The following is a 103,585-nucleotide window of genomic DNA, read 5'->3' as shown; positions in this document are numbered from 1 at the left end:
CTTGGATATTTTATGAATAAAATGTAGCCAGTTTAAATGTCAGTTAATTTATCTATAAACAGAATAGATCGAGTCGATACTGAATTCATATGTGTCTGTAGTTTTTTTCACTTTTCTTAAATGCCCAACCCATATTCTAAAGTACCTCAAAACTAACTTAATTTTATTCTTAACAATGACATTGTCAACATTCGAAAAGTTCATATAAACTGTTTTCTGCATTTTTTATACTTTGTGGTACTCTGTTTCCAAAAAAAAGTTACATTTTAACTAAATGGTTTTTTGGATTTTGGATCTTTCTTCATTTTGCCAACCTTTCAAGTAAAGCCCTCCATTACATCCTTGTGACTGTGGCTGAGTTATTAGAGCTGGTTTCTGAGTTGGGCTTATCTCGTTAGAGGATTTAAGCTTGACCTTGGTAGCTGTGCCGTGCAAACACACTGACCTAAAAGTTAAAACAATGTTTTATCTGTTTCTGCCCCACCAGAGTCCTTTATACATGTGGGCCACTCTCACCCTTTTAAAAACTTCCCACAAAGGCCAGTTTTACGCAAATGTACTCACTTTATATATGTTTCTAAAAGCTCTAATAAATGCTGAATCAAATCTTCATTGTAGTAGGACAGAGATAAGCAACCTACAACAACGCCTAAGAAGAAACCCAGGCCCTTACATTCACTTACTTATTCCACAGAGATCTGTTGAGCTCCTTGTTTGTTTTTAACATGCATTATTAGTTCACTTACAGAACAACTTTGAGACACAGTTATTATAATTTCCTTGAAGTTGTGAGAAACAGTTATACAATAACTTGCCAAGCCAAACACTTAGAAAGTGACAAAAGTAGGCTTTAAACCAGGTCTCAAATCCAAGTCCTGGGTCTGCCAGGTCTTTAACTCCTGAGCAGAAAGGGTTGGGGAAATAGGATGAATGTCCGCTAAGGAAACCCAACAGTTATGTTGAAAAGACCGATCCTTTATCTGTTTAGTCCTGTCATTTTAGATTGCACTAGAATTGGCGTGTTCGTTTTCCTTTGGGCTATCGCCTTCGATTTCTCCTCACTGACACACAACTAATGTGTTTCTGGCTACTGACACAGTGTTTCTGTACTTTGACCCCTTCTCTCCGTAAATTCTTCAGAAGCTAGAACAGTTCAGTACAATCAAAATATTGTCTTCACCAGTACAGCTCTGAAATTTAAAAATTTGTTTTAAACACACACTCACAAAACCCAGCCCCGCCACTGGCCTGTAGCACCTAACCTCTCTCCACGGCTTTCAGTTCATTTGTGTCCCTGGAAAAGGTATTCAAGTATTATTATGGTCTGGAAAAAAAATCATATATATATATATATATATATATATATATATATACACACACACACACACACACACAGACACACACACATATATATACATATGTACATACATATATATATGTGTGTAATAAACTTGTTCTTTTTCTTTCATTGAGCACTTCCAAACAATGTGATTTTCCTTTTTAAGTCTTTCACGCTTGAGGAAAATGGAAATGTTACGGTCACCCATGCTGTGATTAGTATTGGAAAGGGTCTGACTCATAGATTTACACAGACAACCAATTATCCAAAGCTTGAGACTGTATATTTCACACTAGACTGCCTCAGTTCAAAGTCGTGGTTTTGTCACTCGCCGCGGCAAGTCACTTCAACTCTCTGCTTTCATTTCATCCCCTGCCAGCTCAGGTTGCTACAGCACTTACCTCAGGGGGCAGTTATGAGGATGGAGTGAGTGAGGGCACACGCAGACTGAGATAACTACCGCCCTTACGGGCATGAGGTAAAGGGGCTGGCCCTAGAAATAAAACGGCGTCTGGTCAGAGATCACTGGCGCAACTTAACACGTCTTGAAAAATGCTGTCTCTCCATTACCGGTTAGTTCCACGCACACGACCTGAGCGACACACTGGAACTTGGTCCGTTATTTCCGAGCGGGGCAGGTACAATGCAGCTCCAGGCCTTCCTCTGTTGGCCCCAAGGTCGGCCATGACGGGCGTCTCCAGCTCTGCTCTTGCCGATGCCCCACCCCAGGATCTGCTCTCTGTACTGGAGAAGCCGGAGCAGTTATTTAAAGCGGACGTGCCAGGCGATGGGCAATAGCGTTTGGCCCTGTTAGCCCGTGCTGGAGCAGCCGTGGAGAAGTACGGGGGTGACAGACACCCGTACATGTTCGTTCAACCCAAACATCTGAGGAATAGTCTCAGATTGCCCCCATACTGTTTACAAGACACGACTCCTTATACACCTCTGTTTAATATACGAAGAAAAAGAAACATAAAAAATGGAGACAAAGACTGCAAGGTCTGAATGATTAAGAAGGCTACGTTACGAATACTGGAATCTTTGGTGCTAAATACATATACATACTTTACGGTGTATAAAATATATACAAATCCTGTAAATAGCCTGTTTATTTTTTTATAGAAAGCCACAACAGAAGATGATTAGTATGTAACTATGTAAGAACATTTACATCCGATAATCAACAAGTTCTTCAAATTTGTATTTTAAAAATAGTTTAAGTGTTAATTGTAGGAGGGCCTTGACGGCAGCATTCTGTGAACAGTTCACGTTTAAAACAAGCTCAAGACACGGCTAGCGGGCAGTGCTCTTTTTAGACGTAAGCGTTTTTATCAAACTGTTTTGAAGGGTTTGTGGTTTTAAAATCTTCTCCACCGTGATACTTTGTCCGAGAAGACATGATAGATGTGGCCCCATTGTATGTGTATCCCATTCTGCAAGGCAAAACACAGTTTGGTAGATTGTCTTTTACACGTAGGTCAAACAAAAATGGGAAGAAACCATTTTGCCCCTACTTCCATCATAGCTAAGTTTGTCTCCCTGATTACTTTTAGCTTTCTTCCCTTCTCTCTCTCCCCAAGAAATATTTCAATGTCATTTCTGAACAGCTGGTGTGACCAAGAGAATCTGCAGAAGAAACTCATGGCTTCTTAATTTGTTCAGTTACTCTCCTTCAAAACTTATTTAAGGACTTCCCTGGTGGCGCTAGTGGTTAAGAATCTGCCTGCCAATGCAGGGGACACGGGTTCAAGCCCTGGTCTGGGAAGATCCCACATGCCGCGGAGCAACTGAGCCCGTGCGCCACAGCTACTGAGCCTGCGCTCTAGAGCCTGCGAGCCACAACTACTGAGCCCATGTGCCACAACTACTGAAGCCCACGTGCCTACAGCCCATGCTCCACAACAAGAGAAGCCACCGCAAAGAGAAGCCTGTGCACCGCAACAAAGAGTAGCCCCCGCTCGCCGCAACTAGAGAAAGCCCACGCACAGCAACGAAAACCCAACGCAGCCAAATAATAAATAAATTTATAAAAAAAGAAAAATACTTATTTAAAACTCATCTTCCTGGAAACTAGGAGACTGTGGTGACCTTAATCAGCAATTTCTGCCTATGTGAAAATTCTGATGAGGCCAAAGTGAAGAATATACCCCCAGAGTTAGACCCAGATTTCTACTTACATCAATAGCTTTGGAATGTAAGAATGTCAAGCTCTGGTTTTTTTTAATGAACTATAATTATATTTATTCTGTTCAATATAATATTTACTATATTAAATGTCATATTTAGTATATATTCCTAACCTTTCCCAATTCTGGGGGGTTTTGTTTTTGTTGTTGTTGTTTTGCGGTACGCGGGCCTCTCACTGTCGTGGCCTCTCCCGTTGCGGAGCACAGGCTCCAGACGCGTAGGCTCAGCGGCCATGGCTCACGGGCCCAGCCGCTCCGCGGCATGTAGGATCTTCCCGGACCGGGGCACGAACCCATGTCCCCTGCATCGGCAGGCGGACTCTCAACCACCGCGCCACCAGGGAAGCCCCAATTCTGGGTTTTTGAAGTTTCTAAGAATCATATGAACTATCTATAATTTGTCCCACGTGTAACAATTTAGAATAGTACTGTACTTTTTTAACAGGTCATTTTTGTCTCTTTTTCATACCTGGGTGCTTTGTTGTTGTCAGATATTGAAAAGCAAAATATGACACCACCAATTATGCAGAGTGAGGCTCCTGCCCATCCAATAAACAGAGCAGCTCCTAATTCATACCTGTGAAGAAGTATCACACAAGTATAAAAGCTTACTTATTTGGGGAGTAAACAGCGTTTAACACTACTAGCCAACACTTATTAAATGCTCATAATACATTTTTGCTATTGGAGCTTGTACAGGAAGTAATGACATCTGTATAATGCTTTAAACTTTTCGCAAAGCGTTTTTATAGCCATCATTTGACTATATCTTCCCAACATCCCGAAAGGAAGATGAAAGCATCGCTGTGGGCAAAGCAGGAGCAGTCAACTCAAGCTGGGGCCTCCTGGCCAATCAGCATCTTTCCTCTGGGCTCTGCCTGAAGCTCACAAAGGTTTCCATCTCTTTATTCTGTCACGCGGGCTAAACCATTAAGGCAGACTCCAGTTAGAAAAGGGAAAGTTGCCTGCCTTTGCTTTCATTTTAGTTCAACTCAGTGTTTATCAAGCACCCGCTGTGTGCAGTCACGTGCAAGGTACTGAAGGGTGGCAGAACATGCCACCCCAAATGTGCCACTTTGGCAACAAGGATTATTTTGAGCTGAAAGCAACTGAGAAGAAACAGATACGGGGAAAGCTCTCTGCCTTCCCCCCATTTGCCTAAAAGCAGGACATAAATTTGTAAAGCTGTTCCCTATCCCCTCTCTGCCAGGAAGGAGCGAAGTTAATTCCCAGAGACACCGTACATGTTGCTCAGCCCACAAATGGCACCAGAGCGATCTATGTAACAAACTTCACTCACTCTCATCTTCCATTAGTTCCCTCATCACGTGCCTTCCCATCATTTGTGCCTCTAGAAGCTCAAAGTCCTTTTCCTTTGTCTTGCCGCTTCTCTACAAATGTATTGTTCTTTTGTTAAGATGCTACATAAGCTCAAGTTCTAGCCACCCCTTTGAGTTACGCATCGCTGGGTACTCCCATGTGTATGTGTGACGCACATGTTAATGAACTCTGGTTTTCTCTTATTAATCTACCTTTGTTTCAGTCTAATTTACAGGGTCCCAGCAGAGAATCTAGGAGAGTAGAGGAAAAAATAGTTTTTCTTCTTCTACAGTGTCAGTGAAAGGTCAGTGATAGGTACAGCCTCATCTTGCTTATCACTACAATCTAGTGAGAGATGAATAAAAAATAACTGTAAGTTAGTGACAGATTGCTGTGAAGCATCTCCTAGACGGCAGGCCATGTACTCTGCTCATGACTAGAACAGATGGAAAGATAAGTACGACAGCCCCTGACTTGGAAAGGTCACCATACAAATGTACAAACATCGCTACTGAGAACAAAGGAAATCACAGCTGAGTGCTGGAGGAAATCCTTTTAGGGGAGGAGTATATATACATTATATATGTTTCAGAGAAACAAATAAGGAATGAGGAAAGTATACCAAATCTCGGGCTGTAGTGTTCTCATGTCTGCCTATCCTTTTCCTGAAGAATAGGGATTTTTTAACTTTTTTTCTTTTTTTTAAATAAAGAAGTGATTCTCAAACTCTTTGAGCCCACAGACCGCCATCACAAGGCAAAAACTGATGGACGACATTCCCTACCTAATGGTGCTTTTCAGTGTCAAATGAAGTCAGAGTGGGAAGGGTCTGTTTGGATCATACAGAATCCACAGAGGGGCTCAGAACGGAAAGGGAGAGGTGAGAGTAAGAGGGGAAAGTCGGGGCCAAGGTCAGCTTGTTCCCCTGAACCAAGTGCAGGGCCAGGGCCAGGCTTAGGTGGCCAGCAGCTGGCGTGAGTGGCCTGTGCCTGTCCTGAGCTTTGTCTCATCCTTTTCTACATGCTGTGGCGCTACGTCTGAACTCCCATCTGGGCAGGCGCAGGCAGCAGTGGTGGTGTGACAGTGTGGCCCTGGCCCCCAGCCAGCAGGAGCAGGAAGCAACATTTACACAAGATGAGGGCCGTGTGGTCCACGTGCCCATTTCCAGATCCGGCTTCTGAGGTACTTCACAGCCTCCATTTGCAACTGGGAATGGGTGACGTACACAGTACACGCTGCCTTGTGATCCCTTCTTTTCTCACTCTTGTGTTGCCTTCCCTGGGAAATCAAATTGAGAGCTAAAGGAAGGAACAGCTGTAAGCACCTCACCCTGCCCTGGAGAACTGATTAAGCTCTGGGAACCGAGAAACTTCTTGAACTGTTCCAATCAGACACAGTAGCAGAAACAGAAGGTTGACGTAAGTAGGGAAAAACCCCTTCGGTCTGCACAAAAACCAGCTCAAAAGAGGACTGAAGAGTGAAGGGCACAGGTGAAAGCAAAAGAGCTGGCCAGAGCAAGTGTTAAACTGGTAGTTTTATAAAAGATACCTTCATTAAATATCATGTTACACATCTAAAAAGGATATCCTGGATGTCCACAACCAGCCCTTCTTGTGTGATGTTTGGATGAGATTACACAAATAAAACGAGCAGAGGGGCTGCCAAGGTGTAGGTGCCTGTCACCGGACCTCTTTAAACATCTGCAATTCCCACGTCTGCTGTCATCCTTTTACTGCAGAGACAACTAAAGGATGAGCGTAGTGAAAATTTCTACTTGGAGGACATGAATATAGGATGACAATTTAATGATACTTTCTATTTTTCTTTATTTTTCCCCCTAGAGCTTAGGCTGTTTTCTCTCCTGCAATTATGCATTAGTATTTAACTCTCAGTATAAATACTCCTGGAAGAAACAGTCTGAGACTTTTTCCAAAATATTTAGCTTTCTAAAATAGGATGCCAGTGCCAGGCATCACGGTTAAAAGTAAGTCTCTAATTATTAATAATAGTCCATTACGGGTTAGGGTGGTAGAAATCAAACCACAGCTCAGCACTATCAATTCATTTAAAAAGAGCAGGGACTTCCCTGGTGGTCCAGTGGTTGAGAATCCAGGCTCCCAATGCAGGGGGCCCAGGTTTGATCCCTGGTTAGGGAACTAGATCCCGCATGCCACGACAAAGGTCCTGCACACGGCAACAAAGATCCAGCGGGCCGCAACTACGACCCGGAGCAGCCAAATAGATAAATAAATATTAAAAAATAAAAATAAAATAAAAAGAGCAGGGGCTTCCCTGGTGGCGCAGCGGTTGAGAGTCCGCCTGCCGATGCAGAGGACGCGGGTTCGTGCCCCGGTCCAGGAAGATCCCACGTGCCGCGGAGCGGCTGGGCCCGTGAGCCATGGCCGCTGAGCCTGCGTGTCCGGAGCCTGTGCTCCGCAGCGGGAGAGGCCGCAGCAGTGAGAGGCCCGCGTACCGCAAATAAATAAATAAATAAATAAATAAATAAATAAATAAATAAATAAATAAAATAAAAAGAACATACAAATGTGTAGAAATCAGAGAATAAATTACCCAAGCAGTTCAAATGTTGGAAACTCTGTCTTTATATTCATTTAAGCATCTTGAAACTTTCTGAGGGGACTTAAGAATCATGAGTTTGGCTTGTATCAAAAACTGGTTCACTTATTCCTGTTTTTAAATATATTTTTAGATTTTCTTGAGGTCACTAAATATAGACTCTATTCCAAGGAGAATAACATTTCCTTTTGAACTTCTTATGAATTCTGTCAGTGACAAACATCTAATAAACAGAACCATTTCAGAGCTGAAGTCTTTAAGAGATTCCACGTCTATACCAATAATTTTTAACAATTTGGATGTGAGGGCTTTGTGACTTGGTTCTTTCTCTTACAGAGACGTTTGCTTCTTCACTCTGTTGAAAGACACGGATAGCAGACTTATTCAACAGTGACTTGAATTCACACCCATCAGTGTACGTGATCTGGCAAAAATGGCCTTGTATTATTGAAAGACAGGATTGAAGGTAACATCCACTCGTTTGTTCTGGGCAACGTCTCCTTTAACATTTATCAGGAAACTCTTGTCTCTGCCTGGAAATTTTTCTTCACTTTTGGTAACAGGAAGAAGCAGACTTCAACACCTCAGATGATTAGCCAAATTTCAGATGATCTGTTGCAGGTCTGTCTTTTGTTAACAATATCCTCCTGGCCCTAGACCAGCTTTCCCACTAGGAGAGCGGCCTCTTTATTGAGCTGTTAAAATCACCAAAGTTTCTTCATTATTCTGAAAGGCTATCAATTTGCTTAGCACCAGACAGATCCAGGACCGTCAGGCTAGGGACATAACTTCGTTTTACAGATCAGAACACTGCTTTTGGAATATCTCTCAGACATTCTGCTCAATGGATAGGACTCATCAAAGCTGCCTTATTACCTTAATTCATGTATATAATTGAATGTGAATCTAGTAAACAATAGGGAAAATTTTCTCTTCTATACAGAGAAAGTAAAACACAGATTGATCACTTATTATTTTCCCAAAAAAGAACCATAAAGTTCTAAGGCATTAAAATGTACCCTGAATTACTAGATGAAGTTAATTCTTATTCACCTGGCTGTACCTGGGGCTCCCAGCTACTGGTCACATCTTCATTTCCTGTTGAGAGAGCCTGAGCTAGAACCACACCTGGCCTAAATTCTGATGCATTTCATACTTCGCCTCCTATTTCAGCCTTGTAACCTGCACAGTAATCCTGAGTGAACGGATTGAGGGACACCTCTTATTTTCAGCTACTCCCTCTGTCTTTCTTGCACCCAATCCCCTGTTGTCACTTGATTTGCCATCCACGGGGAGCTTGTGTAGCCTACCCTGGTCACCAGCACAGAAATGACAGGCCAGGCATTGTGCGAACCATGTGTTTCAGGACGGATGAGAGAACACAGCTATGGTCTCAAGGATCTTACAGTCTAGTGGGGATGGTCAGACATTAAGCAAATAATTATAGTAAGCTGTGATGAAACTTAACAAGAGAAGCAGAAGAGCATGTTTTTGTAAAGTAAACATTACCTGTTCTCCCAAATCTGTATAGATGTGATTCAAGTAACAGTCCACCACAACAACAGCTACTATTACTATCAGCTCACTGTACTAGGATTTTGTTTTGTGTGCTAAGTTGTTTTGGCATGCATTATCATATTTGATCTTCATTACAATCCTGAGAGAGAGGTCTTCCTACGGTCATTCTACAAATGAAAAAACTGGAAGCTGAGGGAGATCAAATTACTTTCCTCCCCATACCTCAGCTAAGCAAATAGTAGAACCAGTATTTAAAACCCATAACTATGATCCCCGTCCCTGAGCTCTTAACCAACACTCTTTCTCCCTTTTGTGTACACCTTAGCTAAGTAAAAGATGGGATCAATGTGAAAAAACACCATCAGTACAATGCGTTTTCAGTTGTCATTTCAGAAAGATGTGTTTTCGCTCTCTCTGGCTCATTGCGTTCTCAGTGGCTCTAGGGTATGGAATTCTTTCAGAATTCCCTCAGGCTGTCTTTTCACCCAGCACAAAAAGAGGTGAGCGTAATAATTAAAATCAGGGCTTGTTGGACTTGAAAAAAGAAAATGCAGCTCCTCCAAACACAAAACAAAAACTGTTTCACAAATGAAAAACTCCTCATCCTTTTAAGATCCCCAGAGAAAAGTCAGCTTGCTGAAGGTCACAGAGCTAGGTGCCAAGTCTTTTGTCATCAAGGATAGTCTTTTTTCAAACACACTGTCTTACTCCTCATTTTAATCAAGGGTGGTAGCAGCCAAAACATTCCAGTTACCTTAAAACAACTAAATATGTTAAAAAAAAAAAAGTTTAAAGTTTAGGAAGCACACCCATATATTATCAATGTTAACATTTTAAAATTGAATTCCATCGGTATACCAATCTTTTAAAGATTACCAGCAAAAAGAAACTTTCCTCAACTCATAGGCTTATATAATCCAAGGTCTATATAACTGCATGGATGGATTTTACGTAAACAAGCATTCTACAGGCATTATCTACAAACATACATTTCCCCCAAATACTCCACATTCTTTTGGGGTCCCAGGCACCGGAAGCAGGCTGTTTAGTGCCCACCGACCCGTGTATCTCCCCAGGCTGCTGCAGTCTCTCCCCTCCTTATGCAATTCACATCAGTTAACAGTTCGCTCAACGGTCTGGAAGATGCCACAAGATTTCCTACCCAAAGCTTCCTACAGGACTATGAACTAGCGGCAGGTGCCTCGCAAATGGTGGCTAGAGTAGAATGGGATCATTTAAATAATAAGCACCTACTTGCATATGGAACCTTCACAGAGAATTCTCAAATTTAGGAAACGCAAAATAAAGACTGATTTGTGTGTGTGTGTCAATTCTAAATTGCTTTTCAATGTTCGTAACAGGCACGCGTTCTTTTCTCTGGTTTACAGTTTACAACAGACATGCGTGCATTACCTTTCCGAGTGTTATGAGTTACCATTAGGGTAGTTCAGAATTCTATAGACCGTATGTTAAGAACAGGTAATCACCTACCATATGCCACTGTCGGGAGTGCTGTCTATATGTTACTTTCTTTAATCCCCCTAACATTCAGAAGCAGCAGGTGCTATCCCCATTACCTAGAGGAAGCAACTGCATCTTCCCTAAGATCACAGAGGAGCCAGGGCCAGGGCCAGGAGCTGAGCAGAGAGTGAACTCGAAAACCTGCCTCTTAACCCCTCTGCCTCCTTCCCTCTCTAACTGTGTGTAAAGTGCACAGTGAGTGTCCTTACAGGAGTTCTGATTCTTGCCGATTACTCATGGAAATTTTATAAACCATCCACAGTATAACTTAATATAATATTAGTCAAAGTAAATTATAATTTAAAAGGACCACCTCCTGTTCCCAAAATTACACAGTTCAGTTCAAAAACAAATCTGTTACTGAGCAACGTCCATGCCATTGATCTCCATTCGTGTGGATAACTGGGGGTTTACTGGGCCTTGATTTTAAGTGGGAAACGATGTGCTGAGTCACAACACTCAAAGTAGGCACAGTAACATGTTCTCACGCAAACTTTGAAGTCTGAATAAACTGACACTGCAGAGGGGGGCTGTGCTCCAAGATGGGAAATTCCTAAAACAACCAGGGCTGTCCTGTGACACCTGGGGCCATGACCAGCAAGAGTCTGTGGGTGTGAAGGTGGGTTTGCACAACGGTTTGTGTTGAAGGAAGAAAATACAGATGGATTTGCAGCAAAAAAGCGTGGGTCAATTAAAAGCATACCCTAGGGCTTCCCTGGTGGCGCAGTGGTTGAGAGTCCGCCTGCCGATGCAGGGGACACGGGTTCATGCCCCGGTCTGGGAAGATCCCACATGCCACCGAGTGGCTGGGCCCGTGGGCTATGGCCGCTGAGCCTGCGCGTCCGGAGCCTGTGCTCTGCAACGGGAGAGGCCACAACAGTGAGAGGCCCGCGTACCGCAAAAAAAAAAAAAAAAAAAAAAAGCCTACCCTACATGATCTTCTGAATCCTCAGCAGACTGCCTGAAAACAGTTTAGAATCGAACCTGGAGTTGGGAAGATGAACATAGGATGAGTTCTCATGAGAAGGGTCTCAGGAGTGTCTATCCATTTGACAGTTTCAAATTGCTGCGTATCGCTAACTCAAAGCTGTGACGGAGATGATCAGAAATAAAGAGAAGGAATTACACAAGCTTGTTTTTTTAAATGGGTTCATGCTAGGTCCCTTACCTGCCTTCCACTTGAGAGTCAAGTGTCTTACAACAATTATCCTTTCCACTAGGCCTCCAACATTTCAATATACATTTCTCTGTGGCCACCCTTAATACAGCATATAAGATAATGACCTGCTACATTAATATCCTCTGCTTAAGGGTCAGTACCATTAAAATTAATTTACTAGCATTTACTGAGTGCTTACTATATGCTAGGCACATTCTAAATAGCTGAAATGTACCATCTCGTTTCATCCTCACAATAACCTCATAGTTATTGAGGACACAGGACACAAAAAGGAAAGTAATTTCTTCAAGGTTACACTACTAATAAATGGCAGAGCTGGGGTTCCCTCCCAGGCAGTCCTGATCCAAAGTCCTCATTTTTTTTTTTTTTTTTTTTTTTTTTTTGCGGTACGCGGGTCTCTCACTGTTGTGGCCTCTCCCACTGCGGGGCGCAGGCTCCGGACGCGCAGGCTCAGCGGCCATGGCTCACGGGCCCAGCCGCTCCATGGCATGTGGGATCTTCCCGGACCGGGGCACGAACCCATGTCCCTGCATTGGCAGGTGGACTCTCAACCACTGCGCCACCAGGGAAGCCCCAAGGTCCTCATTTTTAACCAGTGTGTAGGCTGCCTTCCTTCCCCATTCCTTTAACCAAATCTCCCCAAGCATACAGTCTTTCCACTCTAGGAGAGGTGCAGACAGACAGTTGTACACCACTGCTGACTGACCATCCCTGCTGGAAATGTCACGGAGCAGGGACTAGCTACAAGAGATGCCCAAATCAGCAAGACGTGGTCTTCACTTCAAGCTGCTCCTGATCTGGTTTGGAAGATGGACCGATAAGCAAGTGTCACTGCCCAGTAGGATTATAATTGGAGCACAAAGGGCAAAGGGAGCACGGAGGTGGGCACGTTACACAGCATGCAAGTCCTGCAGGATATGCAGTGGTTAGCTGGGATGTGAACAAAGGGAGGGAACGGGGTGGTGGTGCTAAAAGCTGAGTCACCAGAAAGGCTGGCAAACTGGAAGGAGTCGTGACTTCATATACTGGTCAGTGAAAACAAAACACAGTTGCCAAACACTTGATTTCCAAGTATATTTTTAAGTCCTGCCAGCGTTAACAAAAGCATCAGAGCAATTCTGATGATCTGAGGTGGCCAGTGCTACCACAGAACAAAGTGAAATCACAGAGTGACACCTTCTTAATATTTAACAGTCAAATTCTGTTTTGTTCCTAACACTTGGCGCCCCTATGGAATCCCTTATCTGAGAATCTATGAGCCTTTTACCCACAATAATTCATTCTCCAAATAACCTCATGATTGCAATAAGCTTAAGTACACAGACATCTATAATTCATTAAATTATAATAAGGACAGAAGAGAGAAGTTAAATATCTAGGCAAGGTCACCTAGTGAGATCGATATTCCTTTCAGTTTCACCCGGGAAAATGTGTGTAACCTAGAAACGTCCTTCTTGAATTGTCTCTTGTGCATTGAACTTGACAGATAACAAGAATGAGGGAATCTATCGGGAAGTAGACAGCTGTTTACTTCTCTAACTACTAAGTAACCACAATGATGAAAAGATTTTACCAAAGTAAAACTTAGATTCTAAAGTAGAAACTAACTGAATGCAGAGTGCTAGAGACAAATAACTCCATGGTTTTAAAAGCTCTCAAAATACAAAGGCTGGAGTATGCTAAGACCCAAATATGAATATCTGAGCCAAAACGTTCATGATAAATCTCATTGACTAAAAGCGAATAAATCTAAGATCACGACGTCCTGTTTCCTCAATTAAGGAAATTGGTTCAGTGCCCCAACTTTGCATGACTTGAAAAGAAGTTTCTTTATGCAGAACAACTCTTTAAGCCAATCAACTCTTCAGAACAGTCTATTTAAGAAAAAACAAAGCAAGACACTCAGAAGTTAGTGGTTTGGACAACAAAGCCATGGGGGGGATATGTAATTATATTTCAACACAATGATACGGTGAATCACGCTAAGGAGTGCTTGTGACCATAAGCTTGCAAGAGGATTGATTTTTTTATGTAGTAGGTCTTGCTTTAATAAAAAGGAGGAAGTTGGTTTGAAACAGCCCAAAGGGAAGAGTTGAGAAATGGTTTTAAAGGCTTTGCAGGAGCCCATCCTGGAGCCATAAAACATAATCACAACTTGAATGGACGCAAGGAAGTAAAACAAAAAGAAAAAATGGAGAAATGGCAGAAACAACCACAGTCAGGTGAAGCTCTTTAAAGATTGCAGTTCTGTCAAATGATTGTAGGCAGGAAGAAAAATCTTCCCATATGAGCTGTGGGAAAGGAAGGGTTTCAGAAATAATTAGCCACTGAACACAAAGCCTACTACTGTTTGCAGCGCTACTGCCACAATCTTTATGCCAACGATACACCAGAAGCCACTCATTCTGTTCCCTCGTCAATAAAGCACCTACAGAGTTCCCTGCACATAGTAGGAATGTGGTGGGAGCTCTGTGGATGAGCTTAGTTGTGTGTTTGTAACTTAGGCAACCGAGGTGAGTCTTATATAGGGATGTCCTCAAAATCCACAAAGAAGATTCAATTTACATGTTAGAGAATCCTTAAGAAAAACAGCAACAAAACTAGGTTCTGAGGCCTGAACTGTTTTGCAGTGCATTTTGGGACAAGTATCTGCTCACCAGAAATTTAAACTAGAGCCTGTGGCAAGCAGGTGTGCCTCATCGCCCTTCCTAAGGGCCAAACACATGCATGCGTATGCCACAGCCAGGCCATCGAGGACCGGAGGGAGCCACGCTGCTGGAGAAAGATGAATGCATGATAAGGGTGCGAAGAGGAGGGTAAGCCTGCCTCCTAGCTCCATCCTCTCTGAGGCTTCCTCAGTCTGCTGAGATAACAGAAGGCTTTTCTGCTAATCCTGAAAGGACTAGTTCTACAGATCAGGATTTCACATACCGGGCACCATGCTAGGCAAGTAAGAGATGAAATAGATGTTTTCTGACCTCAAGGAACTTACCCTCATGCAGATCCATGAAGACACCAAAGAAATAGTCAGAACCCCCTAGAGCGGTGCCCTTATCCCAACTCTTCCAGGGCTGGCCCTGCCTTTGGCAGTGATTCTCCAACATATTCCTCCGTGTGTTCACGCACAAACTACATCAGAGGCACCACTTACTAAGTTCTAGCAAATGCCAGCTAGGAAGCCTTATCCCCTAGAATATGCCAAAATCAAAATCTCACTTTAAAAATTATGATATTTTGTAAGACCTACAGAGGGACTTCCCTGGTGGTGCAGTGGGTAAGACTCTGTGCTGCCAATGTAGGGAACACGGGTTCGATCCCTGGTCAGGGAACTAGATTCCACATGCTGCAACTAAGAGTTCGCATGCCACAGCTAAGGAGCCTGCCTGCCATAACTAAGATCCGGTGCAACCAAATAAATAAATAAATATTAAAAAAAACCCAAAAACCTATGGAATCAGTCTACTTTGTGTTGATACCCAATTTGCAGCTTATTAATCTTCCTAATTTCCATCTCCTTCTCCTCCACTAGAGGCGTTGATAAAAGGAAAACAGATGACAGCAAGTTAGTCAACTGGTTGGTTTTTATAGAAGTTTTATTTAAATAAAGTTTGTGAATTCCTGTAGGTGTCACATGTCATCTTCATGCCTCTTTTCTACCATTGTGGGTAATTAGCATCTGATCATATTTAACAATTCTCAACAGGCGTTGATAATTCCTTGTACATAAGTCATGGCCTTTCTTTGTGCCAGGCACTGCTGGGATAGAAATGTGAGTGAGCTCTGATCTCAAGGAGCTAAACATGTTCTCAATATGCAGGTTTTCTTTTTTTTTTTTTAATAAAGTCTGTATTTTTTGGTGTGAAGGACCTGTTATTTGCAAATATTACCAAGTTGTAAGCCATGGTGTTTTTCATAATCCCTCACTCTTGTGTTTTTAATGACCTAAGGTAAATTGGCAAATTGTAGGTGTTATATTTTTAAGTCATTGCAGAAAAGAGCTAATAAAGACATCCATAAAGATAAGGTACATCTTAACTACTACACACAATTAAAAAGCAACCTTAATAATAGCTAACACAATACAGTTATTAATACAAGGCTTTTGCTCTTTTCTAATCAGTTCTAAGGGTACATATACACACTCTCTTAACTCTCACAGCAACTCTATGATTATCCTGATTTTCCACATGAGAAAACAGAGAGAGAGAGAGTAGGCATAGACAGAAAGAAGGATGCTGGGAGGCTCACAGTGGGAATGGAATAGTTCAAAGTAGCACCAAGAATGTAGAAAAGAGGAAAACCTCTCACAGTCCATAATTACTGAACTGAGTTTAACGAAAATCTGAAAGAATAAGAAATTCCAGTGGTACTAAACTGAGTGAGGTGACTGATCATATAGCAAGCACAGAACACAAAGGAAAGGTTTCAGTTACCGTGCATACAGATACAGATGTTAGCCTCGGCCTTGTGAGAAAAGATGAAAATGATTTTTAAGAGTCTGACAAAGACATCATTAATGATTGTCAGGAAGACAGAACAGTGATGTACGAAAGGTAATCCAGAAAAGTCGGCAATGTCTTTAATAAAATAAACTGTGAGAAATATGATTTTGTGGTATATTTATGATATCAAACCCTGAAATAAAAATATCATTTAAGTATAACATTTAAATGAAAACTGATATTTCATTTAAATATCATTAAAATGGTTCTAATCTTCAGGAGAACAGTCTTAGTTTTCACCCCAATGTTTGGTGCCATGCACATCGGTGCAAATCTCATTATCAAAAATCAGGAGAAAGTTTACAAATCAGAACACACTTTCTAACATAGGTAGGGGAGTGAACATCATACTGGGGTCTGAAGCAGTCATTTTTGTTTTCCATTTAATAAGATTTCACAATAAACACTACTGCACAAAAGAAACTTCTTTGATGAAAAATATATGTGGCATACTGTCACAAAAATTACAAAATAGTAGAATATTATATATCATGCATTTTAGAGTTAAGTGTGCCAGAGTGTGGTTGCCTGGTTTGAATCATAGTTCAATCAGCCTATTAGCTTAGTCCAAGTTCCCCTGCACATATTCCTTGAATTCTTTCCCCAATTTTAAAAAAGGGGGTACAGAGAGAACCTACTTCATAAGGATGTTGTAAGACCAAAATAATAAAATAATATTTGCAATGCTCTGCTTGGTACATGGTAGGGGCTCAACATGTGTTAGCTATTATTTTCATTATACATACATTTACTATTTATGCATAAACTAAAGACAGTACTAGAAAAATCATTTCCTAAAGATTCCTAAATCCACCAGCCATTTTAGTAATTACTCTTTTAAAATTCCATAACATTTGATCTGAAGACTGAAAGAGAATCCCCAGCCTGGATGATGGCAGTACACATGCGGCTTTCTACAGAAGTCTGTGGGAATATTCTCACAGAAGACAAAATATTTGATCTATTATTATTTCTAATTTGGTATTCCTTGGGTTTTCCCAATGCAAAGAAATAAGCCTAGAGAAGCTATAAAAAGCAACAGCCCATAATTAAAAACCAACAAACAAACTGGTCTGTAAGTGCCAAGCCATTCACCCGCAGCTGAGACCGGTCACATCTGGGTGTCTGTGCCACTCTTACGCCATTTTTTAAAGACCCTGAGTCATGTACAATTTCTTTACAAAGGTTTATTAGGTGGCACGTGTTAAGGCCGTGGTCAACAGATGTAAAAGGCTAACTAAAAACGAAAAATAGTATTTCATTCAATATCACTTAAACGTTTCTCATCTTCAGGATCACAGTCTCCGTTTTCATCTCAATGCCTGAGATTGAAGCTGGCCCAGAACATCTGGCAAATATCATCTTGGATGGACAACAATCGAGGCGAGCTCTTAGTTTTCTGCCGTCATGCTTTATCCTTCTTTCCTCCCCACCTTACACCTCTCTTGCACTTTTCCTCTACGTGACTTCGTACAGTAGATGACATTTAGCATTCTAAGTCCTATGCCTTGAGCTATTTAGAGACAAGACACTATGTAACCCTAATGCAGTGGTTCGATGCATCTTCTGCCAATGTAGCATATAAAACGTTTGCTCTTGAATGATGTCATCCAACATCATTTATCAGTATGTCTCACTTTCATGAGCCATGGAGGAAATTTATGTAGCTTAATTTAGAAGATGATTTTATATCCATTTCCTGTGAGCCACAAGGATACAGACTTAAGAAGAGTACTTACTTTTGCTCCACGAAGAGGGGATCAAAGAACTCTGTTGTGATTTTGTTTGCATACAGGGAACACCCGGTCATGGAGCACAGCCCTGAAGAGCATCAGAAGGAAAGGGCTGTGATTACTGGTGTTTCATTAACATCCTGGAGCACCTTGTTTGGAAGAAAGTTACTATTTACCTGACAGTATGAATACAATCCCGGCCAAACAAGCAATTTTAGCTTTGGCTTTATCTGAGCCTCCGACTTTGGTACATTTCATTCCAAACAGGGCAAATATGGAACCAAAAAAGCCCAGGCTGACGGCGGCAATCATAAGTCCTCTGCATGCCTGGATATAACCTGCAATTAGAGTAGGTCATTTACATTAACATAAAACATGTGGTTGTCCAGGAAGAAACTCTCATTTTACACTGTCCTCGTGAATGAGTGTTCTGCTTTCCGAAAAAATAACCATAATGGTTAAAACATATGTTAAGCAAGAAAGAAAAGCAAGTAAATCTGTATGGAGTGCCTGTTCTACGTCACACACTTTTCAGTTTGGCACATGCATGATCCTCAGGATATATCTCTGAGTGTTATTATTCCCATATTCACAGATGAAGAAACTGAGGCGCACAACAGTTACATAATGTGCCAGAGACGAGTTAGTAAGGGGCTGAAATGGATTCCATCCAGCTCTGACTACAAAACCCATGCGATACTGCCTTTCACCCTGGGAAACCTCATCTGCCACTATCTCAACCCTGTTACTCCTCTGCACATCAGACCTTTAAAACAGATGTTATAACGGTTTTGACGTTGTAATCTTTATAATCGAGCAGAGCTCCCACAGAGTCACATCTTCTAATATTAGTGAAAGATTATAAATGAGACTGACTGGAATGTCATCATGAACCATGAGAAGTCTAAATCAAGATGTATTTTCATGACCTTTTGAAAATTTTCAGGGCACACATAATAACATTGGGTTTAAATAAGCACTGGTTGGTTCCTAGAAGAATATTTTATAATTATGAAATTAACTGTTTGCATATAAATGGATGCTTTCAAAGTATCCTGAAAGCTTGTTCTGTTGGTTTGTTTGATCATTCCTCCTACACCATTCATTTTCTTAGTCACGTATTTTTATTTGCACAGCCAGGGTGATGGTAAACTTCAGCCTGGCTTTTGTCCAGACACTAACAAGTTTTAAGTTAACAGGATTTAAACTAATACATTTTTACCACATGCCGTCATTTTCATTTCAGACTGAAACAGTGCCGTATTTCAATCTGAAATAATGACGGCACATACTGGTGTGTTCATTTGTTAAGTCAATGAACGTACATATCTCTCAGGTTTACATTGGGCATTAAACTTTTTAATATGAAAAAACTCATAAGTGCCAAGATGCACCAAGTCATTTATAATCGTGTTCAGGCAAAGTCAATGATAAATAATAATTCTAAGGTGACGATAATCATATATTCAGGGAATAATGGGGGAAGGTGGCCTCCAGCCTATGTTTCTCAGGGAAAGAATAAAATTTTAAGTTTCAGTCCTACCCCTAGGATCCGTTGTGAAGAGTACCCAGAAGATGCTCTAATTAACTGAACAGATTTAGGTCCCTACAAATGCAGAATGCAATGACAGTGATCTTCTATTTTATAGGGTGAACTACTTCCAGACAGAAAATAATTTCCCTGATGGTAAGGCTGTCAAAAACAGCAAAAGAAACTTATTTTTAGCAAAACAGGATAATGGAGGCTTATTTTGGTAGCTATAGTAGTGCTGCAGGGCTATCTGTGTCTCTGCCGCTGAACAGTGACCCAGCTCTATTTTAAACTTCAACCCTCAAGTCCCCCAACCAGAACCCAGGGAGCAATAGAAGCATAGGGGGAGGAAGCCTGTTAGTTCCTTGCAAGATTAAAGACAGTCCTCCAGGACAACCACAACTGACTCATCATTTACCACCAGAGCTACTGGGACAGTGTGGTTTCATTATTTTTTGAGATTTGTTTTAACCTGTGGTTTTGAGGCGTTTTAGCTAACTCTTACTGCAATCCTAAACAGACAACAAAGTGTGTGTGTGATATAACTTCTATCCTATATTTAAAAAACTATTCTAGAAAACCTTATCATGCACCATAATTTGCATTATTTTAGGAATCTTACAGGCTTTATGTACAGAAAACACACGAGCCTTGCAAAAGGTTAAGTCTATGGTCTGATCACTAAGAACATAAAACACATTTTCCCAAATGGTACACAGTGGTCAGAATCCCAGGCTGATGAATTCAACCCTTAATGTGACTGGAAAAATAACAGTAGGCTTTAAACTTTAACCACTACTCATACCATTTTTTCCCCCGAGTGTCTCACTCAGTTCTCCGGTCTCAGCCCTGGTACCTACAGCAGGATCAACCCTGCCCTCTCAGCACAAGAGGAGAGATAGAGAGCAGGTTCTGATGAGGTCAGGTCTTTCCTCAGAACCAACCAGAACCCTGATTTGGTGGGGAAGGTAACTCTCTCTGATGTGGGAACAGTAGCGATAAATTGCTAACTCATCGCATGCATAAAAGAAGGGTTTGGAGTTCCTGGGGATAAACTCCACTGTCAGCCATAGATGGAATCGAGTTGTTGGTAAGCCCGAGGTCTGTAAATTAGGGGCTACCAGTCCTTAAAACACCCACAGACTCAAGCCTTGGGTGACTTCCCACAAACTCGCTCAGAGTTTATCTTTTGCAAGGCAGACCTCTACAACCTTGCTTTTTTAACAGTTCCGGAGGTCAAACCTTATAAGTAACACCCTCAAGTGAAGTGGTGGTAAAAACCTAGTCAAGAAGGCCATTATTTTTGGCAGGTCTAATTTACTGACACCGTTAATAGCTAATTACCACATTAAAGTGCTGGGGCATGAACATATTTGCTCAGAAGTTCTCTGAAGTATAATTTATAGTTAACTCCTTTGGAAGAAATGGCAAACATTCCCACTAACAAAAATAGATGGCATATACTAAAAAAAAAAAAAACCTGGCTCAAAATGTTCAGCTGCAGTTCAAGGGGTGCTTTGAAAGGAATATGGGTTAGCAATAAACAGAAATCACCAGCTCATTCAATGGTGAGTTTTTCAATTAGTAAATTACTGTGACTTTAAATTAATGAATTCTGTTGGAGGAAAACTTCAAGGTGTCCCTTAAAAGTTAAAATGGTTTTCCAAATGTACCTTATTTTCCATTTCCAACTAGCAAAAATGAAAATATCCACTTGGTGGAGACAATTCCCTAGCAGTACGCCTGGTAGCTTCTGATTGAAGGAAGAAAAAAAGGACGTGCTTTCTCATGCTAGTAGCTTTGCGTACTTTTTGCAAATCCTTGGAGAGAAGGGTGGTATGAGGGGCAGACACGAACTCTGAATTTCACCTCTGGTTCTTCTATTTACCTGCTGTGTATCCTCGACTGTATTACCTAATCTCTCCAAGCCTGTTTTCTCATCTGTAAAACCCAAGGATAACAGCACTTCCTTCACAGGAGGAATATGAACCAAGCGTCTAGTGAATGGTAAGAAACACATCAAAGCTTCCCTTCCATAACACTAAGATTGATTCTAAGCAGAAATTACAGTTGGAATCTTAACATGGCATAACATTAAACCTGCACATTTAGCTTTTTCCTTGTAGGGAGAACTGGGGTAACAATGATACCCCCTGATGATGAGCAATCAGAGCTTTGACCTCACATAGGAGATTCAGAATAATGACTCCATCATCTGTGTCCAAGAGGCATGTTCTTCCACTTAAGACTAGATGGGAGAGCTGTGAGCCTTCTCTCTCCCTTTTTGGATTTTTCTGCTTGGTTTAAGGAGAGGACTGGCCTACTCAAGCCTGTGGTCACCACAGCCCCTGGCAACGTGGCTTTCTCCCTCCACTTCTAGTGCAATAACCAGGAAATCCACATGCAGCGTGCTGTAGGCAGGGCCTGCCTTAAGCCCAGCAACCAGCAGATGCGGCTGCCCAGAAAATACACGGCAGAGCGCGAACAAGCAGAGGGGCCTCCTCTTTGGGGGAACTGACTTACCTCCACATGAAAATGTAGCTGTGTGGTTGAACTCCCCCCAAATATTATTCTGAGAGATGATGAAAAGTAAGTTTATAACTTTGTGTTAGGCAATGCTTTCTTAAGCCACAAAAGGCCAAGCCAGCAGGAAGAGACTGATAAATGCGATTATAATACACATTTCAATGTTCTGTATGAGAAAAGACATCACACGTTTAAAAGACAAGCCATGGGCCGAGACTGCAACGTATATAATAAATCAAGGACTGATATCAAGAATTAAAAAAAACAAATCATTTAAACCAAGAGGAAACAAAAGAACCATGAGCATAAGATATGGACAGGCAAGTCACACACACAAAAAAAGGGTCAATAAATACATGCTAAGGTCGTCAAAATCACAGTGATCAGGGAATAAAATAATAACATGATAGGATGTCACCCATTAAACTGGATGAAAAACTTGGTGGTGAGAATGTGGAGAAACAGGTATTCTCATACACTGTTGGTGGAATGTAATTGGACGATTTAAACTGAATAATAAAATGAATACTCTACTGCTCTGACAATACTATTCCTCAGTATCTACACTACAGATACACACATACGCACAAAGAGGCAAATAGAAAGGTTTTCAGTAAAGTGCTAAGAACAGTGAAAATCTAGGAAGGGTCCAACGTCCAACAATGGGTAAGTCGTTAAATAAACCAGTTTGTCCAGAGTAATGAATACCATGCAGTTGTTAAAAAGCAGTTACTTCTATATGTACTGACTCGTAAAGCTATGTTATTAATTTTAAAACAATGCAGAACAAGAGGTGAAGTCATTTACGTCTCTTAAAGTCATTTTCTAGACACACGAGCACACGCGGAAGGCCATTTTGCGAGCTGGGTTGTATACAGACGTCACGCCTCCTCTCTAGGGCTGGATGGTTGAAGGCTACGCTCTCCTTCCTCCTCATTACCCCACCTGTCCCCAAATATTGAGACCATGACGTCCATTCTCAGCTCAGACACATAAGGTGCACACTATTCTGCACCCAATAACCTTCATGGAGTATTCATCTCTCCATCCCCTCCCTTGTCCCCCAGCTGTCCTGTAGAAGGAAGCGTACCTATCTGGCAGGCTATCTCGGTGACAGTACAGTTACAACAGAAGAATGTGTTTAGGACAGTAACTGTCAATCCCATATTCCTGAATGTAAATCACAGAAACAAGAGCCTGCCTGTTCAAACATCTACCTGGATGTGTGCTCTGCAGCGCACAGGAAATTCAACCGTAATTCTAGGGAATCAAGAGCGTACCAGCTACTTATTGTACACACACCAGGACACAGACCCAGGTGTCACTCATCTAAAACCAGACACGTATTCCCTTATACAGAGTTTCCATCAAATACCTCCATCGAGCAGCAGTTTGCTTTTCGTGGCAAGCACCGTCTTAGGGGGATTAAATCTTGTCCTTTATTTACTCAGTTATGCAAATAAAAGCTTGCAGAGCAGTAATAAAAGAAAAAGAAAACACCTCAAATCGAGAACTAACGTAAATGACTCTCAAGTTTCTGTCGGGATCCATCTAGTCACGTGCTGTAAAATCCTGGAAGAAAGGAGCCTAGGACTTGAGCAATCAGCGTGACCGGGTTGACATCCACTGTCAACTAAAAAGAGCCAGTCTGAAACTAAAAAGAGCCAGTTTTCTTCGTGAACACCTGTTGAGACTAAAGAGAGCCAGTTTTCTTTGTGAACACCTGTTGTTCTAATACAATACAGTATAGAGCGTCGCTAGCAAGAACTACGTAGAAAACAATTTACTAAAGAACAACGCTGAGGGAGACGCTGAGAATGGGCTTGGGAGGCGCGACACAGAACTTGTCAGTCTCCCGCACAAGATTCCTGCTGGCCAGAATTCTCTACTTTCTGCGGCACAGGCTAGGGCTACTTACGTTCCTAACGTTTAGAGGCAGAGTTAAAGCCCAGCAGACTCATTTGTAGATGCGGGCCGGGGGGGTTTGGAGCGGGTGCTCCTGCAACGTTTCCTTTCCCCACACACACACTTTTAAAAGAACTAACGAAATGGCTAAAGGGAGTTCAGAGCAAGCAGATTTCGCTCTGACAAGTCCATTTTAATCAGAATCCAGCCCTTCTAGGTAGTGCTGCCTGGAGAAGACAAGCCCCCTCTCGTGACTCCGTGTCCTAACAGTCCCCAAGAGAGGGGGGTCCCACTGCCCTGTCCTCAACTCTCGAGACAACATAGCTGCTTCCCTCCATCCCCGTCGCCTGAGAGTCACCTACCCCACCCAGGCCTGTCTGCGTGCCCCTCTCTCCCGCCCCGGGGTTCCGGGCTCGGTCAGGCGCCCCCCGCGGGACAGACGTCCGGGGAAGGCGGGCCACGGGCACCGGGGACTCTCCCCGGCTCCTCCAGGCACTGAGGGGGACAGCGGGGCCGGGTTTTGGAGGAGTCCGGCCCGGGGGTCCCGCCGGGGGTCGTTGGGTCAGCGGGAGCCCCGCCGGCAGGCCGTGGAGGAGCGAGGGGCAGGGGCGGAGGGCGACGGGATGCAGACCGTCTAGAGCCAGCATGGAGGGGAAGTCCTTGCAGTTGGAGACGCCCGTGGAGTCGGTAACGCACATCTTCCAAAGGTTGGCCCAATAGGTGGCGGTGGTGATGACCGTGCCGTCGATGGTGGACACCTTCCAGTAGTCGGTGGGCAGCGTGGAGGACACCAGCACCCAGCCGGAGATGGAAACCATGAAGGCAATAATCTCCGACGCCGTGCTCGCCATGCCGCCCGCTGTAGCAGCGCTCGCTCTCGCGCACCTGCTCGGCGCCGCGACCCCCGCGAGCCCAGCCGCGCGGCTCCGCCCCCTCCGCCCCCGCCCACCCCGTCCCGCCCCGCCCCCTGCAGGCCCGGCGCTAGGGGGCGCGCGCGCGGACCCCAGGACGCGCCCTCTGGGGCAGAGAAGGCTCGCGGGGAGCTTCTACGGTCGCCACCTGGGTTCTCTCGAGCCAGCTGGCCCGGCGCCCGCGATCTGGAGGAACGCACGCCTGCGCGTCCCTGTGGCCCCCCTGCCCCCCGCGCCCCCATCCCCGAGGCACAGCCGAGATCGGCTCTCCTGTTGGACAGACTGGCAGCCGGACGTGGACAACTTGCTGGGTTCGGGCCCTCTCCCCTCCCCTCCCCTCCCCAGCCCTACCCATTGGCAATAGCTTGGCTTCTAGGATACCTTGTAAAAGCAGAGCAGAAAAAGCCTTTGTGTGCCCGGAAAGGACAGCAACTGCTAACGCAGCCCTTGGCCCGCTGAACTCTAAAGGTGTAGTGCCACGCTCTTTTGAGAGACCCAGTTCGGCTTGTCAAGGAGGGATCACTACGGTTCTGGGCTCGAAGTCGGCCTTGCGCTAAAATTCTGCAGTTCCTTTTGACCCGGCGGTATGTGGAAGGTCACTGTCAAGAGGTGCGTGGCACAAACCTAAATTCAGAACAGCAGCCCATGGAGAGCACAGGCTGCGTCGGGGCCTTCTTTACAGTCCTGGTCGTGACTGTTCCAGCCACAAGGCTGGCCTGCTGATACCAACGTACTACACGTAGGACGTGCATTTAAGACGTTTCTCCTGTGGGTCCCTTCCAGCTGCCAGTTCTGAGTCTCTTCTATGAGCCGATGGGCTGTCACAGCTGCTCTGTATCTTGTTTAACTTTTTTTTACCACCTCCACCTTTTGCACCTAATTGAGGGATAAGCTCATTCCTTCATTGCTGTTTCAAAGCAAACTTAAAGATCAGGGTGTACTTTTGGCTCCAGAGTTCACACAGTTGAGCATAAATGAGAGAAAAAAGACTCTGACTTTATTATGGGTTTATTATTTGTCCGTTTAAAGGTCTTGCAGTTCGTGGTATGAACTTTCAGGATTTACTTCTTCCCCAAAGTAACCAAGGTCTAAAACCTCTAAATCAGATCTGCTATAATAACGCTAGTTGCTAACCCCCAAATTGCTGGGACACTTTGGTTCATTGTGAAGAGTTTCTCAATTCCCCTTTGTCACTTAAAAAAACAAAACAAAACAAAACAAAATTGGTACAGAATGAAATTAGAGGTGATTCAACATCTGTGAAGAAGAAAGGAGGTTGAATTACAGAAACATCAAAGTAGATTTGGGAGGACCATTGGAGATTGTATGGTTATACTCCACACTCAACAAATCATTCTATTTCTTTTTGAACTTCTGAATTTTATTTTATTTTTTATACAGCAGGTTCTTATTAGTTATCTATTTTATACATATTAGTGTATACATGTCAATCCCAACCTCCCAATTCAACCCACCACCACCACCCGCCCCCCAACCCCCACCACTTTCCCCCCTTGGTGTCCATACGTTTGTTCTCTACATCTGTGTCTCTATTTCTGCCCTGCAAACCGGTTCATCTGTACCATTTTTCTAGGTTCCACATATATGCGTTAATATATGATATTTGTTTTTCTCTTTCTGACTTACTTCACTCTGTATGACAGTCTCTAGATCCATCCACGTCTCTACAAATGACCCAATTTCGTTCCTTTTTATGGCAGAGTAATAGTCCATTGTATATATGTACCACATCTTCTTTATCCATTTGTCTGTTGAAGGGCATTTAGGTTGCTTCCATGACCTGGCTATTATAAATAGTGCTGCAATGAACATTGGGGTGAATGTGCCTTTTTGAATTATGGTAGTGGGATTGCTGGGTCATATGGTAATTCTATTTTTAGTTTTTTAAGGAACCTCCATGCTGTTCTCTATAGTGGCTGTATCAATTGACATTCCCACCAACAGTGCAAGAGGGTTCCCTTTTCTCCACACCCTCTCCAACATTTGTTGTTGGTAGATTTTCTGATGATGTCCATTCTAACTGGTGTGAGGTGATACTTCATTGTAGTTTTGATTTGCATTTCTCTAATAATTGGTGACGTTGAACAGCTTTTCATGTGCTTCTTGACCATCTGTGTGTCTTCTTTGGAGAAATGTCTATTTAGGTCTTCAACCCACTTTTTGATTGGGTTGTTTGTTTTTTTAATATTGAGCTGCATGAGCTGTTTATATATTTTGTAGATTAATCCTTTGTCCATTGATTCGTTTGCAAATATTTCTTCCCATTCTGAGGGTTGTCTTTTCGTCTTGTTTGTAGTTTCCTTTGCTTTGCAAAAGCTTTTAAGTTTCATTAGGTCCCATTTGTTTATTTTTATTTCCATTACTCTAGGAGGTCAATCATCCTGTTTCTAGAGATAATATTCAGTTCATGCTCTCACCTTCTGGACTTAAGATTCAGTGCATGGCAAGGTGTGTGTTCCGGTTCTGTTTTGTACTGACAGCCTTTTAGCAAGTTTTTGTTTCTATTCAGCCCAAATCTGGCTATCTTTAACATCCATCCACTGCCATGATTTGCACTGAGACGACACAGGGTAAGTCGTACTTTGGGGCCATGCAGCAGCTCTTGGGAAGTGTGTTTGTGTGTGCATGGCCATCTCACGGCTTGTGTGAATGGGAATATGGGTGAAGACCCGTTTGCTTAGTGGGATGCAGACATAGTTCCACTACTGTGATCCTCTTGGTCCCAGTTTGTCCTGTTGTGTCATGTTGGGTTCATGGGGGGGGGGGGTCAAGCTTAACATTAGTTTGGGAAGCACCTACCTAACCTCATCCTTCTCATCTTCCCTTCTATTCAAGTCAGTCACCTTTGAGTATTGACAACAAGTGTCCTCTATTCTTTTGTATGATTTGCCTTTTTAAAGTGCTTTTATTGTCTTGGTTTCTTGTCCTCCAGCATATTTCCACTATTATTTCTGTGCCATATTTCTTTCTGAACGATATGCTTATTTCTAATCAAATTTACTATTTAGACAACACAAGAAGTCGTGAACCAGGACATTCCTATGGAGTTTCCTAAAGTTAAAATTTGCACAAATGTTGGTTTTATACTTTATTTCCTGGTCTTGTTTGAGTGTCTTTGTTTGCTTGTGTCTTCCTCATGGTAGTTTCTCACTAAAATTGTTGATTCATTTTTTTGCAAGACAAAACCTTGACTTACTTTTGACACAAAAAAGTCTAGTGTTGTGACCTTGAAGACTCACACAGCTCCTAATTTATCAACAGATTGGTTGTAAATTCCATTGTTTGGAACCAAAGGTACATTGTTTTACCAAAAGAACTGTGAAGACTGATTCGGTGTTTCAGACCATTCCCCCCAAATTTAACAGATAATGTAGTTTTACCTATTGTATTTAAAATATACACAAACCCACCGTTGCAACATAGCTTCCAGAGGAAACAAATTCTGAATTCTAACTTGAACCTCCAAGAAAGACCCTCTCTCTGCTGCATCACCAGACCATTTAAGCCAGGATCTCTGGAGGTGGCTCTGGTAGTGATTTTTCCAAAGCTTCTAAGGTACAACCAGGTTGGAAACCACAGCACTGATCAGTTGAGACGCATGTATATGTGTATAAACAGTCAATTAAGCAAACCAGATGGTGTGTGTCATAGAGAAAAAGAATATTCATCTGTTGGTTGAAAACTTTGAGAAAATAAATATTCTTTTACTGTAGAGATGGTAACACACAGCTTCAACTTAAAAGGGTTGAAAATACCACAAACAACCCATAAATTATGACCTGGGTGGCAGCACTATTAGTTCTTTTGCCAGCTGAAACAGACTAGGGTCGTCATGCCTGTGGACTTGATTAATTTTCTTTTATTCTCTGTCTGTTCCGTGAGGTTTGACAGCCCCAAACTTCTCTTCCCTGGCATGTACTGCATATTAACTGCAGAGAGTTACATTTAGAACCCACAAGTGCCTGACCAAAGGATGAAAAATGTTAACTTTCTTTAATACCTAAAGAATATTATGTAAGGAATCAAGCATTTACTTTAGAATGTCTTACATCTTAAGCTTTTCAAAACTAGTTTAGTCAGAAGAAACCACATAATCCAACATAAGAATGTCCAGAAAAGGAAAATAGACCGAATAGATTTTTTAAAAAGAAGTAATGTATAAATGACCTGTTTCACTTTAAGATTCTAGAGTCCCAAGTAACCTTTGCAGTTGATCTGCAAACCCATTTACAGAGTACCTTTCAACTGATAAACACTTCTTTATATTCTTTAGGATTCAGTTCACTGAAATTTTTATTTAACTATTCATAAAAAACCATTCTTAATTTAAATATAAAAGTGAATACAGTTAGAAAGTTACTTCTCCAAATTATTCAAAGTAACCTCTTAATTAACAATGACTTGGCCTTTACAAAAAACTGTAGTTTTTTTTCCAATATGAAAAGTACTAATGTATCTGTAATAAATTTGACATGAAGACATTTACTGTCCTGAAATATATTCTGAGCCTTTGCACTTTTGAGACCTAAACCACTGAGATTTAGCATTGGAAGTTATTTCTTTGTCATTGTTATGGTTATCAAGGAAAAATAGACGATTCCCTCACCCCAGGGTTGTTCAGGAGTGAAACCAGTTTAGCCGACTAAACCAGAGATTTGCACAAATTCTTTGAGATTCAACTCACCTGCCAAACCACACAGGTGTGCCTTTCAACAGCTCAAGGATTTTCTAAGCATCAAATTTGGTTTCAGTATACATTAGCTCCTTCCTAGATTCCAGTGAGGTGGCATGCTGATGATGAGGTGGGAAGAAACTAAAGTCCTGATAAACACGGTATTAACTAAAAAAACAACTTCTCAGGAGCCAAACATCGTTAAAGAAGACATTAACACTGATACTAAGATAGGAAAATAGCATATCTGTATTCTTTTTCCTTCGTTTTCTCTAACACTCTTTGTTTATCTTAATGCTCTACACTAATTCTATGATTCTTGTAACTACTTAGCATGAAAGCTGCAGAGTAGGAGGAGTAGTTACGGGAAAGGATACTCATGCTTATCATTGCATCATTGATCATATATGTGTGTATATATTTATAAATTTTTTTTGCAAATTATAAGGAAATAAACTGTCTTATTTTGACATCTGGTACCCTTTGAGGCTGTACTGCATCAGAAGATGCCACATATATCTTATGAACTTGTCTTTCATACATTCATTTGAAACACACTCATTCCCAATTCTTGTGACCGAGCAGGACCCCCTCCCCCAGAGCCTCTGCTGTCGCTCCTCTCTGAAGTACCCAGATAATAGTATCTCATGCATCTCATGCATCTTAAAAAAGATGCTAATTAAAAGATGCTAATTAAAAAGATGCTTAATACAGAGTTTTTCAGATGCTCAAAACCACCACCAAATGGAATAAATTAACTCCTTGGTGATCATGAGCCCGCAGACCTACTGGCGCCTAAGGATCGATAAAGTTAGCCACTCTGTTACCTCACCATCAACCAATCAGAGAATTGTGCACGAGACGATCACGTACCCTGTGACTCCACCCCCAACCAGGCCTTTCAAAATGCTTTGCTGAGGCCCTTCCGAAGGTTTGGGTTGGGTGTGAGCCCTCGGTCTCTTTGCGTCATGGCCCTGCAATAAAACTTCCTCTGCTTCAAACTCCGACTTTTCCACACTGTTCGGCCTCACTGTGCATTGGGCACATAAACTTGCACTTGGTGACGTTCTGAGGCATGTTAGGACTGTCTAGATTTCTCTTGAGCACCTGGAGAGGTAAGTTTGGGGCCCCAGCAGCTCACAGCTGTCTTGGTGAATACTCCTCCAGCCTGGAAAGACTCTCACTCTGGGATGCTGGAACTTTCTAGGGCTTGCAGATGGGTTGGTTGTATTTTGCTGGTCAATAAGCATCTTATGAGTATTAATTCAACCTACCCACCCAGGTTGGGCAGCAAGTAAACCGATGTGGTTTAGGCAAGTCATTTAATCGCTCTGAGTTGCACCTTCCTCATTTGAAAAATGAAGGAGTTTGTTTTTTGTTTGTTTTTGCGGTACGCGGGCCTCTCACTGCTGGGTCCTCTCCAGTTGCGGAGCACACGCTGCTCCGGACGCGCAGGCTCAGCGGCCATGGCTCACGGGCCCAGCCGCTCCGCGGCATGTGGGATCTTCCCGGACCGGGCACAAACCTGTGTCCCCTGCATCGGCAGGCGGACTCTCAACCACTGCACCACTAGGGAAGCCCTATCTTTATTTTTTAGTTGAATGGCTTTTATAATCAGAAACATTTGAACAGGGTACCTAATGTCCTCATTTAATTTCATTTTGTGACTATATCTTGTAATAGGTGAATTGAAGTTCATTAATATGCTATTTAACAATGTCCTGAGCAATGCTAATTCATTATATCACAGTTTGTATCTAGAATATTTTTCTTAAACTATATATGTGTGTGCATATGTATGTATATAGATATGTGTGTATAAATATGTGTGTAGGCACACGCACACACAAAATAAACAGGTCATTAGAGTTCTCCTGTGTTCTCATGCTTTAGGTCCTGTACTGGGCTCTCAGCCAGTCGGAGCTAACACAGCTGACTCCAATATGAATGCTTTAATGAGCACCCATCCTTCTACCTTGCTAGCCTGAATTGGGGGAGTTCTGTGGTGTGTGTTGTTTACTGTGCATGACCTACACTTCTTACGTTTGTTTTCTGATTGAAGTTTTGACCCATATTAGCCTACAAAAGGTGTGCCACAATTCAGATGTTAAAATGCAAGTTTGTTTTTCCCCACTAGGTATTGCCATGTTGTTTCTGGAATGGCTGTACCCCATGGCATGCTCACAGCAGTGCAGGATGGTTCTAGTTTTCTCATATTCTCCCCAAACTTATTTTATCTAACTACGTAATTGATACATTACTGTAAAACCCAAGTTTATCTATCTCCAAAGTTCATGTTCTTCTATTTAAATGATAAGTCATCCAAGTTTTGAAGACATTCGAAGACATGTTTTTAAAGATTAAACAGAGAAACACTATAAATTTGCAGACATTACTGTAACCAAAGTTAAAAGATAAGTCATTATCTGAATATTTTTTGGTCCATTACTATTTATTGCTCTCCTCAGCCTCCTCTTACCTGATTATAAGAGAAAAATAGGGGTGTGGTAAGAGAGAAGTTTGGCATATTGCACTGAGGTGTCAGAGAAGCAGGTATGTATGTGTGTACATGTGTTTGTGAGTGTGTGTGTATCACATACACAAAGGGCTAAAGGAACAGAGGCTAAGAGATGAAGGTAGAAGGGAGACAAGAGTGACATGTAATAACAAAGGAAGATGTTTTCTCTGTAAAACATTGATTGGAAGTGAAGGTGATAAGGGTAGATGGCAAAGGGATTTTTAATATAAGCTTGTATGTCTGTGTGGAATGAGTGGGGAGGCGGGACCACTGACCAGCTCCTGCTTCATCGGGTCACTTTAGCCATCTCCATATATAGACATATATATCTGAGCATTGGAGATTTAATGCATCTAAAGAGTAATATTAGTGCTGTTCTTGTGTGTTTGGGTTGATGAGGAAAAGGTAGAACACAATGACTGAATTAGGCATTTGGGTCATGTCAGCATGACCAACTTCTTTGCTTTTTTCGTTTTGAGTTAAATTGTCCAGGTGTTGGGAAAGAAACTTGTAACCACAATCTCCTCATCACCAAATAGTGTGTTTTAATTGCTAGGTGTGCCAAAAATGCAGGTTTTCTTGCCCACTGATTCTTGCCTTCCATTTCCTCTACCATATCCTTGAAGGCAACCCCGGCTGCCAGGGAACTTGCTGGAGGTGACTTTAAGGAAATGACTGAGAAAACAGAGGTGATCAGAGACGTTGAACATCACTGAAGACTGGGATGAATGACCAATTATGGGAATAGTGGCCTAAAAAAGCGATAGCCAGGAAGTTGTTTTGGCTTCTAGGGGTTTGAAGAGATTGGAGGAGCCAGTGTAAGAGGTTGGGATTCACTGCCGTGAGAAGATTAAACAGCCCGTAGAGTTCACCCAGGTTTTGCTCCTGTCTCGAAAACAGCATTATTCACTCGTTGAAACAAATCATAATGCATTTATTGAGTGCCTGTTATGCTCTAGGCATCATCCCACACAATGTAGACACGGTGAACAAAACACACAAAATCTCTGCCCTAACACGTCTGACATTCTACTGGAGGAAACAAATACAAGGTACAAAAAAGATTTAGTATAGCAGATGCTATATGCTAAAGAGAAAACATAAGCCCGCAGGGAAGGGGGATGTTATGCAAAGGGTGTGGCATGGGTAGGTGGGTTACATTTTGGTTAGGTGGCCAGAGAAGCCCTCCCTGAGAAGGCGACTTTTGGGTAAAGACCGGACAGAAATGAGGGAGTGAGCCATGTGTATAGTTTCAGGCAGAGCATTTCTGGATAGCGAGCGCATCTGACCTGACCAACACTGGGGAGGCTGGAGTGGCTGCAGCAGAGGGAATGAAGGGGAGGGTAGAGGGAGATGAGGACAGAGGTAACAGGGTGTCTGCGTGTGTCCACGTGTGTGTGTCCATGTGACTGTGCGTGTCCGAATGTGTGTGTCTGCTTGTGTGGGGGGGCAGGGGTGCATGTAAATCTGGGCAGCTCGTGGACAGCCCTGTAAGTCCTCATCACAACTCTGGCTTTTACACTGAGTGTGACGGGATGACATTGGCAGGTTTTGTGAAGAGAGGGGATATCAGACTTGGGTTTTAGGATCTCGCTGAGAAGAGCCTGGAGGCAAGTCAGTGCAGAAGCAAGGACACCTGTTGGGAGGTGAGTTTAATAGTCCAGCTGAGTGATGATGGCGGCTTTGACCAGACTGGACATGGGGTGGTAGGAAACGTCAACTTTTGTCTTTTGGATCTATTTGGAGGGTAGAGTTGACAAAATTTTGCTGATGACCGGCTGAGATGTATGAATGAAAAGGAGAAGTCAAGGAAGACACCAGGGGTTTGACCTCAGCCATTGGAAGGCTAGAGCAGTTTCCTGAGATGTGGAAAGCTCTAGGTGAGCAGGTTTGAGGTGAATATCAAGAGTTCATTCAGTTTTAGACACGTTGAGTTTGGGGCGCCCAGTAGACATCCAGGAGGAGAAGCCAAGAAGACAAATGAATCTACAAGTTCAGGGCAAAGGTTCGATCTTAAAATGTACGCTTTGGAGTCTCCTGTGGTTAGGTGGTATTTAAACCATGGAACTAGCCAGATCCTCTCTGGCAGGAGTGTAGACAGAAAAGAAAGGGTCTAGGAGGCAGGGAAGAACCAACAAAGACTGAGATGGTACAGCCACCTAGGTCAGAGAGAAAACAGGAGAGACAGTTCTGGAAGGCATGTGAAGAAGCTGTTTAAAGAGGAAGAAATGAAGTGATGTCAGGCAATGCTGAGGATGAAGCCACGGAAGACTGAAGGAGAAAGACCACGGAGGTCCCGGAGGTCCTTGATCGGAGCTGATTTGTGGAGAATGTGGGGCAAAAACCAGATGGGAGTAGGATCAGTGGACGGTGGGAGGGAGAAATGCAGCCGGGAAGAGGAAGCAGCTCTTTAAAGAGAGGAGAGAAATGGCGCAGGGACTGGAAGGAAAGTGGGATCATGAAAGGCTGTTCTCTTTTTAAATTTTGTATTTTTTAAGATGAGAGAAATAACCACATTTTAGAGCTTCCTGATGGCCTGTAAGGTGCCTTTGTGTGAATTCAAACATGTTCCCTTTCCCCTGTGTGGCTGCAATCCCACACCAGGGCACGCAGCTGGGAGAGCAGAGTGTGGGCCTCGAGTCCCACACCATAAGCAGCCACTGTGCTCTCATGTGGTTAAACTCTATACGAAATAGAATTCTATAAAAATAGTTCACATGGAGCTTTTCCATCTACATTTATGTCTATTTGGCTTTGTAGTAAAATACAAATTGGTTCCAGGACCGCAGATTCCAAATCTGCAATCGCTCAAGTCTAGTAGTCTGCCCTCCATATCCGTGGATGTGCAACCCACGGATCCCGAGGGCCAACTGTCTAAGTCTTAGTTTGATGTCATTTAAAAACAATATGGTACACATATTTTACAGTTCTAGAAAATGGGAGTTAGAAAGTACTTTGAAAATTATTTAATTCAACATCTTACAGATGAGGAGACTGGAGTCCATAAATGACTTCTTAATGTATATTAAACTGTAGAATGTATATTGGAATATTGTATCAATTGGAATAATATGTTGTGTGTGTTCTTCAAACGTGTGAATTCAAAAAATGATCCAAGTTGAAGAAAAATCTGAATTATAATCAAGGTTTGAATACTTAAAAGTTGAAAACTATTGTATTTCATACAGGTTCTCCTCAGTGATATATTAGTGCCCATAAAATATTTAACAAGTATGTTACTAGGAGGGTTTTTCGTTTGTTTCAGGTTAATGCAGAGTCATCTCTACAAATGGCTTTTGAATAGTAACATGAAAAAAAGGGAAATAACAATGGAATTGTATACTGATAATAAGGTAGACAGATAATAGACACACCTCTTTCTGTGGTTCAAAGCAATAGCTGTTTCTGTGTTTGATTTGGCTTTGTGAAGAGTTAGTAAAAAGATGTAAAGAACAAAGTTGATGTCATGTTTTGCCTACAATTATTATAACTGCCACGCCTCTAGGATTTCGGACATAAATCTTTCTGACAAACAAATATGCCCTAAGATGACTACTTCCCCACATATAATTCACCCATATATGTAATCCTATAGAATTAAGCAATGTTTTGTTTTCCCATCAAAACACTACATGAGGGTTTCCCTGGTGGCGCAGTGGTTAAGAGTCCGCCTGCTGATGCAGGGGACGCGGGTTCATGCCCCAGTCCGGGAAGATCCCATATGCCGCGGAGCGGCTGGGCCCGTGAGCCATGGCTGCTGAGCCTGCGCGTCCGGAGCCTGTGCTCTGCAACGGGAGAGGCCACAACAGTGAGAGGCCCGCGTACGGCAAAAAAAAAAAAAAAAAGAAAAAAAAAGAAACACTACATGAAAGATTATATTGTGATTTTTTGACATGGTAAATAAAGCATCCAGTGTAATTTGTTTAAGCAAACTGAATGATAATTGTGTTAGTTAGTTTCTAGAGATTATATACTATAGAGGAGAAAAGCAGATAATAAATTAATTAATTAATAAATTAATAAATTTAATAAATAAATTAATAAATTAATTCCATTATTTTATACTAATTTTCAGATGCAATTGAAAGGATCAAATAAATTAAAGCATGGATGTTATAAAACTGGATGTATTATGGGTATTTGATAAACAGTTGTTGAATTTAACTAGTCAAAAAGGATAAATGGCTTAAAATATTGGATGGAATGTTAAGCATAAACTCTGAAAAATTGTCAATGTTTAATTTTTATTTGCTCTTTCAAGTAAGTTATGTTTTTATTTTTTATTTTATTTTATTTTTTTGCAGTACGCAGGCCTCTCACTGTTGTGGTCTCTCCCATTGCGGAGCACAGGCTCCGGACGCACAGGCTCAGCAGCCATGGCTCACGGGCCCAGCCGCTCCACAGCATGTAGGATCTTCCCGGACCGGGGCATGAACCCGTGTCCCCTGCATCAGCAGGCGGACTCTCAACCACTGTGCCACCAGGGAAGCCCAAGTAAGTTATGTTTTTAAATGATAAAAAATCATGTCCTTTCAAATTACAATCTTGCAACAAAAATAGGGCTTTATTTTATACTTCCAATGATCAAATTAATCATCAGATAATTGTTTTTTGTTTTTTAAAACCTATTATATATACATATATATATAAATAATATACTTATCACTAAAGAATTTTTCTACAGATCGTTAGGAATCACACCATATGGAAACGCAGTGTGTTTTTTTCATTTGTTTGTTTTGCTCTGTTTGTAAGCAGAGTTGATTACCTATCATCTGCCAGGAATAGATACGTGGTAACTTAACTCACAGATTAGGATCTTAAGTTTCTTTTATCCTTTTTCCTAACAGCAAATTAATTTTGACGTTCAAGATGCTTGTTTTCACTGGTTTAGGGAAAAGCCCAGCTTGGCTCTAAGTAGTGTGCATCTCCACAGTCTTACCTATTTAAAAGTGACACTGTTCTTCTTTCCTCACCACATGGAAAGCTCTAGCTGACTCAGTCTCAGGGCACAAGACTTCTCAAAAGGGTGGATTTTAGACCCCCATATAGCCTAGTGTTTGCTTTACCTAATCACTGGACAAACGTGGGTCTTTACTGATTACGACTTTTTTTTATGATGGTTATGACCATGACTCTGACTTTACTATAACTTTTTTGATCATTTACTGAATGTAGCATACATATTTCTAGGGCAAGATTATTTCTGGCTAGAAGGGCCAAAGATGAACCACATTTGTGACCACAATTCAGAATCACATTGCCTTTTGAAGTATATACATTCATATTCTAAATCAAATAATCCTTACATACATGAAACAGTGGAGTTTAAATGGCATCAAATCTTCCTCCTGCCCCTAATTCCTATGGTTTTAAAGTAATGAACATAGAATACCATTTTTACATATGAAAACCAGAAGGTCAAAGCAGTATTGGAAGTTTTGGGGGTTGGGGTTTTTTTTAGTCATTACCCTTGGGTGTAGTTTACGGAAATAGAACTGGACTGGCATTTAAAGGACCTGGCAAGTGGGCTTCCCTGGTGGCGCAGTGGTTGAGAGTCCGCCTGCCGATGCAGGGGACGCAGGTTCGTGCCCCGGTCCGGGAGGATCCCACGTGCCGCGGAGTGGCTGGGCCTGTGAGCCATGGCCACTGAGCTGCGCGTCCGGAGCCTGTGCTCCTCAGCGGGAGAGGCCACAACAGTGAGAGGCCCGTGTACCGCAAAGAAGGAATGGGAGAGACAGAGAACGAGAGAAATCGGGTTGAAAAGAAGGTTCAAATACGAAGCAATAATGGCTAGTGTGATGGCGTCATTGTACACATATGGAACCAGCAGCAGAGTTAGAATCACCGAGAAATCTTTCTCAACACTCCAGAGATTTACCCTTCAGTTCTCAAGTTTTGCTCAAGTTTTGTTCATCTTTACCCCCGACTGCCCCACTTCCTCCTAGTTATGTTCACTTGCTTCTGTTTGCCTCTTTTAACTGGAAGCAAAGAACAGTAACCTACAGCCTGGTCACTCCCTGTCCCCAGTAGTGTTAGAAAGAAAGGCAGGGTGGATTTCGGTTTTATGTGCACACGGTCCGATTCCCTTGGGTCTATTCTAGGGCATCGGTGCCTATGTTTATTTTCATGGCTGGAATTAAGCAATTTGTAGAAGGTCCCACAGAAGGTTAATGACGGAGGGCCCAGGGTTAGCGTGCACAGCTGCTGATTTCTCAGCGTGGGCCCTGGGCCTCCGGGCCCTGGCTGCTCTACACGGCGTTCCAACTCACACACTTGTCAGCTGCAGGGGACTTCCTCTGCCCATTGTTGTGAACACGTCCAAGAGAGCCTAAATACCGACACCTCAAAACTTTAAAAACACTAAACAAGAAAGCGTCATGGGGTCAGTAGACGTATTGTCTGTGTCGGTGGGGAGACGCAAGCTTCCAACAAACATGAAACGTCTCTCAAGCTCTTAAGTTAGAGCTGTGATATTTTACAGGTAACAAAGGGAGCCAACTCTAAAAATCAATATCATTTCTTGCAGCCACTAACCAGCATCTAATCTTTGTTTAGATTTTTTTCCCCCAAAAGGCTTCATGTATGCCATGTGTTTCTTATCTTATTTAGACTAGCAGTTAAAAGTAATCTTTTATAATTTAATATACATCCTGCTAGATTTCAGCGGTAAACCGTTCTTAATGGTAAATGTTTTTCAAAGGATCAAGAATATCCTTCGGAAGCTGGATAAGAACCAAAGGACTCATAGTCATTTGGGTTCAAAATAATGAGCATCTTCTTAGTTCCACAGTTTTTCTCAAAAAAAAAAAAAAAAAAAAGAATGTGTAAATCTTGTCATGACAATATTCTGGAAAGGTAGAAAGTGTAACTTCCATAAGAAATAGAACTATCTTGTAATTAGCTTTTATTCCCCATTTACCTTTATGTATAATTAATGCTCTTGAATCATGCGACAGCTTTCTTTCAGCTGCGCATTTCTAATTGAATATTTTTTAAACTTTTATAAAGTCAGATTCATTTTATAAACAGATTGATTTCGCTCTTTGAGCTTTACACCAGTGAATGTGGCAGACCTTTTAAAGTCATGTACCAACTAGAAAATGATCATTTCAGAGAAGATGTATTGAAAAATCCGTATTCCCAAATGTCTCAATAGAAATACTGAATGTGAAAACAGATTGGAAATCCAGTCCTGTCACCAGGCTCCTCAGCCTTCCTTCTGTTATTGTTGTAAGATGTACTCGTGTCTTCGATGCCTTTATACCCTCCATTTTCACATAATTGTCCCCAAACATTTTTGGTGGTTGATTGATCTGGTTTTCATTGTTGAAGAGCGATACAAAGTTTCAGAAATGTAGCAAAGTTTGGCATGATTAAATGAGTATTTAAAAATCGCCTTCTTGGTAGTCTATAGAAATGAAATATAAGGGGGTTCAGGTGTTGCCATAAGGGGTAAAGCAGAACAAGGGTGTTGGCTGTATCAGGGGCAGAGGAAAAGGAGGAGTCATGGGCCCCCAAAATCCAGGAAAGAGAATGTGGTAAAGCTGTGCCCTAGAGAAGATGAGATTGAATCTTACGGTCAGAAAAGGCGGAAGCTGGACAAGATACAGCATGGGAATCTCAAGGTGAACACACACACGGACCTTGCAGTCAGATGGGGTGCATGATGAGGGGAAGTTTGGCCGATCACAAGCAGAAATCAGCATGATGACTCAAATTATAGCACTCTATGATCATGAGGAAGATAGGTGTGAGCACGTATGAATTCTTAGAAATAATTGGCAATGGGTCGGAGATTTGTAATTAAATGAAAACTGGAAATAATGCTTGGTTATTGTTGCCATGTTGGTTCCCTATCAAAAATGTATGCAGGTCTTGGCAATGTCCTTTTAGACTGGTGCGTAAAGAGGGACTGTGAATTCCGTTCCTGCTCTCACTTAGCTATTTGTATGTTGCTACTAGAGGATAGAGTTGTGTCCTAAGTAATAAAACCTCCAGTGACTAATCAATTAGCAAACAAAGTTTCAGTGATTCTCTACTGTCGTTGGTTTTCATTTTTAGGGGCTAGAAATCAATTAAAATGGTGGTGTTTTCCCTGGGTAAGTGTTCATTGTAACCATGCACCAGCACGTTATCTGGTCTGGTAGTCAGGGGATCATAGAGATAGAAGCTGGAGTTTGGAATCCAAGCCAGTTACAGAAGCAAGAATAAGCTGCTATATGCATAGGACCTTCAAGTTTGGAAGTGCACAGTTTGAGTTGTACCTTAATTTATACATTTTAAGTACAGAATCTGGTTAAACGGATTTCTGTTAAATAAGGGATGCCTATAGTACATTACCACCATTGCCTTTTTCTTCTATTTCTCTCCTTTTTTGGGGGGCCACACCATGCATCATATGGGATCTTAGTTCCCTGACCAGGGATCAAACCCACATCCCCTGCATTGGAAGAGTGGAGTCTTAACCGCTGGACCGCCAGGGAAGTACCTTGTATTTCCATAACCTGAATTTATGAAGCCCACCAGTACTTCAGCACGTTTGGCACATCAGTCCCCTGAGAAAGTGTCTACAACCCACAGACCCAACCTGAGGGACTAGCTGAGATCGGAAATCGCATTATCCCTTGTTCACAGTCAGACTGCTTCTTGCATGTAAGAAGAGCTGTATATACCAAGTGTTCAAAATATGAACAATTCCAGCTATGGCCAAAAAACTCAAAACAACAACAAAGAAACCCCATGATTACCTAAGAACCACCCACACACATGGTCTGAACTATATTGCTTCACAGTCATTCTTTTTTTAAATTTTTAATTATTTTTTTGGCCGCACTTCACAGCATGTGGGATCTTAGTTCCCTGACCAGGGATCAAACCCGTGCCCTTTGCAGTGGAAGCATAGAGTCTCAACCACTGGACCACCAGGGAAGCCCTTGCCTGGTCATCCTTGAAGCCAGTGGTAGAATGGAAACACACCCTAAAATCAGAAGATTGCGAACAAACGTTTTTTAATCCCATTTAATGTTGAATTTGAAAATGTCAGTTTAATTTGACTTGGCTGCCCAAAATAGAAAAGCGTTAGCTTCAACTTATTTCTTTACTTCAGCAATAATCTGGCTCTACTCTGAAGAAGCAAAAGGCTCTTAATTAGCACTCACACAATAGGACTTAATTCATATGCACATGCCACCGGAATAACCTTTTTGCATTAAATTACAGCAGGTGTGAAATTTAATTTTAATTTTGCTACTGGGAGCAAACAAATTTTGTGAACTACTGTACTATAGTTCATGAAAAATGTGCGCCCTCTTTTGGATAAAGAGCGTTAAGACATTTCAATGTGAACTTTAAGTCAATGGCTTAAAAATAAACATAGTTTTGTTTTAAAGACTGTGGGAAAAGAGAAGAAAGAACAGATGACAGACACTGCAGTGACAGCACTAATGGGGCGGCAAGGCAAAGATTTTGCGACCGTAAAGCAAAAATGGTCATCTGGAGGACCCAGAATTAGAGGTTTTCTGATAATACTGCTACTATGATAATAGTAGTTATAATTATTATTATAATTATTATAGTTATTATTATATTATAGTTATTATAATAATAATAATAATTATAGTTATTACTGTGAATCCAAGATCGTACAAAATGCTTTATATAATGATCACTTTCTGAAGAATTGAGAATTGATTTGGTTTCAAATCTTCAATAGTTTGACGTAAATAGTTCTTTTTAAAAAAAATTTACTGAAGACGTTCATAAGATTGGCAGGAATATAATGAAACATGGGTGGACCGATTGACCTACAATGTCCCTTCCAGCCTAAGATTCTACGATCCTGCAAACATCTTCTTTCTTTTGACTTTAAAAAACATTTTCTTGAATTTAATAACAAGCTATCTTGGCAGTAGATTCATATTGTTATAACAGTGTGTGGGTTTTTTCCTTTCCTATTGAGAAGAAAAAAACAAACCCAACATTTTCTGTGTGTTTTCCTGCGTAACCTTCTATGTAACAGATGCTGCTAATTGCTGGGGATATGACTGGAATTAAAAAGGGAAATACAGTTTATTTGTCATGGAGTTTAAAATCTAGTAGAGGAAACACACAGTACTCAAAGGATCCCTCCAGTGACTGTAGAATTATGAACTGAATCAGTGCTCTGGGTCAGGGAGAAAGTTCCTGAGGAAACGGGCTGGAGCTAGGGCTTGATGAATGAGGTGGAAGGCTCCTGTGTGGTGTACAAGGAGAGCCCTGCAGACGGAGCCAACAGTCTGTGTAGGGGCCCATGGTGGGAGGAAATCAGAGCAAGACCAGTGTGGAGGGACCAATCCAGCTGGGCTAGCTGCCAGCGCTGCTAGGCCTTGAAGACTGTGCTGGGCATTTTATGTATTTACCCTTCACCTGCATCGCCTCTAGGCCTGAACTTTGCTCCATTCTTCAGGGCTGCCCAATGAGAGTAAGGCCCCTGCAGGTAAGACCTAGGTCTTCCATATCTTCTCATCCCACAGAGTGTGCAGGTAGTGAATGCTTAATTTATCTGACCTAAGGGTTTTCCCTTCCACCTTCTTATACCTCTACAATTACTGGAAGGCACTCAAAAATGTCAACCTGAATTATCTTTTAATGGATTGAACAAATTCATCACTTATTTATTTTTATAAATTTATTTTATTTTTGGCTGCCTTGGGTCTTCGTTGCTGCATGCGGGCTTTCTCTAGTTGCGGAGAGCGGGGGCTACTCTTCGTTGCGGTGCATGGGCTTCTCATTGCGGTGGCTTCTCTTATCGTGGAGCACGGGCCCTAGGCACACGGGCTTCAGTAGTTGTGGCACATGGTCTCAGTAGTTGTGGCTCGCGGGCTCTAGAACACAGGTTCAGTAGTTGTGGTGCACGGGCTTATTTGCTCCGCAACATGTGGGATCTTCCCGGACCAGGGCTCGAACCCATGTCCCCTGCATTGGCAGGTGGATTCTTAACCACTGCAGCACCAGGGAAGTCCCCATCACTTATTTATTGTCAAATAGTCTCAGCAGAAAGCAATTCTGCAAAATAGTATTAGGAAGGTGGTATATCTAAAGACCACTGGAAGACCAAATCTTTTAAAAATCTACCTCCTTTTTTCTCAACATTTTCTTATGAAAATACATAAATATATAGCAACATTGAAAGAATTTTGCAGTGAACACCCACTGCTGTGGATTGAATTGTTTCCCCCTCCCTCAAATTTGTACGTTAAAGCCCTAACCTGCATTTGGATTTGGAGGAAGGGCTTCTCGGTGGTAATTAAAGTTAAATGAGGTCGTAATGGTGAGCCCTAATCCGATAGAATTAGTGGCCTTATCAGAAGAGGAAGCACAATCTCTCTGCCATGCGAGGACACACTGAGAAGGCATCTGCAACCCAAGGGGAGAGTCCTTGATAGACACCTACCAACTGTGCTGTCACTTGACCTTGGACTTCCAGTCTCCAGAGCTGTGAGACAATAACGTTTGGTTGTTTAAGCCACCCAGTCTCTGGCATTTTGTTAAGGCAGCCTAAGCTGACTAATATACCTATATACTGTACCCACTACCTGGATGCTACCATTAATATTTTACTTGCTTTTCTCCGTCTTTTTTCTCTCTCTCTTCCCACCCTTCTCTCCCTCTCTCCCTCTATCCATCCTTCAATCCATATTTTTTTTTTGGAGCAGTTAGAGTAAATTGTAGCTATCAGTACAATATCTTCTAAATACTTCAACATGCACATCATTAGCTAGAGATTAAAAGGTGTTTTTCTTTTGCTGTAAAATTTAAATACAATGAAATGCATACATCTTAAGTGTACATTTACTGGCTTTTGACACTGCACACATCTTTGCAAGCAAAACAAGCCCCTACTGAGATATAGAATACTACCTTCTCTCAGGAAAGTTCCCTCACACCTCTTCCCAGTCAATCCCCACCCCACCATTTTTCTTATTTTTTTCCACAGTTGATTAGTTTTGTCTGTTCTAGAACTTTATCTAAATTGAGCCAAATAGTATGCGTTCTTTTGTACAAGGCTTCTTTCATTCAGTATATTTTTAAGCTTCGTTTGTGTTGTTGTAAGTTTAAGCCCGCCTGCCCTCCCTCCCTCCCTCCCTTCCTTCCTTCCTTCCTCTCTTTCTCGCTTTCTTTCTCTGAACAGTATTTCATTATCTGGAGGTATCACAGTTTCTTTACACATTTTTTTCACAGATGAGCATTTGAGCTGTTTCCAGTTTTGAGTTATTACAAATAATGTGCTATGAATATTCTTGCACGTGTCTTTTTGTGAACATATGTTATCATGGGTAAATAGGATCAGAATTACTGGCTTATCGAGTAGGTATGTGTTTACTTTTGTAAGAAATTACCTGACTTTTTTTCCAAAGCGTTATACTATTTCACATTCCCACCAACAATGTATGGGAATTCCAGCTGCTCTACCTCTTTGCCGACATTTGATGTTATCAGTATACAGTGATACGTCATTGTGGTTTTAATTTTCATTTCCCTGATGACTAATGATGTTGATCACACCTTTGTGTGCTTATTACCCTTCAAACATTTCTTTTGTGAAGTCTCTGTGAAAATCTTTTGACCATTTTTTATTGGGTTATTTCTCTACTGTTGGAGTTCTTTATGTAGTCTACGTACCAGCCCTTTGACAGATATATGTTTAGTGAATGTTTACTCTCAGTGTGTGGCTTATTAAAGTCATCTTGGATGAGCAGAAGTTTTAAATTTTGATGAAGTCTAGTACATGATATAATATGTAATATAATGTATATCCCCCTTCTCTATTACAGTTATTGCTTTTTGTGTGCTGTTTGAGACACCTTTGCCTCACCCCAAGTCATGAAGATGTGCTCCTATATTTTCCTCTAAAACTTTATGGTTTTAGCTTTTCTATTTAAGCCTATGATCTACCTCTAATTAATATTTGTGTGTTTGGTGTGAGTTCGGGGCAAGGTTTATTTTTCATATGACTCTCCATTTACTTCAGCACCATTTGTTTAAATTCCTATTGCTTGGGTGCCTTTGTTGAAAATCAAATGCTTGGGTAAATGTAGGTCTATTTACTATCTTTTAAAAAATATAAATACTGAGCAATCAACATCCAGAGGTTTCTTTCTTAAAGATGATCTCTTTCCTTAACCTGTACATACCATAATCTGAATAAGAATTTCATAAGGAGGATATAATGACTTCTAATAGAGTATTAGAAAAACGGAGACCCTGTAACTTTAAAGTATGAATCAGCTTCTCTCTCTTTCAGGAATTTCACATTCATACTGATAATCAAATATATTGGAATCCTTATTTGAAAATAAAGAAGGCCTTACAATGCAATATAAAGAACTAGGTTACTGCTATTATATCCTAATTTAAAGTTCACTATATTTTATTATTTAATCAAGATGATCCATTTTCTCTTATTAGCGTCTGATGCAGTTGAATGGCAAGGGACGTTTCTAAGAAATTAGTATATGAACTTAGGTAAGTGATTTCCTTTATTTTCTATTTTTAAAGAAAGGTATGAAAGAAAATAAAACTGTATGGGGTTGGATGTTAACTAGATGTACTGTGGTGATCATTTCACAATCTACACAAATATTGAATCATTATGTTGTATATCTGAAATTATTACACCTCAAGAAAGAAAAAAGAAAGTAATCTTAGTTCCTATTGCACTGGGACACTGTAAAGATAAGGGAGTTCAGGGAAATACTGTAGCGAAACATATGGATAGAATAGTCAAAAATGTATAGTATGAGATAGTTGAGAAACAGAAGGTGTTTTCATTGAACAACCGTGTAGCAGGTATTCCCCCTTACAAGTAAAAGCTTGTAACCAGTGTATTAGCACCCTCCTTTATGTGGGAAGATAGAGACACACTGCTCTTTAAGACTGGAGGGAACAAGGCTGTCAGTCTTCCTTAGCAGCCTCTGCTAAGCTTGCCAACCCAGGTGGATTTGCCTGCTCTCGACTCCAGTAATTCAATAGCCTCTTTCCTTCCTGGAAGGATTGCCTGACCTCTTACGCCCTGCTGTGAGTCTTTGTCTCATGCCACTCATAAATGCCATGGTTTAAGCACAAAGAATTTTAACATCCTTCACATCCCAAAATAAACAGCAGCTCTGGAAATGTCATAAGGCTTTCATTGTACAGGAAGTGGATTGAAATAACTCACAGGGCACTGGAAACTTTCTGATTCTTCCCCCACCCTCCAGTGTTCAAGAACAGACCAATGTAAGTGATTGGAAATAACATACTCTTTCTAGTTGGGTGTTGATGGACATTAAACATCATTATATGAATGTGTCCTAATGTTTTAGTATATGAAATGTTTGCACTCCTACTATCTTTTTTTAAGTATAACAAACTCAGCGTTTTAAATAATGCAAGTGATCTTCCATAGCAATTACAGTGGATTTGACTCGAGGATAATTTACAGTGTTTTCCTCACCATAATTATCAAAAACAGTCAGTACCAAATGATCAGATCTAATAAGCTAGTTTTAAGGGAGAGCTGTCTCTTGCTAAACCAAGAAATAACAATGTTAAACCCAAAACTATTTGAAACGAATAACCGCACAATCAGAATCCTAATTGTATGTATTACTTGTATACGAGCCCTGGATATGACCAGGGATTTTCGCACACTTCGTGCAGAGAAGTGGGGAAAGAAAAAAGATTATCGGTGTCCTACAAAAGACTTTTGAGGAATGGAGAAGGACCACTTGCGCATGAATGTTGCCCTCATGAAGCCAAAAATAATAAAAGTTACAGGAAAGTCAGGTGACTAAATTATTCCAGCCTGGAGGCAGGCTCACCTAGAAGCTAAGAATTCTACTGTGAAATACTAGAGTTCTCAGTGCCCTTGACAGTACCAAAAAATAACGTATTAATGAGGCTAATGGTTCTTAACAGTTCCTTTCAAGTCCTGTTTTCTGTGTAACGTGGTACATTCTTTTGAAAGAAGCGTGTTTATTCACTTCAATTAGTTGGAAATCTCACTCACCATGGAAGAAATATTTCACGAGATCTGATGGAAACATTCCCAAACATGGAAAAAGGAAGCACCCCCTAACTTACTGGGTGAAGAAATAAATCTATAAGGAAAGCAAGAAGAGATTTTAATAGTTTGAGTTTCCTTCTCCTGATTATTTTGAGGACTTTGTTTTTCAATTTAGAAGTTTATAGGTATAGCATGTGTCCACAGAATCACATTCACACAAAAAGGAAAAACCTAGGTGTGGGCAGTAATATCTCACTGAATCAACCAGTTCTACATTAAAAAACCTTTGTTTCCAGCTTTGTTTCAAAAAGAAACGAAATGTCCCAAAATGGCCACCAGTCATATCTGTTGGCACTTTTTAAAATTTTCTGTAGACACCAATTCATGCTATATTCTAGCTCTGGAGATCAGTTTGTGTGTTGTCTGAAGGCCCTAGCTAATTCCTCTCTTTAACTTAACAATAAGTGTTACCAACTTATTGAATGAACTTTTTTTCCTTGCCAACTATCCATTTAATAAAATGGCCCGTTAATGCAGTCAAATCTCACTCACTAGTGTTGCTGTGGTGTCTGTTCTTGTTTCAATTGGCATGATCTCCATACTTGACTGGTGGGGACATGTTCCCTTTGTTCAGAGTCCCCTTCACTCAACTGTGCTGTCCTTTGGGGGAAGAAAATCATCATATCCATTTCTATTTGATTCTACTTGTTACCAATATCTTCTTTGAATTTAATCTTTAGCAGATGGTTTATTCGCCCAGCTCCTGGCTTCCTTTAGCTGATATCCTTCTTTGCTATACTCTATGTGAAAACCAAGAAGTGTTTGACACCAAAATGTATGATTCATTTGCATATGTTGCGTTATAGAGATAGTCACACCATGGAAGAAAAAAGATTTTGAACAAAGTATGCAAAGAAGTACTTCATGTAGCCCCCAAATACTTTCAGATCATCGTACCCATCATAGAATCAGAAAGTCTCGGGCCTCCCTGGTGGCACAGTGGTTAAGAATCCGCCTGCCTATGCAGGGGACACGGGTTCGAGCCCCGGTCCGGGAAAATCCCACATGCCGCAGAGCAACTAAGCCCATGTGCCACAGCGACCGAGCCTGTGCTCTAGAGCCCCCGAGCCACAACTACTGAGCCCACGTGCCACAACTACTGAAGCCCGCGTGCCTAGAGCCCGTGCTCTGCAACAAGAGAAGTCACCGCAATGAGAAGCCTGTGCACCACAAGTAAGAGTAGCCCTAGCTCGCTGCAACTAGAGAAAGCCTGCACACAGCAACGAAGACCCAACACAGCCAAAAATAAATAAATAAATTTATTTTTAAAAAGTCTCCAAGTTGCCACTAATCTTAGAGGGAAGTAGTTCAGCATACCTCCAATTCAACTACAGCAGCTGATGAGCAAAAAACCTTTACAGATGCCACATTCCTCTTAGAGTGAATGGCTGTAGCCAATACTGGATGAATGTGTGCTTTGCCTTTGGATACACAGAATTCCACGTGGCCATAGCGTGATATACATTGACCACAGACTATTTTTTAGATCAGAACTTTGAAGAGAGAAGATAAACTTCTGGGTGAAGATGGTAGATGTACATATTTACATTTGTTTCCTCCTGAAACGCCACCCAAAAGACAGTAAACAGATGTTTAAAAAATCATTGCATGAAACCATCAAGGTCAAAGAGGAGATAGAGGAAACGAGAGTATACAATTTTGGAATCTGGAAATAAGATTCACAAATGGTAAGCTGCTTAACAGAACAGAAGGGGTTGGCAGTGAGGAAAGCCAGTAAACTACCCAAATTACATTGTAGAACTGCCACAATTAGACAGTCCCAGGTATCTTCGGAGGAAGGAAACGAAAGTGGGGCCAAAGACGGGAAGTGGTTGAAAGTCTATTTAGAGATCTGACGCTCATATTCCCTACTCAGCCCTGCTCAGTGGGGCAAATGCAAATGGGGTGTGAGATAGTGTGAGTGCACAAAGCTAGATGCAAGTTGTTTAGCCGATTGTCATTAAGTTATTCTGCAGTCAGCGATTACCCAAGAGTTTCAGTGGCTTTCAACAATAAAGGTTAATTTCTTGCTCACACTACATGTCACTTTGGACCAGCAGACGACCCACAGAATTGAAGAAAATATTTGTAAATCTGATAAGTGTCTAGTATCCAGAATATATAGAGAGCTCTTACAACTCAATAATAAAAAGACAAACAACCCAGTATAGAAATGTGCAAAGGACTGAGACATTTCTCCAAAGATATATCAATGGCCAAGAAGCACATGAAGTGATGCTCAACACTGTTAGTCATAAGAAAAGTGCAAATCAAAACCACAGTAAAATACCATTTCACACCCACTAAAGATGTCTTTAATTAAAAAAAAAACTGGAAAATAACAAATGTTGGTGAAGATGTAGCGAAATTATAACCCTCACACACTTCTGGTCAGAATATAAAATGATAGAGCCACTGTGAAGAACAGTCTGGCAGTTCCTCAAAAAGTTAAACATAGAATTACTATGGGACCCATCAGGCTCCTCTCTTAGGTATATACGCAAGGGAACTGAAACGATGTTCACACAAAAACTTACATACAAATGCTCTTAGCAGCATTGTTCATAATAACCATATGGTGAAAATAAACCAAATTTCCATCAACTGATGAATGGGTAGACAAAATGTGAAACTGGGAAATTAGGAAGAAATGAAATTGTTGTGATTCACAGACTACATATGATAGTCTGTACAGAAAATCCAAGATAATCTACAGATAAGTTACTAGTATTACTAGAAGAGGTTAACAAGTTTGTGGAATCCAAAGTCAACATTTTAAAAACTGAATTTCTATGTAAATGTAGCCAACAGGTAAAAAAATGGAATTTCTCCATTGAAAAATAAAAACATCAAACAACTAGATATAAAGTTTAAGATAAATTTCAAGATCTTTATGCAGAGAGCCTTAAAATACTACTGGATCGAATTAAAGATGAAAATAAAAGCATATGTCATCAGTCCCGCTCTGCCTTCTCGTGGGACCCGGGACAAGAATACCATGGAGGGCTGCATATCATATGTCTAAATATTTTAAAGTTATTAATGTAGCCAACAAATGGTTAAATAAAATATATTTCCCTGCATTGACAAATGTATGTTTACAACTACCTGGAAAGCCAGATAGTTTGGACTCTTCAGAATTCTTTGCTGGAACGTAGCCCCTCATTCACAGCCTACATGCTTTCCCCAGTCCCCCTTTCTCCTTCTACCCTGGCTCCATCTTATACCATACCAGGAAGGAGTTGCATGCGCATGTGTGGACACAGCAACCCACACTTCCAAGTTCCATCAACAGCACCTGCATCCCTTGACCACTACTTGACCATCCCTTAATCAATTCTTAGGTCTAAGGGGGTAATTGGTGCATTTCTCTGCCTTTGGGAGGACAGCCCCAGAGAAGAGGCCTGTGCATATCCTGGAAGTGGGTTTGAGGCCCTTGGAACAGGAAAATCCAAGATCTTGATACCCAGATTATAGTCTAGAAGGAGGGAGTGATGGCTCCGAGGGACACGTCCCATTGAGCCACTGGACTCTTGACTCCATGGGAAGGGGGCACAATCCACAGAGCGCCTGAAATTGGAGTCCAGGGTAGAGGCCCCATTTCTTTGAATCTGAGGATTATATTTATTTATATGTTGTGTTCATTAATGGGAAGAATCCATATTATAAAAATGGCAATTCTTTTCGATTGTTCAATAAATGCAATGCTACCCCCAATAAAAATTCTAACAGGTGGTTGGAATCGACTGACAAGTTGATTCTAAAATTTACACGGTAATGCAGAAGTCCAAAATAGCCAAGATACTCTTAAAGAAGAACAAGTTGGACTCCTTACTTTACTAGCTATCAAGACTTACTACATGTAAAGCAATTATACCCCAATAAAGATGTTAAAAAAATAATAATCATCATCCAACCTTAAGCACAAAATAAATAAGGCTAAAAAATGGAAAGATGAAAACAAACGTATGGTTACCAAAGGGGAAATGCAAGGGGGAAGGATAAATCAAAAAAACCTATTGTATAGCACAGGGAACTCTACTCAATATTCTGTAATAACCTATATGGGTAAAGAATCTGAAAAAGAGTGGATATATGTGTATGTATAACGGAATCACTTTGCTGTACACCTGAAACTAACACAACATTGTAAATCAACTATACTACAATATAAAATAAAAAATTAAATTATAAAAAAAAGACTACAAATCTACAGGAATTAAGATGGGGTGATATTAGTCTAATGGAAAAGAATACAGAGCCCAGAAACAGTCCTGCAAATACATAGATAGATAGATAGACATGATTTTGATTAGCAAGTCTTGCAATAAATGCTATTGGGGCAACTGGGTATCCATATGGAAAAAATAATTAAATAGCTCTCTACATCACGTGACACACAAAACAAATTCCAGGTGGATTGTATACTTTAAGTGAAGGGCAAAACAATCCAGAATGTGGGATGTTCTACAAGACAAATGGCCGGGTCTTTTCAACAAATAAATGCCATTAAAAAGCAGAGGAAACTATTACAAATTCAAAAAACTTTAAGGGAAATAGCAACCAAATGCAGTTTGTGGACTTGTTTGGCATCATGGTAAATATAAAAATTAACTTTTAGGGAATTCCCTGGTGGTCCAGTGGTTAGGACTCCCTGCTTCCACTGCAGGGGGCACGGGTTCGACCCCGGTCTGGGAACTAATATCCTGCCTGGGATACTAATATCCTGCATGCTGTGTGGCGTGGCCAAAAATAAGTAAATAAAAACCCAAAAACAACTTTTAAAAAAGCTAAAATACAATGGTAGCACAATTCTGTTGTATTGAATCTTAATTGTATTGAATCTTAATTGTATTGAATCAAGCCAAAACTAGGTCAAAATTAATTCCAGAAGACCTTCCCCCCAGCTTGTCCAACTCTTCAGAGGCCTGAGGCCAACCTGTGGCACCCAGCTCCTTCTTTCACAGAGGAAGGTATCTTACAAAATAAGATGAATTCTGTTGCTGATAGTTCTTGAGGAATTAGTCTTTCATGTTTGAACTAAATGCTTCTGTAGTTCAGGAAACTTAAAGGTATGAATGAGACAGGCTGGGACCCGAAACCTGGGACCTGGGACCCTTTGCTGCAGTGCTTCCACCTGGACAAACATCTCCTCTCCTCAAGCTACAAAATACAAAGAAACTATAAGGGACTAAAAATAACTGTCTGCATGCAGCAGTTGGGGCATATTATGAACAGTAAGTTAGAAAAAAAGACCAAAAATGCAACTGCAACTTCTGAGGAGTCAGGAACAAAAGGAGGGTACTGCGCATGGTGTCTGCGCACAGCACTACCGAGGGGGTGGGCAGACCACCTAAGTCACCCCTCCAGCAAGACCCCTGGACCTGCCCCCTCCCCTCACCCTATATAAGGGAGCAGCTCACCCCCACCCCCTCCAGAGAGCTAGCAAGGGCAACTGTTACTTGTTTTTGCTCCCCCGTGCTGACAATATGAGTGATTCTAGGTTTCTTATCTTATAAAAATGGACAGTGGAGTTTAAATGTCAAGGCCACTGTTGTAGCATTAAAATTAGTGTATTTTGAAACTTAGAGAAGTACTGTTGCACTTTAATTTTATAAAATATGACCATGAAATTATTTCTAAGCCTAGCCATATGATTAAGTAAGAAGGTATACCTTTTGGAATTTTAACCTTATTAAAAAATTTAATGCTTTAAAATAAAAATCCTAATGCCAGTATTTGAGAACTTTTTGCCAATTCAATAAAGATAAGAAAAATTAAAATCCATTTACTGAAATAGGGAAATTTACTAATGTTGGATATTCTCTGTATGCCAGGCACTGTGCTAAGAACTTTATAAAAATTATTAAAGCCAATTCTCAAAACAACTCTGTGAGGCAAATATCCGCATTTTACAGATGAGAAAACTGAGAGGAAACAAAAAATGGAACCATGACTTCGATCCAGGCAGCTCTCTTTTTTTTTTTTTTCAGGCAGCTCTCTTTGGTTACAATGTCCACCATTCTTTCTATTATGCTAGTTGTTTTTGTCAGTGAAGAAATGCTTTCATTAAACTTTACTTTCTGGTATGATTAATTTTTACGATAATTTCTAACTATGATAGTCCTCTTTTTTTTACCCCTATTTTAATATACACAAAAATGAGTTCTGTTACTATGGGGTCATTTCATATAAAATATTTATTTAAATATTAAAAGTTGCTTAAATCATATCAAATGTAATGTACATGTAATATGCCATATGGAAAATCTATTATAGAATATTTTGCATAAAATCGATCTACACGGGCTGAAAGTTTTTATTAATCTAGAAAATTTAATCTGGTGTTATTTGTGATTTTATTAACATGGTTGTGTCTATTATCAGGCAGGTGGATGCACTCGAGCACACGGATGCACGTTCATCTATACACATGTGCGCACACACACACACACACGCACACCGTTCGTCAAACTGTATTTTGAAGGAAAATAGAGTCATAATTATAAGAACAACTCTTTCTTTGCACTTTAGATTTTCATCTGCTTTTCCTATCTGATTTTCACAGATGATTTCCATAGACGATTTTCATATATGATTCTTATTTACTTCCGTCTTAATCTTTAAGTTCTGCCCTTTCCTCTCCTCTTCACCTAGACCCTGAGATGCTTAGAGTATCTTACAGCACATTATCTTAATTTACATTTAATGATACTGTCTTCCACTAGCCCCTTTACTGTCTTAAGACTCATCCACGTGCCTATGGCAAAGAATTGTCCCTTGTGGCAGTATGGTATGCTGGAAAGAGTTACAAAGATCTAGGAGAATGGTAGCCTGAGTCAGAAGCCTATCTCTGCCACTCACTACTGTATGGCCTTGGTAAATTTCTTCACCTCTCTAGTCTCAGTCTCCACATCTGTAAAATGGAGATAATACCTCCTGTGCCTACCTCCATGGCTATTAGGAAGATTTGGTGTGATGAATTGCTAGATAATTAACAGCAACCTGCAGCAAAGACTGCCATATCAGTTCTCCCTCTTTTTAAAAAACTAGCAGACCTCAGACTTTGATGTTCCTGCTTAAAGCTTGAAGCATAGATGCAATGGCTGTAGCAGGCATCTTGTGACCAGATGTGAGAGGAAGTCCCAGAGAGTCACAGAGACCTGGCTTCTGCCTTCTCAAGCCTCTGGACCAGCCCTGGGCCACCAACCTTCAGATTTCTTATTTGGTGAGAGAAAAACAAACCCCAGATGTTGAAGCCACCACTACCTGCGCTTTCTGTTATGTGTAAGTAAACTCAATCCCTACCTGACACACTGACCTTGAATGAGCTTATGTTGGGTCCTGGGCACTGTGCTAAGCACCTGGCATGCGTTATGCTCTTTGATCTCCAGGATAGCTTCTCCCACAGGAGACTGAGAGGTAGAGAGGTTAAGCAAAACACCCAATGTCACATGGCTTTGCTAATGGCTGTCACGTACTCACAGAGGCCTCAACAATTGATTCAGTTATTTAATTATTGTCAGAAATATGATACAAGATCACACCCTAAACCAAAACAGTTTTTTCTGACCAACATCTCCCAACAATTCTATAGTTCTGGTCATATCAACCTGATTGTGTTACCTGGGGTCGATTTCCTGGCTACTCTGTCTCACAGCAGTGTCATCAGGAAGTTGCACTCTGAAAATCACACATTCCATATATGGCATTTTTTCCCTTCATAGTTGCAATTGGTAAGTCTAGGTTTTGCAGATGTTTCCATGTAAATAACTAGGGACATGATCTATGACAGAACTTTGGGAACTAGCTCGTCAATTTTTCGGGGCGTTAGAGTGGACCCAAAACTAACTGAGTAAAATCTTGGCCCTGCCCTCAAAGATTCTCTGTGAGGATGTGATAATGATAAAAATAATGGTTCGTTGGGCTTCCCTGGTGGCGCAGTGTTTGAGAGTCCGCCTGCCAATGCAGGGGACACGGGTTCGTGCCCCGGTCCGGGAAGATCCCACATGCCGCGGAGCGGCTGGGCCTGTGAGCCATGGCCGCTGAGCCTGCGCGTCCGGAACCTGTGTTCCACAACAGGAGAGGCCAAAACAGTGAGAGGCCCGCGTACTGCAATAATAATAATAATAATAATGGTTTCCAAACATTTTTTTGAGTGCTAAGTATGTGCTAGGCTTGATTCAAACCACTTTACAACCACATTACATACTCATTCTGTCCTCACAACACCTCTGTGGCGGGTAATACAATAATCTCTATTTTTCAGGTGAGGAAACCAAGACCAGGAAATGTTGTTACTTGTCCCACATTTCCAAAGTGGGACAGAGTGACGCTAATAAGTGACAGAAAAGGAATTTGAACCCTGGAAGGCTGACTCTAGGAATACAGTTGTCCCAGTATCTGAGGGGAATCTGTTCTAGGACCCACACAGATACCCAAGTCCAAGGATGCTCAAGGTTCGTATAAAATGGTGCAGTATTTGCATGTAACCTATGCACATCCTCCAGTGTACTTCAAATCATCTCTAGATTACTTATAATACCTAATGCAGTGTAAATACCATGTAAATAGTTGTAAATACAATGTAAATGCTATGTAAACAGTTGTGGGTACCCAGCAAATTCGAGTTTTGCTTTTTAGAACTTCCCAGAATTGTTTTTAATATTCTTGATCTGAGATTGGTAGAATCCGCAGGTGTAGAATCCACGAATATGGAGGGCCAACTGTATGTCCTGTCTAATAAGAGACTATTCTTTGATTATCAAAGTATACACTTTATGTCTTAATTGGTAACATGGAATAGCTACAGTTCAGAGGCCCATCAGAAAACTCTCACTGCATGTTATAATTGTGGTACCAAGATAGAGTATTCATTGAGAATTTTCTGAAGAATATGAAGTGTATCTATATTCTTGGCTCACGTCAGCATCATCATTTGGGACGATGTTGCTTTGGTTCCCTTTAGAGCTGACTTTACTGTGCTTTGGTATTTTGCAGTTGACTTGTGTTGAGGGCTGGTACGAGAAAGTTTTACAAAGCTTTTGTGGTGACTGTCATGATCTTTTTGGAAGTGTTTTCTGCTCCATCACATAATGTCATTATATGAGTGAAGGACAAACAATCCAACACAAACTGGCTAAAGCAAAATTGGAAATTATTGGCTAATGGAATTGACAAGCCTAAATGTGCTTCTTGGACAGCTTGATCCATACTCAAAGGATGTCAGTTCTCTCATCCCATCTCTCTTTATCTTGACCCCATTCTCGGACAAGCTGTGCTCTTGAGATCTCTCAATGCTTTCTCACGTGCAAGTTCAGAATCTCTGTCCCGGAAGTCCAGGTGATCTGATTAGCTCTGATTGGGTCATGTGCTTATCTCTGCACCAATCCCTGTAGCCAGGGGCGTGCGTGCAGTGCATTCAATGGTTTTGTCTGAGTCACGTATTCAACCTCTGGTTGAGGGGGAAGTTGGAGTCAAATCCAGAAGGTGCATGTAGATCATGGGTGAGAAGAGGATGGCCCCCCAGAGGAAAATTGTGTTTAGTTATCAGAGTAAGAGTGGATGGGCGCTAGGCAGCAAAACCAGCACACTCCGTTATAGACCTCTTTACATATTTGTGGGAGAAATTCTGGCTTGATTTTATTTTATGGACACCATGACCATTGTCCCTGATAGTGTTCATCGTATGCTAAGAAGGAGACTTGACACTCTCTTTCCTGACCTCCTCCACTAACTGTAAAAGACCCATGGCATGCATGCTGTAAGCTTTATTTCATATTCCTAATATTTTCTCCTTCTATTTCTTGCCTCATCTATTCATGTTTTCTTTTCTATTATGTATTTTATAAGCTGCTTTGAAATTCTTTTGGAAAAAGACAGCATATAAAGACTTTAAAATGTTATTTTTCATATTGGATATGTTCATACTGTGTAAATGTCCAAGCTAAAGTTTCCCAATATCTTCCCAGGAAAGATTAGCACAGCTATTAATATGATTCCTATTTCTAATTCTACCAGAAAAAAATAGAATATATTTTAGTCTCTGCCTAGACCAATTATTCTCCACTTGTCTCGCTGATAATTTTCTCTATATAATCTCTTAAGATTCAATGTAACTATCAACTTTCTCCCCTTGGTTGCATCCTCTCCCATGGCCAGAACCCCAAGGCCAGCAGGTGTTCATGCTGCTATCATTTGTTTGTCTGTGGAAAGAGCTCCCGGAGGGCAAGGGCTGCCTCATTCATGTCTGTATCTCCAAATTCTAGCATAGCGCAGGAGTTAAGTACTCAGTAAAAGTCCATGAAAGAAAAGAAGAGAAGAAGGAAGGGAGGAAGCAAGAAAGGAAGGGAGAAAATTATCTTTTTTTTTTTAACATCTTTATTGGAGTATAATTGCTTCACGATACTGTGTTAGTTTCTGTTGTACGACAAAGTGAATCAGCCATGTGCATACATATATCCCCATATCCTCTCCCTCTTGCGTCTCCTTCCCACTCTCCTTATCCCACCCCTCTAGGTGATCGCAAAGCACCAAGCTGAGCTCCCTGTGCTACGCAGCTGCTTCCCACTAGCTATCTATTTTCCATTTGGTAGTGTATATATGTCAACGCCACTCTCTCACTTCGTCCCAGCTTACCCTTCCCCCTCCCTGTGTCCTCAAGTCGATTCTCTACGTCTGTGTCTTTATTCCTGTCCTGCCCCTAGGTTCATCAGAACCATTTTGTTTTAGATTCCATATATATGTGTTAGAATATGGTATTTGTTTTTCTCTTTCTGACTTACTTCACTCTGTATGACAGACTCTAGGTCCATCCCCCTCACTACAAATAACTCAATTTCATTTCTTTTTATGGCTGAGTAATATTCCATTGTATATATGTGCCACATCTGCTTTATCCATTCATCTGTCAATGGACACTTAGGTTGCTTCCAAGTCCTGGCTATTGTAAACAGTGCTGCAATGAACATTATGGTACATGACTCTTTTTGAATTATGGTTTACTCAGGGTATATGCCCACTAGTGGGATTGCTGGGTCATATGGTAGTTCTATTTTTAGTAGAAAGTTATCTTTTAACTTAGAGAATGGCTTCATTACAAATGACTCTATGGCTGAATACTGCCTACAGTTAGTAGATGTGGTTAGTCATTTATCTGGCAGAAAGAGATCTCCCCTAACCCCATCATAAATTCTGATTAATTTCTTAATTTATATAGTAAAGGATTCATAACACAAGTATGAAGACCATAAGAAGATAGGCTTCCCCTTGGCACCCTTCTATGCCCACACAGAGAGCCAAAGTTATTTTCCTAGCTGCCTGAGAGGTTTTGTTGCCACCCCCAAATAAGTCCTTGAGAATGGCAGAGGGACGAGAATCTCTGTATAGCATTTGTTTGCCTAATAATAGAGGCTTTAAGGGGGTTTTAGAAATTGGTTTTCTTTCGGAATCACTTAAGTTTCCCATTTCCTGGTAAATATTTTTGGTAAAAACATTATCCTCTTGGATTTCAGAGGAAGTTAAAAAAAAAAAAAGAGAGAGCTTGAAAGCATTCACAAAGTAATGGGCTCCCCTAACATAGCCATTCATTTGAAGGTACGTCTCTCTAGTCTAAATCCAAATCCTCCAGTCAACACAAGCTTGAAGTCTACTGTTCCTTCTCTGTGAATCCTTTCTGCCTCAAGCTATGATCTTCAAAGTTCTCAGACATTTGGGCTTGCATGTTGTTTCTTATATTTTTATAATACTGTTTAATCTATCTGAAGATTTAGAATGTAATGATACTGTACAGACATCATGACGATGGGCCAACTGATACAGATGAGAAATATTCTATTATCATGAAGTTCTAGTTCTTTCCCACTGTTTATTCAACATACATTTATAGCAGTTATTTATTTGGATATCTTAGCACATATTATCTTTTTTTTTTTTTTTCTGGTACGTGGGCCTCTCATCGTTGTGGCCTCTGCCGTTGCGGAGCACAGGCCCTGGACGCGCAGGCTCAGCGGCCATGGCTCACGGGCCCAGCCGCTCCGCGGCATGTGGGATCTTCCCGGACCGGGGCACGAACCCGTGTCCCCTGCAGCGGCAGGCGGACTCTCAACCACTGTGCCACCAGGGAAGCCTAGCACATATTATCTTGAAGTTATAAAATAGATCTTCATTTTAAAAAACTAAAAAACAAGCCAGCTTGGGATTCTATTTTCCCCAGCTAATAGGTATTAGGAATGGGCTTATCTGACAGGTCAGTTCCTATTATTCCTGAAAGGAAAAGCTTTATGTAAACACTGGTACAAAATCTTCCCCTAAATAGCCTGCCAACCCCTCCTTACCCAATACAGACGAACAACAAAAACAACAAACTCCAGGGACTTCCCTGGTGGTCCAGTGGTTAAGAATCTGCCTTCTAATGCAGGGAACACAGGTTCGATTCATGGTCGGGGAACTAATATCCCACATGCCGCCAGGCAACTAAGCCTGCACGCCACAACTACTGAGCCTGTGCACTCTGGAGCCTGCGGGCCACAGCTAGAGAGCCCGTGTGCCACAATGAACAGCCCATGTGCTGCAACTAAGACCCAACGCAGCCAAAAATAAAATAACAAAAAACAAACAAACAAAACAAAACAAAAAAACCCCACCAAACTGCAGACCCTCCTTTATGTATTTTTCTTCCAGTGAGTTGAATATTTGAAAAATGTGTCAAATAGCAATATTGGACCCATTGTCTACGTTGTGGCCACCAAGGACCACAATAACTAGAACAAGGAACACAACATCATTTTCCTAAGTAAGTTTCCTTATGTGAGAACTGAGTTCTCTCAGAAAAGTGGTACATACTAGACGTAGACTTTCAAGTCAATTTAGAACCAAAGAAGTACAAGTTCAGTGGAGGATTCTCATTGTGGGGATTTTGTAGCACTTAGTTTTAGTGCTTACATTTCTAAAGGAAAAAAAGAACTGAGTTCCCCTCAGACAAGTGGTACATACTAGAAGTAGTCTTTTAAGTCAATTTAGAGCCAAAGAAGTACAAGATCGGTAGAGGATTGGAAACTCTGTTCTCAAGCCAGTCAAGGTCCAAGCAGGTGGCGCTTGTCCCTGTGGACCAGTGTGCTCCTCCAGCCGCCATCAAAGGAACCAAGCTGGAACTACCACTTCCCCGGTGTGTGGAAGCAAAAGGAGAAGTCTGGGTGATGGGACAAAGAGAAGGCAAGCTCTGAGGTTAACCCAAGGTGTCTCAATTACCCCAGCCACTCTTCCTTAGGGAGGCTGACTCATAGCCTCACTTTATGCAGCAGGAAGACTCACATTCATGCCACAAAAAGTCGTTATTCTGTCCTTGTGTGTAACATTTTTCTTTCTGAAAGAATACTAGTAATGATTGCAAGTTGCAGCCGAGTCTCTTGCCAGCTCTTCCTCCATGGTATCCCTCAAATCTGTCTACTCTTTTCCACCTTCAGTGCCACCTCCACGTGAGTCCATGTGACATCACCTCACACCCGAGGTACTGCCTTGCCTGCACTCTTGCCCCATCCATCACCTTAAAATTCATTCCCCAAACAACTATACTCCAATAAAAATTAATTTAAAAAAATTCATTCCCCACACCATAGCCCCAGTGAGGCTCTTAACATAAACATCAAAACAGGTCACATACAAAAAAAACAAAAACAAAAAAACAGGTCACATACACCTCCTTACCTGCTTAAAACCCTTCAATGGCTTTCCATTTCTCTTCAAGTAACACTAGATGCTTTGCCTTGATTTACAAAGCCCCGTATTATCTGATCCGTAGCTCATCTTGGCCTCTATCCCCCTCACTGCTCTCTAACCACCCTCACCTACTCATAATTCCTAGAAGACCCTTCAGGTCGGTCACCTGTGTTACTTACTGCCTTGCCCTTCTTGAACCTTCTGTCTGAAACACTTAACGGGACTCTCAACAGGTCTCCATTTAAATGTTATCTCCTTAGACAGGGCACCTTACATTTAAAAAGTAGCCCAATTCCTCTACCCTGTTATCAGTGCTGTGCTGGTAAATGTTTAACAATCGGCTCTCAGGGGAATAGGAGGAATCCCTGACTGCTGGGGTTTGCTTATTTCTGTGGTGTAACTACTGCTACCATAGCCGATTACAGGCTACCAATGTGAAGTCCTTGGGCCTGGTAAAACTTTTTTTTTTTTTTGCGGTACGCAGCCCTCTCACTGCTGTGGCCTCTCCCGTTGCGGAGCACAGGCTCCAGACGCGCAGGCTCAGCGGCCACGGCTCACGGGCCCAGTCGCTCTGTGGCATGTGGGATCTTCCCGGACCGGGGCACGAACCCATGTCCCCTGCATTGGCAGGCGGACTCCCAACCACTGCGCCACCAGGGAAGCCCCCTGGTAAAACTTTTGAAATGTAACAGTCGGCTCTTGCGAGCTGGTGAGAGCTGGATCCAGCCCACCACTGCATTATTCTCCCTCACACATGTCTGCTTACTTCCTTAATGGCATCCATGGAAACCCGTAACACTGTGTATTTGTACGTTTGTTTTTTGGTTTGTCTCTAAAGCTTATAGACAGAGATTAGAATGTATGGTCTAAGAAGGAGGGTCTATTTCAGCCCTAGCCCAATTCTTATCAATTATAAGTTTTCAAAAAATATTTATAAATTAATGTTAACCGCTCATTCCACACACAAGGGTTTCTGGTTTTTTTTAAAGCCTTTTCCTTTTCTTAGTTTTCTTAAATTAAAACAATTTTCTTATTTCAGAAAAAAAAATGTTATTTTACTGCTTTTAAAATTCAGAAGGCCAGGGACTTCCCTGGTGGTCCAGTGGTTAAGACTTTGCCTTCCATTTCAGGGGGTGTGGGTTTGATCCCTGGTCAGTGAGCTAAGATCCCACATGTTTTGTGGTCAAAAAACCGAAAAAAAAAACACACACACACACAAGAAACATAAAACGGAAGCAATATTGAAACAAATTCAATAAAGACTTTAAAAATGGTCCACATCAAAAAAAAATAATCTAAAATTCAAAAGGCCAAGAAGGAGCTAGGGTGTCGGGCAAGGAGGGCATGGAGGGAGGAAGGGCTGAGTGTAACAGGAGTTACAGGGTGTCGTATGGAATTAGTTTGTGGTTTGAAATTCTCAAGTGAAATGATTTTTAGTCTTTACGTTAGTTAGAAAACAAGCCTATCTTCAGTGTAGAGCACGTCTGCCTTTTGTTACGTAAGATGTAAGTTTCTCCTTCGCACTGTTAGTCCATGCCCAGCACGGTGCCTGGCAGAGAGTGGGTACTCACATATTTATTGAGCAATGAATATGTAAGAGCTCTTGATTTTGAACTGTAAGGGCCATTCTACAATGGTAGGAAAGTTCCCAATCAAGTTAATAAAACTCTTATTGAGTGTGCATCAGATATCGTCAAAATATTTTAGGCACTTTCTATGTGCAGAAAGCTAGAGTTTCTACGTTCTGGTTCAGCCCATTCTCCCAAGTAAGCCTGTAGGCGCACGAAGCCCAGACACAGAAGCACCTGCTTCCAGCTCACCTGAAAGCACAGGTGGTGGAGATGGCAGAGAGAAGATAGCACCTGGTGTCTAGGGGTGCATGGCACCTGGGGAATTCCCAGGACAGCATCCCCTGTGGCAGAAACTAAGCTATTGTCCTCCAATGAAATCACCTACCCCAAAGGGAGTTAAAACATTCACCACTGCTGCATTTGCCCATGTCTCCCCTCCAAGCTTTGTCCTGGGTTGGCCAAACATGCTGCTCCCATTTACATCAAAAATAGAAAGAGGAGGGGAGGGAGGGAGAGAGAGGAAAAGGGTGGGAGGGAGAGAAAGAGAGAGAGAGAGAAAGGAAGGAAGAGTGAATCTTTACATTAAACAGCTTTTTCTAAGTCTACTGTTGGCCTGGGTCTGAAACGCCAAGGGGACTCCTCAGCTGTTTCACCTTTGCCTACTGCAGAAAACTCTAGCATGAAGGAACACTCTTCAGTGAAACCAGTTCCCTTCACATCAGCCAAGCTTCTCAACGCTTGTTTTTGTTAACAAAGAGACGTAGGTTTGAAAGGCCTCCTTGTTTCAGGCAGCTTTTTTTCTCTTGCCTTTTTGTTCTCTGACAGTCTGTCATCAATTTTGCTTTTTTTCCACCTAAAGAAAATCCCACAATGGCTTGGACAAATGATACTAATCTGTATTTATAGTATCTCACTTCACTTAATGCTGCTGGGGGTTCTTACAGCTGACTGACTGTTGGATGTATGAAAAGATTGGACTAGGTTCTTGTAAAACTGGTTGTCAAATCCTAAATTTTGTAGCTCCTCCAAGAATCACTGAGTTTTAAAAACGATTCCTGCAGTGTAAAATGTTTTATTGTCTATAAAATTCTTACGTTTGACAAATATATCATAATCATAGAGTACTTTAACACTAGAGTTCAACTACTATACATTTTTTAGCTGACATAACCTTTCCAGCACCCTGAAAGTTTTCTTATTACCCCCCTTTTTTTTACCTGCAGGCCTGAGGCCTGAATAACTTGCCCCAGGTAGCAGGCCAGTCAGCAATGGAGGGAAGTCTCCAATGAGCCAGAATATCTTATCACTTTTATTCTCTGCAACATAATTTATGAATTTACCAACATTGAATGATTTCTTTACTGTGCAGACATCTTACATGATTATAAAAATAGTTGAATTTTCATTGTATATAAAAGACTTTTACATGTGACTTAATATTAAGCTATGAAAATAATTTTTAAAATCCAGGGCCTAGTAAAGATTAGGATAAGGCAAAGCAGGGAAGGGCTTAACAGATAAGCAGTCAATCAAATGTTCAAGAATCAATCATGGGGCTTCCCTGGTTGAGAGTCCACCTGCCAATGCGGGGGACACGGGTTCGTGCCCCGGTCCGGGAAGATCCTACATGCTGCGGAGCGGCTGGGCCCGTGAGCCATGGCCGCTGAGCCTGCGCGTCTAGAACCTGTGCTCTGCAACGGGAGAGGCCACAGCCGTGAGAGGCCCGCGTACCGCAAAAAAAAAAAAAAAAAGAATCAATCGTGTAGAGATAAGATCCTTACTCTTAAGAAGTTTACGATCAATCTGAGAAAACAGAGAATAAACATTCTCTAACTGATGCTAGCACAAAGAACTAGTGTCTGTGCAAAATACAAGGGTCTGCAAAATAAGGATAAAATAAATATCCTTAAATATTTATTTTTAATTATTTAAATAATTCTTATAAAATAAATATCCTTCAATATTTATTTTTAATTATTTAAATAATTCTTATTTATAAAATAAATAAGAATTTATAAACATTAAAGTGTGCTGAGAAGGGTCAGAAAAATCACAAAACTTTTCCAAAAAGATCATGGTGAATATGCGCATTGATGGGGAAGGAGGAGATTGGTCAAGGCAAAACTCAAAGGTAGAACATTTCAAATTTCAGGGGCTTCCCTGGCAGTCCAGAGGTTAAGACTCCACGCTTCCACTGCAGGGGGCATGGGTTCATCCCTGGCGGGGGAACTAAGATCCCCGTATGCCGCGTGATGTGGCCAAAAAATAAAGAGAAAAGAAAATTTCGAATTTCATCCCCTGAGAACATCGTCACTTGTAAGCCAGACCGTCCACTTCACTTCAGCTTCTCTGCCAGGAAGGGAAGGGGCACTACCGCGTTCAACGTGACTCTTCTTCATTTCAGCAGCAGGGGGCGCGCTGGAACCCCTGCAGAGGGTTAGGAGCGCTTGCCCATTGTTAACATGCTAGGAATTTTGCGAGGCCATTGACAACGTGTCATCAGAAGTTTGCAATCTGCCAGGGTGGGAGTGTTTACACCACAGAAATTGGCAAATGCTGCAAATCAGCCCCTCAGGCCCACTCCACCCACCAGTTGTTAGACGTGTACCGGCCCACCTTGAAGATTGGCATTTTACAGTCAGCGAACTCTTAGTGTGGTTGTGTGAGGAGGAAAAAGGAGATCCGTGGGAGGGAGCAGGAAAAATGAGTGAGGATTCAGAGTCGGGGGTAAAAAAGAAAAAGGTGGAGGAAACCGCGTTCAGGAAGAGTGAGGGAGCGAGCTGGGCATCAACAGGACAGAGACGTGTCCAGAGGCGAGCGGAATCACCTACGTTATACCTTTAGGTGACCGTAGGGTGGCTTAGAGCTTTGTATTATGTGCGTGCTGAATTAAGGTTTTTTTTAAAACGTCTGGTTATATTGTGCCCCACTCCTAGCATTTTTATGAAGCTAGAAGTATTGTGGCTTTGCTGGGCGGCCTGACCATTTGTTTCTCTGCTCATTGCAGCAGGTCCAGAACAATTCTTTTTTTTTTTTTTGCGGTACGCGGGGCTCTCACTGTTGTGGCCTCTCCCGTTGCGGAGCACAGGCTCCGGACGCGCAGGCTCAGCAGCCATGGCTCACGGGCCCAGCCGCTCCGCAGCACGTGGGATCCTCCCGGACCGGGGCACAAACCCACGTCCCCTGCATCGGCAGGCGGACTCTCAACCACTGCGCCACCAGGGAAGCCCCAGAACAATTCTTAAAGAATTGGGGCCCTGCCTGCAAACACTCCCGCTCTTCACTGTTCATCAAGGTAGCAATGATTCATCACGCTCAGTTTTCTCGGGAGGACGTCAGCTCTGTCCCCAGATTCCCTGTGAGGCATAGAGGCCCACAGTTGACCGGCCACATAGTGTTCTGACCCTCACATACTTGCCATATCTGTACAGACCTAGCACGTTCAACACCACATTCATGGCCTCTCCACACCTGCCTCTCCTGCAATCCACGGCTTGCGCATTGTCATCTAAGCAGTTACCCCAAATAAAAAGTTGGGCATCATCTCAGGTTTCTCTTTCTCCCTTGTCACCCATGTCTGATCCAGCTGACAATACCTTTAGAATCTGTTTCCAGTTGCCACTGAGACTGCCTTACGTCAAGTCCTCATTGCTTGTTCCCTAGAGTCCCACAAAACCTTCCTAATTATCTGGGGTCTGTGCCCTTAGCCTCCCCATCCTTCAATCTATGCTCCATATTAGAGACATGTTTAGAAAGCACAAATCTGATCATGTCATTTCCCTGTTCCTCCGAAAGTGTTCTAGAATTTTCATGATAAAGTTCTAACTCCTCACATTAGCCCACAAGGCCTCATGAAACAAGACTTATCTCCTGCTCTGGTCTCATTCCTATGACTCCTCCAAAACCACCCTTCAGTCCAGCTCCTCAGACCTCTTTAGATATGCCCTGCTGTTCCTACCTCAGGGCATCCGCACATTCTATGCCTTCACACTGGAACTCCCATACGACTCCCACAATCCCTCCACCTACTTTGTTATTTAACGAACTCCTACCAATCCTTCAGAATACAGCTCAAAATCACCTCTAAAAGGAAATCTTTTATGACACCCAGATTGATTCCCAGGTCTCTCTCCTGTGCTCTCTGATCCTGTGGAACCTGAGTACATTTCAATGACTCTTCCTGTCACACAGTTGGGAACCTATCTGCTTCCCTTACTACATGGCAGGAATCACGTCCTCTTTGGCCTTGAGTCCCCTTTGCCCAGAACTTAGCTGATGCTTGACACAGGATTGCATAATTGTTAGTTGTGGACCTGATTTTCCTTGTAGCTGAGGCAGGTAGCTTGAGAATGCAGGGGTTAGATATGATGCAGGCAGTAACACGATATGGGGAGTAATATGTATTTGGCTCCAAAGGGTTGGAAAAAGGGTTGGAAAGACAAATGTTTCATGGTGGATTGCCTTATCAACAGTACTGATGCAGAGAAGAGATTTAGAGTGAAGGAAAAGCTGGATTTGGCCACAAGGACATTAATGGAGGCCTTAGGTCAGGTCGCTACAGAGGAACAACATGAATGGGACAGAGGGATGGGAATTGGAGCAGAAACCTAACGAGCATTTGTTAGTTCTGGGTGTTCGACACGCTTTACATGCATCATTTCACATCATCCTCACAACCACTCTATGAAATAGATTTATCCCTGAAAAACTAAAAGTAAAAAATAAAAAGAATTACCAATAAGGAAGCTAAAACTCAAGGTGACGGATGCAATTACCAATAAGGAAGCTAAAACTCAAGGTTCAAATGACAGATGCAACCTTTTCAATGGTTGAGCTAGATTTAAACTGATTTACTCCCTCACAAAACCACGCACTTCCCCCTGCCCCATACTCCTTACTGAAGTAGAAAAGGATGTAGGAATAAAGGTGGTAGAATTTAACTTCAACCTCATTCTTCCCTCAACTCAAAAACGTTTATCCATGGAAGGTGGCAGGAAATTAGGATAATAGCTAAAATTCACAACTGGATCAATGGAATATTTTTTTTCCAACAGAGAAACTTGGGTTATTTAAAAGGCAAACACATCTTTCTATACTTCTGTTTAATTTCTATGGAAAGTTGTGTTCATTGGGATAATTCTAACACTGTGTTGAGACTTTGCAAGTACATGTGACAGAACAGCATCAGGGTCCAAGGGCCAAGGTGAGAAAATAAAGAGCTACGTCCCACTGTTCTCTGTTCGGACCTGCCCCCATGCCTCACGGCCCACTGAAAAACTCCAAGAGCTCTGCTGCCCTCAGACACCTCACTCTTCACATCAGTGTGAGAGGAGGCCGCGGAGAGAGAAGGGACATCGCCTTCTGGGGGGATGCTGAGTTTGTAGATCGGAACCCCCCCTTTCCCCTCGCCTCCCTTTTGGGGAGAGAGGGCTTTTACCTGGTACTTCCTGCAATCTTTTTGCAAGGTTGGCGGAACCTAGAACATGTCTCTCATCAAGATGAGACTGATGACTGTCTCTTATCAGAAAGTTGCTGAGCTGGGTGGTCTGAGTGCAGAACGCTGATGGGATATGAAAGAAGATGGGGACCCTGGAGAGAGTGTGACCGTGGGGCTGCCTCAAGGCCTGCTGTCTGGTGTGACAAGGGAAGGTGAGTTCCCATGGGCCAAGTGATAAGAAAGCAATGTTTCTTTGCCTCAAAAAAAAAAAAAAGTTCACTTTAGCAAGGTGTTCTTATTTCTGGATAAAACAGTGAAGAAATCAGCTGTGCTGCGAAAGAGGCTGAGCTAGACTCGGCCCACCGCCCCTGTCCTCACCAACAGGACCAGGCCCACCTTCCCCTTTACTGAGCACAGAAGGGCCACCATTAGCGAGGATGCGCGTATGTGGCCTTCCGTATCTCAACAAAATGAACTGCACTCTACTCCCCTCTTCAGTAACACCCCAGCAGGTTAGGCTCTGGTTAACTAGTTTCCCCTGAGGGTGGACCTTGTTAAGAAGAACGGAGTGTGCTGACATATTTCAGAATGGTTCCTTTGCCCCTCTCCCTGCTGGAAGCACAAGAGGATTTTTCCCCAGTGTGTGCTGTGGGAAGCTGGTCGACTTCTTGGAGGTAAATCTCAAAATATTGCGGGGCTGGGAATTCCCTGGCGGGCCAGTCGTTAAGGCTCCGCGCTTTCACTACCATAGGCTCAGGTTGGTTCCTGGTCGGGGAACTAAGATCCTACAATCCACGCTACACAACCAAAAAAATAATTTATATATATATATATGTATGTGTATATATATATATGCACATACATATATATATATATATAGTGAGGCCCTGTTATTACTGGGCCCCCCTGGAGTGTTTTTTTTTTTAATTTTAGCAAAGTGTGGTTGATTTACAATGTTTTGTTAATTTCTGCTGTATAGCAAAGTGACTCAGTTATATGTTCATTATGGTTTATCACAGGATATTGAATATAGTTCCCTGTGCTATACAGTAGGACCTTGTTGTTTATCCATCCTATATATATTAGTTTGCATTTGCTAATCCCAAATGCCCAGTCCTTCCCTCCCTGACCCCTTCTCCCCCTTGGCAACCACAAGTCTGTTTTCTATGTCTGTGAGTCTTTTTCTGTTTCGTAGATATGTTTATTTGTGTCGTATTTTAGATTCCATATATAAGTGGTATCATATGTATTTGTCTTTCTCTTTCTGACTTACTTCATTTAGTATGATAATCTCTAGGTCCACCCATGTTGCTGCAAATGGCATTATTTCATTCTTTTTTATGGCTGAGTAATATTCCATTATATATATACACACACACACACACACACACACACACCACACATCTTCTTTAACCATTCATCTGTTGATGGACATTTAGGTTGCTTCCATGTCTTGCCTATTGTAAATAGCGCTGCTGTGAACATACCCCCTGGACTGCACTGAGTATGCCTGCACTGAGCCCCCAGCAATTGTCAGGGACAGTTCTGGATCTCCTCCCTGAGCACACGTTCTACTCTGCTTCTACTTGGGGAGTATCTAATGAGGATCTGAGTTTGGCATTGTGGGTCCTGTGAGAATTCAATTAAATAATAATGGGGCAGGGGCAGGGGGATGCTATGATGCTAGGCGATGAGAGCTGCATTGTGAGTTTGAAAGAAGTACTTGCCTCAGACCATGACTTTGTGCTTTTAGATCATTTCTCAGGAAGAGCCTGACTCCGTAACTCTGAGTGCCCTAAAGATCTCTAACAAAGAGTCTCCGCTTTTGTTTGATTACATCCAGAAGTTAATAGATTGTAAAATTTTCTCTTGGTTGGTTTTTTAAAATCAGCTTATTCTGTTTCTCTCTTTGTGTGGTTTTTGAATATGGTCAAGTTCAATATCATCTCAATTTAAGTTCATCATCATTTTGAGACATTCCTTTCCTTCTCTTCTTCAATTTCTTTCAAGAATTCCCTTGTCTAGAATTCATTCAGTGGCCTGCTTTCTTTTGAGAGAGGAATGTTTAGCAACTATTCTTTGGCTGCAGAAATGCTGAGCAAGTTTTTTTTTTTTTTAATAAATTTATTTATTTAGGGCTGCATTGGGTCTTCATTGCTGTGCGCGGGCTTTCTCCAGTTGCGGAGAGTGGGGGTTACCCTTCTTTGCGGTGCACGGGCTTCTCACTGTGGTGGCTTCTCTTGTTCGGAGCACAGGCTCTAGGCGCGTGGGCTTCAGTAGTTGTGGCACTCGGGCTCAGTAGCTGTGGCCTGCGGGCTGTAGAGCGCAGGCTCAGTAGCTGTGGCGCACGGGCTTAGTTGCTCCGCAGCACATGGGATCTTCCCAGACCAGGGCTCGAACCTGTGTTCCCTGCATTGGCAGGCAGATTCTTAGCCACTGCGCCACCAAGGAAGTCCCTGAACAAGTTTTAAACACTTGGATTTCCCGGCTGGCACTGATCCCTTGCCTTGTTACATAAAGGGACCCCCCCCCCTACATCCTTGAAATTCCAGGGGAATATTTGTGTTGAAGTTTCACTGTTCTAGGATTATTGGGTAAGGTAGATATGGATGAGTAATTGCTATGCAGTTCAAAGATGATGCAAACAGCAGTATTATTTACAGCAAGCAGGAATATGTCTGCTGAGAGCAGAGGGTGATGGGCAGGCCTGCCGCCCTCATTGGGTGGCTGGTCTGTCCTTTGCAGGATCACAGCTCGCTTCCTGCCAGGGCTATGGTCGTTGGCACGGAGCTTTGGCACCAAGGCCAGAGAACCCTTCTCTCTTAAATCCGGCCACATCACTTCAGATTCCTGGCACATGTTTTGGAGGACTCCTCTTGCTGTTTGTCTCAGGGCTACTTTGCCCTAGGAGTCTGCAGTTTAAAATAGAAGCTTGACCTAAAAAAGAACAAAATGTTGCCATTTGCAGCAACGTAGATGGACCTGGAGGGCATTATGGTAAGTGAGATAACTCAGACAGAGAAAGAAAAATACTGTAGAATATCACTCATATGTGTAATATAAGAAATACAACAAACTAGTGAATATAACAAAGAAGAAGCAGACTCACAGATTTAGAGACCAAACCAGTGGTTACCAGTGGGGAGGGGGAGGGGGGAGGGGCATTATAGGGGTACAGGATTGAGAGGTACAAACTATTAGGTATAAAATAAGCTATAAGGATATATTGTACAACACAGGGAATATAGCCAATATTTTATAATAACTACAAATGGAGTATAACCTCTAAAAATTGTGAATCACTATATTGTTTACCTGTAACTCATATAATACTGTACATCAACTATATACACGTCAATAAAAAAATAAAATAAAATTAAGAGGCTTGACCCTGCCCCGGTGGTAAAATGCAATATTCAACCTAAACAGAAATTAAATGTTGCCACCTAATGTGTTAGTAATTATTAATATGCTCAGTAATAATTCATATGATAAATTGGTTAATTATACAATTCATTGTCAATGATAACACTTCCCAATTAACTTGTTTCAGGTGCTTACTCTGTGTTGCACTTTATTGGTTTGTATAGACTCATTTAATCCTCACAACAACCCTGTGAGATGGGAACCATTGTTAACCCTGTTTTTTCAGGTGAGGAGACTCGAGCAAGGAGATTTCAAGAAACTTGTACAGAGTCCCAGAGTCAGGAAGCAGGGGAGCTAGGATGGAATTTGAGTGGTCGTTTTTCTGAGTCAGGCAGGCTGACTCCAGAGCCTGCCCCTGAGTATGTGTCCCAAGGTTCATCCCATAAAACACACTACAGACGATGCAATAAGAAAAACGAAAGGGGGTGTTGTTATGGACAGAATGTTTGTGTCCCCTGTCAGCTACAAACTGGCATTTTCCATTGCCACTTGCCACCTACCTCTACAAGGATTCAATCATGTGTTGCTGCAGCCGCTGACCTTCAACACCCACTGAAAGGAGTTCAGGTGGAGAACAGAAATGAGGAACTCTGTGCGCTGGGAAAAACTGGCAGAACAGGTCTTCAGATAGATATTTTCAGAAGCCAATTTTATGAGCCCAATTCTTATATCTCCTCTTATCTAGAAAAGCACTAAAATCCTTCATGGTGAAGTCTGCTCCTCGTAACCTTCATGAGACTAGCAGAAACCTTTTAAAAAAACATGTGCTTGATGGCATGTATTCCCCGTTCACCAAAATCACATATATACTGGCCTTCCCCCCGCCTCTTTGGAGCAGTTTCTCTGAGCTATCTGAAATGCTGTCTCCTGGGCTGCAGTCCTCATTTTGCCCCAAGTAAAACTTGACTCACAACTCTCACGATGTGCGTTTTTTTAAGTCGACAGTTATTACGCTCAAATTCATATGTTGAAGCCCTAACCCTCAGTGTGATGGTGTTTGGAGATGGGTCTTTGGGAGGTAATTAGGTTCAGATGAGGCTTGTTTCTTCTCTCTCTGCCCTGTGAGAACACAGCAAGAAGGTGGTCATCTACAAACTGTGAAGAGGGCCCTCACCAGGAACCCAAGTTGCCAGCACCTTGATTTTGAACTTCCCAACCTCCAGAATTGGGGGAAATGTCTGTTGTTTAAGCCATCCGTCTATGGTTTTTTTTTTTATAGCAGCTCAAGCTAATACAGGAGGATGCTCTTTAATCAAATCTATTTAGAAAATGCTCTGTACTTACTCCGTATCTTAAAGGACTCACAATGTCTATTAGGAAATCAAAGGCTGTGAAAAGTCCTGCAGTAAAGAAAGCTATTTAAATTTGTTTAACCAATTGCTTCTCAAACTTTTTTTGACTATGGAACACCCACCCACACACTTATGAATCCTTCACAAAATACACTTGAAAGGGGCTACAGGTGAGACTGCATGCTTGTTTCCAGGTGGGAGTCAGAAGCTTGTGTAAGGGAGGCTCGGTAGGCGAGCCCAAGAGAAGTGAAGCAATGCAGGCAGAGCAGAGGGCTGCTTCCAAGAGGACGGTGAGAGGCACTGCAGGGAGAAGAATAACCCGGATAGTGTAGAACACGGGGAAGATCTATGATGAGGAAGGTGGTCTTTGCGTAAATCTGGTGAGAGCTAACTGTCAAGGGGAAAGTTTAGGGCCTGCCCTGCACAGAGGACTTGATTTTCAGAGGAGAAAGGATATTCCAGCGTTGTGTTAATTTGAATATAGGAGGAGAAGATAACAAGTGACACTCAGAATTAGTGTCATCTGCTGGAAAGAGCCATATATGCTGTCCCTTAGAAATATAATGCAGGCTGATTTCCTAAAGTTGTCTTAACTTCTTTCTAGGAAATTATAAGATGTGAACTCAAATGGAAGACCCAGCTGAGCAAGAAAGCAAGATCTTGTTTGTCCATAGCAGGACCCAATAAATCTTTGCTGAATATATTTAAAGGACAAAAGGGGAGGATTAATTGCACAATTTGGATTTTGTGCAAATAAAATGTCTACACTAAATATTTCATTAAATATTGGCATATATTTCATAAATATAAAATATTTGCATTAAAATGAAATGTTTCATTATTATTGAATAGTTAGATATTTTTAATAGTTTACACTTATTGCAGGGTAGGGGTGGAGGGGAGAAGGGGAGATCGCTGGCAGAAAGATGGCAAATTGCACAGAAAACCATCACTTTGCTGTGTGATTTCATACTGAGATTTCAGTCTGCTGTTGGCTGAGTGGGCTCGACTAGATGGCCTTAAAATTCCATCCAAATCTCACATCCTGATTCCTTGTTCTTCAGAACAGGCTAGAGCAAGTTTGGAAAAGAAACTGTTTTATTTAGAGTTAGGAACACTTAATACAATTCAGATAGTATATCTGTAATGGCTATTTAACACATAGATCAATTGTGCAAATAGAATCGATTTGCGTTTTTCTTAAGCAGAAGAATATAAAGACATACGGACCTCCATTATTTAACATTTAAAATGTTGATATAGTACACATAAGCCTCCGTACACGGGCTTCCCATGTTCTCTTAACATTTGAAGTTTGTTTAACATAAATATTTTTTTCTGGAAATTGGACTGTATTGAGCTTTATCACATGTTACACAGAGGAAACAGGCTATTTTCAATTTTCGTGTTCATATATTCACCTGTAACCGCAAATTGCATACAACTGATGTTTTCTCTTGTGTAAATGCTATGTGGAGTTAGCAAATGTCATGATTATAGTGCCATCTATTGGTGAAATGTATTACAACATCCATGGGGTGCAAGACAACTGAGCTGCTTGGGGACAGGGAAAGGATAAAAGGACAGATTAGACACTGATTATATAGTTAGGAATGGGGTTGAATCTACCATGAGACAATTAGAAATTCAAACACTGAAAAGGTATTTGATGATATTAAAGAATTATTGCTAATTATTTTTAGGTGTGATGTTTGTATCGTGGTTATGTTAAAGCATCCTTAACTTTTAAGAGATTTGGGCCCATGTCTGGTCCACTATCTGTTTCTTATGGCCCGTGAGCTAAGAACAGTTTTTACATTTTTAAAAGGTTGAACGAATCCAAAGAAGAACATTTTGTGTCACAGGAGAATTATATGAAATCCGAGTTTCATTGTCCAGAAATAAGGTCTCACTGGAACATAGCCACGCTCATTGGCTGACATTTGTCTAAGGCCACATTTGTGCTACACCGGCAGAGCTGAGGAGTTGCAGAGACCACAGGTCGGCAAAGCCTGGAAATGTACTGCCTGGCCCTTTGCAGAAAAACTCCGCCCAACCTGTCCTAGAGCTTGCCTACTCTAAGCGTGGCCTGTGGACCAGCAACCTCGGCTTTGCCTGGGAGGCTGTTAGGAACGGGAATCTCGGTCTCTACCCCAGACCTACTGACTCAGAATCTTCAGATCCCAGGTGAGTCCTACTCACATTAAAGTTGGAGAAGCTCTGGTTTAGAGGGCCCTGCTCGGGTCATCCTCTGGTTGCACCCTCCCCAAGGTGCAGGCAGCTAGAGAGGACAAGGGGGTACATCCACCTGGAGACCTCCCCACCCCAGGCCATGCTCTGAGCACCTAAACCCTAGAATCCCTGCTCCAAGCACCAATGCAGGCCTTCTTCCTTCCTGGGGCCCATCTCCTAGCCCGACAGGTGGTCAAGATACAGCTGTTTATGGGGTGGGAAGAGGGTGGCCTGAGCTTGGACGTGAAGGCTGCTTGAGCAGCAGATTCCTCACGGCACAAAGCGGGTCAGAGGGCGGCAAGAGCAGAGGGAGGGCTGGGGGCTGGGGCAGTGCTCTCTCTGCTGTCCTACCTTCCGGCTTCGAGCTCCAGAGTCCAGGAATCCCAGCCTGCCGGGTAGTTACGAAGGTGCACTTGACAATTTGTTAGCTGGATTTGTAACTTTTCAACATATGGCCTTTCACGTATACTCTTGACCCGGGGCCCACAGAGGTGAGTGGCAGGCCTGTTCTAAGTGTGTTCAGAGGACCCCTGCATCAGAATTCGCCGGGTTGTTTGTTAAAAATTCAAATTCCCAGACCCCATTTGTGTGACCCCCTGGATCAGAATCCTTGGGGCCGGAGCCTGGGAATCTGCATTCTAACCATTCCCCTGGTGATTCGGACCCACAGCAGAGTTACAGGAGCACTTGTAACGGGGGCGCGTGGAGAGGCGCCGCCCCGAGAGGAAGCATGAGGGAGAAGAGAGGGAGATCGCCAGGTCAGAGGAAGGTGCTGACCACGAGCTCACACTGCTTCCTGCTTCTCTCATGAGTTCTGCTCGTAACCTGGCCTGACCCCACCCCTGGGAGACGGCTGCAGGGAGAAGCTGCCAGAACAGGACAAGGGTGTCCTCCTGCCAACGTGGGGCTCTCGGGGGCTGCCCTGCAGAAGGAAGTATCTGAGTCAAGGCGCAATAGGGAGCAAAGGGGCTGCGGGCCCCTGGAGGGACCACACGGACTCAACGGGGGAGTCAAATCTCTGGGCAGGTGAGACCTCCTGGGCCCTGCAGGGGACATGGGAGGAGCTGGGACAGACTGTGTGGTCCCACCGGCCTGGGCTCAGAGGTTGCAGCTGTCACTTACAAGTTGTGTGATCTTGAGCAATGTCATTAAGCTCTGTAGGTTTGTTTCCTTGTCTATAAGATGGGGATCCTTTGGGCTTCCCTGGTGGCGCAGTGGTTGAGAGTCCGCCTGCCGATGCAGCGGACACGGGTTCGTGCCCCGGTCCGGGAGGATCCCACATGCCGCAGAGCGGCTGGGCCCGTGAGCCACGGCCGCTGAGCCTGCGCGTCCGGAGCCTGTGCTCCGCAACGGGAGAGGCCGCAACAGCGAGAGGCCCGCGTACCGCAAAACAACAACAACAACAAAAAGGATGGGAATCCTAACAGCCTCTAGGCTTGCGTTAGAATTAAACATGATGATTAAGTAAAAACACACCCTGTGACACAGAGCAGAATAAGGGGCGGCGGCTGATTTGGGGGAAGCTTGTTACCTTACGCCTCTGCACTTCCTGATGCTTGATATCATAGGCACTTGTCACTGGCCATAAGACCAGTTTCTCAAACCCCAGGCACAGGAGCAGCCCTGTGACAGACACGGGCTTGGCCAGTGGCCTAGAGTTCCCTGAGCTTCCCTGCCCCGGAGCAAGTCCTGAAGTGACTGCCGAGCTGCTCATCGCGTACGGTTCCCGGGGTACCCCTCCCAGCAAACCACACCTTGGGACTCACGCTCAGGTTTGTGATGAACTAATGCTGCGCTTGTATGAAACCTCCAGGGACAGCTTGCCATACTGAAAACCACCGCCGGGGGGCAGCAGAATCCAGACGTCCAGGTGAGGAGCGCGGAAGGGCCGCGGACTGAGGCGCCCGAAGGACACACAGGGGGCGAGAGGGATGGAGGGCCTTAGCCTCGCCCTCCTCCCTCACCTCGCCCTCCGCACACAGAAGCGCACACTGCTGCTCCTGCAGAAGCTCCTGATCACTTTTACTGTCTCCTCGTCCAGGTACAGTCCTTTATATCTTCAATATGGCTGAGGCCAGGGGTTTGCAAACTTGGCTGCAAATTCGAACCACCTGGGGAGCGCTGTAGACTCCCAGCGCTGAAGCCTCATCTCAATTCAATCAGAATCTCAGGGAAGGGGAGGCAGGAATCGACACTTTAAAACACCACTGGGGATTCCATCCTGCAGCCAAGTTTGAGAACCACTGTTGGAGACACAATATCTCATTTCTTCCCAAGTGGCACCTGCTTTCATTGCTAGACGCCTCCTCCAAGAAGCCTTCCTAACTAATCACACTTCTCCTCCATCTGTCCACGGGTCTGTCTGTAGTTGGGGCCAGCACTTTCCATATTTGAATGCGCCTCCAGGTCACCTGGGGATATTGTTAATCTGCAGATTCGGACTCAGGAGGTCCAGGTGGGGCTGAGAGTCTGCATTGCTAGGAAACTCCCAGGGGCTGCCCCCCTGCTGGTGCAGGGCCCCACACGTGGCAGGGTCTGTAGGACAGCAGCCTCTGTCTGCACAGGCGCCTTTGCGATTGTTCTTGGGCTGTTTCAGGCTCCTTTTCTGCCTTCCCTGCCACGAGGGGAGAGCGGCAGGTTTCCAGCTCTTTTCCATCCTGCCTGTCATGCCACTCGGGCCCATGGTGTGAACACAGACCTGCACACACACGGAAATCTCACCAATGACTGCTGAATGAATAAGTGAGCGAACGTGGTGAGAACAGCTCTGAACTTGGAGTCTGAGACCTGCTCTGCCTCCTGCAAACTGAGAATTGATCAAGAGACGGCCTCTCAGAGACTCAGTGACTTCACCTGTTCAATTTCTGTAATTTCATTGTGGGGAGCAAATGAGATGCATGTGTGGAAGCTCCTTTTCATCCACACAGTAGTGTCCTCCTTTCCCTCCCTCTCTCTTGTCACTCTTGTCTAGGGCTCCAGTCCCGTGTCTGATCCCGTGTCTGTCCTGTCTGTTCCCCAGTCTCCACCCCCGACTCAGACCTCCCTCCTGAGTTCCATACGTCTAACCATATACATGTGCGAGGCACGTTCTGTCTCAGAGATTGGCTGGAGGATCTGATGGGACCACGGAGGTCATCTCCTCCCAACTTGTAGTAACTCAGCAGAGAGCTGGGGCAGCAGATTTAGTAGTGCCTGTTATGGGTTGAGTTGTGTCCCCTACCCCCAAATTCAGACATGGAATTCCTCATCCTCAGTCCTTCAGAATGTGACCTTGAGGTGTTGCAGATGTAATTAAGGTGAGGTCACTAGGGCGGGTCCTAATCCAGCTGGTATGATTGGTGTCCTTATGAAAAGGGGACGTTTGGACACAGGGAGAACACCAGCGGAAGATGCAGGCAGAGATGGTGGTGCTGTGTCTCCAAGCCAAGGAACACCAGAGATTGTCAACACATCACCAGAAACGAGGAGAGAGGCAGGGAACAGACTGTCCTCACAGCCCCCAGAGGCAGCCACCACTTCCCACACCTTGACTTTGGATTTCTGGCCTCCAGCACTATGAGAGAATGAATTTCTGTTGTTTAAGCCGCCCAAGCTTAAACCTGCCGCGTGTGCTCCAGAGAACAGCCTCCACACAGGTCTGTCCCACCCTTATGCCACCCCCATCTTTATCCCCTCGACCACCAGAACGATCCTCCCAAAAGGCAAATCCCATCAGGGTTCACCCACCTCAGGACGCTTTGCCAGTCTTTTTTTTTTTTTTTGATTTTTTTTTTTCTTTTCCTTTTTGTGGTACGCGGGCCTCTCACTCTTGTGGCCTCTCCCGCTGCGGAGCACAGGCTGCAGACGCGCAGGCTCAGCGGCCATGGCTCACGGGCCCAGCCTCTCTGCGGCATGTGGGATCTTCCCGGACTGGGGCACGAACCCGTGTCCCCTGCATCGGCAGGCGAACTCTCAACAACTGCGCCACCAGGGAAGCCCCGTTACTCCCTTTTTATTTCTCTTTCCTCCACTAGTGGGCGAGCCCCTGGAGGGCAGGAGTTTGTGTCCTCCAAAGCTTAGCAGCCTGGCACAGAGCAGCCCTTGAGCAGGTTTTGTGGAACAAGTTCATCAGTGATTCTCAGAGTGTGGTCCCTGGACCAACAGCAGCAGCATGACCTGCGAACTCGTCACAAGTGCAGACTTCCGGACACTCTCCAGACCTGCTGAGTCAGACTCCAGGGTGGGGCCCCTGGCTTCACAAACCCTCCAGGTGATCCTGATGCACACTCAAGGTCAAGCTCCGCTGAGAACTTCAGGAAATAGGATGTCAGTGGAATTTGCTGTTACTATTCAGCCTAGACTTAGACATCACAGGGTGGTGCCTGGTTGAGAGAAGAGCTCTCCCCTGGTCCCTCGTCACTGGGAATCACCGGGCATTACGGCCGCCTGGGACGCCCGCTGCCCATCTCTTCCTCAGCCCGTGTTGTACTGTATCCCCTCCCCAGGGTGTTGTTACCATACGCGAAGGTCTCAGGAGTGTCCTGAGCAGAAACCCAATGGCCAGGGAGCCCTGGATGCTAAGCGCCATGGTCGGTGCAGTCAGGCCCCATGGTGTAGTCGTGGCACCGGGTTTCTCATCCTCACTCTTAAATTAAATACATTTTGTCAAAAATAAACAAAAACAAAACAAAACAAAACCCACATCGAAACAGAACTCAAAGCTACAAAGAATAGATTGCTTATTGAAGATGTGGGCAGGAAGGGCAAGGAACAAAGTGGGCAGATTGTGGGGAAAATGTCTTAAACTATATTGAAGTCATTATTGAACGGTAACCAAATAGTTTATGAAGTAAATTTCTTCTTTTAGAGACCTTTGAGTTGATAAATGCAGAGGAATAATAGAATTGGAATATTGCTGTTTTGCAACCTCCAATGAAATGATGTATGAAGGCAAATGGTTTTCAGTGCCTGCTAAATGATTAGCTGAAGCACTGATGGAAAGTTTACAATGAAAGGAGCAGGCTGTGATACCTGAACCCACCAATGATTCTTAATGCGGCTTCATGGTGAAGCCTCTTGGTGAGATGCAGTGAGAGCTCATGACACCAAAACAAGCAAAACAAAACCTGAATATGATGAAGTCAGCCTAGCTCTAACTGCCAGCTTATAGGAAATACGTCCCCATAGGGATATAGTCAACAACAACAAAAAAACAAGTATGGGACATTCTACAGGCCCTTAGACACTATTGTTCTTCAACAAATAAATTGCATGAAAAAAAGAGAGAGAGAGAGGGACGGGGAACCTATAGATTAAAAGAGATTTAAGAGGCGTACCAGCCAAAATCAATATAGCGAATATAGGGATCTTATATGGAGACTGATTTAAACAAACCAACTGTAAAAATTTTTAAATTATGAGAAAATGAGGGCTATTCGAAACGCTGCTTGGATATTTGATGGTGTTACGGAAATGTAAATTGGGAGAGGTGGCAATGATGTTTATGTGACTATGTTTTGGGGTTTTTTAAATTTATTTATTTATTTATTTTTGGTTGTGTTGGGTCTTCGTTGCTGCATGCGGGCTTTCTCTAGTTGCGGAGAGTGGGCTCTACTCTTAGTTGCGGTGCATGGGCTTCTCATTGTGGTGGCTTCTCTTGTTGCAGAGCATGGGCTCTAGGCGCATGGGCTTCAGCAGTTGTGGCGCACGGGCTCAGTAGCTGTGGCTTGCGAGCTCAGTAGTTGTGGCTTGTGGGCTCTAGAGCGCAGGCTCAGTAGCTGTGGAGCACGGGCTTAGTTGCTCCGCAGCATGTGGGATCTCCCCGGACCAGGGATCGAACCCATGTCCCCTGCTCTGGCAGGCGGATTCTTAACCACTGTGCCACCAGGGAAGCCCGTGACTATGCTTTTTAAAGCCCACGTATTTTCAGATATAGACTGAAATATTTGTGGGTAAAATAATTTTGATATCTGACACTTGCTTCAAAATAACTCAGCAGGGGTAGGAGTGGGGGTGAGGAGTAGAGTGGGTATAGAAAAAACAAGGGTTGTCATGTGTTGATAATTGTTGAAGAATAGAAGATGAGAACATGGGGGTTGATTATACTATTTTCTCTACTTTTATATATTATTTCCATTACAAATTTTTTACAAGTACATGTTTTTTTTTAAATGCTTACTTCTCCATTGACATATTTTTAAGGCACCAGTCAAAACCTATTCCTTGTTTGTCTGTTGCAAATATATTTTCATTTGCCTCCTAAACTATATGGTTTTTAACTCTCTTTATCTATCTTGAGGAGGGCTCTCATTTAAGTCATACTTACTTGTAGTGATTTTTAAAATTTTATTGAAATGCATGTTCTGTAGCATAAGTAAGCTTCAATATATCTTCATCACCTTGTGATAAAATGCAGGTACCCCCTACTTTGACAAACAAGGCCCCCCATAATCAAACTCCATCCTACATGTCAGACAAACTCTTCCAAAGTATAGAAGAGAGGAAATACTTTAAAACCCATTTTATGAGGCCAATATTACCCTAATACCAAAACCAGACAAAACATCACAAAAAAAGAAAACTGCAGACCAATATTCATATTCAATGTATACAAAAATTCTTAACAGAATACAAGCAAGTCAAATCCAGCAACATATAAGAAGAATGATACACTTCAACATGGCAAATTTTATGTAATATATATTTTACCACAGTGAAAAAATAGTAAAATAATAAAAATAATTATACACCATGACTACGTGGGATTTATCTCAGGGATGCAAGGATGATTTAACATCAGAAAATCAACCAGTGTAATACATCACATCGCAAAATCACATGATCATCGCAGTAGGTGCAGGGAAAGCATTTGACAAAATTCAAGTTCATGCACCTTCAGATTGAGAACACCCATTCTGGAAAGTCTCTAAACATAGCACATGACAAATAATAGTGAAGAAACACCCCAGGGCTAGAAGGTGGATTTAAGGGGCCCTACTGGGATAAAAATGTTCTTTTGAATCTACTGCAAAGAGTTTTCTTGAAACTGCCTTGATCATGAGCAATTAACAGTGTGAATGATTTATCTAAGATCTAAGAGGAGTACAGAGTATAAACTCCTATAGGATAGGTGTGTGTATTCCTCCTATGCTACAGGCATAATTATTCCCCTCTAGGGGGGCATGAGTATCTTTGTGGTACCATAATTAAAGGGCCTTTGAGTGGCTTGGAGATTTAGGGCGAGTGGTTTAGACTTAGAATTAACACTAGCTGTGTGATCGTAGGTCAGTTATTTAAACTATAAGTCTCAGGATTTTTTTTTTTAATTTATTTATTTTGGCTGTTGACGGGTCTTAGTTGTGGAATGTGGGACCTTTTAGTTGTGGCATGCGGGCTCATAGTTTCGGCATGCTGACCTTTAGTTGCAATCATGCATGCAGGATCTAGTTCCCCAACCAGGGATCGAACCCAGGCCCCCTACATTGGGAGCGCAGAGTCCTACCCACTGGGCCACCAGGGAAGTCCCCCAGGATTCTTTTAATAGTTTTTATTCATATCTGAAGTTAGGATTCTAAGACCATAGAGGAGAATTAAAAAAAAATAATACCTATGAAGTATGAAGTATTTATACTTCATAGGGCCATGGAAGTATTCATCATGATAAACAGCATCCAAGATGGTGTAAATCATGGGTCTGTGTTGAGACAATTATGTCTGCCTCTTAGATAGATAGATGTCAGGCTAGAGGACTTCATAACAGCAAGTTAAAAGGACTAATATTCTTGTTAAGGACTGGCCTTGCTGCTCGAATAACCTTGAAAATTGAAGAAAAGATTGGCCAGAGAATGAAATTTAATTTGGACAAGTTCAGCAGTTGTGCATTTAAAGTAAACATATAAATGGCACAAAGAAAAGACAGCACTGGCCAGATGTTGCCAAAAAAGAGGGTTTTTCAGGGCAAGGCCTCAGCCTGCATTTTGGGTCCTTGACAAAGGGTGATTTTGTTCACATAGGGGCAGAGCTTAAACTTACTTCAGCTCTGGCTAAATGCTAGAAATAATGTCACACCACTGAATCTGTGTAAATGGTTTCCAAAACTGCTTAAAGATATAACTATTAGTCAAGGGTGCAAACTCAAATGTTTCCATGGGTAACATAACTGAAGGAGGCCCCATGGGCTGTTGCAGAGAGAAGGGGGCCTGTCATCGGAGGGCACGCCCTGTCTAAAAGCATTTATATTCAAAATGTTTCAGAAGCATCAACCAGCCAGACAAACAGGTTGTGGAGGCCTCAGTCCCGCGCAAGCAGCTTATAATCTCTGATCAGTGGAACAAGCATAAATTAGGTGTTTCTCTTTTGTATCCCTGAACCCATAGGTGGTCTTTTCCCTTCCAATCAGATAAATACTTGGCAGGAACTGAACTGCTAAAAGCTCTGAATTGTAGCATCGCAGAATCCTTAGAGTTGCTTGTCTTTTCCCCATTTCTGGTTGCTTCCAGTTTCCTTCACAAATTCTTCCCCCTCCTTTTTTTTTTCTAGCTAACACTCAGCTGCTATTTAGAATAAGATGGTATTTGACCAACATTTTTTTTTTTTTTTTGGTCTTCTTTTCTAAGCACTTAATGCCTCAAACACTTCAATGTGTTCTGGCCCAAGAGCGCCCTCCTCTGTCAAGCAGTCACCAGGCCCTGATTTCTTTTCCCTTCCTTCCATCTTCGGAGTGGCTCCCAACCACCTGTGCCAAAGGGGCGCATGTGACAGAACCATCTCCAGCCCTCGGTGCTATTGACTACCCATCTGGAACTCTTGGTTTCCTTTGATAGCAAATTCTTTGCCTTTATGAAAGTTATTTACTTCTGAACAATATTCAGAGAATGGTCAAAGAAAATCAATTACCGTATTAATAAAATTTAAACACTTTTCTTTACAGGCTGATGAACAAAGTAAGCAGAAGTGATATAGGAACTGTAATCTAAAAGCAACTCAGCAATGTAGCATTAGAGGGTAATTTTTAAAAAGGTAAAGTCATGACACTCATGCAAATAATAAATGATCATTATTAATTCATGACATATTTATTATTAACTATTATTAATTCATGGTGGAATCAGTAAGATATTACAATTAGTTTTTATAGTCTCTCCCTGACAAATTCCTTTCTATCGCGATCATTTGCACTGCTGTGAACAGGAGTCATTTGTATCACTATTAGTTTTCTGCAAGTTAACTTCTACCTTAACAGAGTTGTAAAATAGCCTAGTGAAAGACAAAAGTGCTCAACTCTAGAGGATAAAACAACCCTGCAAACATCATAATCCGGCATTCCACTGAAGAGATATTCTGTGGCCTGTCTTGCCCTTCCAGCATCTTTCACAGCTTTTCCCGTCAGTGGTGATCATTTTATTAACATCTCTCCATCTCGTCTTCATCCCTATCCCGTGCTTCCTCCCCCAACCCACAAGGAATCCTAGGCTTGGATAAATGGTGTCTGTGTGTATTATGGACTGTATGAAAATGTTGGGAAGCTTGTAAACATTTTACAAGGATGTGGAGAGGGAAAAAAAAGGCTGACCTAGTAATAGAGGTTTAGGGAGATGAGGCTGATAAACACTCATCCAGAAAGGATGGTTCATATAAATGGCATTTGAGGGCTGTTCCCCAAGCCCCCGTGTCTTAGTCAGCTTGGGCTGCTATAAAAAAGTATCACAGACTGGAAGACTTACAAACAACAGAAATGTATTTCTCACAGTTCTGAAGGCTGGCTGTCTGAGATAGGGGTACCAGCATGGTCGGATTCTGGTGAGGACCCTCTTCATGGTAACAGACTGTCAACTCCCCACTGTGTCCCAACATGGTGGAGACAGAGGGGGAGAGCTCTCTGGGGTCCCTTTTATAAAGGCACTGATCACCTCCCAAAGGCCCCATCTCCTAACACCATCACATTGGGGGTTAGAATTTCAACATATGAATTTGGGTGTGGGGGGACACAAACATTCAGTCCATTTTACCCCCCATTTCCTCCTCTTCCCACTCGAACATAAGCTCCATGAGAGCAAGGACTTTTTTTGGCCTCATTTTCTTTTTTTTTTTAAATTGAAGTACAGTTAATATACAATATTATGTAAGTTACAGGTATACAATATAGTGATTCACAATTTTAAAGGTTATACTCCATTTATAGTTATTATAAAATATTACCTATATTCCCTGTGTTGTGCAATATATCCTTGTAGCTTCTTTTATACATAATAGTTTGTACCTCTTAACCTCCTACCTCTATATCACCCCTCCCCGCTTCTCTCTCCCCACTGGTAACCACTAGTTTGTTCTCTCTATTCATGAGTCTGTTTCTTTTTTGTTCTATTCAATAGTTTGTTGTATTTTTAGATTCCACATATAAATGATATATAATATTTGTTTTTCTCAGTCTGACTTATTTCACTTAGCATAATGCCCTCCAAGTCTATCCATGTTGTTGCAAATGACAAAATTTCCTTCTTTTTTATGGCTGAGTAGTATTCCATTGCGTGTATATATGTACCACATTTCCTTATCCATTCATCTGTTGATAGACACTTAGGTTACTTTTATATCTTGGCAATTGTAAATAATGCTGCTATGAACATTGGGGGGTGTGTGTGTGTTTGTTTCTTTCGGATGTATACTCAGGACTAGAATTGCTGGGTCATATGGTAGTTCTAGTTTTAGTTTTTTGAGAAATCTCCATACTATTTTCCATTATGTCTGCACCAAGTTACATTCCTGCCAACAGTGTAGAGTTTAGTTTTTTCCACATCCTCACCAACATTTATTGTGTTCTTTTTCATGATCACCATTCTGACAGGTGTGAGGTGAGATCTCATTGTCATTTTGATTTGCATTTCCCTGATGATTAGTGATGTTGAGCATCTTTTCATGTGCCTGTTGGCCATCTCCATGTACCCTTTGAAAAAATGTCTATTCAGTTCTTCTGCCTCTTTTTTAATCTGGTTGTTTGTTTCTTTGGTTTTTTTTGATGTTGAGTTGTATGAGCTTTTTATGTATTTTAGATAATAACCTCTTATCAGTCATATCATTTGCAATTATTTTCTCCCATTCAGTAGGTTGTCTTTTTGTTTTGTCCATGATATTCTTTGTTGTGCAAAAGCTTTTGAGTTTAATTAGGTCCCATTTGTTTATTTTTGCTTCTATTTCCTTGCTTTAGGAGACAGATCCAAAAAAATATTGCTATGATTTATGTCAAAGAGTGCTCTGCCTATGTTTTCCTCTAGGAGTTTTATGGTTTCCGGTCTTACATTTAGGTCTTTAATCCATTTTGAGCTTATTTTTACATATGATGTTAGTGAATCTTTGCCTTGTTTTCTATTGTGTCTCCAGTGCCTAAACAATGAATAGTACATGAAGGGGCTCCATTAGTATCTGTAGAGTGAATGAATGAGGAAATGAATGTTTCTCCTTCTCTGGATAAAAGAAATGTTGGCTCCAGTGCTAAAGACCAAAGAAAGAGAACTTCCTTGTTTCATCAGTGACTCTTGCAATCCCTGGCTTTCCTCTAATGTACTTCATTCATCCATCCAGCTAGTGTCTTTTACTGAATCTGCCTTGTTTTCCTAGTACTCTGCTACTTGTTGGTATTATAAAGATGAAAAGGATAAGATATGAGCTCTCAAAAACCATGCAATCTCAGTTCCAAGAGGAGATTTGGAGCAAAGGTAAGAGAAAGGAATCGATGCATATCAAATGTGAAAAGTAGAACTAGCAGGGTTTCTGAATAGGGAGGAATTAGAACAATAGTAAGTGAGGTGAATTATGACTGGACAAAGGTAAACTGTCCATCATAGGAAATATCAAGGAATGGGGAGGTCTGATTATATGCCCTCACTCCCAAGAGTCCAGGACCATGGGTAAGTCTGAGTTCCCAGCTATAAGAAGCTAATATGTAATAGGAAAAATGAAACAAATGTATGGGTTATAGTAAGAAACAAAGTAGTGAGAGGGAAAGTCTAATAACCTATGAGGTGGATCCAAAGGAGGAAACATTTTCTCTCTGTCTTCTACATCTTCATGTCATATCTGATACGTATAAGCTGCTGCTGTGAAAAAAAAGGCAACTGGATATTGGAGCCTGTCCTTCTAGATCTGTGGTCTAGCAGGGGAGATAGAGCCCATCCATCCATTACCAGTGCTGTGCCGCGGCTGACTTACTCTGGCTCCTATCAGGTCTCGAGAGCCAATTGCTAAGCCAGTTTTTAAACACAGCCATTTAAAAAAGGTTAAATTTACAATTAAATAAATCATATTGAAAACAAAGGTAATAAGTCCTCAAAACATATCACATCCTAAATTATCTGTGCTCTTGTGGATCTTAGGTTGACTATATCTGTATAATTGTGGGCTAGTGTGCATATTTTCCCAACTCCTCATTCAGTGACATAACATTAGTAGCTTGAAATTGCCGTAGTGGAAGGTTTTACACCATTGACACCACAGAAATTGGCAAATGCTACAAATTGGGACTTTGCTCATCCTTTTGTTTTCTAGATTTAAGAAAATGATGTAGAAAATGTTTAAAATGTAGATTAAACTGAAAAGGATGTCATGTCTAAGCCATTACATTGTGAATAGCACAAAAAATTTGAGGAAATATTCTTCCAATATTCAAAACTATTATCCAAAGAAGTTACTTGTGTCGTTGACTATCAGGTGATATACCAACATGCTTCTTCGTTGTTTTGCTTTTACATGACTTGTCATGTATCAGGCAATGATCATGTAGGAATTACACTTGTTCATCAGTTGCAACAATTAGCTGGCCATGAATACAAAAATTCAGCTAAAAGCATTCTTTGAGAATCAATTAGCTACATGTAATTTATGATAAAGAATACTGTGCATCTTATTACTATTTGTAAATTGTGTGCTATGTATTCTTTATATCAGTAAAAATCTATCATAAACATACATATGTATTTACATGTGCATATGTGTATATGCATCTATATCATTATATCTCTATTTATACTCATATTTTTTTTGGAGCACTGGTTGTTAACATTTACCAACACACCACTGTCCAAAACCAAAAACCAGAGTGGACAGTAACAAATGCCATAAGAGAGTTACATGAGGCTGTGGAAACAGATTCCCTGGGAAACGGGGAAGCTATCATGGGCTTCATGAAGGGGATGAGAACCAGTGGAGTCTGGAGGCAGAACTCAAGGGAACCATTTCCTCGGAGGCCCTTGGCTTTGCTGCTCCCTGAGGGGAGAAGAGAGGTGCCTTTCTAGTAACAAGGGGGCCACTGCCTGCCTGAGGCTGTCACTGTTGTCTGTTTTCTGGAAACCAGAATGAGACACAGGCTCTGAGGACCACAAAAGGTTGTATAAGAAGACAGGATGAGCTCAGGAATCATCAAAGCCTCTAGAAATAGGAATGTTCATCTCCTTCTGTGGCTCCAGGGACTGGTCAGTACAGAGCAAACTGTAGAGAGAATGGCCTAGTCCCACTAGCAGAAAAAGTCCACTAGCCATTGGTTTCTGTAAAGGGGCATTTTTCTTTAACTGGACTTGGAGGCTTGGAATTCAAACTTTATTGCAAAGTAGGGGGTAGAATTAGGCCCCCAAATGTCCTTTTGCATTACATGTAATTATTACATATCCTATAGAGTTGGACAGTAACTTTGCCCTCAATATCTATTCATATTCACAAATTTTCATGGGAGTCAAGTTTTCTGAAAGGCACTAGGACACTAACATCATCCCCCAGACCCCACTTCCATTTTTCCATCCTCACACACCACCTGCTCTACTACCATCTCCACTGAACCTCTAAGATGAGGCCAGAGTGTAGAAAGGACAGCACTTCCCTTCCCACCCTGCCATCAACCCCATGAAAGGGAGGAGAGAGAAGAAGGGGAGCCTGAGCAGCAATATGGTCTCAGCATCAATTTTCTTCAAATTGTTGGAAGGGACAAGGTCTTGGTCCAATGTGGCACCAACATCAAAAGGTAGCCTGACTTGGCCATCCTGACTGTGGGTGTATTTTGTGGGAAACACCTACCCATAGGTGAATTGAAATTGTCTCCGTCTTGGGACCCTTGGGACAAGTGTATCTGCAGGTGACACAGGGAGGGAGGGAAGAGGAGACAGGGTGGACGCAGAGGCCAGCAGTAGTGGAACACGACCTTGAGGAGAAATGAGGGCACTGGATTTCTGGGTGGGAGGAGCTTGTGCACAGTGGTGTTGTTGGGAGAGGTATGCCTGGGAGTCTTTTCTAGAAGCTATGTTTGCATAGAATGCATAGCTTTTACTCTCCTTTGTGTTTACTTAGAGGAAAGGCTGATGGAGTTTGAGGTGGAGCCGTGGTGGTGCTGGTGGTGGTGGGACTTGCGTCCTATTGAGAAGAAACTGAGTTCTCCCCTGAGACAATAACAAGCACGAAATGAGATCATTACAAGCACTGCCAGGAAGCTCGGAGATATTCAGGGCAGCGGCCCGCGGAAAAGTCTGGAGTTTCTGCCTGGATTCCATTCGAACTGGGGCAGAAATGTAAAGATACAGCATTTGTTCCCATAGACTGATGTAGTGTAGAGCATAACTTTTACGCATAGAAAAATATAAAATAAAAAGTATGAGATATAAGACAGGATTGGATTCTATCTTATACTCAAAATGTATTAAAGACCTAAATGTAAGACCGGAAACCATAAAACTCCTAGAGGAAAACATAGGCAGAACACTCTTTGCAGATATTGAAAAATCCTTGCATCCCTGGGATAAATCCCACTTGATCATAGTTTATGATCCTTTTAATGTAATGTTGGATTCAGATTGCTAGTATTTTGTTGAGGATTTTTGTGTCTATGTTCATCAGTGATATTGGCCTATAATTTTCTCTTTTTTTGTGGTATTTTTGTCTGCTTTTGGTATCAGGGTGATGCCATTTGCAGCAACATGGATGGACCTAGAGATTGTCATACTGAGTGAAGTAAGTCAGGCAGAGAAAGACAGAATCGTAGGATATGGCTTATATGTGAAATCTAAAAACAAAACAAAACAATGAACTTATTTAGAAAACAGAAACTGACTCACAGACTTAGAGAACGAACTTATGGTTACCAAAGGGGAAGGGTGTGGAGGAGGGAGGGACTGCGGGTTTGAATTGACATGTACACACTGCTGTATTTATAATGGACAGCCAACAAGGACCTACTGTGCCGCACGCGGAACTCTACTCAATGTTATGTGACAGCCTAAATGGGAAAATAATTTGAAAAAGAATACATGTATAACTGAATCATTTTGCTGTACACCTGAAACTAAAACAACATTGTTAACCAACTGTATTCCAATATAAAATAAAAAGATAAGAAAAAAACTAAAAAAAAAGATTACAGGCTGATTAAGGGAAGAATCCAGATTTGTAAATAGGAAAAGAAGGCCTGTCAATTAAGTTAATAATGGAAGATAATTACAAATATTTTAAGAAGCTAGTGAAGCACAGTTGAGCAGTCGGGTGTGTGTGGTCAGGGAACAGGGAACGAAGAGAAAATCCTGACAGGAAAAAAATTCAGGAGGGAAATAACTAACTGTTGGAAAATGATTTCCACTCCTCATCTCAACTATCTGAGTTAAAAGAAAGTAAGACCCGTGAAAGAACAACTATTTCCAAAGCAGTCATCCTCAGACATGCTTTGTATCGCAGATAACCCGGGTGGTACCAGGCTATCTTGAGAAGGTTCTGGCGTGTGGTCTGGTCTGTTTGCAGTGAGTGGTGCTTTGTGCTCACCCTGCCCTTCTTACCCAGCTGCTTATAACGTGCAGAAAGTAAACCCTCAGAGAAACGGCCCCGCCGCCCAGCCCCTCTTCAGAGTCTATCGGATGAAGAGACGCAGAGCTCTGTTTTCTGCTGGCTGTGGTCACGCATGGCTGGAGGATTCATGGACAAGACCAACAGCTCCATCTGTATCTCAGAGTCACTGATTACCAAGAGAAGGACTCAGCCCAGAACCACGCAGAGGATAGAAAGTCCTCAGAGAGTGAGTCTGTTAGAGTAATCCGAACAGTCAGAGCCATTCTTACCACATTCTGATTTCTCCGTTGCCCCTTTCAAATACAAGCCGTTTCCTAAGGTCCAAAGGGAACACTGTGAATGGTGCCTAAGATTTTTCATAATGTTAACATCTGAATGAAAGGACCAGATGTGACCTTAGAATGAAGGCAATGACCAGGGAGAAGGGCAGGGGTCAAGGGAATGCCCCCAAATTTCAAAAGGGTACATTTCAGAAATTGCCATTGGCATGCTTGGTAGCAAACTCCAGAGAAATTCTAGAATGGATAATTAAAGGGATGGTTTTAGAGCTCTTAGTAAAGCAAGAAGCTCCCAGTAGGAAGCAGTATGATTCCCTAAGAGCAAGAAACATCATATTAGACAATTTCTCTTTTGGCGAGTTTACTAGGATGCTTCAAAACTTCTATTGTGCTGTGCTGCTGGACAAGAAGGAGAGACACGGGGCTGGTCACCATGCAGACAGACTCAGTGACGGTACCAAGGATGGTGAACCACGCCCTATGGGCCCGTCCTCGCTCCCATTCACTCACCTCAATAAAAAAACTCACTAATTCAACATACACCTTATAGAGCATGGACTTTATGGAGTTCATCTTCTGGGAAAGAGATAGGAAGAAATTGTTCAATCCCTGTCCTCATGGGGCTTATAACCTAGAGGTGGGAAAGGACAAGGACACAAGTAACCACAATCCAAGCCAGAAAAACAAAATCACAGAAAGAAAAGTACAAAGCGCTATGGGGGGGATCAATGGAGACAAAGGTCCTATCTGGTTGGAAGGTTGAAAAGGCTTTGCATGGGAGATGGCACTGGAGGTGGAGTTGGAAGGAGGAGAGAGATGCGAGTGATGAAGAAAGGCATTTGCCCCACACGGTGTGAGCAGAGGCACAGACTAGGGAAAAGGTTAAGCACAAAGTCCAGGTTGATGGAAGCAGGGGGACGAGAAAGGCAAGTCAGGACTGCTGTGACGCATTCCTCTCACTGGGAAGCGGCCGCGGGGAGTCCTTCGATCAGGTGTTTGAATTCAGGAGTCACACCGTCTGGCATGAATCTTGCCATGGCCACCACCTTCCCCAAGAAATTAAGTTACGAAACTTCTCCAAGCGCTGGTTACTCCACCTGTAGACCAGGCCTGGTTACAGCAACGCCCCACGCTGAGGGTCACTGGGGAGTAGGCGAGATTCTGTGTCAATTCTGTGCCTGGCGCGGAGGGGGCGCTTTCTAAATGGGCTGAATGAAGCCCAGAATTAAACTGGAGGAAACTCTGTTTTGCAAGTGTGATGTGGCAGTGCTGGATAGCCTTGATTAGAGCAAGTTCAAAGAGCGGAAAACGTCTTCCTGCTATTTGATCCCAATCTATGGAAAGCCATAGGCTGAGCCACAGAAAAGGCAGACCTCCCCGCAGGGAGAATGGGAGGGTGGGCAGGCAGATTCTGCAGAATTTGGCAACTGAGAAGGTGTGGGATCAGCAGTTTGGGAAAAGCAAGGAGGAGAAATGTGTGCAGCATCCTCTTGGATTTGGAGATCTGGGGACAAGTGTGGGACTGGGTGGAAGATGTCTTTACCTCTATGGGAGGAATTCCACAGAGATCACAGGGAGTGTGCTGGAGGCTTTTGGGTGACGCTAAACTGGGAGGTTGGTGAATACAAAGATGACCAAATCAGGATTCAAAACAGTCTTGAAGGCTAGAATTTGCGTTGGAGAAAACAACCACAATAATAGCAAACTCATTTATTAGCTTATTTAATCTTTTTCATAAGGGAGATATTATTATCATGCTCATTTTACAGGTAGGGAAACTGTTGAAAGTCAGGTTTCAAGGTCTGTGCTCTAGAGGGAAGAAAGAAGGAAACTGATCTTTATGGATCAGTGTGCCAGACACCAAGTTTCACCCAAGGGAATACTTAGGAAGCTGGAAGACCTGGAAGGAGGTCAGATGATTTAAAGTAGGACCTGGGAGATGAAGATGACAGTGTGATGAAACGTTATTTCTAGGCGCTCCATAGGCCTGTGAGAGGCATTTGAGCACGAGGCAGAGAGCTGAATTTTCTGTGCTGACCCCCGATCCATGTGAATTATTTCCTACTATGGCGTGAGGAGCAGGGATCTTCAACTGTTTCTGTTCAGTGGGTCCACATTCCTGTCTGCGATAATCTTGGTCTCTAAGTCTGTCTTTTGACTCTGATGACTATGGTGTGGGATATGTGGGAGATGTCTACATGGTGAAGTTGCGTGTGTGAGTGTGACGTGTAGAGGCGTCTGCAGGGTGAGAGTTTGTATAGACGTGTAGTTAGCTGTAGAACCAGCTGCGTCTGTGTACATGCGTGTGCCCACGTGGTGTGAACACTCTGGTGTGAATCTGTGTTATGATTCTAGTGTAATTGGAGCACAAGCTGCATGGCTCACCACCTTGGTCAAAGGCACACCCCATCCTCACCCCCAGCACTCCCAGGAGGGATTAACAAAGGAGCAGGAAGCAGAAGCAGAAAGAACCCTGCAGAGCAGAGGCTGGGGTACTGCTCACTAAGAACCTGCTGACCCCGCTATAGGAAGAGCGTAAGATCTGCAGCTGGAACAGGAATTTCCCTGCGGAGGGCGCTAAGGTCTCTCAGACTCCAAACCCTCCCAGTACTGACTTGAATCTGGGACAGAGGGAGTCAGTAGGATAACGTGGGTATTTTCCCAGATGATATAAATGGATTCCAGATAATTCTCTCATAGCGCCTGCGGGCTCCTCTTTGTGGCTCCATCACCTACCAAGACCACCGCCAACTGCATTCTCTTTATCAATTGGGCTGTGGATGTGATTCCTGCTTCGCTCCTTCCCTCGCCCTCTCCCGTCCCCCCCAGTTCTCACAGCTTGCAGAACAGTCTTTCCCGAGGCACAGGGTGGGAGAAGAGCGTGTTCTGGTGAGGAAGCAGAACTCAGAGCAGAGGAAATGGGAGAGCCAGAGGGCAGACCAGCCAGGTCTGGAACTCAGAGTTGAGAGCAGGCATTGGGTCAGGACTGAATGGCCAAGCAAGCTGGAATTAGCGGGTAGGACAGTCATAAGACAGTTGTACTGCCTGGAACCCAGATATCAGCCAGCAGAACAAAGTGAGAGTCTGAGGTCCAGGTTTCAGCAGGAGAGTGGGCCTCAGCTGATCTCCAGGAGCTGGGAGGCTGAGCAAAGCAGGAAGAGCACAGAGCCAGGGCACAGGGCCAAGGAAGGCTCCTGACCCCTGCAATAGAGAATCAGCTTCGTGGAGAGTCCTACAGAGCAGGCTGAAATCCCCAAACACGACTGGCTGGAGGTTTGCAGGTTGCGCGTAAATGAGAGCATCTGCTGTAGTCAGACAGGGAGAAAATAGCCTTCTGTTTCCTCTGCCCACCTTGCCACATTTTGTGTCGTCACATTTTGTGCTCTGGAGAAAATCTGTCTCCCAGTAGGGTGACTGGTCTGCTTATTATACATGGACTATAATTGGTTTGTATAAATGAAAAATATTGATCCAAAGATATCCAATTAAAGGCAGGATTTGTCCTCTCGTATTCCCCCCAGCCCAGCAGCACTTAGCTCTATGCCTGGAATTAGAAGCAGTCATTCCTTCCCTGGGAAGGGTTAGGGGGCACATCCCTTGGGTTTGCTTAGGACCTTTAAAAATATCAGTTCAAGATAGAGAATTGCATATTTACTACATTGACTCTAACATACATTAATATATTGATTTAAATATAATAACATTAATATAACATATGTATTATGACTTTTACTACTTTAACTTCCAGGCTATGAACATCTCCAGGGCAGAGACAGGTCTTTTTATTGCCTTGTTCCCAAGCAACCAGCATGGAGGCCATGAGTTGTCCAAAAATATTTAAGTCAATATGCAAATCAGGAATACTGATGTTTAAGTATTTCTTTTTCTTTTTATATATTCACAGAATCTCAGATCTCAAACTGGATATGACTTTAGAGATTACCCAGTGTGTCTTCCCAACCAATGCAGGAATTATTTCTACCACCTTTTTAGTAGAGGATCATCAGCCTCCTCTAGATACTTCTAGTCAGTTCTTTGTGGGACAGACCATTCCGTTGTTGGGCAACTCTGATAGAAATTGCTTCTTCAGAGAGCCCCTAACTCTGATTCCCTCATAACGTCTATCCAGGGGTCATACTCATCTTCTTCCCATTCCTCCATCCCTCTCACACCCTTACCCACCATATTCTTTTCCTTTTTTCCAGGTGAAACAATTGCCCATGTGAATTTATTTCAAGACCTCCCATCTTCCTAGTTACCCTTCTCTCACATCAATGAATGTTGTTTGTATTCACGTTCCTTAAGATATGGTGCCCAAGACCAGCACTATGCAATTTGACTATGGAATATGTGGGAGTGAGGGGCTATTACCCTTCCAATTTGGACATTCTTATGCTATTATTGGCACTTCGGATTGCATTAATCTTTATGGCTGCTACCTTTTCCTGTTGTTTTTTACTAAACGTCTAAGAAGCACAGCTTGTTTTTTTTTTTTAAATTAAATTCAGTCAAACTATTCTCTCTCATTCTATCCAATCGATTTTTAAAGCCAGACATTAAGTTGAGAATCTGACTGCTTGAGATCTTTGTATGTATTGGAAAATACTGTCCTGGGAGAAGGGATGGAACTTAGGGTGGGACCTGCTCTGTAGCCAGCTTCCCCTTCCACTGCCCCCAAGTCTCTGGGCAGGCACCTCGGAGCACCCGTGACCCCTTCATCCCTCATGAGTCACCAAGTTACTCGGTCTTATCAGTTCTACCTCTAAGTACCTTCCTTGTCTGTTCCCACTGTTGCCCTCACATGAGGTTCAGGTTCTCACATGAAATACTGCAGGATCTTTCTGAAATGCAAGTCCCGTCAGGGATTCTCTGCTCAAAATATTTCAACGGCTTTCTGGCTCCTCTAAGACAAAGTCAAAATCCCCTCATAGAGCTTACAGGTCCCTTTGCAAGTCCCCCTCCATGTGCACCTGCACCCCATCTTGACATCCTCCCGCACATCCACGTGGAGTCTTTCCAATGTGCTCGCTGGTCCCCGAGGCACTCGGCTCCTTTCTGCTTGGAGGTCTTTGCTCGTACGTGCCAGGCCGTGCTCTGAACGCTCTACACAAATTAACTCACTTCATCTTCACCACCACCCTCTGAAGTAGATAATATTACTCCCATTTTACAGACGGGGGAGCTCGTATGTTAAGCATTTTGCCTGGTGTCACGCAGTTAATAAGTTGTAGAGCAGGATGAGTCCCGTGACCCGAAATGCCCCCCCTTTCTTCCTCCTGGGTGAACTTCTACCCATCTTTCAAGACAGTTCAAGCACTGGCTTTTCTGGGAAGTCTGCCTATGCCCTGAACTTAACCCCAGATAGCACTTATCATTCTGGGATAATCGTTTGCTAAATGATCATCGCCCTCTAAGCAGCACATCCACGGAGATAGGCCCCTGTGCTTTCCTCACTGAGCCCCCAGAACCTATATTCTGTGCCGGGAATCTAACGAATGCTTTGATGAAAGGAACTCATTATGAATAAGTGACTTAACTACTTACAGGGTTCCTTCTGTAGTCGTAATATGGCATCATAGCCATTTTTACCAAATTGTTAATTTTGGGTCATCAGTTTTTCCTATAATGTGTACAAAAATCTGGCCAAAGCTTAATTGTAGATCAATTCTTAATTTTCTTAAGAAAGAATTAAAAAATTCTTAATTTTCCCCTGAAATTCAGATCAGTTGTTCTGGCTTTGTCTAAGAGCAGTACTGCTTTCTGAAGTGCTCTGGAATTACTTAAAAACGCACAGCGGCAGTAAGTTTTAAAACTACCAACCCCAGTTTGCTCTTTGCTCAGGTGTCCTTTGGGTTCATCCCCTTGAGGATGCGAGTTAGTCTGTAAGGGAATCGAGCAGAGGAGACTCAGGAGCGCCAGCTTGCCGCACGTGCGGTCGGACGGGCAATGAGCGAGAGAGGAGCAGTGGGCCCGGAGAGAAATACGCCTGAGCCTTTTCTACACATCATCATCATCTTATAGATAAGAAAGGGAAACAAAGTGAATTTAAGTGACTTATCCAAGGGCACACAAGAAATTAACGGCAGAGCTAGGACTTAAACGCAGGCTTGGGGCTGGTACAGAATGCTGAACATTTCCCCAAAAGCTCTATAGACGACCATACAAAGTTATAAATACATTCTCCTGTTGAGTCTCAGATATTTTGTCTGTAAAATGGGGATTATACCATCTTTTGGATAAATATGATAATATATGTGAAAGCACTTTGTAAAATGCAAATATGATTCAAATCAATATATTAAACTGTCTGTCACAAAATTTTTCCCAGTTCTTAGGGCCAGGAATATTTGAGTAAACTTTGTCCATTTTTTGACTGCCCAGCATACAAACACACCTTAGTTCTGGTGAAGCTCTATCTCCCACCATGGAGCCCAAAATGGGCCTTTTCTCCTCGTCTCCAGCAGATGCAACATATGATTGACGAAATGAAGAGGCCCACGTCTGTGGTGAGAACCTGACTTCTAGATGCAGTGTGGTCTTGCCTTATAAGGTACAGTAAATCCTAACCTGTAGGATAAGCATAAACTGTAGTCTAATGAGCACAATAGCCTTTGCTTTGTTATAAATATGACATAAGACATGCAACAAGGCATCAGAGTCATCCTTCTATTAGGTTCTGGATTCCAGGAAGCAGCTACTGCAGTCCTGGCTGGAAACAAATAGATGGAGCGGGAGTAACGGTCACCTTCCTGCCACTGAGATGTGAGCTCTCCAGGCATTGAAATCTGTATTCATAAGAATGATTGCTACCCTTTATGGTGTGCGTCTCGCCTGTGTTATCTCGTTTCATCGCCATTTAACAAGTAAGAAAACTGGAGCACAGGGAGATTAAGACCCCTTAGTTAGTAAATGGTGAGTCCATCACACTCAAAGTCTAGACTCAAAGATTCAGACTCTAAGCAGAATTTCTCACCCTTTTATGTGCATGGGGGACACCTGGAGATGTTGTCAAAGTACAGATTCTGATTCTATGGGTCTGTGGTGGGGCCTGAGAATCTGCATGTCTAGCAAGCTCCCAAGTGATATAGATGCTGCTGGTCTGAGGACCACACTTCAAGAAGCAAGGTTCTAAATCGTTCTTGAAAAGTGCACTTGAAGCACTTTGAAAAGTGCTTCTTGAATCTCACCATAAAAAACACTCATGGCTCTTCAACTATGCACTTCCCTAGGGCTTCTCCTTTTGCCAGAGCTTGGTGACATGAGAGGAGAGTCCCTATGCATCTATTAAAGGCTGATTTCTTCTTCCATTTGTTCAATCCACAAACCTTTATTGAGAGCCTGCCTGGAGCCAGCCATAATGGTGGGTGCTGAGGATATCAGGATAAGTAAGATAAGGTCCTGGCCTCTAAGAGAGGAGCTACTGATGGACACAGGCTGTCCTGAAAACCTCTGAACACCCTGCAGCAGACTGACTTGGGACCAGGTCCACTTGTGGGCTGCCTTGGCTCTGGTACCATCCTCACCACCACAAGGTGTGGGCATGTTTCAGCACGTGGGTCCAATCCTCTTGGCACAGAGACAACTTTCTGGCAGCTCCTCCTGTCCAGAGTCTACTGTGAAAATACAATTCACCTACCTTGGGTCATTGATTGTGTCAGTAAACATAAAACTATGCCATTTTTTTGTTGGGATAAGAACGCACTAAATGTTTCTTACACTTCTTTTGGGGTGAGAACTGCCAAAGACAGAACTTGAGTTTTTCTACATGCTTTTAGATAACTTTACATGCATTTGGATCACAACAAGAAAATCACTCTGAATTAAAATTAACCTTAGGTTTATTTAACAAAATTAAGTCTCAGAAAGCAATCAGAATTTTAGCAAATGGACACCTATCTTGAGATTAAAGGTAAATGCCTTCTAAGGCTGCAGAGATCTATCAAATGTGTTATTTTGAAAATATTTTTGAAACATCTTAATTATTCAAGTCAATTTTCCCTCACTGAGGCTGTAATTAGTTTTCATTTATTATTACTGTTGTTTGAAATTTAAATGTACTACTGTTACTTAGTCATAGACTAAGGCACACATTTCAACCAGGAAGAAATCTAAAGTTATGACGTCAGATGATTCCCACCTGTTCCCTATGTGAGAATAAACATCCAGAGAAACCTCTTTTCTTTAGCAAATGCCATTCCTTTCCCCTATCTTTATGGCCTGGCTGTTAAGGGGATGGGGAGAGAGGTGAAGGATAGGCAGGTGAGGAGAGGTCCACCTTTACTAAGTGTCATATGGTCGTTTGAGATCATTCAGACCTATCTCCACTCAGATGCAGATAAGATTCTATACTGTCAGGATCCAGGAAGCCAGCAAGATAATAGATAAGTGGAGAAAAAGAGGGACAATTCTCAGGAGGAATAATGTTAGAGGACCCTATTATAGTCATCATTCTTCAGTGAACTTCTATGGCGAAGTGGTGAAGGATTGTAAAGCTCTTGAGTGAACTTCAAGTTGAAACGGGCTTTAAGGGACTCCTGGCATCCAGCTCTTTCAATATAAGGAGGAAGAAAGTTATGAATGAGGCACAGAGAGTTTCATTACCAAAGTCAAGGTCTTAAGACTAGTTAATAAAAAAGTCAGAACTTGAAGCTCCATCTGCTGAATTACCATCCAGTCATCTTCCTTTTTGTTGCAGGAATACAATCTTGCCCTCATCACAAACTATCTGTCTCCTCATTATTTTGTTCATTCAGTCATTTTGCAAATATGTATCCAGAGCCCATTGTGTGCCTGGAGCACAAGGAGAACATCACAGACCAGGTCCCTGCCCTCAAGGTGACCATGACTCAGCTTTACTTTCTCCTTGGAGCAATGCTTTCTGGATCCAGCCTTCCCCGTCAGAAATTACTGCTGCTCTCCCTGTGAGAGATGCTTTGCTTTCACAGTTAAAACTCTCTACTAACATCGAGAAGAGAGAAAAACACAACACAACAAAACAAGAGACACAGCCTAGAGTGGATATTGCATCTAAAGACAGTGAATTGCTTTTGAAATTGAGTCAAGAAGTTTTCAGTCCACAATGAGGACTGAATTACAAGTGTCCCTATGGTGTTGTCCTGAAATTGATTCCACAGAACTATAGTTGAAGGGGGCCTGTGTTTTTCACAACTGGAAATGCCCCTTGTCCAAAGAAATACTGGCTTACATCAAATCTTTTAAGGTTGTAGTCACTACTAATGTAAATGGGTTCCTAAAAAACTGTAGCTATACTGGGTCATCTAAGAGGGTTAGTTAGCAACAAGAAGGTATGACTTTGACAGTGAAGTTATGTAACCAGCAAGGAAAAAAAAAATCTAGCAGTTTAAAAAGATTTTCTGTTGTTCTTTCTTAGAGGAGGCTTAATGTGGCCTAAGTCTAAGAAGATTTGTCTCAAATTGACAATGTAGGCTTAAATCAATTTATTATTTTAAAACACACTATAACCATTTTCATTCCCCTTTGGCTTCTGAGTTTTTTTCTTAATTTGGAATTATTGTGATGATTGAGAGCCTACTGGCATAGAAAGCTTCCCAACACCCCACTGTTGTGTTTTCAAATAAGAATAAAGGAAAAGCAACCGGCCTCGTCAGCAATGACTCCGTGTGAATGAGGACATCCAAACTGGTGAGTGTCCATTTTCTTGGAAATATGAATCAGTGTTCCTGATGTTGAATATAGATTTCTGTAGTAACCTGTATCTTTGCTAAAGATTTTGATTCAGGATGAAGGAAGTAGAAAGATGATGTTAAATGAATTTTACAAATTCTAATTGAAGCATTGTCAGTGGACAAGGTTTTCCAAATTACCTCTCGTGTGCAGGGTACAGGGCAGACATAGAATACGTTATTTTTACTGCTGAGAAACAAAATCAAGAGGATAAAGTTTTAAGGTGGAAGGTTATTTGGACCACCACCAACACTGTTCATTAATTAGCCCACTTTGGAGCTAAGGTTGAACACCTATTTTTCACAATAACTCGGTTTCATTAAGGAATAGAGAATGAAGGGTAATAACACCATACATATATATAAATATAAATATATAAATATATAAATATATAAATATATAAATATATATATATATAAAAATATATATAGAATGAACCCAGTAGAGAACAAAAAAATACACTTAGCCACATGACATAACTTCTACCTGCTGCCTCAAGGTGGGAATGGGCCAAGAGGTCTGTGGAATGACAACAGTGTCCCCATAATACTCTTCTCTTTTTACAATTTTCCCTGCACCTAGGGAAACCTTCCGCAGTAGAAGGAGAATTTTGAAATATCCTAAAATAAGTTTAGAAGCTGGGACTGAAGAGAGAGTAGCATTGATTCCTCTAATGGGTGCTCAGGAAAGTCCATGTTACTTGGAGGCCTAACTGAGGTGTCCAAGCTTGAACACTTCCCTTTATTGTCATTAGACTCTCCTGGATTTAACTAAATATCCTCTCTTCATCCTTTGGCACGCACTGTGAACTAATGACGTGAATACTTGACACAAAATCCCATAAAATATGATGCTTTAGTAACTTCCTAGTTAAAATTTGATTTCATTTCCTTTATTGGGGCCAGGGTACAGTGTTGCCATTTTATTGTGAAAAGTCTATATATTATAAAACACCAGGGGCAATTTTTAATATAATAAACCCACAACCTGCGGCTGATTTGTAAACATAATCAAATAGGCAGAAAGCAGGGGCAGGTAGCGATTCTTATAATGACATACAAGCAAATAGCAAATGATTGTTGCCCTGGAGGTATCCTGTTGTGTGAAAATGGCTTTTTTTGAAGTATAGTTGATTTAAATATTATATTGGTTTCAGGTATACAATATAATGATTTGATATTCCTATAGATTATACTGAAAATGCTCTTACAATTTTTCCCTCTTTAAAATACACAGTTCCTAATAGTTTCTAGTATGCCTAACATTGAAAGCTTGTCTACATACTTTTTTTTTTTTTTTTTTTTTTTGCAGTACACGGGCCTCTCACTGTTGTGGCCTCTCCCGTTGCGGAGCACAGGCTCCGGACGCGCAGGCTTAGCAGCCATGGCTCACGGGCCCAGCCGCTCCGCGGCACGTGGGATCTTCCCGGACCGGGGCACGAACCCGTGTCCCCTGCATCGGCAGGCGGACTCTCAACCACTGCGCCACCAGGGAAGCCCTCTTAACTACTTTTTAAAATTTTCTTGCTCTGCTGTATTATCACTAAACACGATTTTTAAAAAAAATATGGAAACCCCTTTAAAAACCCCTACATCTCTCAACACTGTCCATCTTCTCATATGTTTCTATCACTGTGAATATACACACGTATGTGTATGGATTTCATGCTAGAATGGCCTGAGGAAGTACAGGGACTTAGGATAACATATGATCAGGACTTCCCTGGCGGTCCAGTGGTTAAGACTCTGTGCTTCCACTGCAGGGGCATGGGTTCCATCCCTGGTCAGGAAACTAAGATCCCGCATGCCGCGCGGTGAGGCCACAAAAACAAAACAGTACAACGTATGATCTACTGACGGCGTGTGTTTACCATATGTATATATATGGTGTCCTCCATGACACAAGGCAAATCAAAACCTGTTTTAAAACAAGCCAGTCACTTCTGCCCTTTCCTTTGGAGTCGATTATTCGCATTAGGTATTTCTAAAGGACCCATGCAGTTATTTGCCATATGAAAGACATGATTTAATTCTTTCAGTCAGCATTCATACACCCCGTCCCTCCTAGGCAAATCTTGGCACTTGGATTAAGTACTCAGAGTTAACAGCCAACTGTATACGGACTCTTCAGCACAGTGAGGGGAAAAGTGACATTTTACCTCCACCCCAAACAAAGCTATTATATTTACCTTCTACTTTGAAGATAGTAAAGTGCGGTCGACAATGGAAAGAACCCAACGCGTTACCTGCGCAGTTCATCCACAGACCCTGGTAAACCCAAGTGGCCGTTATCACCGAGGATGCTCGGGTAGTTACTTTCCACTCATTGGATGCGGTGGCAGCGACGAGAGCACCAAAGCCCCCGACGCCAAACACCAGAGCCGAGATCTGTGCCCTGGACATGTCGCTCAGGCGTCTCCAGGGACACTGTCCAGACAGATCGCTGCGGTGGTCTAGGCATGCAGCGGACACAACCCGCTTGGACCAGTGTTGCAGCAAGTTAATGCGGGCAGGTGACAGTACTTCATGCTCGGGTGGCCTGAGGAAGGACCAGAACTTAGGATAAAGTCTGATTTACCGATGGCATTTTAAAGGTAGCCTAAGACGATCTTTCTAACTTCCTACACAGATATTTACTAAAAGTTTGTAGATGGATTCTGAAGGTTTTGAGTTCGCAGATTTTTTTCCTGCCACATAGTTAATGTTTAATTTTCTGTTAGCCTGAAGCTTAATGAACCATGCAGGGACCAGATATTACAAAGTACAAATTATACAGTAACAGTTAAGGCTTCTTTGACCCATTGCTTTAGTCTTGCGTGCTTCTGAATCTTATATAAATGGAATCATAGTGCGGCTTTCTTCTGTAACCAATTTTTTCACACATTATGTTTGTGAAATTCATCTGTGTTCAGCAATGTAGCTATGGCTCATTAATTAGTACAGCAGAATATAGTATTTCATTAAATGAATTTTGCTGGGTTACACATTCATTTTGACTCAGTACTTTGAAGATATAATTCTATTTTCATTTGGCTTCCATTGTTGTTTTTGAGAAATCGAGCGTCTGATGTGTCATTTCTTTGGAGGTTAAC

General features: G+C 42.3%; 1 protein-coding gene across 6 annotated transcripts; it reads right to left on the bottom strand.

Moving 5' to 3' along the window:
- Positions 1-2,391: 2,391 nt before the first annotated feature.
- CLDN10 (claudin 10) lies at positions 2,392-102,896 on the bottom strand (the record flags this gene model as incomplete). 6 transcript variants are annotated; one of them, XM_082859802.1, is made up of 5 exons in its annotated part: positions 2,392-2,772; positions 3,995-4,102; positions 17,883-17,964; positions 18,053-18,214; positions 102,683-102,896. In XM_082859802.1, 5 exons carry the CDS (start codon positions 102,894-102,896, stop codon positions 2,652-2,654), a joined length of 687 nt encoding a protein of 228 aa, XP_082715928.1. In that variant the 3' UTR covers positions 2,392-2,651. The 6 variants fall into 6 exon arrangements, with proteins under 6 accessions (XP_082715928.1, XP_082715929.1, XP_082715927.1 ...); XM_082859803.1 differs by having other exon boundaries at positions 102,740-102,896; XM_082859801.1 differs by lacking the exon at positions 102,683-102,896 and adding an exon at positions 24,470-24,689.
- Between the last annotated feature and the right edge of the window lie 689 nt (positions 102,897-103,585).

Source organism: Leucopleurus acutus (genome assembly GCF_964270905.1).
Source record: "Leucopleurus acutus genome assembly, chromosome: 18".
Lineage (NCBI taxonomy): Eukaryota > Metazoa > Chordata > Mammalia > Artiodactyla > Delphinidae > Leucopleurus > Leucopleurus acutus.
The sequence above is the reverse complement of the archived record's forward strand: the minus strand, read 5'-3'. Positions and strand labels throughout refer to the sequence as shown.